The 144179-nt window shown below is 36.8% G+C and overlaps 2 protein-coding genes across 2 annotated transcripts; one reads left to right on the forward strand and one right to left on the reverse strand.

Moving 5' to 3' along the window:
- The first annotated feature begins 11784 nt into the window (after nucleotides 1–11784).
- Nucleotides 11785–75239, forward strand: Rasa1 (RAS p21 protein activator 1). The gene is made up of 25 exons (XM_052160045.1): nucleotides 11785–12870; nucleotides 33960–34112; nucleotides 35146–35281; nucleotides 36159–36229; nucleotides 39146–39263; nucleotides 41451–41482; nucleotides 45285–45337; nucleotides 47458–47608; nucleotides 51692–51770; nucleotides 55345–55465; nucleotides 56238–56394; nucleotides 60297–60384; nucleotides 61122–61199; nucleotides 62640–62797; nucleotides 63103–63179; nucleotides 64277–64449; nucleotides 64723–64882; nucleotides 65973–66115; nucleotides 67267–67382; nucleotides 68093–68179; nucleotides 70130–70197; nucleotides 71482–71570; nucleotides 72745–72822; nucleotides 74163–74297; nucleotides 75032–75239. The coding sequence occupies exons 1-25, from the start codon at nucleotides 12359–12361 to the stop codon at nucleotides 75113–75115; spliced, it is 3117 nt and encodes a 1038-aa protein (XP_052016005.1). The 5' UTR covers nucleotides 11785–12358; the 3' UTR covers nucleotides 75116–75239.
- Nucleotides 75240–78298: 3059 nt separating this feature from the next.
- Ccnh (cyclin H) lies at nucleotides 78299–98361 on the reverse strand. The gene is made up of 9 exons (XM_052160046.1): nucleotides 98116–98361; nucleotides 96864–96986; nucleotides 93981–94054; nucleotides 92674–92884; nucleotides 87749–87912; nucleotides 84277–84347; nucleotides 81651–81762; nucleotides 79267–79327; nucleotides 78299–78467 (listed from the first exon to the last, which is right to left on the reverse strand). Exons 1-9 carry the CDS (start codon nucleotides 98230–98232, stop codon nucleotides 78429–78431), a joined length of 972 nt encoding a protein of 323 aa, XP_052016006.1. The 5' UTR covers nucleotides 98233–98361; the 3' UTR covers nucleotides 78299–78428.
- Nucleotides 98362–144179: the final 45818 nt, after the last annotated feature.

The raw sequence follows: 144179 nt of genomic DNA on the forward strand, positions 1-144179 counted from the left end.
CCTACCTGAACCTACCTTCCAATTTTCGAACAGGTTCCTGAGGGGTGGAGTGAGGACCTAGGGGGCAAGAGGCGTGAGAAATTGAGACAAGACAGGATTCTAATCAAGTCTCTTTTAATACAGGTTCACATAGCCATTATATGGTAAAACATTTGGCAGTGAAAAATAATACAGGATGTGGTAAGCAACCAACAAAGATAAACAACCTGACCTTCACAGAGAATCTAAGCTAAAGTATACATCAGCACACTGTGTCTCATCTAGAGCTCAGGGTACAGTCAGCAGCAACAGTTACAGACTGACCAGACCACTTCCCATGACTAATGCCCCCACCTTGACCCAGTTCAGGCCTGAGAAAGATATGTCTGACTCCAGTGGTCTCCTATACATGCCTGGAACCCTCAGGACACAGGAACTGAGAAGCAGCTTGGAATAGGATCCTTCTGGTTTCCATCTGTGTCCTGGAGCTGATCCTATGCCACAGTGTTCTATACCCAAATTCCCCCTGGAGAGAACTGATCTCCCAGGAGTAGTGACACACAGGCTTGCAGGAGAGACAAGCCATAGTCAGAGACAGCAAGAACAGCTAACACCAAAGATAACCAGATGGCAAAAAACAAGGGCAAGAACATAAGCAACACAAACCAAAGCTACTTGGAATCATCAGAACCTAGTTCTCCCACCACAGTGAGCCCTGGAAACCACAACATACGAGAAAAGCAATACTCTGATTTAAATCAAATCTCCTGATGGTGATAGAGGACTTTTAAAAAGACACAAAGAAATTCCTTAAAGAAATACAAGAGAACAGAGGAAAAGAGCTAGAAGCCCCTAAAAAGGAAACACAAAAATCCCTTAAAGAATTATAAGAAAAGACAACTAAAGAGGTGAAAGAACTGAACAAAACCACCAGGATATAATATTGGAAATAGAAACAATAAAGAAATCAGAAAGGGAGACGACTTTGGAGATAGAAAACCTAGGAAAGAGATCAGGAGTCATCGATGCAAGCATCACCAACAGAACACAAGAGATAGGAGAGAGACTCTCAGGTGCAGAAGATACCATAGAAAACATTGACACAACAGTCAATGAAAATGCAAAATGCAAAAATCTCTTAACCCAAAACATTCAGGAAATTCAGGATACAATGGGAGAACCAAACGTAAGAATTATAGGTATAGAAGACAGTGAAGATTCCCAACTTAAAGGGCCAGTAAATATCTTCAACAAAACTAAAGAAGAAAACTTCCTTAACCTAAAAAGAGAGATGCCCATGAACATACAAGAGGTCTATAGAACTCAAGTAGATTGGACCAGAAAAGAAATTCCTTCAGTCACATAATGTCAAAGCACCAAATGCACAAAGCAAAGAAAGAACATTAAAAGCAGTAAGGGAAAAAGGTCAAATAACATATAAAGCCAGACCTATCAGAATTACACCAGACTTCTCACCAGAGACTATGAAAGCTAGAAGATCCTGGGCAGATGTTATACAGACCCTAAGAGAACACAAATGCCAGCCCAAGCTACTATGCCCAGCAAAACTATCAATTACCACAGATGGAGAAATCAATATATTGCATGAAAAAAAAAAACAAATTTACACAATGTCTTTCCACAAATCCAGCACTGCAAGGGATAATGGATCAGAAACACCAACACAAGGAGGGAAGTTGCACCTTAGAAAAAGCAAGAAAGTAATCTTATTTCAACAAACACAAAGGAAGATAGCCACACCAACATAAAAATAACATCCAAAATTACAGGAAGCAACAATCACTATTCCTTGATTTCTCTTGACATCATTGCATTCAATTCCCCAATAAAAAGACATAGACTAATAGAATGGATGCATAAACAGGACCCAGCATTTTGCTGCATACAGGAAATGCACCTCAATGTCAAAGATGGACCCTACCTCAGAATAAAGGGCTGGAAAACACTTTTCCATGCAAATGGACTCAAGAAACAAGCTGGAGTAGTCATCCTAATATCAAACAAAATCAACTTTCAACCAAAAGTTACCTAAAAGGGTAACAAAAGACACTTCATACTCTACTTAGGAAAAAATCCAAGATCTCTCAATTCTGAACATCTGTGTTCCAAATGCAAGGGCACCCCCATTCATAAAAGAAACTTTAGTAAAGTTCAAAGCACACATTACACCTCAGACAATAAAAGTGGGAGACTTCAATACAGCATCCTCACTAATGGACGGATCATGGAAACAGAAACTCAACAGAGACACATTGCAACTAACAGAATTTATGGACCACATGGATTTAACAGATATCTATAGAACATTTCATCCTAAAACAAAACAAATATATATATACCTTCTTCTAGCACCTCATGGTACCTTCTCCAAAACTGGCCATATAAATTGGTCACAAAACAGGCCTCAACAGATACAAGAAGATTGAGATAATCCCATGCATCCTATCAGATCACCAAGGACTAAGGCTGGTCTTCAATAACAAGAAAACAACAGAAAGCCCACAGACACATGGAAGCTGAACTTTGCTCTACTCAATGATAGTAACTGCCAGCAGTTACATCGAACGGGTTACCTGGAAGGGAAGCTGGGGATGTATGGGAAGGCGGCAAAAAGAGACTGGAGACCAACATAACACCTGCTAAGTTTAATGAATAACTCTCAATATATATAGTCAGGAGGAACAGTCTGGAAGCTTCTCAGCAGAATCAGTTCAGTTGCTTCACAGGTGGCTAGAGTTTTTCAGGAAAACTGCAGGTCCTTGAGGAATAGACTTCACCTTTGTTTGAGCACTCCACCCTAGGTGGAGGGGATTATGGCTGCCACAGGAGTTCCCACTCAAAGGCTGGGAGAGGAACTTCAAGGAACTATGGTCAATATCAAGTTCCTGCCAGGTGGCATGGCACCTCAAAAAGGCTCTCTACAAATGATAGCTTGGTCAAGGAAGAAATAAAGAAATTAAAGACTTTTTAGAATTTAATGAAAATGAAGGCACAACATACCCAAACTTATGGGACACAATGAAAGCAGTGCTACGAGGAAAATTCAGCTCTGAGTGCCTCCAAAAAGAAACTGGAGAGAGCATACACTAGCAGCTTAATGACACACCTGAAAGCTCTAAAGCAAAAAGAACCAAATATACCCAAGAAGAGTAGATGGCAGTAAATATTCAAACTCAGGGCTAAAATCATCCAAATAGAAACAAAAAGAACTATACAAAGAATCAACAAAACCAGGAGCTGGTTCTTTGAGAAAATCAACAAGATAAATGAACCCTCAGCCCAACTAACCAGAGGGCACAGAGACAGTATCCAAATTATCAAGATCAGAAATGAAAAGGGAGATATAACTACAGAACCCGAGGAAATTAAAAAAAAACCATCAGATCCTACTACAAAAGCTTATATTCAGCAAAACTGGAAAATCTGGATGAAATGGACTGTTTAAGACAGATAATACCCATGTTAAATCAGGATCAGATGGACCATCTAAAGAGTCCCATGGCCTCTAAAGAAATAGAAGCAGTTATTGGGAGTCTCCCAATGAAAAAATCCAAGGACCAAATGGTTTTGGTACAGAATTCTATCAGACCTTTAGAGAAGACCTAATGCCAATACTCTTCAAACTATTCCCCAAAAGAGGAACAGAAGGAATGCTGCTCAATTCATTCTATGAAGTCACAGTTACACTCTGTCTTTCCCTTGGAGATGAACTGGTTTCTCTCTAATCAGGAACTTGTCACAATTTCATAAGAGATTTTTTTCTACTTCTATCATATTTAATATTTAAAGTAGATTTTAAAAGCAGGCTGAGTGCATATTACTTTTACCTTCAGAAGCCATCATGTATATTTAAGAGGCATTTAACTATTATAAATTATTTTGATGACTTAAAAATGTTAATACTGAATTGTATATTTTAAAACAAATTTTATTAGTTTAATAAAAAAAGAAATTAAAAAGAAGGATCTGAACCCTTTTCCATCGTGGACATCCTGCCATTTCTCAGAGCCAGGGCAACTGTGGGGATGGGCAAGTGAGTTTTGGGGCAGAGTCTGCCCAAGCTCCAGGCTGCTGCATACCACCCTGTCAAGTGGTCTATTCAAGATGACAGTGCCCACAGGCACCCACAGGACAGCAGGGCAGCTCTGAGGAGACTGGGAGACCCACAGAGGCTCCAAAGTGAGATGCAGTGAGCAGAGAAAATATGTGCTTAGCTTGAAGTATCTCCAGAAAAAAACTAAAAAAATAACAATGATACCCATAATAAAAATAAAAAACGGGTCTCATGTGAGTATGCTTTTAAGAAGTGATCTCATGAAATTAGGGAAAAAAACTGGGTAGGGTTGTGCACATGCATGCACGCAGTAGTTAGTGAAACTAGAGACCCAGCAGAGAGGAGTATGGGAAAGGTATAGGAGCACTGAGACTGTCTGAGAGAGATAAAAGAGGCTTGGTGGAGACAGACCGAACTAAAGATGGTGGACTAGAGGACTAGACTGTGACAGATGTTGGAGTGTGACTGTGGTAGACAGAAACCTGTTGATAACTACTTTTAAGACGATAACTACTTTCAATACAAAGATATAATTTGAATGATGTGTGTATTAAATGGAAGAACACAATCTTTGCTGTATTTCATTATGCATGTTAGGGTTTGAGAATTTGGGAATAACCCATTACGAAAACCAAGTTCAAGCCAACAAAATTACCTTTATTCAAAAAGTTGATATATCAGAGAGACAGCTAGGTTTAGGATCCAAACCTTGTCAGCAGGCAGGCAGGACAGAACAAATGTTTAAGACAAACAAAACACCAAACAAAAACTAACGACACAAGCAAAACTCAGATTCAGAGGGGTAAGGGGAGTCCAATCAAGTTCGTGCATACATTGGGTACTTTCACACCTGGTATTTCATGTGGTTTTCTTTATAACAAGTATCCTAGTTGGTTTCCTTGAGGGTCCTGTTAGAAAGGCCCAGACTGGGAACTAACGGATGAAGCACGGGGCGGGAATGGCCTAGATTCATCTGGAACACGGGAGGCCAGAAGCCATTTCTAGGGATGCAACTGTTTCTTAGAATTCAACTATATACAAGATGGCTTCTCTGCAGCTAAGAAGGTCCCCAGCAATGCACATTAACTTCATATACTCTTTTTCACATTATTAATTTCTTTTTCTTTATTCTATGTAGAATAAAAAAGTACACACGGATGTGCTGCTTGCAGTTTTAAAATCAAGCTATAGCCCTAACCCTGAGCTGCCACTGGGCCGCCAGCCCTTCCCAGGTCTCTTTTGTTCCTCCTGGCTTGGCTCCACCAAGCTGTCCCGCACAGACCAGGCTTCCCTCTCTACCAGTCTTGCTCGGGGAGTCCACCAAATTCCCCAGCCCACTCCCAACCCTTGTCCAGGAGGGGTTGCGTTACCAGCTCCACCCGAGACCTTTGAATCTGCTGATAAAAACACACACAGTCAGCTTTATTATTTTAAAACTTGCCTGTTAGCACAATTGCTTGGCGAAAATATCTCTTGCCTGGAAATCTGTGCCCTTAACAATTTATTATCTCCATCTTGCCTTCAGCCCTAAGCCTAATGGCTTGTCCCAATTAGCCCCTGCCAGACATCTCTGGCAAACCACCCACAGTGGAGCTGCAGTCCCTGGCTGTAGGCCCTGGCTGCCCTGAGATTTTACATGATTGATGTGTGCTCCACATTCCAAAGCACACCAGAAAAGTCCCCCCACCCCAGTCCCATCCCTTCCACCCTGCATCCCTAATCCCCATATCTTTTTCCTCTTGGGACCCAGAAATCCCACCTATCCCTTCCAACCAACAATTGGCTCCTGGCCTTTTTTTACTAACAATTCAAGAACCAATTAGGAAACCAGACCATATAATCAGCACCTCCCCTTACAAGTATATACATGTTGAACAGACACAGACACAGACACAGACACAGACACAGACACACACACACACACACACACACACAGACACAGACACACACACACACAAACACACGTTTAGGGTCTTTATGATAACATGTGAATTGAGAATATTTACAGGAATGTTCTAAAGGGCTGTTGATTTCTTTGAAGGTTGCTTAATTACATCAAAGATCAAACTATTCTTTTAATTTTTCCATCACATGTATGTTTTATAAATTCTTTTTAGGCATTAAGTTATGTATTATCCCTGAATGGGAATGAGCCCCACTGGCTGATACATTTGAATACTTGATCCCTAGGTGGTGGTATTGTGGGGGAAGGATTAAGGGGTTTGGCCTTGCTAAAAGAGGTATGTCACTAAGGGAAAGCTTTGAGTTTCAAAGGACTGTCTTCCTTCCCAGTGTGTTGTCTCTCTGAATCCTACTTCAGCTGTTCTTGCTGCCATATCTTTGCTCAGACATCTCTAAGTCTTTAAACCTGTAAGTCCAATTAAATGCTTTCTTTTATAAGCTGTCTTGGTTGTGGAGTTTTATCACCATAACAGAAAAATAAATAAGACAAAAGTTAGTACCAGGAAGTGGGGCTATTGGTGTAACAGATCTGAACACGTGGGATGGTCCTTTGAAGAAAAGGTGGGAGAGTTTGGGACTTTGTAGGCGAAAAGTATTTGAACTCGTAAGTGAGGTTTAGTGGGACATCCTAGTCAGACCACGGGCGATAGTAGGGGCTGACAGCAATGTGGCGTCTGGAGGTCCAGCTCAGGTTGTGGAAGGGAACAGTATGGGGCAGGAGACTAGTGCTGTGGTAACCGGGCACAGAATGTGCTTTTGGCTCTCATCCTAAAAATTTGTTTGAGCGTGGATTGAAAGTAACACACTATTTTTGAGGGGTGAGGGAGCTAAAGGTATAGCAAGATCCATTGGTAGACAGTGAGGAACTGATGTTGAATTTGAGAGGTGATATTACTCAAGCGCCCTTTCCTGGGCCTCTCTGAATCAAGCTGGCTGGCTCAAGGTCCAAAGCAGGAACAGTGAAGTTGTTAATGGTAGGACAAGTAAGCGAGAAGACATAAAGTGCTCACGACTGTGTTGAAGAATTCCACAGTATGTCCATGTCCAGCACGTCCTCGGCTGTGCCAACTGGTTCCTATATTTATTTAATGTGAAAAGATTTCATTGGCTTAACTAGTTTGAAGAAGCCCTTACTTCTAACCCTAATATCCTCAGATGCATTTCTTGACCTCTAGTACTACTCAGAGCATGTTACCTAATCAGGAAGATGTTTGAAAAATAACGTTGTAGGGATGCAGGTAAACCATATAGAGTAATTCTCATCACGTTTGCCACATGTGTTCAGGGAGCAGGAAGTCCTGGTTCCTCATATTCTGTGTCATTGCATGTTGAAAGTATATACTTTGCTTTTTTTTGTTTGTTTACAGGAGGTTACAATGAAAAGATTTCCTTGTGTCTCAGACAAGACTTTGGAAAGTTTAAGCAGTGTTGAGACTGAAAGGCTATGGGGACTTTTACTATTAGAATAAAAGTATTTGCATTATGATATAGCTATAAGCCTACAGGAGCCAAGGAATGAAATATGGTGTTTGAACAAGAATAGGCTCAAATACTTGGATGCTTCTATTCCAGCTGGTGAGATTAATTGGGAAGGATTAAAGATATGGGCTCCCTTGAGGGGGGTGCCACTGTGGTATAAAGGTATGGCCTCCCTTGAGGGGGGTGCCACTGTGGTATAAAGGTATGGCCTCCCTTGAGGGGGGTGCCACTATGGTCAGGCTTGAGGTTTCACAAGACTCCTGGCATTCTTGGCAGTGTTCCCTCTCTCTGCCTTCTACTTGCAGTGTAAGATGTGGGTACTGAGCTATTTTTGCCACTATCCTGCACTCTAATTCTCCAAAACAAAGTTTTCTATTCTAGATTGCCTTGGTCACAGTGTTTTCTCCTAGCAATAGAAAAGTAACTAAGACTTTCCCACAACCTGTATCTCTACCACCTTTCAGATTAGGAAATGTGCTTTGAGTGACAGTGCTGGAGGTCAAGAAATGCAGCAAGGATATTAGGGTTAGAAGTAAGGGCTTCTTCTTCAAATTAGTTGAGCCAATGAAATCTTTATACATTAAAAAAGTACAGGAACCAGCTGGCGCAGCTGAGAATGTGCTGAGACACTGACATACTGTACAATTCTTCAACACAGTTGTGAGCACTTTATGGCTTCCTGACTAATTGTCCCACCATCAATTCTTCCTATATTTGCTTAAGAACATTCAGGTACTCTGCTATGTTCAATGACTTTTCATCAATTTGATAACAGAAGATGCAAAAATAGGTTGACAATGAAATGAGAATAAATAAATTTGAATTATTGCAAGCTTGCCTTATCTCCTTATGAATGAATACCTTTTCCTAGGTTTTTAGGATTTATCATTAAATATATTTACCAATACTAAAGGACCCAAGTTATTTTTGTAAAATCACAAATATAATGAATTATTTTACTGAATGTAAAAGCTATTCTGCTTTCCAGCACCTCTCTGCTTAATACTATCTGTGAATTTAATTAAGATTGTTTACTTCCCTTCGTTAACTGATGTTACATAAGATCATACTTAACAGCAGTTCCTGCAGAATCTCTGTCATTTCCCTCTCCAAACAAATAATTCCATTTCTTTTTTTCTTTCTTTCTTTCTTTCTTTTTTTTGTTTTTGTTTTTGTTTTTGTTTTGTTTTGTTTTTGAGACAGGGTTTCTCTGTGTAGCACTGGCTGTCCTGGAACTCACTCTGTAGACCAGGCTAGCCTTGAACTCAGAAATCTGCCTGCCTTTGCCTCCCAAGTGCTGGGATTAAAGGTATTCGCCACCACCGCCCGGCTCCATTTCTTAAATAAAAACTGTCCTTCAGCTTTTGACTCAGGAAGCTTCAAGAAGTATATTCGCATCAGGGAATTTAGGGGGTTATAAGAAGATGACACAGAAGAACAATATGAAATAGAAATCATCAGGGAAAAAAAAGAGAAGTAGAAAAAGAAAAGAGGCCAAGGAGAAAACTAGATGAAATAGGAACATTAGTTTTGGGCATAAAAGACAACAGAGGTCAAGAAAGTGTGGGGGCTAGAGAGATGGTTTTTCAGGTGAGGGCATTGGCTGCTCTTGTAGAGGACCTGGGTTCAATCCCCAGCATCCACATGACAGCTAACAACCATCTGCAAATCCAGTTTCTGAAGTCCTTTTCTGGCCTCCATGGAAAATGCACAATACATCCTTCTGGACTTAGCAGACAATGCACACACATGATACACAGACATACATGCGGGTAAAACACTCATGCAAATAAATTAGTTAAAAAGTGTGTAAGCAGTAATAAAAGAATAAAGGACAGACTTGCCTGTCACTTCAAATAGGAATATATATTATATCACACACACACACACACACACACCACACACACACACACACACACCATGTGCGTGTATGAGTATATGTGCATGCATGTACACATATATGTACACTTCCCAAATAGATTTACTAGTTCCTTCCTGCTGATAGAAAATTAATTTCCAACGATGTGCAGTGATGTAGCATAGTGTTTATGCTTTTAAAGAAAGGTGCTTTGTTAAAAGCAGCAAGAAGAGCTGATCTAGAAAAAAAGATAGACCATGGCTTATTTCTGCAGTGAAGTTTTCTAATTACACATACTTAAAAGTAACTGGGAAACAATATGTGTCTAAGAGGTATCAGGCTGAAATAAATATGGATATTTAAGTACTATTGAAGTTGGGAGAAGGAGAAGGCAAGTTTGTGATTGGAATAGGGAGCCTGACCTAAATATTCAGGAAGAGGGCATTGAATACACTGAGAAGATGGATACATAGAGGTGGTGATAGATAACCTAACAGTCTTTTCAAAGACCTGAAATCTCGCTCGGTGGTTGAGTTGAGGTTGGGATGCTGCACTTGTGGCTTACACAAGTAACAGCAATAGGCCCAGTTGGGACGTTACTGTACATTTAAAAGAAAATCTGCTCTAAAGAGCAGCATTTCATTCTTATTTTAGAGGTTATAGATCTGCTTGCTTTTGCTCTCCTCTGCAAACTGGTTTAGAAGAATCCAGACTTCAGCTAACCAATTCCCACATTTTACCCACCCGACGAATGAACGAATGACACCTATTCTTTTTACAGCTTTTTTTTTTTTTACTGTATATTGCCTCCCTAATTTATATATTATAATATAGCACAGTAGTTCTCAAATTTAAGTGTGTCAACAATCACTGAAAGGACTCATCTAAACACAAATGGTGCAGTTTCTGATTCAGAAATTCTTGGATAAAATTTCTTACAAGTTATGGGTCAGAGTTTTACTCTGAGTTCCAGCTCCCTTATACAATTTACTGTCACGTTGTCAGCTGGCACACTGCACAAGTGGCAAGCATTACTGATTGCTGTGACAGACAGGGTATATGGGAATATAGAAATGTCCTGTCTATAGTTTGTCATTTCCCTTAATGGTACCCGTGCCCTCCTTCCTTGGTATTCGACCTCAGCCTCTTGCTATTCTTAGCAAGTTGGCTTGGTCAAACTTAACAGAGAAAATATTATCAATAATCAGTGCCATTCAATGTGACACTCTGCAGGGAGAACAGAAAAGTCAGTACAGTACATGAATCCTAAAGGGCAAATTTCTCACACAGATAAATTTCGAAATCAGCATGATCTCTCTATATGAATGCCCGCTTTTATACTATCTGCTCTCATATCAACAAATTATATATTCATGAGTGGCACATACCTCATATAAAAATACCTGGAAAAAATTCCACCTGCGCAGACTTTTTGCCATTATTCTATAATAATGGCATAAATGACACTTAGGTTATATTAATAATTGTGGACTAGCTAGAGATGATTTACTGTGTAAATGGGAAAATGTGCACACATTATATAAGATAATAATTTTGGAACTCAACAGGGCCCTGGAGCCTCTCCCCAGGGAACACCAAAAGATAATTCTAACAGTTGAGTGTGTGCTTATGAATTTTTATATACACACATGTATGGTAAAGAAAACTTTTTCCTAGGGAACATTAAGGGTGACATGATATGAATTTGGTTATTTTGCAAAGTTCAGATATGCAGTGTGTCTTTGGTATGTGTTGCAGATTTTGCATACAAACTAGGACAAAAATTCCTAGGACAAAATTGATTTATGACTTCGGTGGCACTTTTCCTCTTAATAGTGCATTCCTTCTCTGACAGGAGAGACATTCGGTGAAGAGAACTTATGTATTTAATGGTAGAATTGACTTCTACCTTTTCACTTTCCTTGGGCTCCTTTCAACCGTTGTTTTCTTGCGTCAAAGGATCTAGACTTAATTTATTTTACCTAAGTTATACGGTGATTTATATCGTGCAACGGAAAGGAATACACTATTGAATACTGTTTTGACTTTTGTTGTCGACTGTACGGGCACCTAAGGACATTTTTTTTCTACAAGTTACAAAGTAGTGAATGCACTTCCTGGCATCATCCTTTCCTTCCCACCGCCTCCTCGTCCGTCCCTCCAGCCCCCCGGGCGTGGAGATGAGCTATCTTCCTTCTCTCCTTGTTAACAAAGCCGAGGGAGCGAGGCCTGCACCGAGCCCGGTGGCATGGAAGGATGGCGCACTACACGCCCCGCGTCCCTCGGTGGGAAAGGCTGCCACGCCTCCGCGCGCGCCCGCCGCTTCCTGCCCAGGCTGCTTTTCCTCCTCCTCCTCCGTCCGGACGCGCTCCCGGAAGGCGCCTGCGCAGAAGCCCCCGCCCCGCCCCTCCCTTCCTCCCGTCCCCGCCCTCCTTTCTCTCCCGGGTTTCGCTCCCGAGAGCCGCAGGTAGCCAGCAGTCGCGCCGGGCTCTGCGGACCCGCCCCCTTCCTCCGCCCCTCCCACCGCTCGGGTCTCCAGCTGGCGGAGATGAGGCTGCGGCGGCCACGGCTCCGGCGGCCCCAGCGGTGGCTGCGGTGGGGGCGGCCGGAACCCGAGCGTTGAGGCGCGGCGGCGGCGGCGGCCGAGACGGCGCTGCCTCAGCCGCTGCAGCGGGCTTCCCTTCCTCTTTAGCGTAGCCAGGAAGTTTGGCGCCCCGGTGCATGTGTGCGCGTGAGTGTGGGTGTGCGCCGTGAGGCTCGCCTGGCGTTTCTGCAGGCGCCGGGCTTTTTTGCCCGCGTCGCTTCCCGTAAGCCAGCCAGCAGCCGCGGAGCTTGGGCTGTGGCCCGGGGAGGGGGCGCGGCGGCGGGCGCTCTCCTTTTGTTGTTGTTTCCTCTGCCTGGAGAGCTGAAGGGGGACGCGCCTGGGTGGGGCGGCTCGCAGCCCGGGCCTGCTGGCCCCCGGGGCTCCCGGGCGGCGCGGTAGCTAGAGGAGAGCGGGCTTCAACATGATGGCGGCCGAGGCGGGCAGTGAGGAAGGCGGCCCGGCGACCGCGGGGGCCGGCGGCGGCGCGGCCACGGGCTCCAGCGCCTACCCGGCAGCGTGCCGGGTAAAGTTACCCGCGGCCCTGCCGGTGGCAGCCGCCCCGTGTCCCGGGTTGGCGGACGCGGACCTGGCTGCGGCCCTCGGTGGCGGAGCCGCGTCGGGGTCCGGGTTCCTGGGGACCGGGCCGGTGGCCGGTGTCTTGGGGGGCGCCGCGCTGACCGGCGGTGCTGCTGCTGGCGTGGCCGGTGCTGCCGCCGCCGGACCTGCGGGAGACGCCGCTTTCACCAAGGGGACTCTGTCTTTGCCTGCTGAGACGCTCGGGCCGGGCGGCGGATTCCCTCCTCTGCCGCCGCCTCCGCAGCTGCCCCCTTTGGGCTCCGGTCTGGGGACAGTGGATGAAGGTGACTCCCTGGATGGACCAGAATACGAGGAGGAAGAGGTGGCCATACCGCTGACCGCACCTCCGACTAACCAGTAAGTCAAACTGCTGTAGGGATAGTGGGAGCTGGCTCCATGGAAGACGTGGGGAAGAAGGGGCAACACATACCGTGCTCCTGCTGCTGTAATGTGTTTGACAAGTTTTGAAGTTTCGGGCTCCATATATAGGGATTTAATTTGATCAGACATTTTCCCCTACAGGCACTCTTCCTGGCGTCTTCGTATATTTATTGCTCTTCTGGGAAGACGTAAAAGTTTTTAAGATGGGAAGCATGGGAAACTGTATTCAGCGAGAACCGGATATGGTTCTGCCCCTTCCTAATTGAGATAGTGTCGGGGATTCAGCCGAACTTGGCACTATAAAGTCTGCCGCTGTCTATTGTAACTCCAGTGTTGCCTGCTGAAGCTTAGTGAGTGAGAGGCGTTGAGTACAGGTATTTAAATGAATGTATTAATGTAAGTTGCAAATTCATTAGTCAGAATGTTTTGGTTTTTACTGCAGTTGCAAACTCCTACCTGATGTCTGCTGGCAGCCTTGCGATTCATAAAACACTAGATCTCTTTAGAGAAGTGGAGAGAAAGGAAAGAAGTTCTGTGAATTACAGGTGTGATTAAGATCCTCCAGATTGAACACTAACTTGTTCCTTAGAAAGATTAGATTATTTACATATACATGTTATGTGAAATATGCAAATACATTTTATATATTTACAATATCCAAGACACTAAATACGTTAAACAATATTTTTCCTCTTAGCATTTTGGTAGTGGCTGATACCGTATTCAGTTTGGAAATTAATTTTGGGAGTTGATTGTGACATGATCAGGGCAAAAGGCTCTCCATCTATAAGTTAGAGATAAGCGAAATGGGTATTTATAATTATATGTTGATCTTGATGAAGGGAAAGTGTTGAGATGGGAAGTAATAATAATAGGCCAAAAATGTTTTATAGATCCTTCACATCAATCATAATTAATCCTTAGAATTTCAATAGCATTGGCAAATATTAGGGAAAAAAGATTTATTTCATATATTGACACTTTCTGAATGCTTTAGAAGTTTTCTTTGGGAGGGTCAACCTCTTTAACAAACTTAAGAAATGACTTTACAGTAATCAGGGAGGCATTTTGTCATACTAATCCACTTTTGATTAGTATGGGTATTGTATTATATATCACACTGTAATTTGAAAATGCATTGGTCACAAGGCTTTGTTTTTGCTGCATTTGCAAATTTCAACTTAGGTCTATTTTGATACTAGCCAGCTATGGTGAAAGGATGTTGTGTTTCTTTTAATGTTGTTTGATACAAAGAATAACTTTTCATTATAATTTTTCTCTAATTTGTGTGTGTGTACAGCAGTCAAAAACGTTCTGAACGGTTTAAAAATTTGCAGTATGCTCTATACTCTTTTGAAAAAAATCAATTATGTTTTTTTTTTTTTTTTTTTTTTTTTGGTTCTTTTGGGTTTTTTGAGACAGGTTTTCTCTGTGTAGCCCTGGCTGTCCTGGAACTCACTCTGTAGACCAGGCTGGCCTCGAACTCAGAAATCTGCCTGCCTCTGCCTCCCAAGTGCTGGGATTAAAGGCATGCGCCACCATTGCCTGGTGCAATGTTTTTATTAAATAATTATGTTTTTATTAACTAATTATGTTTTTATTATAATAAAATATAGTTTTTAATGCTGAAAGAATACAGTATTGTGACATTTTTGTAATTGAGTTAGGCATAGTTATAATCTTGTTTTTTAGAAAGCCATTTGAAGATTTGATAACTTTTATTTAATGTGTATGAGTGTTTGCCTGCATGTATGCATTTGTACTGTGCCAGTGTCTAGTGACAGGCCAGAAGAGGGCATCAGGCTCCCTAGAACTGGAGTTACTGGTGCTTGTGAGCGGTTCAGTTGGTGATGGGAACCAAACACTGCTTGTCTACAGAACAGCAACCACTCTTAACTGCACAGCCATCTTTCTAGTCTCAGGATATTGTTCTTAAATTATTTCTACTAAGAGTAATTTTTATTTTATTTTATTTTTTAAGACAGGCTGTCGTTCTAGCATAAGATGACCTAGAATTCTCTGTGTAGGCCAAGCTACCCGTGAATTTGTGGTGAACCTGCTCAGCATCTCAAGTACTGGGATATAATAGGCTTTAGTCATCAAATGCACCTTCTACCTTCTAATAGGCTTTTGAAGAGGAATTTAAAATTGACAGCAAATTGAATAAGATATAGATTATTTTTAGATTAAGTTTTTAAAAAAAACATTATTTGGGAAAAAATTGTGAGAAATTTGTATTTCCTTATTTTAAAATATATCTAGGAATAGATATAAAGTTTACTAAGTGTTCATGTTAAAAATGTCATATATATATATATATATATATATATATATATATATATATATATATATGTTGTTTTTGAGGTTACAATTTAATTACTTTCCTCTCTTCCTTTTCTCCTTCCAAACCCTATTACATATTCCTCTCTCCCCTCCTCAAATCCATGACTTCTTTTTAAAAATTGTTACTTAATGCTTTTTTTGTATTTGTTTATATATGCGTATATGTGTATATGTATGTGTATGTATATATAAATTCCTGAGTATAACCTGTTGGGTCATGTATACATAATTCTTATAGTGCTGTGATTCAAACCCAGGGCTTTGCACATAGTAGACAAAATATCTGCCACTGAGCTACCTAGGCAAATTTTCTAGTATGCTTTTAAAATGTACTACTAATTATACAAATCCACTTCTTTTTTCATTTTTAAAACAAGATTTATGCTTCATGTCACAGTCTTCATTGAGTTGCCAGGAAGTTTAGCTCCATGTGAATGTTCAGGAACCTTAGGTCCTCTAGTTAATGGTTCCATTATCATCTCTTTTGTGTGTGTGTGTTTGTGTGTGTGTGTGTGTGTGTGTGGTGGGTGCATGCTTGTGTAGTGTGTGTTCAAGTATGTATGGATGCTTATGCCTGTATGTGTGTGGCACATAAAACTGTCACGTGTTCTTCTCTGTCATTTTTCTCCTTATTTTTTTGAAGCCAGGTTTCTCTGGACAAACACTGAGCTCAAATTTATTTTGGCTAGGCTAGCAGCCAGCACATTTATTTACTATGTTCCAAGAAATAAATAGCTCTCCCCAAAATAAAAATATAATTTTTTTTCATAAAGCTGTCTAGTAATAGGGATACCCTTATTAGCTACTTATTTAATGATTATCTCTCTTTTTTTTTTTTTTTTTTTTGGAATCAAGATTGAAAGATGTTGCCAAGCTGAGCTTGAATTTCTGGGCTCCAGTGATCACCTGTTTGAGCATCCTGAGCAGCTGAGATTATAGGGATGGCCACCTCACTGGCTAAAATAACGGTTTTACTTACTTAATTTTTTTTTTTTTATGTACTTTTAGAGATAAGCTCTTAAATGTGGTGCTGACTGGTACAGGGTAAGAGATTCTCCTGTTTCCAGTACTTGAATTGTAGGTGTGTACCACATGCCATGCCCAAGTGCTGCTTTAGGACAGGGCTTCTGAAATATTTTCCATAAGTATACTAATCAAGCAATCATTGATAATGAGTCAAAGGGAAATGCAGTTTTTGGTGCAGTTCTTTGAATACAGTTCTTTGATGTATATATAATTTATTAAAAACAAGCAAATTGCAAATTAAGATAAACTTATTTATAATTATCAAATGAATTAAATCTTGGCTGAATATTTGATATTGTAGGATATAGAGTATCTTTGTGGCTGATCAGGATTTTGGTTTTATAGTTGTTAATACTGAGACTCTCATGGTAGATACAGGGTAGGAGAAAAAGCAAATACAAATTGTTCCTATAAGCATAACATGGTAACTTTCCTTTCAGCTATGTATTCATATATATATATATATTCACATATAATATACATATATAATAAATATATATACTTTGGCTTCTGCTATCTTAATAGTTTTTAAGAGCATACGATCTATCAGTGCAAATTATGGTGCGTTGTTTGAATGTATAGATATTGGTGTGATAGGTGTAGAACCTTGAAATTGCATGCAGTGTGTTATGTTTTGGTGTGAGTTAAAAAGTGAGTTAAAAAGTTATTATAACAACTTAATTATCACCTCTTTGTCTAAACACATTTCAATAGGATTTGAGGCATTTTGGTGATTGTATTTTTTAATGAGTTAAAAAATGAACATCACAGGGGGAAATAGTATAAATATAAAATGTAGTTGGAAGATGAAGGATTGTTCAGAGAAGTAAGATAAAAATTAGGAAAATAAATAAAAGAAGCATGTTGGAATTTCTTACCATAATTTCATTGATTTTTTTTTTTTTTTAGAAGGTTTGATGATTATCTTGAAGTAATGATAGTTGATACTATATTCAGGATACAAGAGGCATTTTAATGTCAGAGGGAACCCCATTTTCAGGCATAGAAATAGACTCTGAGTAGCTTACTTATATTCACATTACTAAGTAATGGTAGATTAGGGATGGGCTCTTGTTCTCTTAAATTTTTAGATATGTTTAGATCCAGAAAACATCAAACTGTTGGTTTTGTTTTGTTTTGAGGGGTAGCAAGGCAAAGGCTTAGTGCCCTATATTTACTAATCATTTGGTAGACACACACACACACACACACACACACACACACACACACACGTAGTCATTCATTCATTCATGCTGTCCTCCTTTCTTGCTATGTAGCTCAGCATCCCTGGCTTTGAATTCTTACTTTGCTTGCTTCATCTCCTGACTGCTAGGATATTACTGTGGATAGGTTATTACTACAGCAAATTTTCTGTATTATGTGTTTTAACATTTAGTAAATTTTTTATTACAGTATTTTTCACCTTCAAAAATTTCATTTATGTATACAGTGCATTTTGATGCCTTACATTCCTTCCCTTAACCACTTCTAGATCCACCTCCATTCTTTGTCAGTTTTATGCCACCTTTCAGCCTATTGATTTTTTTTTAATTTTTTTATTCGATATAATTTATTTACATTTCAAATGATTTCCCCTTTTCTAGCCCCCCACTCCCCGAAAGTCCCGTAAGCCCCCTTCTCTTCCCCTGTCCTCGCACCCACCCCTTCCCACTTCCCCGTTCTGGTTTTGCCGAATACTGCTTCACTGAGTCTTTTATTTGTGATGCCCATATATGCTTAGATGTTCAGGCCATCCACTAGAGCATGGCTGACCTACCAGGAACCATGTTCATAACCAGATCTGACCCTTTCTTCACTAGAAGGTATCAACTGTCAGTGGTTGCTAGAGGTGGATACCAGTCTAGCAGAATGTTTACTCTCCTGATCATGTGCAGGCAACCACAGCTGCTTTGAGTTTATGATTCAGTAGTCCTGCCATACCCAGAAGATAACAGTTTTGCCCCAGTCTTCCCCTGACCTCTGCCTCTTTCCGTCCTGTATTTTAAGATGTTCTCTGAGAGGTTTATGATATAGATGTCTGGTTTATGGCTGAGCACTTCACAGACACATATTCTCTATACTTGGACCAGTTGTGATTTTCTGCATTAACTGCTATTTATTGCACAAAGGAATTTTTTTTTGGATGCTGTTTGAGAGAGGGATTTAATCTGTGTGTGGGTATATGTATGTATGTGTTTGTGTGTGTATATATGTATATATATATATAATATGTATATATATATTTTATTTGATATATTCTTTATTTACATTTCAAGTGATTTTTCCCTTTCCTAGATTCCCCCTCCCTGGAAGTCCCATAAGCCCTCTTCCCTCCCCCTGTTCCCCAATCAACCCCTTCCCACTTCCCTGTCCTGGTATTCCTCTACACTGCTGCCCTGAGCCTTTCCAGGACCAGGGGCCACTCCTCCTTTCTTCTTGGGCATCATTTGATATGTAAATTGTGTCTTGGGTATTCCAAGCTTCTAGGCTATTTAATTAAATGTTTTCCTAATTTTTTGTATGGATGTTTGCATTTATGGGTATACACATACCATAGTAGAGTATGAAGATCAGAGGACAGCTTGTAGGAGCTGCTTCTTTCTTACTACCATGTGAGCCCTGGGGATTGAATTTAGGTTAGCAGGCTTAGCGGAGGGTGTCTTTACAGGCTGAGCCAATTTATCATCCTCAGTCTTACTTTAACACCTTCATTATCTAATTTATCTGCCCCATCCAAGGAAAAGAACTTTATAAATATATATTTTTACTTTTATAAATATATATCTGTACACATATGTATTTCTAAGTACATAAATGTGACCTGCTCAGTGTGTATAATCTTAGTTGTATATATGCTTGCAGGACTGATCATTTGGTATAGGATAAACAATTGGTATGCTCATCCCTTGAGGAAGGTTTGTTTTCTCCCTCTCAACATTCCTTAGTTGCCTTTATTCTTTGTGTAAGGTTGAGGCCTGCTGGACTTTGCCCCCATTGACATTAGCATGTCTGCTCTTGTTCTTTTTCAGTTCAGGTTTAGGCAGTTATGTTAGTGAGACCCTGGGTGTAGCTTCTAGCATTCCTAGAAGACAGTCTCACAGCAAACTCTTTGATTTTAGAGCTTTGCCCCCTCTTCAGCAATGTTCCGTGAGCTTTAGGTTCTGGAGCCTTTTAGCTGTTGTGCATCTAGGTACTAAGTGGTTCCTAGGCCTCAGAGGTCTGCTGGTTGCTTTTCACCTGTGGAAGCTGCATGGCGTCGTTTAGGTACTACCATGAAAACTAGTACTCAAGAAGTATTTCTAGTCAGTTCCAGATTAAGGTTTCTGTACACTTTATCTGACAGGCAGGGTGTCTTCAGCAGTAGAGAATTAACCTCCCATCTCTGAGGTCAAGCAAAAGCAATAGCAGCAGCTTGTAATGTTTTGGGAGTCTGGGACAAGTTTAACAACTCAAAGAGGGCTTCTCATCTCATGCCTACTGGTTTTGTTTGTTTGTTTGTTTGTTTGATGATCTTTAGCCCTTGGAGGGAATACTGCCACCTCAGATGAGACTATATATGAACATTATAGGAGCTTTCTGGTTTTAGGTAGATAGTAATATGATTTCTTGTAACTTTTCAGCATTCTTACTGTTATTTTGTACTTCTCTCTCCTCCTGTATTTATCTCCCTAACCCTCCCCCTAAATCAGAGGTGCTTCCTTTTTTCCTGTTCCTTAATCTAATCACTTGTACCCAGCGATTCCTCTCTATTGCTTCATCACCTCCCCACCTTGGCAATGGTCCATTTTACTTAATTGGCTTTTACAGTTACCTCCCCAGATATACATATTACACTCATATCTGAAAATTTTGCTCATAAGAGCCTCTTCTGAAAGAACAATATGACCTTTGCATTTCTGGATTTGGGTTACTCCACTCAATATAATTTTTCTAGTTCTATCCATTTACTTGCAAAGTTATAATTTCATTTTTTTATAGCTACATAGTAATATATAGTATATATACCATATTTTCATTATCCCTGTTGGTTGTAGGACTTTTAGGTTGATTAGATTTCCTAGCTATTGTGCAGTCAGCAGTAATTAACATGGATGAGCAAAGTTATCTTTGAGGTGTCATATTCTTTGTGTGTTCTTTGAGCAAAATCCAAGGAGTTAGCTGGGTCATAAGGCAGATGAATTTTTAGCTCTTTGAGAATTATTCGCAGGGACTTCCACTGTGGACAAGTTTGCAGACCCACCAGCTGTGAATGACAGTTCCTTTCCCCCACATCCCTCCAGCTTTTATTGTCACTTGTGTTTGCTGATCTTTGCCATTCTGATTGGGGTACATTGAATTTTCAAAGTTGCTTTGATTTGTGTTTCCCTAATTGCTACCGATAATGAAAATTTTTTTTTTATTCGATATATTTTTTTATTTACATTTCAAATGATTTCCCCGTTTCAGGCCCCCCCCCCCACTCCCCGAAAGTCCCATAAGCCCCCTTTGCTCCCCCTGTTCTCCCATCTACCCCTTCCCACCACTTCCCTGTTCTGGTTTTGGCCTATACTGCTACACTGAGTCTTTCCAGAACCAGGGGCCACTCCTCTATTCTTCTTGTACCTCATTTGATGTGTGGATTATGTTTTTGGTATTCCAGTTTTCTAGGTTAGTATTCACTTATTTGTAAGTGCATAGCATGATTCATCTTTTGAGACTGGGTTACCTCACTTAGTATGATGTTCTCCAGCTCCATCCATTTGCCTAAGAATTTCATGAATTCATTGTTTCTAATGGCTGAATAGTACTCCATTGTGTAGATATACCACATTTTTTGCATCCATTCTTCTGTTGAGGGATACCTGGGTTCTTTCCAGTTTCTGGCTATTATAAATAGGGCTACTATGAACATAGTGGAACATGTATCCTTATTACATGCTGGGGAATCCTCTGGGTATATGCCCAGGAGTGGTATAGCAGGATCCTCGGGAAGTGACCTGACCAGTTTTCTGAAGAACCCCCAGACTGATTTCCAGAGTGGTTGTACCACTTTGCAACCCCACCTGCAGTGGAGGAGTGTTCCTCTTTCTCCACATCCTCGCCAACACCTGAATGAGGAACATTTTAAAAGATATTTCCTAACTGTTTTTTTTTTTTTTTCTTCTGAAAATTCTCTCTTCATATGCTAGGCCCACTTCTGAATGGTCATTTGTTTTGACTTTTTTCTTTTTGTTTTTCAGTTCTTTATACATTTTGATGGAAGCCCACTATCAGATGAATAGTTGACAAAGATTTTCTCACATTCACTTCACCCAGTTGATTTTTTTTTTTTTTAAACTGTGTAGAAACATGGCTTATTTGTTAATCTGTGGCCTTAATCCTTGGGCAAATGGAACCCTATTCATTTCCTACACTTTTATGAAGGTACTGCTTATTTCTTTTAGCAGCTTCAGGGGCTCTGTAAATATCTTTTTGATATGATGGCCATTTTGACAATGTTAATTCTTCTAATCCACAAGCAGTTGTCTTTCATTTTCTAGTGTCTATCTCTAGCTTCTTCAGAGATTCCAAGTTTCATTGTAGAGGTCCTTCATTTCCTTGCTTAGGTTTGTTCCTAGATATTTTATTTTCTTTAAGGCTATTATGAATGGTAGTGTGTCCATGTGTCCATGGCCCCCTTCTGCATGGTTTTTTTTGTTGGTGTATAGAAAAACTGTTGCAAGTTGATTCTGTATCTTGCCACATTGCAAATTTATTTTTAATTTCTAGAAAGTTTCTGGTAGAATTTATATATAAATAGTACTTTGGCTTCTTTCCCTATTTGTATCCCTTTAATTTCTGTTTGTTGCTTTGTTGTGCCAGCTAATATTTCAAACACAATTTTGAAAAGTAGTGGAGATGGTGGACATCCTGTTTTATTCTCTTTTTTTAATTGGATATATTCTTTGTTTACATTTCAAATGTTATCCCTTTTCCCAGTCTGCCCCTCTCCTGGATAGCCCCTATCTAATCCTCCCTCCCCCTACTTCTATGAGGGTGTTCCTCCACCCAACCCACTCCCACCTCCCCACTCTCGATTCCCCTACATTGGGGCATCTGTTGAGCCTTCATAGTTCCAAGGACCTCTTCTCCAATTGATGCCTGACAAGGCCATCCTCTGCTGCATATGCAGCTAGAGCCATGTGTACCCCTTGGTTGATGGCTATCCTGTTTTATTCTTAATTTCAGTGGATTTTTTAAAAAGCTTTTCTCAATTTAGGGTTATATTGCCTGTAGGTTTCCAATGTATAGCTTTTTATTACATTGAGGTACGTTTTTCCAGTTCTACATTCTCTAGGACTTTTATCATGATGTGTTGGATTTTTCTTCAAAGGCCCTTTCTGAAGCTATTGATTTGATCATGTGATTTTTGTCTTTAAATCTATGTGCCTTAACGCATTTTTTGGTTTATGCATGTTGAACCATCTCTATACTAAGGGCTAGAAGCTAACTTGCTCATGATGTATAATCTGTATTGAATACTTTTGAGCCTATGTTCATACGGGATATTGTTGTGTCTTTACAAGGTATTAAAATGACACTGTATTCTGTTTGGTACTCTGTGTGCCTCGTGTATCAGTATGTGTATGTTTTCCCCTTAATTTGGGGTTGTTTCCTTTTAAGAACTTTTTGAAGTTATTATCTATGACACTAACTGGGGTTCTTTTCTTTCATCTATGCCTGTAGTTTGTAAACTTGGTCAAACTTTTCATGGTGGCTTATATTTCCTCTTTGTTTCATTCCTTTTTTTAAAATTTTTTAAATTTTTTTATGTATTTATGTTTTTTTTTTTTTAAATCTCCTATTTCTTGTATATTTGGTTTAGATCCTTTATCTTTCTGGCCTGATATTTTGTCTTCTGCCTGATCCATTCTATTTGTAGGTATTTCTTTTGAGTTTTATTTTTTCTAATGTTTTTCCAAAGTCACCTGAGAAGGGGGAGGTCCCACCTTTGGAATCAACACACCCTGCCACCTCAAGTCTCTGCAGGACTAGGCATATATCCTTTCCTACTGAGCCCAGACAAGACAGTACAGTTAAGGAAGCAGGACCCACAGGCAGGCAACCATGTCTGGGTAAGCCCTGCTCCAGTTGTTGGGAGAACCCGCAGGAAGACATCTGCTACATATGTGCAGTGGGGCTTAAGTCCAGCCCTTGCTCTTCGGTTGGTGGTTCAGTCCCTAGGAGGCCCTAGGGTCCAGGTTAGTTGACTATTCTTGGTTTACTTGTGGAGTTCCTATCTCTTTATGGTTCGTCCCCTATAAATTTTACATTAATAAAATTTAAAATTTGCTGAAAACTTTTTTTATATCATACTTGAATAATAACCTTGGCATTTTGCCCTGTTTAATTCTTTTACTTCTTATATGCATATATGTACTATCTCTGCCAAACTAATTGTAGAGATTATATCTTAAATTCTTAAGTCTTAAATTCTTAAGTATTTCATTATGCACTTTTGTAAAAATAAGAAAACCTTAGTAGTTAGACATAATCAGCTTAAAATTAATATATTCAGATATTTTTAATTGTTTTTAAAAGGTTATTAAAAATGTTCAATATCAGCAGGGTGGTATTGGTACTTGCCTTTAATCCCAGTATTCTGGAGGCAGATCTCTGAGCTTGAGGCCAGCCTGGTCAACAAATGGAGTCCCAGGACAGCCAAGGTTACACAGAGAAACTCTGAGTCAAAAATACAAAATAAATAAATAAATAAATAAATAAATAAATAAATAAATAAATAAGTCAGTCAGTCACATTTATCTCCTATATTTCTTTAGTTTGTGGTGGGTATCTTATTTTGTAGTTGAATTTAGGTTGTTGATTCCTGACAAATACTCCAAGGACAGGAGTTCTCAATGGGTCTCTTGCAGGACACCTGCTAACTGTTATGTTGATGGGTTACATAAATTCGAATTTCATTGCATTAGATATAGTACTCAATATTCTATGACTTCTGGTAGTCACTGATATTTGTATTGATTCCATAGTTTTGCTTTACCATAGTGTCATAATGATCTAATCATATATTCCATAGCTTTTTAGGATGACATTACTTCTCTTAATGTGAACTACGCAGTTATGAGGACATGGGAAAATATTATTTCTTCTTAACAGTGACTAGTTTTCACTATCTGGTTGTACCCTAGTTTAATTATTATTGAGCTACTGAAAGAAATCTTGGTTGCTTCCAAGTAACAGAATAAACCAGCTAGAGTCTTGTGTATTTTTTATTGTTGTATAGAGTCATTTTCATTTAATTAGGGAAAACAATATGCAATTCAGTTGCTACATTGTATAATATTTTAATTTGTTTTCTGTTGCTGTCACAAAGTATTTGGGGGATTGCTACTTTTTAAACAGAAGATAAATTTTAACTATATTTAGGTGGTGGTTTTAGAGAGTGAAAGTTCTGGATTGATTGGGCTGGCCTGATTTTGATACTTGTAAACTGACCTTGAGCTCAGAGATCTGCATGCCTCTACCTTCTTTGATCAAAGATGTGTACCACCATGCCTGGACCTAACATTTTCATGGTCACTGTTTCTCAAGATCTGGATTAAAAGCCTTTGTCTTCCAGTCTCAAGATCTGGCTCACAGATGTGCTTTTTATTTTTGGAATGTAGTTTCTTGTTCTATTGCAAAAGCAAACAATAAGTTTAGGATAATGGGATCTTGCCTTGAGGTTACCACTGCCTTAATCTCCACAGAGGATTCAGCTCCATTCTACTTCTTAGTGTTCCTTGATTGTTTGAGCCATACATTTTGTACTTTTCCTTTGGAAGCTTGCTAGGTTTGATCAAAATGCTCTTCATGAGACTAAACCAGAGAACAAATTCTCTGCTGGGTTTTTGAGACTTCCTTTTTCAGTAATACCTAGATATTTTGTTAGAAGAGAACAGTTTTGAATAAATACAGTGAATTGTATGTAGCAAGTCAGTATGCTATCTATTTTATGAGCATGCAGTAACATTTAAACACTGTTTACTGTGATATTTAGTGGAAGGAATTGTTAATGTTTGACCTTTTAGACAGATGCATAATTTAGGATCTTCTGCTTTTCTGGTATGTGGTATTGGCAATCCAGCATGGATATTAGTATAGTAATTCTCTTAGAGTGTTGAATTTACTGAAGTGCTTTTGTGCTTTTCCTAAATTTTCATGTTTAGTGATATATTTGCACAGTACAGATTCAGACCTATTAGAATAATACCCAGCTTCTCAACAGAAACTAAAAGCTTGAAGAGCCTGGACATATATTTTGCACCCTCTAAAAAACCTCAGATACGAATGAGGACAACCATACCCAGCAAAAACTCTGAATCACCATAGATGGAGGAAGCAAGATATTTCAAGACAAATCCAAACTGAAATAGTATCTATCCATAAATCCAGCCCTTACAGAAAACACTAGAAGGAAAACTCCAACCCAAGGAGAATAATTACATCCAAGAAAACATAGGAAAGAGGTAGTTCCATACCAGTAAACACACAACACACACACACACACACACATACACACACACATTACCACCACCACTACCACCACCACCAACATCAAAATAACAAATAATCCCTGGTCATTAATATCTCTCAACATCAATGGACTCAATTCTTTAATAAAAAGATACAGGCTAACAAAATGTATTAAAAAACAGGATTTATTAGTCTGTGCATACAAGAAACACAACTCAGCAATAAAGATAGATATGACCTCAGAGTAAAGGATTGGGAGAAAGTTTTCCAAGCAAATGTATATAAGAAGCAAGCTGAGGAAGCCATTCTAATAGCTAATGAGATTGACTTTGAACCAAAATTAAGCAAAAGAGATAGGGAAGGATGCTTCATACTCATCAAAGGAAACAAATCTACCAAGATGATAACGCAGTTCTGAACATCTATGACCAAATATAAGGGGACCCACATTTGTAAATGAAGCTAAAATCACATATTGAAGCCCACACATTAAGAGTGGCAACTTCAACATCCCACATTCACCAATTGGCAGGTCATCCAGACAAAAACTAAACAGAAAAGGAAACTAGCAGACATTATGAATCAAATGGACCTAACAGACTCTGTAGAATATTTCACCCAAACACAAAAGAATATTTCTTCTTCCTAGTACCTCATAGATCCTTTTCCAAAATTGACCATATAGTCAGAGCAAGCCTCAACTGATACAAGAAATTGAAATAACACCTTGTATCCTATCAGACCACCATGAATTAAAGCTTGATGTCAACAACAACAGAAAAACCAGAAAGCCTATACACTCAGTGAAAAGCATATAACTCTACGCAATGGTCAGGGAAGAAAAATACACACACACACATATACACACACACATAATTTGAACAAATATTTAACAAATATTTATTTAACAAATGAATTGAAAGAAAAAAATCCCCACATGATCATCTCATTAGATGCTGAAAAAAGCCTTTGACAAAATCCAACACCCCTTCATGTTAAAATTATTAAAGTGATCAGGGATACAAAATACACAGCAAGCCAATAGCCAATATCAAACTAAATGGAGAGACCTTAAAGCAATTTCACTAAAATCAGGGGCAAGACAGTGTTGCCCACTCTTTCCCTATCTATTCATTATCCATTCAATATAGTGTTGGAAGTTCTAGCCAGAGCAATAAGTCAGAAGGAGATCAGGGGATACAAATTAGAAAAGAAGTCAAAGTCTTGCTTTTTGCTATATGATATTATACATAAGCAACTTTAAAAATTCTATCAGAGAACTCCTACAACTGATTAACATCTTTAGCAAAGTGGCTGGATACAAAATTAACTCAAAGTAATCAGTAGCTCACCTCTTAAAAATGATAAACTGGCCAAGAAAGAAATTAGGGAAACAACACCCTTTTCAATAGCCACAAATAATACAAAATATCGTTGTGTAACCCTAACCGAACAAGTGAAAGATTTGTATGACAAGAACTTTATGTCCCTGAAGAAAGAAATTGAAGAAGATATCAGAAGATAGCAAGATTTTCTGTGTTCATAATAGGTAGGATTAACACAGTAAAATTGGCTATGTTAACAAAAGCAATCTGATTCAATGCAGTCCACCTCAAAATTCCAACAAAATTTTTTATTGACCTTGTAAGAGCAATTCTCAACTTCATATGGGAAAACAAAAACCCAGGATATTCAAAAAATCCTGAAGAAGGAAAGAACTTCCAAGAGGAATCACCATCCCTGAGATCAAGCTGTACTACAGAGCAAAAGTGATTAAATATTGCATGATAATTGTACAGAAATCATATATGTTGCTCAGTGGAATTGAAATCTCAGAACTAGACCCACACACCTATGGACACTTGAGTATTATTATTATTATTATTATTTAAAGAAGCCCAAACCATAGAATGGGAAAAAGAAAACATCTTCAACAAATGGTGTTGTTGGTCTAACCTGGATGTCTACATGTAGAAGAAAGCAGTTAGATCCATATTAATCACTCTATACAAAACTCATATCCAAAGGGATCAAGGACTGGATACACTAAATCTCATAGAAGAGAAACTGGGAAATATGCTTGAAGTCACTGGTACAGGAGACAATTCCCTGAACAGAATTATAATGGCTCAGGATCTAAGATCAACAATTGGTAAATGGGACCTCATGCAACTGCAAAACATCTGTTAATGTAAAGGACATTGTCAAAAGGACAAAACGGCAACCTACAGATTGGGGAAGGATCTTCACCAACCCTACATCTGACAAAATTTCTAAGGATATCAAGAAGTTAGATACCAACAACCCAAATAAACACACAGTGGGGTACAAAACTAAACAGATTTTTCAACAGGATTATTGAATGGCTGAGATGTATATAAAGAAATGATCAACATCCTTAGTCATCAGAGAATTGCAAATCAAAACAATGCTCAGATTCCATCTTATACTGGTCAGGATCACTAAAAAAAAAAAAAAAAAGTGTTAGCACATGGTGGCAAGGTTGTGGAGAAGGGGAACCTTCCTCCATTGCTGGCGGGAGTCCAAACTTCTACAACCACTGTGGAAATCAATTTGGTGGTTTCTCAGAGAACTGGGACTAATTCTACCTCAAGACCCAGCTATACCACCCTCCTAGGCATATACCCAAAAGATGTTCCACCATCCCACGAAGAAACTTGCTCAGCTATGTTTATAGCAGTTGTAATAGCCAGAGACTGGAAAAAACTTAGATAGATGTCCGTCAACTTAAGAATGGATAAAGAAAATATGGTACATCTACATGATGGAATACTGTTTAGCTGTAACAAAGATATCATAAGTTTTGCAGGCATATCGGTGGAACTTGAGAATATCATGCTAAACGAGATAACCCAGCTCCCAAAGAACTTGCATGGCATGCACTTACTTATAAGTAAGTAAGTATAAGTAGCTATAAAATACAGGATACCTATGCTACCTCTGCACACCTAAAGAAGCTTAACAAGAAGGAAGTTGCAAGGCAAGATGCTTGAATTTCACTTAGAAGGGGGAATAAAATAGACACAGGAGGCAGATAGAGGGAGGGAAATAGGTGGGAGAGGCAGTCTGGAGGGGAATTAAAGGGAGGTTATGGTCAGGTGTGGGAAGGGACAGGAGAGATGGCCAGATGGGTTAAAAATGAATGGAAATCTGCAACTGATGGGGGTGGGGGTGGGGGTCGGGGTCGTGGTGAGGTGGGAACATCTCTAGGATGTGTCAGACACCTGGGTAAGGAGTGAAACTAGTGATCAATGGGAGTGACCTTAGCTATGACTCACAGCATTGTGGATATAGAACCTGAAGAGGCCACCTTCCATAGCCAGGTAGGAACCCCAGTGGAGCGATAGGGAAACCAACCCACCCATAAAACTTTGAACTGAAAATTTATCCTGTTCACAAGAAATGCAGAGATAGTGGATGGAGCAGAGCTGAGGGAACTGGCCCAACTTGAAACTTGTCCAATGGGCAAGCACCAGTCCCTGACACTATTAATGATACTCTGTTAAGCCTGCAGACAGGAGTCTAGTTCTCTGAGAAGCTCTACCCAGCAGCTGACACCCAGAGCCAAAGGAGGGAGCTTGGGGACTTTTTATGAAGGAATAGAGGATTGAATTGCAGACCCTGAAAAGGGTAGGAACTCCACAGGAAGAACAACAGTCAACTAACCTAGGTCCTTGGGGCTCTCAGAGTTTGAACTATGAACCAAAGAGGATACTCAGGCAGGACCTAAACCTCCCTGTACTGGCTGGTTTTGTGTGTCAACTTGACACAGACTGGAGTTATCACAGAGAAAGGAGCTTCAGTTTGGGAAGTGCCTCCATGAGATCCAGCTATGGGACATTTTCTCAATTAGTGATCAGGTGGGGAGAGCCTCTTGTGGGTGGTACCACCTTTGGGCTGGTGCTCTTGGGTTCTATAAGAGAACAGGCTGAGCAAGCCAGGGGAAGCAAACCAGTAAGAAACATCCCTCCATGGCCTCTGCATCAGCTCCTGCTTCCTGACCTGCTTGAGATCCAGTCCTGACTTCCTTTAGTGATGAACTGCAACGTGGAAGTGTAAGCTCAATAAACCCTTTCCTCCCCGACTTGCTTCTTGGTCATGATGTTTGTGCAGGAATAGAAACTCTGACTAAGACACTCCCTGAACTTAAGTAGCAAATGTACAGCTTGGTCTTCATGTAGGTCCTAAACAAGTGGAGGAGGGGCTATCCCAAAAGCTGTCCTATTTATATATGATCTTCTAGCTAGACTGTTTTGCCTTTCCTCAGTGGGAAAGGATGTACCTATTCCTGCAGACTTAATGCTCCAGGCTTGGGGGATTCCAAAGGAGGTTCCCACTATCTCTGAGCAGGGGTGAATGAGGGAGGGGGAGGATTTTGCCAGGAGGAGGCAGGCAGTGAGTGGGATGTAAAGTGAATAACGAAATAATGAAATATTAGCAAAGATTTTTTTACCATTTCTTTAAAATAATGCCTTTCTACTCTGCTTTTATGATTTAATCTTATTTTTACCATCTTTGTTCTGATACGTCTTGAAACGGCAACTCTGCATTTGTATCTGCCCCTATCTCTTTTTCTTATTTTGCATTTATGGAATTTAATTTTTTGTTGTTACTTTCTTTCTTGGATTTGGGAATGTTTTTTGATTTTCTCCAGATTTTAATCTTCTTTCATTCTCTTTCCTGCTTTTTTTTTTTTTCCTGACTCCTCATGATTTAGTTTCATTTTTATTCTTGTGATAAACACCATGAGCAAGGCAATTTATTGAAGAGTTTATTTGGTCTTATGGTTGGAGAGGGTTAGAATCTAAGATAGTGGAACAAAGGCCTGATGACACAATCAGGAAACTGAGGTCTCACACACTGAACCATTAAGCTTCACCTAGTGAGAAGAAACTGGGTGTGGTTAGAGTTGTTAAATTCTCAAAACCAGTAACATACCTGGCCAAACAAGGCCCCACTTCTAAAGCTCCCCAGACAGTGCTACCAACCAGGAACCAAGTGTCTAAAAGCCCAAGACTTAGCATACCTATCAAACTATCCCATGTATGTAGATTATGTACCATCCATAATGTATGGTTTTTGTATTTTCTTGTTTGATTTTGTTCTTTATTAATTGTATTTTCAAGGTAATCTAGCCTTTAAAAAATGTGCCTAATTGGTGTAAGGTGAAATCTCAGGGTCGTCTTGATTTGCATTTCCCTAATGACTAGTGATGCTGAACATTTTTTAGGTGCCTCTCAGCCATTTGAAGTTCTTCAGGTGAAAATTCTTTGTTTAGCTCTGTACCCCATTTTTTAATAGGGTTATTTGGCTCTCTGGAGCCTAACTTCTTATGTTCTTTGTATATATTGGATATTAGCCCACTGTCGGATGTAGGGTTGGTGAAGATCTTTTCCCAATTTGTTGGTTGCCGTTTTGTCCGCTTGACAGTGTCCTTTGCCTTACAGAAATTTGTAATTTTATTAGGTCCCATTTGTCAGTTCTTGATCTTAGAGCAGAATGGCTAAGATTAAAAACTCAGGAGATAGCAGGTGTTGGCTAGGATGTGGAGAAAGAGGAACACTCCTCCACTGCTGGTGGGAATGCAAGTTGGTAAACCACCCTGTAAATCAGTCAGGTGGTTCCTCAGAAAACTGGGCATAACACTTCTGGAGGACCCTGCAATACCACTCCTGGGCATATACCTAGAGGATTACCCGGCATGCAATAAGGACACATGCTCCACTATGTTCATAGCAGCCTTATTTATAATAGCCAGAAGCTGGAAAGAACCTAGATGTCCCTCAATGGAGGAATGGATACAGAAAATGTGGTATATTTACACAATGGAATACTACTCAGCAATTAAAAACAATGAATTCATGAAATTCTTAGGCAAATGGTTGGATCTGGAAAATATCCAAAGTGAGGTAACCCCGTCACAAAAGAACACACATGGAATGCAGTCACTGATAAGTGGATATTAGCTCAGAAGTTCTGAATGCCCAAGACAGAATTCACATATCAAATGACTCCCAAGAAGAAGGAAGGAGAGGTCCTGGAAAGGCTTGATCCAGCATTGTAGGGGAGTTGAGAAGGACAGAGAAGTAGAAGGGGGGTTGATCGGAGAACGGGCGGAAGAGGGTTTATGAGACTTTTGGGGAGTGGGAACCGGGAAAGGGAAAATCATTTGGAATGTAAACAAAGAATATAGAAAATTAAAAATTAAAAAAAATGTGCCTAATTTCCTTTTTATCTCATTAGCTCTTAATTTTATGAATTTGATTACTCATTTTTAAATCTTTGGATTTTTGTATGCTCCCATTTCGTCTTTTATTTTTTATTTTCTGTTTTCTTGATTTATTTTTATATTTAATGATTTCATTTTCTGAATTTTCTTGTGATGTTGAGAGTTGATTCCATGGCCTTGGACATCTAGGTAATTGTTCTGTCACTGAGCTACATCCCCACTTTGAACAACTGTTATTAAAATATCTGTCTGTAGGGTACTAACTGGGAAGTGGTGGGGAGATGGGAATGGTGTGTGAATTGGTTTGGTGTTAATAACAACAAGTAATGATGAGGATGTAGCAGAGAGGAAAAAAAAGATCTAGAAAGGTTAAGCCATGCCTATAGATCCACTCTGGGGACCAAGTCTGGAGGATTGCAAGGTCATAGCCTACTTGGACTACAGTGAGTTCCAGACCAACCCAAACGATTTTGCCATATTCTTGAGAGGAACAAGGTGAGGCATGAGGCGATTTCCATTATTATTTTCAGTTTGCCTGGTTTGAATTCTTCAGATTGGAAGATCCAGTATCTGTTTTGTCTATAAAATTGATGGAGGAGTTAGGAATGATTTAACCTAAGTACTGTTTATCATAACAGTGGTCAAGTATGGCATTTACTTGGCCTAGGGCATATGAGTTCCACCTTTTCTTTTCATGTTTATTTTGGAAATCCCAAGCAAAACACTGTTCTTTTTAGTTTCCTTTTGTTGAGATGAAGGAATTTATATAGTCTGAGCTGACCTTGAACTTGGTCCTCCTGCCTCCACCTCCCAAATAAGGTTGCATGTATGAAACACCATGTCTGGTTTTAAAACTTTCTTTGTGAGATGAAGATTTTCCTTTTGAGATTTTTTTAATGAGATAAAGGTAGGGTAATGTCCATATGTAGTATAGTTTAAAAGAAGAATGTAATGTATCTAGTTGTAGATATTTAAATGACTTTATAGAAATATACTTTACAGGATCTCAAAGTAGGCTAGTGTTTTGATAAGCAGAAGCAGGATGATGCATTTTTATTGAATGTTTGTGTATTCAAGCAGTATTTGTGAGACTAACAAGCATTGTTTTGTCTAAGAGGAAGAATGGAATCCTTCACAGTGGCCTTTAAATTGTTTGTACTGTCTTTGTTTTATGGGATATATCATTTTCGCAAATTATGCAATTTTAGAAAAGACAGATGCATGTCAGATGATTTGAAAAGTATTTTAAAAGTTATAAAAATGTTTTGAAGTAATATGATCAATTACACAACCATGTAATTCAGGTAACAAGAGGTCCCCTGGCAGTTGAATTTCTACACACACACACAAAATCTGTGTTGTCTCTGTAAGAACAGTTGAGCTTAATTATATGGTCATAAAGTATGTTGTCATAAAACACCGGCAGTGCTGATCAGCTCTTTGTGGAAACAGGAAATTCGAATAGCAGTCTTTTAAATAGTTACTGTTTTCTTGTCAGGATAGTTAAGACTAAAATAAAATAAAATGTTACTTTTTTATAAGGTTCCAAGTACTTTGTTATATCAGGTGGATTTCAGCATATAGAGTTGTAAATTATTTTTAATTACTCATCTTGCTCTTATGTTCCAGGAAAGGATTTAATGTAAAAAACATTTCTGTTTTGAGCAAAATAAGTAGACCTGGAACAATATTCATTAATGAGATACAAAGTTTGCGTTTATACACCAAACTTAAATACTTAATGAATTATTGATTTTAGGGAATCTGAGAGGAAGTGAAAAATGGAGTTAAAGTTGAATTGTTCAGACTAAACATATGTTAAAATTGCATGTGGGTGTTTTTGGAGTGTTGTGTTCTCATAGACCTGAAGTCTGTAAGACTTGGAGTGTTCTGTTTGCACAAAAATTTTATGGTGGTATTTTAATTTTAATTATTTGTATTTTTTTCCTAGGTGGTATCATGGAAAACTTGATAGAACTATAGCAGAAGAACGCCTCAGGCAGGCAGGGAAATCTGGAAGCTACCTTATAAGAGAGAGTGATCGGAGGCCGGGGTCCTTTGTACTTTCATTTCTTAGCCAGACAAATGTTGTTAATCATTTTAGGTAAGTCTTCGTTTCTAGTGTAACGTATGTAATATGGCAGTTAGTATTTAATCTGATACATATTTATAAATACATTCACTTTTGCAAAAGTGAATGACTTTGGTATAATAAACTTGATTTCAGTTAAATTATTTAATCAATGATTTAGAGTATATACTCTTCAAATGTTTAAACTTTTTGTTTAAAGGTACTAATATTGGTTTTTACAATGGTAGTTTTAAAATATATGTATAGTTAAGGAATATATTACTACCGTTACATTTTGAAAAAGGTGAAAACTAAAATGAAAGATGTATAGATTGAGACTGTAGAGTAACACAAAATACTGTATGGAAGTTGAGGTTGTCCTAAGGTCCTTTTTTAGCTTCACTATTATGAAATTCTATACATGTTCACTTATGTGAGATAAACAGGTATGTACAATTTCAAGTAAGGTATCATCTCTCTATATATAGATTTACAGATATTATATTCTGCTTAATGTATAGATATATATTCTATTTCATTTTTATGGGAGAAAATAAAACATAAATCATCTATAGCCAATTTTAGCTGATCAAATGTTCTTGTGTCTTTAAACTTTAGAGTAAGTTTTAAGGGTACTGTCATTGTTGTGATAAATTCACATATTTCACATCAGTAATATTTGATCATAATTTTTATGTAACATTTTTATTACTGTTCATATAAATTTCAAGAGATTTGTAAGCTACTTATAGTCAAAGACGTCTTTATAAAATTGTTGTCATTAAAAATAGAAAGTGAAAAGAGATATCTGTGGGTAAATTTTCAAATATTTGGTTCAATTACATAATTGAAGCTTAAAATAAATCATATCAAATTCACAAATATTTGAAGATAATACTCAATTTTCAGTGTTGTAAGTATATTATTTTAAATATAGCAATGTATGTTAATGGAGAAGAGTAGGAAATTGATCATATTCAAAAAAAGAGAATACAAAAGACTGGCTTTTAAGATCCTTTCCAAACCGTGTCTTTTGTTTTTGTTTGTTTTGTTTCCTTTATTATAGGATTATTGCTATGTGTGGTGATTACTACATTGGAGGAAGGCGTTTTTCTTCACTCTCAGACCTAATAGGCTATTACAGTCATGTTTCTTGTTTACTTAAAGGAGAAAAATTACTCTATCCAGTTGCACCACCAGAAGTAAGTAAAACTTGAATGATATATCAGAGCTTTTATTTTACAAAATCAGGTGGATTTTAATCTTATCAAGTTTTTTACATCTATTATAATTTAATAAATATTTGTTTTAATTCTAGTTATAATACTAGAACAAAAAATGATAGTTTCCTTCAAAACTAATTTTTGTATTTAAGTAACTAGACTTTTTAAAGATAATTTTGGGTTTATAGCTTAATAATTGCTAGAGAAGTTAAAATATCTTATAGCATAAAAGGTAGATTAATTTCTGTGTTCTCTTTAGCTTATTTAAGGATTGTTTAGATTACCTGAAGAAAATGTGTTATACCTGTGCAGTAGTTTTTCTAAAAATATGGAAGAGCAGAAACATTTCTAGGTTCTATGTAGATGCTCAGTAAAGACTGCAGTGACTCTATGGAGATTGTAATATGCAGTTGTGTTGACTTTAAGCTTTATGTGAATTTATCTTTTTTGGATACAGAGACAATCTTTTGTGTGCATGGGTGTTTGTGTATGTGTGTGACTCTATGTAGGCTTGTATGTGTGTCAAGGAAGGAGTACATGTGTACACTTACTACTGGTGGCTAGAATTTGATAATAGATGTCACTTTTGATTGTTCTCTACTTGATTACTTGAAGCAAAGTCTCTGGATGAAACCAGAGCTTTTTAATTTGGTTAGTTTGGTTTGATAGTTTGCCTCTGGTATCCCCTGTTCCTTCCTAAATGCTGCATTACAGGCAGCTGCCATACCTTTCACAACTTTTATGTGGTTTTTGTGGATCCAGTTTGGGTTTTCAAGGTTGTGGGACTGGAGATTTAGCTATGGAAACATAAAGCCTCTACCCAGCTCCTAATTATTATTACTTTTAATGGTTTCAGCCAGTAGAAGATAGAAGGCGTGTCCGAGCCATTCTGCCCTACACAAAAGTACCAGACACTGATGAAATAAGGTATGTTATATTGTTTCTTAAGTACACGCATTTGAAAGAGCTAGACAATGAAGATTCATTGCTCTTAAACTAGGAAGAGGGAATATTATAGGTATATAAAGTTGCTTTTAATACTCCATCTGTTGTCTTCCCATGAGATGGCTTATCTATTCTCAAGTTGAATCAGTGTGGCCACAGTGAAAATTGTAAGAGAAAAAATAGATTTTTAAAAAAAAAAGACATTTCTGAGAAAGTAGAAATTTCTCCCATAATTCATGTTTTCATTATCTATACCTATCAATCATCCATCTATTCACCCATTTACCTACCTACCTACTTTACCTCTGTCTGTCTGTCTGTCTGTCTATTTATCTATCTTATGGTTTGTTTTTGTGCCCCATTACATTTATGCCTCAGCTATAAATCATGCTGAAACAATTGTCTTAATTTTATATAATGAGTGAATAATCTTACATTTCAAGAATATTGTATAACCATGGAACATTATAGTTTTTGTATGTTATTTGACTGTAAGTTATTAATAAAACTTGATAATCAAATTGTCTCTTTTTAAAAAGCTATTTAATGATTCACTAGAACCCTTGTTTCTTAACTATAAAATGTGTGGCTGCTTCTGATTATTTACTGATTATATAGTTTCTCTTTGAAATAATTGCAAATTATAATACAATTGCAAATTAAAATGCAAAATATTTTAGAAATTAGTATTAGAAAACAAAGACATAGTTTGAACCTCAAATAAGGGTTTCATTTTTATACAATTATTGTCAAGCTAATGCCTTCTCATTTAATTCTTTCTGCCACACTTTTATTTATAAACTAGCGTTGGAAAATGAATAAAATCATCAAAAAGGTATATAAAGTTGCTTTTGATACTCCATCTGTTGTCTTCCCATGGGATGGCTTATCTATTCTCAAGGTTTGAATCAATGTGGCCACAGTTAAAATTATAAGAGAAAAAATAGATTTTTTTAAAAAAAAAATTTCTGAAAAAGTAGAAATTTCTCTCATAATTCATGTGTTTTCATTTTCTATACCTATCAATCATGCATCTTTTCATCCATTTACCTACCTACCTACTTTAATAGAAGTTAGTGGTATTTAAGTGTGAGGTTTAGAAAATTTGTCAATTTCAAGTCTGATCATCCAAGGCAGCAGTCACAAAGTTCATTTCATCTAATTGCTGATTTGAGACTCATTTAGATAGTCCATATGCTATCTTGGTTTCTCCAGAGAAAGTTTAAGAATTGAAACAGATTCAGGAGACCCATTTCTGTAGTTAAGTACGGAAGCCTGAGGAGACCATAGAAGTCAGAGTGCATCCCAGTCTGAAAACAGAAGATAAGAATCAACTCCGAGGAAACAGTGGGGCCAAGGGGGATAAGGAGAGGAAACATTTGTCTTACTTTTTATTCTGTTCAGATAGTTAGTAGACTGGATGGTAGCTACTCTATGGAGGAAAACAAGCTATGCTAGCATACTGGATAAGTGCTGGCTCATGTAGACTAGCCCAAAAGTGATGCTTCTCATAGGTACCTTGACATCCCGTTAGCTTGACACATAAAGTTATCCACCAAGTCTATGAGACTGAAATTATTTTTCATTGTGACTTCACAACAATAGTGCTAAAGTCTTGGGTATTAAAAACTTCAGGTGCTTTAAAGTCCACAGCAACAACACTAAAGTGATCAGTATTCTGACTAGATAAAAATAGCTTCACTTGATGTCTGAATGAGCAAGAAAACACGTTGTATTCTGATCTTTGACTATGCATCTAGAACTTCTTGTAGTAAACAAGAAGATAAAATAATTCCATATAGGTATGTTATCCTAGTAGCTGGGAAAATGGTTCTAGAAAGATGTATTTGGTTAAATGATAAAATCTGCTGCCATTTTACCTAGGAAAATCTTGGGTATTATTAAGGAGGACTTTAGAATTGGGATGGCATCAATCTGTGGCTTTTTGAATACAGAGTGTTTTATAAAAGTTCTCCTTTGTATAAGCTTTGTTTTGTGAAATATGAGAAAAATAAAGGTAGAGTCATTTAGGCAAAAAACAAAGCATTTAAGTGTGTGAGAGAAGGATTTTTTAAATAGAACTAAGGTTTATAAGTGTTAAGACCATACTGGAAGAATATTGAAAGCTATATAAAAATACATATAGAGTTATGGTCAGTGGCAACATCCATCCAGAAGGATATTTAGAGTGGAAGGAAAACTGCAAGGAATTCTTAATGATTTTATATTGATAATACACACAACTGAAGCCCCTTGATGGTGTAGAGCTTGAAAACATCCAGGTAGTAAAGAGGAAACTAAGTTGTGTATATCCTTCTATTAACTCTACATAGCAAGAAAAAAAAGCATAGATGCCTTCTAACACATGTCTGAGTGCTAATTTTAGAAGAATGCTGTACTCATTAAACAACCGGCATTTGAATGAAATAAATAAGATGTGATTATAAATGCTAATTAATATTAATAGCTACTTTGTTTCCCCTTGTAACTGTATATTGCTTTTTATTACATCTGTCATACATATAATAAACAACATTGAAACTTGGAAACTTTAAAATTCAGTTTTCTTGGAATGACGTATAACACATATGTAATTGTTTACTATTTAAAGGAATTTTAATTTGAGTCTAATATAGGTAGGTAGTAGATAGAGGAATTCTAATTTGAATCTAATCCAGCAAAGTAGACTCCTTTATCAAACCTATAATTAAATTGTACATATGATGAAATTAGGATTCAGATTGTCCTTAGTTTCACAAAAAAAGATGTTAGAAATAGCACAGAACTTTGGTTTTTTTTTTTAAAGTGTTTTTGCATATTTTCAATATCATAATATCTAATGGTTTAGGACTACTTAAATGTCCATTTTTAAGATATTAATGGCATTTGCTATTTTAGTTTCTTAAAAGGAGATATGTTCATTGTTCACAATGAGTTAGAAGATGGATGGATGTGGGTTACAAATCTAAGAACAGATGAGCAAGGCCTTATTGTTGAAGACCTAGTGGAAGAGGTGGTAAGTTTCATTTGTTTTTCTAAATTTCAGATCCTAAGCTCTTTATAAAAGTTTAGAAGTTGTCGGTTTTCTGGGTCATTAGACAGAAACAATTTCATCTTGTGAAATGCTTAAATTCATAAATGCAAAGAAATTTTAAGATGGATTTGGTGTTTAAAATGATAATTTATAAAGAAATAAAAAGTATATTAGTATGTTATAATATATATACCTTTGCACAAAATACTTCTAGATTTCTGAAATTAACTATCACTTGTACTTATTTTGATTTCTTTTGTACTTCTTTTCTTCATTATGTATATCTGACTCAGAATTTTAAGTAATTGTATGTTTGGTATAATTTTCCAAGTATGTATGTAATTCTAATAATCTCAAAAAATTTTAATTATAATACTCATATATAACCCCAAAGTTCTACAATTTGAATATTCCCCTTGTTTTCTTTTCTATCATATTATACATTATTCTTTATCTTAGTACATGGTATGAATCACCAATGTATTTTTGGATGCAAATTAGCAAGTTAGTACAAATTAGCATGTTCATGCATTATAGACAATATTCAACACCACCAAAATCTATTAAACATAATTTTGGAGTTTACATTTTCCTCTTAGATTTGTATGGTAGGATAGAATGGTTTTCTGTGATCTTTTATGGAACCCCAGAACTATCTCCTGTGTGGAAGATTGTTTTGTCTGCTTATTCTGGCAGCTAAATCTTGATTCACATGCATAAAACATTCTGAGAGAAGTTGGAAGGAGTTATAGAAATTATATGTGATATACCCTGTATTCATAGTTACAAACATAGTGCAAGATCTAGGATTATAACGTCCAGTTCTTTAAATAGTATTCCAAATTCTACATTGGAAGAGGTATATAGACAGGAACAGTCGGACTCAAACATGCTATAAATGCTGGTTTTCCTATAAACTTTTAGATTTTGTTTATGTTAGATTTCCTTTTGCCTATTATACATTCATTTGAATTATACATTCATTGAATGTTTGATTTTAGTCTGACTAAATACTTAGTGAGGACTTTATTAAGAGAAGTCCTTGTATAGTTAATATATTTTTCTTTCATTATCTGTTCATTGAAAACTCAGTGTAAACTGTTAGGACAGATATTCAGTGAAAACTGAATGGATACTGTGGTGGTGATGTTAATAAAAATGGCTTAGACTTTTAACATTGTCATTATAGTAGAATGAGTAATATTAATGTTAGAATAGCTTTAAAACCTGGGGTACAGCTGGATCTGGTGGCATGCATCTTTCATCCCAACACTGGGAGGCAGAGGCGGGTGGATCTTGGTAAGTTGAACTCAGCCAGGTCTACAGAGTGAGTTCCAGAATAGATTGGATTATATGGAGAGACACAGTCTCAAAAATAAAACAAAACAAAAACAAACAAAACAACAAACCCTTGAGTCCATAATATAGTAAGGTTAAAATATGGTGAAAATGGATGCATGTTTTATTCCACAGAAAAGAAAGTGCTCACTTTTTAGGGTCAAAATTTTCATTGTGAGGAGGTAGCATTTGAGGTGGTTTATCTTTTTAAATAAAATATAAAATAGTTTGCTTTTTAAAAATAGGTAGGTAGCAGTGAGTTGAAAGGACATTTTGATAGCAACAATCACAACAGAAGGCAAACTAGAGTAGGAATATGAGGTGGATTAGCAAATGGATAGTTAGGTGTGACACCAGGAAAGTGAGTTGGGTGAGGTAGGAAATGCATGCTCAAGCATGTGAGGCCTACGGTTAAGGGCGTTGGTTGTAAAAAGAGAAATTTGTAGGCAAGAGAGAGCATAGTAGGGGTTTGGCTCCAAAATTTTTTGGCTCCAAAATTTTGTGTCCGTTTGATTGGTTTACTTAAGTGCGCATCTATAATGGAAGCTAATGAATTCAGAGAGGTTGGAGTAGGACACAGCAAGAATTATACTATAGTTGGGCTACTTTAATAGTTTATAAAAAGAGAAGAAAGTGATTTGAACTGTTGGCAACATGGCGAGGTAAGAAAAGAGAGAATTATAGAGTGCAATTCTTGAATAGAAACATTCTCATATACATGTAACTATGAAAGACATGGAGAAAGATTTGAAGATCTGATTCTTAGGTATCTTCATGAAATGATATTAGGATTTAATTTCATAAAATGCTGTCTTAATGTCTTTCCTTTAGGGCCGGGAAGAAGATCCACACGAAGGCAAAATGTAAGTTTTTATTAATTATAAAAAGAAAAAGTTAACATAAATTAGAAAATAGTCAACATACTTAATGACATTTTTTAAAAATTTGGTTCACATAACTGATATATAAATATTTCTTAAGAACTAGTACAAAAATTTTTTTAAGTAAGAATTATAAGCAAACATTGGCCTATACCTATATACACATCTCATATCACCAAACTAAAAGACTGTCTGGTAAATGTTGTTTTGAGTCATAATGAGCTCATATTTGTCTTCATTTTCTTACTGATTATAGTATTTTCTTTTGTGGCCACATCATTAATGAACTTTAAATTCAGTGTTTATTATTGTTATGTAAGATAACTCAAAATTTTAGTATAACTAAGCAATGTCCTTTGAAATAATCCTTTTATGTGTATGAGATTCCTTTTAAAATCTTAATCCTTTAATCCTGTTATGCTCATATTATTTCCATAGAATATTCACCTGTTATTTTTTCAGTGCATTTCCCCCCTAACCAAGCTATCAGTATTTATAGATGGAATTTAAAGCTTGCCTCCAGTGTTTTATTTTCTTGTTATCTAGCCATTAGAAAATACATTAATCTGAGTATTTTATCTGTAGTTCTCTTAGTTTCCTGTCTTAATAGAATATATGTTATGAGTATATTTTAATATTACTCCATACACATAAAAGTGACCCTGTTACTCAAACTGTACCTGGTTGGCTCTGCTTGAAGTCTGTCTCAGCAGTGTCAAATGCTAGGCAATGGTTGAAGAGCATCAGAGTCATAGCAAAGGCATATTGTATTATGTGTATATGTAAATATACATATTTTATATATTTTCCAATCACAATAATATTGTTCTGTATTATATAATCTTGACAGAGATCACAGTGCAAAGAATAATTTCTTTCCCTCTTGTCAGAAGACAGTAGCCTGAGTGGTAGCAAATGGTAATTGGCATTCATTGCTTAATAGTACAGATGTTGAGAAGTGGAAAACTCGAAAGTTTTTTTGTGTGTCTTAAGGTGACCACTCTGTCTAGTTAATGTGTGTTAGAATGGGAATTCATGGGGCAGGTGAGATGGCTCAGCAGGCAGAAGCATTTACTGTCAGATCTGATGACCTAAATTTAATCCGCAGGACCCAACAAATTATCCTCCAACTTCTAAGTGCATATCATGATGTCCACATACTTACACACATTCATATTCTCTCTCTCTCTCCCTCCCTCTCCCTCTCTCTCTCTCTCTCTCTCTCTCTCTCTCTCTCTCTCTCTCTCACACACACACACACACACATGCACACTAAATTAATCTGAATTCAGTATTATGAAATCCTTCAGATTTTCAAGAGAAAGTGTATATTCCCTTGTGTCTATTTTAATAGTACAGATTTAAGATGCAGTAAATATTTAAACTACATTTATTTTTCAATGTTACATATGAGATTTCACTGGGAAGTCATATTAATACATGTTAGTCTTTTTTCTCTGAACTCTATGTGGTATTTAGCATAAGTTAAATTTGTGTTGGTATATTTTATATACCTGCCTAGTCTCTTAAATATTTAAAAGTAGAGACTATGGCAGTGAAGTATCATAATTCTCTAAAGTATCCTTAGCCACAGTGAATCCCTTTGAGATTAATTAGCTGCTTTGACAGGTTTTTTTGTTTGTTTGTTTGTTTTTTTGAGCTCCATTTCTGTGTGGGCATAAAGTTCTAATAAATTTTTTCCTCTAAAATATTTATTGAATATGTCCCTTTTCAGTCTTTTTTTTTTAAATAAATTTATTACATTTTCAGATATCTTGCAATATATGAAATCTCACAGCATGGGTAGTTTATTTGGGTCTTTTTCTCCCTGTAAATGCTTATTGACACCATAATTTCAGGCAGATTTCATATCACTTTACCCAAATCATGGCTAAGGTGGACACAAATAATTACAGGAATTAGTGCTACAGGGTGTGAAATTGGTCTTGCAGAAGAAGTACATTCATTTTATTTTGGAATTCCCTGCTGAGAAATGATGTGTGCAGACTATCTAAGGACACTGTAATCCTCTGGTGCTTAAAAGAAATAAAGTTGCATTCAGTATTGACTAAGAAAAGGAAAATATCCGTGTTATTAATATCAAAGACAAATGCCAAATACAATCTGATGAATTGAAACAAAGCTCTTGTTCCACAGAGGAGAAAGAAAACAGCCTGAGATTTATGAAAATTCAAGGTTTTTGTTATTTAACCTCAACAGAAGTAAATGTAATATAGACTTAAGTTTCATCTTAAAAAATACAACTTGAGAAAGGTCTACAGAGGTTGCTATGATATGATTTTATTTAGATGTTTCTCTTTCCATTATTCTTTGCAACATTTTCATTGTCAGTGTTATAACTAAAGTGAATCATGCTTAATAAATCCAGGCACTGTGATCTGTAAAACATTGGAAACAAATTTGGTCATATGCTATAATGCCATTTCATTAACTGTGCAGAATGAAGTCACAGTAAGCTACTCTATTGAAGGTCACAGAAGGGATTTTGTTTTTTAACTTCTTATTCCACCACAGAACAGCATTAGCCAGGCAGCATTAGCCATGAGGTCTCCTTTCTCACCTTGCATGTCTTACAAACAGGAATCCTTAATCTTCTTTTTAATATTAAAGAGGTAAAACCCCTTTCACCTACTTTAAAATGTGTAGTAAGTGGTAATTTAACCTTTTCTTGAATGCAGTATGTAGCCCTATACATTTAAAGCATTCTGGACTGTATAGTTCATTTGTTCTTCATTGTTTACATCTATTCTGATTCTGAGAATATCAGGAAATCTGAATTAATGATTACTTTTTCATTTACTTGAAAATTAAGTTGTATTTTAACTTTCCCTATTAAGAGAATGGTTAATTTGAAGCAGAATGACCTCTAAGCCTGAAGCGTGGCATCTTAGAGCATGTAGGCTTTTAGTATTGAGGTATATGTACTTTACAGCTGGAAGTTAACTCATTACTACAGATCACTGTAGACCATAAGACATAGCACAGTGGTTGAGAAGTGTTCTGAGATTACTAGCAAGACAAAATGAGATTTAATGTAAATAAGAGGAAAACTGTTAGACCTTTGGCTTTTAAGCAGTTTTAGTTTTTGAGATGAGATCTCACTGTATGGTCCAGACTGCCCTGAATCTTACTATGCAAACCTCAGAGCACAGTGATCTGCCTGCCTCTGCCTCCTGGGATTAAATGCATATACCACCATTCCTGATCCTGATCCTTAAGTAATTTTTCAACATGTTATTTTATAAAAAAGGTAAATATTAGATACTTTCAAATTTCATTCTCCTATATTTTCTATTATTATAGTTTATAATAATTTCTAAATTCCAGAATACAGATTATGAAATATTTTACCAGTCCAATTTGATAGGCTGTTAGCTCAGAATTAAAAATAGTTCTTTCCATTGGTATGTACATGTTCTTATGTTTACATTTTAATTTTACTAGGCAAGTTATGCTAAAAGAAAATTATTTTTGAAGGAAACATGAGAAAATATTTGGAGGCCTTGTATAATTTTTGCCTTGTATAATTTTCTCTATCCCTTCCAATCCATTCAAAGAAAAATGGAGCTATGCTATAAGCATGTGACAGTTGCTCTTAAAATAGATAAAGTGTAGTAAGTTTGCAAAATACAATAGAAATGTAACAAATGAATATTTGTCCATTTCCATGACATTTGTTTCATCAGCTTGGTTACCTTTGAGTATATGAATGAAGCAGCATGTGGACTTTTGATTTAAATGTCTAATTTGTTCTCTTTTTAAGATGGTTCCATGGGAAGATTTCCAAACAAGAAGCTTATAACTTATTAATGACAGGTACCTTTCTATTCTTTAATATTTTTATAAAATATAAAATTGAAATAACCATTTCTAATGTACTATAGTTTTCTTTAGCATTTGATAATATATACATGTTATTTCTTTCCAGTGCTGGGCAATAGGAGTTGATATTTTCTGGTTTTGTTTTTAGTTGAAATGCAGTATAATCCCTTGTGGAGTATATTTTTCTCCTTTTCTATCTACTGTCCATGTTTCCTTTCCCATATTTTACACCTTATAATCTTGTGATAAACTTTTTTATGTGTATTAAGTCTGTCCTACACAAAACACACTTAGAACACATAACATACTCTTTAATATTTAGATAAGGTTTCTCTGTGTATGTACTGGAACTTGCTTTATAGACTAGGCTGGTCTTGAACTCACAGATATACATACTTGTTTCTGCTTCCAAGTGTTGGATTAAAGGCATGTGTCAATATACATTCTTGTAGGCATGGTGGAATTACATAATTGAACCTTATTTGAAATTTAATTTCTAATTACTATGATTGTTACAGGGAAATGTAAATGAAATTTCCTTATATTATGGGTTTATAATTTAAAGCAGGGGTTCTCAACCTGTGAGTTGTGACTCCTTTGGCAAACCTCTTTCTCCAAAAATATTTATATTAAAATTCACATCAATAGTGAAGTTATAGTTATGAAGTTGCAGCAAAAATAATTTTCTGTTTGTAGGTCACTACAACATGGGAAATATATTAAAGAGTTGCAGCATGATCCCAGCTGCATTACTTCAGTCTTTATTATTAACTGCCCTTCACTAGGTTATTCTACTAGTACACCATGTCTGACATAGATTTGGGACAAAAATCAATCGGTGTAGTTTAGATGTTGTAGTTCTTGAAAAATTGGTAGGATATCTATTTTCTAGGGTACTGGAAATACACAACTACAATAAATTAACTACTAGTTGTTAAATATGTAGTCTCAGTTGTTTAAAGATATAAGGCATTACATTTTAAATCATCGATATGCTCTCATAGGATTTGAGATAGTTTGTGAAGTGCTTAATGGATTTAATAACCAACATTTCAGGAGATCCAGAATATAATTTTAAACATGAAAATGCTATATTGTACAAATAGAAATTAAATTTGAACCAGAGTAGTATGCCATCAGCTTTCAAGTTGGAACCAGAAATATTTATCTTAGTCAATTGTTGGGGTAGGTTTATATTTAGATACCAAGTCACCAAGTATTTGAAGTACCCAGGATTGTTTTAGGTGTGTAAACATGAAAATAGCCTAAACATTTCTTCCATTACAGTCTATTTTTGTTTATACGGTATCAATATTATCACCAAGAGGGTTTTTTCCCTTTGAAATCCTATATTAAGTCACATAGTTTGCAGTTATTAATTTACTTATATATTAAGTTGAACCATGAAAACGCAATATAAGATTTATTTTTTACTTCTTTCTATTGAATACTGTTACTTGATAGCAGAAGTCTAATCTAGATGATTGAAACAGTTACTGATTTATAAAAGAATTACATGATAATTGTGTTGGTTATCCTTTCTTAAAAGAGTCAGTTCATGATGTTTCTGTTACCAGTACTTAATTACAAAGGAGAGATGATAGTTTTAGGAATCCTTGTCAATTGTAGATAGTCCTTTCTGTATGCCTTCTCAGAATCATACCTAGTAAGTAAAGTATCAGGTGTGTATATCGCCTTATGATAATATACTCATGATATTTAAGTGATTTGCCTTTGTAAATTCTTATATAAGTATATTAAATTATTAATTGGAAATCTGGAGAAATTAGGCAAATTAGTTTAACTTTTCAATCTTTTTAAGGAGATGAACAGATGATGCAACAGTTTTGGTTCCTGTTTCTGTCAGGAAAGTTCTTTCAGAAAGGGAGGGGTATAGATGTACTCCAGAGGTTATAGAATTTCTGTTCCATATGCTTATGAAATAAAACTAGTTAAGTTACACTGGGAACAACACATTTAGGTGGAAACATAAAATGAAAATAGTAAAGGTCTTATGATAAAATTTTACATGTGATTGTACTTCCTAATTACTTAGCAAACTTTCTCTTTGATTTGATAATTAGAGTATAAAACTAACAGCTTCATTTTTACAGTTGGACAAGTCTGCAGCTTTCTTGTGAGGCCTTCAGATAATACTCCTGGAGATTATTCCCTGTATTTTCGGACCAATGAAAATATTCAGCGATTTAAAATTTGTCCAACACCTAACAACCAGTTTATGATGGGAGGCCGCTATTATAACAGGTAAATCATAAGACAGCCTGTGGTGAAAATAGTTGAAATCAAAATATTCAGATTTCCTCAATTTCTGATATAATTACTATAGTCTTTTATGAGAATGCTTTAAACAGTGTCAAACATGATTGTTAATAACTTTTCAACTCCCAAATGTCTTTCTGTTTAATAAAATATTTATGTACAAGCTATTTGTATGTAATTCCCTAGGAGTCATCTTATTTTTTTACAGATGTCATTATGTTACTGGATTATTCTCTCAAGTTGATAACATTTTGTGTGTCTGATTTGTTTCTGCTTCTCAACTCCTAGAGAACTTTCCAAACTCACAGTGAGTTTCACTGCTTGCTTAGGAAAGTGATTATATTAATACTGTGACATGTAACATAGAGTGGCAGTGTTGTTCTGGAAAGAAGAAAGCCAGGTGAAAAATTTGTCCACCTTGATAGTGTAGTTGTTTCTTCTTTTGGAAGCTGTTATCTATTTTAAAAATATATTTACCTGCTTAACTTCTTAATACTGTCCTAATATTCCCCACCTTAATTAGAATTCCCTAAGTTCCAGTTTGAGTTTTAAATTCATAAAGCTTCAACAGCTGATTATCTGGAAAATAAAAATTCAGCGATAAGATCTTTTGCTCATCAGAAGTTCAGTGGACAGTTAAAAAAACATTAAATAGAAGGTTAAATTAGACATTTGCCTATTTAATATTAAGCTACTATAGTACCTTTAATGTTATAATATAGGCTTAAACATCTTCACCTAGAATCAAGCTTGCTAGGCATACTTTGAGTAATTTGTTTTCTCCTTAGATTTTTTGTTTTGTTTCATGAAGCAACTTGAGCTACCGCTTTGAAAGCTACTTGGGATTGAATTCAGCAGACATTTATTGACTGATTATTTAGTGAAATCTACTGTGCTATGTATACATTAAAGAAGAAAACATTTCTACATTATTAGCACTCCAAAATGTTAGAAAAGATGGTGTTCAAGTTGTGATGAATTGAAGGAAAATACAAATAGGCTTGGGAACCAACAAAAGAGTATAATGTAATAGTAAAAGGGAAGTAGTGAGGTTTTAGTAACACATGGAAGAGTAACATCTTTGAAGGGCTTAGGAAGAGATGTGCATAGTTTTATGTAATATGTACTAAGTTAAAGTATATGGCATGGTGGTTTTAGAAGTTTCTTGTTTTATAAATATGTACCCCACCCACCCACTGGCTACAGTAACTGAAGAAAATATCTTTCTTTTCTTCAGCAACTATTAATTGCCTATATATTCTCAGGGATAGCTCTCAGAAGCCCTTCGCTTTTCTTGGCAGGGTGTTTAGAGATTGAATCTTATACTGTGGTGTGCCGGTAATACTTAATGAGGGTTCATGAATACAAGGCCAGGCATGTCATAACTGAAAGACAGCCGCTCACAACACTGCATCCTTTCATTCAGCTCTTAAATTCATTCTGCCCCTTTCATAGTGTTTCCTGAATTTGGGGTGGGAGATAAGTGTCGTGGGAAATACTGAAAAGATCGACCTGCCAACTCCAGCAGTGCTTCCAGCCTGCCAACTCTCGAGCCCACACTGGGCTTCCCGAATACCTCTTGCTTCCATGCAATGACCCATATACCCTACGATCTGCCACCTTAACACCTAATAATCTGGTAGAATCAAGACTCTTAATGCTTATTTAACTAATCAGATTTATGTATCAATATCACAGTTTACAAGATACCAGTACAGTAATTTAACAGCCAGTTCATAATGATAAAAGCATTATCCCAACATTTCTAACCTTGTGAAAACATAGCTACTTGTGGTTGGTAAATGTTACAAGTCCTATGGCTTAATTCTCTTTCCCTCTCCTGAAACCTCTTCCTGTCTCCCCAGTCCTAGCTCCACCTCCCTTTTCCTGTCCAATCACAGGCCTCCCACTGCCCTAATGTGATTGGTCAGGGAAAATCCTGCAACATATAAGATATCAAGTTTTAACTGACAGACATTTGTGTTGTGAGTTTCAGCAGTAACTATGGTGCACTGTGAAAGAAGCTTCGTTGGCCAAAGCTGATATGATAGCAGTACTCATCTCTGGGAATGAATACATTATTTAGAAGCAAGTTTGTTTTGTTTCTAAGACAGGGAGGGTCTCATTATGTAGCCCAGACTGTCTTGGTAATGTATAGTCCTGGCTCACCTTGCTTGAACTCAGAATAATTCACCTGCCTCTATATGCCAAGTGCTGATTTAAAGGAGTGTGCTGCTATGCTTAGTGAGAAGGAAATCTGGATGTCCATCATGGGCAGTCCACAAAACAGGAGCTATAGCTTCTTCCTTGCTAGAGCTTTGACTGCCTCAGCCATGGACTTGGTCAGGTTTATAGTACACATGTGAAGTTTCCTCCTGTGAACCAAGCCTCAGGTCCCTTCCGAATAGTCATATGCCAGTGGACATATCTTGCCTAGTAGGTTGAATGTAACACAGTGGGTCCACAACTAAAACTTGGTGACAGTTCTCCCCAGCTACTTGCATAGCAATTTCTAGAACTGTGAGAGGTACACAGGAGAGAAAAAACTTATAACTTTGTTTCAACTTTACTTCTCAATGTTCCAGGTATGGTAGTTTCAGAATACCATGTATTTCTCATGATCAGTAAAAATAAATGTGATTGCTTATATTATTTTGGAGGCTTAAAAAAGTAGCCCACCTCTCGATAGTAGTTTTCTTCTAATAATATGTGGCTTTGGAGAACAGCTTTATCCACCCACACAGGGTACTTCCATTCAACCTTTTTAAATTTTAATTTTAAATTATCTTACCAAGGATCATTTATATATTTGACTAATTTATACAAATTATTGTGTTTCACTGTTAAATTTCCATGTCTGCATTTACCATAATTATGTCCACTTTCTCATGTATGCAAAAGGCTTTGGCCTTTATTAATTTTCATACATAAATGATACGTTTTACTTTAAAACACAGTCATCTTTGTGGTGGTATCTTGCTGCTTTCATTTTTTTTATCTGACTTTAATTTTTCTTTAAATAGTTTGAGATTTATCCTATATTGAAATTTTATTTCCCATTGTCTCTTAAAAAATTATCTTGTCTGTTTTTATTCTTCCTTCTTCCCATCTGTTAATATGTACATGTGTTTAATCATCTTTTACAATTTTTATATTTTACTTTTGACTATTTAAATTAATTTTTTAATATAGGAGAGATTCTTGGAACTGTAGACGTAAACAGTCATTATGTCACTGAAGAACTGTGGAAAGAATAAATCAAGGGGCATGTTAAAAAATCTTGTTGGAGATCTATTTTGAAAAGCTTAAAAATACTCATCCATTTAGTATATACAATAAAAGTTTCAAATTCCAGAAATTAAATATTAGAAATTAATGTGACCTATTAATTACAGAACACAATTTTATTTATTACAAAAATATTTGGTGGCATCCTAAACCTGTGTCATTTTACTTTTAGTTTCATCAGTAATATTTTCCGAATATATGGAGAAATCGATGGTACTTTTTAGTCAAAATCATCGAATCCTTCCAAGCCATCGAGACAGGGGGAATAAACTATTAGTTTTTCTTTTTATTCTTCAACTTCTATTTTCACTTAACTATTCATTTATTATTTTACAACAGTGAAATTTTATGCAAAATCAAATATATAAGTGATTTAATGTAAAAAAAAATTCTTAGTTTATCATTTGTTAAATAAACACCATTTCTGTCCTTCACTTTCATATCTGAAGGATTGGTTTTTTTAACCACTCCCCGCCCCCAAAAAATCAGATTGTACTCATTTTCTCACTAAATGTTACTTTCTGAGCATGGAGTTCCATTCATGGTTGCATGTTTGATATAATATATGTGAACCGGAATTTTTAACTTACATATTCCAACCTGTAAGCCTGTATTTGTAACATTCATGTTTTTCTATAATAATGTGACTATTTTGTTAATTTATTCTATGAATATATTCAGATTATTTGTATTCAAGAACTACTTATGAATAGATAATCCTTGGTTACAAAGCTTATGTGTATTCTAAGAGATTTACAGTTAATTATTTTATTTTAACAGTATCGGGGACATCATCGACCATTATCGGAAAGAACAGATTGTTGAAGGCTATTATCTTAAGGAACCTGTACCAATGCAGGTCAGCATTATTGTTATTATTTTGCTTGGAATAATTGGCATCTTGTTTTCAAAATAATCTTTGTGATGGTTATACAAGCAATCTTCTAAAACTAGAAAAATTTAAAACTACTGATTGCTTAGATTCCTTTAGAAAATGAATTGTAGGGGAATTTCTTAATTTTCAATTCTGTTACTTTAGATAATTAGTAGTCAGTAGATAATTAGTATGTCCTTGTAATAACCAAAGAAACTTTAAGTTGTTACTCTTTGAATGTTTCAAAAATGGTTATAAAACAAATTGTTTCTATACAAGCAGCTAAATGTTAGTGATAGTATACTGTGTTAGTCTTGAAATGAATGTAGGTTTCAGCAGAAGATTGAAGACTCAACATATAAACCTGTTTTTTAATTAACAGTCCATTAGAAAATACAAATATTCTTTTTCTAATGAACAACTTTGTCAGCTTGCACCATCAACTTAACTCTCCTCTCTATGTACCCTAAATAACAAGACATTAGCTAAAATAGAAACAAGCCAGTCCCAGAATTTGTACTTCATGGAAAATTCACAAATAGAAAAGCAACTGAGGAGGTGGCTCAGTGGGTAAGGTACTGTGTTTTGAGTCTGACTACCTGAGTTCAGCTCTAGGCACTCACTTAATGGAAGGAAAGAACTGATTCCAAGTTATCCTCTGACCTCCACATGTGCACTGTGTCATGTGAGTAGCTTCTTGCTCTTAGACAAAATAAATAAAAACCTTAAAAAATTCAAAATTATAAAAACATTTCATTTTAGGTATTTTTCTATGCATTATTATTAATTATTCCAACAATTTGGCCAAGTTGATGCTATACTCATGCCTATTTTACAAATAACAAAACTTATACTCGAAAGGCTAAGTATATTTCTCAAGTCACTGAGTCATCCTTGGTTCTTTTCCCCTTACTGTTTTGAGAACATCCTTCTTGCTCTGACTTCAAAATATGTTCTGAACACAAACAACACAAAAAAATGATTTCTTTGTGTGTACCTTTGTTCTTTATAGCATATAAGAGTTAGACATAAAATGGGAGTTGGATCCAAGATGTTTAATATTTCAGAATAAAAGATAAAATACCTTTGGTGGCAGACAGGAAACTATACTGGAATTTCAGTCTTACCCACATACCTGTTTTTACTGTCTTCATGTCATCTGTTACCTTAATTGATATTTTAGCTTTGTTTGGGATTTGTTTTCTTTGTTGAGACAAGGTTTCTCTGTGTATCCCTGGCTGTCCTGGAAACTTGCTCTGTAGAACAGACTGTCTTTCAGTTCACAGAGGTCCTCATGCTTCTGCATATGTCAACACAGCCTGGTTTTGTTGAAGATTTTTAAACATATTAGGTCCTTTGCCTTTTTGGATCTTTGAGCTAGCTTTTCCCTCAGACATCTACTTACCTTTCTTTAGTTATACAAAGGATTACTTAAAAAAATAGCTTCATATGAGACTTACTTAGAGACAGGTACTTCTTTGCAAAGCAGTCTACATCTTTTATTGTATAATTTACTTCATATAGTTTCTGACTTTCTCTAATTAGAACACAGTAATCTGTGATGAGTGTAGACTGTTGAATTTAAGTGTTAAATGGTGTTTTCCTAGTCATTGGTAATAGAATTGAAGTTTGACTTCTGTAGCCTTGTATTCTCAGTATATCTACTAGCTTCAAGAAAGACTGTAAGTTGAGATTTCCTTGTTCAGAACTATGTAGAAAGTGGGTCTCAGAGTGAGGAACACATGCCTTGCTATCATTTAGTGATTTATTACAACCTACAAGTGAAGCTGCATTCTTACTAGCATCCTTTATTAATTTGTAGTTACTATCGTAATTTAATATTTAATAAAGCTAGAGAAATGGTTTAGTTAGTAAAGTGATTATGATATAAACATAAGAACAATTTGATTTCCCAGAGTTCACTTTAAAAAAGCTGTTTGCAGTAGCGTACACTATAATCCCAGCACGAAGAAAAGGTAGAAAGAAAAGGATCTTCACAGGTCTCTGCTCTACCAGTCTTGCTGAGTTGGCAAGATCTCTGTTGGGGGAGCTACAGTGTCTCACAAAGTAAGGTGGAGTAATTGTCCTTAGGTCTCCACATCCAGATACACGTACATACATAGAAACACACAACACGTAGAGATTACCTTGAAGTCATGAATGTGATATGTCTTAAATGATAGGTGTGCCACATTCTACATCTAATACAAAGACTATCACCACTGAAATAAAAATGGATGAGAACAAGTTTGTAATAGACTAGGAAATTAGTCATTACTAATTATCGTCTGTGGTTCACTTAAACTTGTTGGATAAAAACAGAGGACTGGGTTTGGGGTCGGGACCTGATGATATAACTAAGTAGTACAGCATTTGCCTCATATGCCGAATACACCAGGTTCAAACCACAGTACTACGAATCAGCAACAAAGTAAAAGATAATGGGTTGAATTTAGCATGTAAGACAGTTTGCCACTTTCATTGGAGGAGGTATTAATGCTTCTGTTTCCTAACATTTTAGTGCCCGGGCATAATTTTTGAACAAGGAAATGAAATAGCAGAATGTATTAAAATAGAAAGGTGATCATGAAAATAGCTTAATGTTCTATACTTACAAGAAGTTGAATAGACATACAAGGCCTCCCCAAATCTAGATACTATAAAATGGTAATATTTCAAAAATAAATGAACTACTATACAGAAATGGGAATACCGAAAACTAGTTCTGCATACCTTAATACAATTGAAAATTAGTTTATTTGTGAAGATCATGATTTTTTAATATTCTTTGTGACAAGTATTCTTTAGGCAACTTAGCAATTAATGTCAAATGTCTTATGCATTTCTAAAACTTGTTAGTTTTAGTGAAGTCAAACAATAAAAAAGTCTAGGGCACATAGGAAAGTGGAGTTCAAAGTATAACATTTCATCATTGACACATAAATACAATATAGGAATTTTAAAAAATGTAGTGTTGCTTTACATATCCCTAAGGAAAAAGAAATCTGTAAGGGTTATAGAAAATAAGGTGCTTTAATGTGAAAAAGGATGGGAGGCTTTCTTGTTTTGGAAGTGGCCATCAAAGCTGTGAAAGAAAAGAAGGCTGTGGAGTAGAAAGAAAAGTATTTTAAATCCGACAGTTTATAAATACCAGGTGTGGATGTAAGGGTGTGCTATATCGCGTGTGTGGTGAACTGAGGGTTAAGATGGGGATGTGTCATGATTATACTGGTTAAGTGATGTAGTTGTGCATGGTGTTTCTCAGAGTTAAAGAACAGTCACAAACATGACTTTGCTGTAATTCACATTGCCTCCTGATTAGCAGTTAATTCTCGGGTAAGTAGATCAAACTATCATTTGCCATAAAATATAACAAACTGAATGAGGTTTGAAATAGCATTTGTCCATGAGATGCTGTTCTTAAGAAATGATAAACCTTTCTGAGAATTTCTTTGGAAGACTTATATTTTGATTTTAGTATTAGAAATATTTAAACCTTGTTTTTAATTAGTATTTTGATCTATTTTCATAAATAATTTTAATGGTTTTTACAATTCAGGATCAAAGACAAGTACTCAATGACACTGTGGATGGGAAGGAAATCTATAATACAATTCGACGTAAAACAAAGGATGCTTTTTATAAAAATATTGTTAAAAAAGGTTATCTTCTGAAGAAGGGTAAGCAAACTCTTAAGACTATGGATTTAATGTAGGAATTTAATAAATATTATATATAAAACTTACTGCAAGACGTCAGTTTTGTCATGTGTAATTAGTAACTAGTATTTGTTCAGAGCTTGTACATAGAATGTTTGAAAATTAGGTTTAGTTTATTAAATCCACGTATCTAACCAGGGTTTTAAAACAAACTTATATGTTTTGAAGTGTGCCATTAAATCTTGATTTAGTTTCAGGCTTTCTCCTATGGTTTCTTAGAGAAACTCCTTGTGGCACTTAGACTTCAAAATACTAAAAATTTTTTTGTTTGTTTGCTTTTTGAGACAGGGTTTCTCTGTGTAGCCCTGGCTGTCCTGGAATTCACTCTGTAGACCAGGCTGGCCTGGAACTCAGAAATTTACCTGCCTCTGCCTCCAAAGTGCTGGAATTAAAGGTGCGCCGCCACTGCCCAGCCTAAAGTTTTATTTTATAAATCTACCTCAGTTTTATATAAGTTATTGAAATCGATGTTGGGTGGTAAACCATGACTCTAAAACAATAATTTTAAACATTATTATAATGAAATTTCAGTAGAGAAAGTTAAAATATTCTAATGAACTCTCTCATTTATTAATTCATTAAGCAATAATTTTTTCCTACATGTTAGAGGCATTTTGTAATTATACATGGATTGCTGTATTCTTTAAACAGAATGAAAATTGAAATATATTTAATTTTGTATTCTGAAAATACGATTTCATAGTTCCTAAGGAAAGATACTATTTTTTAACAGGCAAAGGAAAACGTTGGAAAAATTTATATTTTATCTTAGAGGGCAGTGATGCCCAACTTATTTATTTTGAAAGTGAAAAACGAGCTACAAAACCAAAAGGGCTAATAGATCTCAGTGTATGTTCTGTCTACGTTGTCCACGACAGTCTCTTCGGCAGGTAAGACTGTTTTTCTTCATAACTGTTTTAATAATAAAAATAGTAGATGTTTTCAGACCATTTTCAAGAGTATATTTTAAGAGTATAAAATTACCTAAACTTATTTAAGAGTATTTTTTCTCAGCTCTTGACTAAGCTGTGTGTGCAATTTGACTCTTAGATAGATATTGATGGAATGGCTTCTCAGTAGTAGGATTACCTACTAAGCATTTCATAAATTCACTTGACTTTGCTATTCTTCTTTCTTGTTTTAAAACAAGACAGGAGGCTGATAAGGGTAAGAAATGCACCCCCCCAAACATTCACAATATGAAAGACTAGGTTGAAACAAGGTGGTGGAAAAAGCCCTTTCAAGTCATCCTCTCTCCATATTCATTCAATGAACTATTCATGTACAAAAGTGTCTTTTCTAGAGCTCAAGAAATAAGAGGACAAAATATTTGTTTTTTAGAAACACAAGAAAGATTCACTGAAGGAGACAGGATGGACATGATAAGTCACTTCTTTCCCAGTTATAAAGAGTACAGGGCAGGGAGCAGTGTCTCCTGTGTCAAGCAAGGATGGAGTGTATGCCTTTAGACCAGCTGAGGCTAAGTTAAACCAAACATTTCCTGAAAATAAGCAATATGGGGCTGGTTTTGTCTGTAGACCTGAATTCAGAATAAACATTTTATTTTAAAAAACAAAAAGAAACAAAAATGAAGGATATAAAAATATCCAAGGCACTTCAGTCTCATGTTTTTTTTGTTTTTGTATGAAGAAAAGGGATCAGACTGTGACTGTTTGATAGAAGAGTTGAAAAATATGTTTTGTAGGAAAAACCCTCTTTGTGGGAATAATAGTAAGTCACATGTTTATTGAATAAGGAAGGACTGAATTTCTAATTATAGAACAAAGACATGTTCTGACAGTTAGAAAGCAATAAATACACATTTAGCATCACCATATCATTTATTGCTTCTAGTGTACAGTTCCTTGTAGAAATTGTTTGTATGATACTTTAAATGTACCTAAGTTATGAATATTTAATGATACCAGGTCTGAAACTGGATGTGAAAAGTTATGCCAAATATGAAAAGTTAAACTCAAATCTTAATCTCTGTTCCTGAAATAGGCCAGTTTAGTATCTGCTTTTTATTGTTTTTATTATATTTATTGTTTTTGGAGAGTGACCAGGAAAACAGAACAGCAATTTTCTCTGTTCCCTATATTTTCTAGCTGTTTTTCTTGAAACTCATACAGATGCCCCATCTACAGCTGAACAAGTAGTCAGTTGCTCATTCCCAGCTTGAACAATAATGCATCTTCATTATGTATAACACACTGTATTATCTCTGAGGTCTTTAACCACATTGATTATAGCTTTACTGCCTTCCATCATTTTCACTGAGACACTTCAATTTCTTTCTCTTAGATATATTATTTATTTACCTATTTATGCTAATGACTCTTTCTGGATTTTTTTGAAGGTTTTTCATTTAACAAAACCAGAATATGCCTACAGCTATATATTTTTAAGTTCTAATGATCATAGTTGATTAAATGAAAGATCTGTTGTCTTTTCTCAGCTTTAGGAAAACCTTTTTTGGCATGGTTTTGCAGTGCTTCTGCAAAATTTCTTCTAAGATCTGCATTAAACGTGTTTCATGTCCCAATTAGCTAAATATATGTGTTTGTGTTTTACATCTACTCTTGAGACATCTTCAAGCTAGGTACTTTCTTTTGATGGCTTACTTCACTATTCTATCTTCAGTTAAGTTTTCTGAATTTTATTGATCACATTTTCAGTTGAGAAGTTATATTCTTTTATAAATCTAGTTCTTCATCTGTACTGCTGTTTTTTTTTGTTTTGTTTTAAAATTTAAGTTATACCTACTCATAAACTGTTTAGCTATCTGTCCTCTGCTGTCCTTTTCCTTTTCACTCTTCATTAATTTGTTTCTGGTTCTTAATATCTGCTTATATTTACATGACTGACAAACATCTTGTAAGGCTCTGGCAGGACCCCTCCAGAGACAACCATGGCCTGCTCCTTTTGATATACACTTCTTGTCATCCATAGTAGTGTCAGGGTTTGGTGACTGTTTATAGGATGAATCCCCAGGTAGGGCAGTCTCTGGGTGGCCTTTACTTCAGTCTCTGCCCCACACATTTTCTCCCTTTTTGCTCCTGTGAGTATTTTGTTCCCTTTCTCAGAGGAACCAAAGCACCCTCACTTAAGTCTTCCTTCTCGAGCTTCCTGTGCTGGGTACATTGTAACGTACTGTTGGACTGGGCATGGGGTCCCCAATGGAGGAGCTGGAGGGTGGTCCAGAGGAGCTGAAGGAGTTTACAGCCCCATAGGAAGAACAATGATTTCGGCCACCCAGACGCCCCAGGACTCCCAGGGACTAAACCTTCAACCAATGGGTACACATGGTTCCAGCCAAAAATGTGGCAGAGGAAGGCCTTTTTGGGCATCAGTGGGAGGAGTGGTCCTTGGTCAGGTAAAGATTCAATCAATAGAAGTCTCAACAAAGGGAAATCGAGGGGGGAGGTGGGTCGGCTGCATATACATGGAGGCAGGGGGTGGGAGGAAGAGTTGGGGGTCTTTGGGGAGGGGGGGAAATTAGGAAAGGTTTTAACCATTAGCAATGTAAATGAAGACAATATTCAATTAAAAAAAAAAAAAAAGAAAGAAAATGATGTTACTGCTTCCAGAAGGTATTGTTCTTATACCCTATGGTGATCAAGTGAGGACTGAGTTCTGAAGTTAGTACACTCAGCCTCCCTTTGGTTTGCCTTTCTGTGAAGATAGAGTCACTTTGAGGTGCCCAACACAAAAGTCTGTTCATTGAGGGGCCTCAGTTCCATTTTCCACCCCAGTGATGGTGGAACTTGGGGGGAGTTTGGATAGCCTTTTCCTTGCTGCTTTCTGCTTAGCACCCCAGCTTTTGGCCATTCCCACACATCTTATGGAAGGGTTGACACAACCAGTGAGGGGAATGTCAGTCTCCCCTCAGCCTGAGCTTATCCTTCCAGCTCCCCAGTGTGTGCTGTTCTTCATGTCTTCACGTGGTCTACTGTACATTTTTCCAGTCTTGATAGTTAGTTGCGATCACATCATATTTAAATTAGACTACATTATATTTAGATTAGAAATTCTCAGTTCAAAATTTTCCATTATTTTATGATCTTTTCAAAGCATGATAAAAATCTTTTGTCTACAGTAACACAGAAATATTTATTGAGTTCTGAACACTTCCTTGTTAAATATTTTATTAAGCATTTTCAAGTTTAACTGGAAAATCAGTACATTGCCAAACCAGATATCTGACAAATGATTTATTATAATTCATACTGGAGGAAGATAGGAACAAACATTGTAGGTCATTAAACTACAGAGAAAGTGGTATAGGAGAGATGGTGTTTTTAATAGGTGAAAAAATAGACTGTAAAATATTTGAAAATAGAAAATTATAATACAAGACATTCAAACTTAGAGATAAGCATTAACATTTTTCAAGGAAGAACATTCCTTTTTACTTTTTAGTGCATGCACACACTGTATGTTTATTAAGTTTGTGTAATTCTAGAAATTCTACTTAAATTTTTTTATCACTTTTCTCTTTGTAATAACAGTTTAATATTAATTTTGCTGTTTATTTTAAATATTGAATGACCAGTAAATTTCATTTTTATAAAATTTATGCATATTTTATATACATACTTCTCTAAATTAAAAATTGTAACAATCTTAAATTATATTTTGTGGCTTTTTAAAGTTGATGGAAATATTTTTTAAGTTTCTAAATAATTTTCTCTCCCTCTCTCTCTCTCTCTCTCTCTCTCTCTCTCTTTCTCTCTCTCTCTCTCTCTCTCTCTCTCTCTCTCTCTCTCTCTCTTTGTGTATGTGTTCCAAGGCCAAACTGTTTTCAGATAGTAGTTCAGCACTTTAGTGAAGAACATTACATCTTTTACTTTGCAGGAGAAACTCCAGAACAAGCAGAGGTAAGGTCACTTTTCCCTAAGCTATTGATATCTTTGTATTAGCCTAACTTTCCTTATTAACTAGCATACAAACTGCCATAGTACAGTTATGAAAGCATGTCTAAAGTCTTAGTATTGTTAAACAAATGAGAAATTCCTTGTCAACGTTTTTGTTAATAGTTTCTGGTATTTTTTTTTCTTTTTAATACACACACAGAGTGAAGTGTTATGAAGAATGAAAAGTGCCCTTTAAAATTGACCTTTAAATACTCTATGGATTCAGTTGAAACTAATCATTTTGTCATATTTCCATAAGTTAGGGCTGTTCTCTGTATAATCTAAAAGTAAGCCAGCTAGTTGTAATATTTCAGAGTGTTTAACTGTATTTTGTACAAATACGGCCGTTTTCTGAGGAAACTTTGAAAAATTAATTAGTTTAAAAAGTGAACATAAGTGTGGGGGAATAGAAACATCATCAGTCAGGCCTAGATATGAACCAGATGACTATAATACGTTGGATCCTAAGTAGGCCCTTTGACTTAGAGTAACTAATATTAGAGAGACAGAACTACTATTATGTTTTTTTTGTTTCACTTTGATAGGACAGCAAGAAATTATAGTCTAGTATATTTTGAATAGGAATTGTAGAGTGTGAATGGGAAATAATAAATATAAAAAAGATAAATTGATAAGTTGATAATTGCATAAACTCATTTCTATTTCTTTGTAATACTGTCTTGTGTTTTGTGTTTGTGTAGGATTGGATGAAAGGGCTGCAAGCATTTTGTAGTTTACGGAAAAGTAGCCCAGGAACATCTAATAAACGCCTTCGTCAGGTGAAACTTCATTTTGTCTGACTTGTAATAGTTAATTTTCTCTTCACTTTGCTCTATGTTTGCATGCATGCTATTTTGGCTAGCATTTCTTAAGAGTGGCAAGGTTAGTCTAGTCTTCCAGGCATTGTACAGCTTTGCCGTCACTTGCTCGGCTTGGTGGCAGATTCTTCTGTCAAAGAAATTTCTTTATATATGTACTCTTATTCCTAGTCACTGTTAACTTGTGCACATTCTTTCTTGCTTGAAAAATTATCTCAGTTAGGTAGAATGAAAGGTACTTTTGAAAGTACCTTTTGAGTTAATCATACTCAAGGTAGTATCCTTGAAAACTTCTGGGTTTTTTCTTTTCTTTTTTTTTTTTTTTTTTTTTGAGACTGATTACATGATTTTTAGGATCTTAATAAAACCTAAACTTTGTCTATACTTTTGTTTATTGGAAGTCCAGCTAAACTCATTTATTTGGGTATGTACTGCTACATACTTTTTATAAACATTTTTATTATTAGAGATGGGGTTTCTGTCTGTAGCCCAGCCTGGGTTCAACCTTACAGTTACCCACCGGCAGCAGTCTGAGTGCCAGCTAGCTTTACAAGTGTGTGCCAACATAACTGACTTAGTTTTTATTTCTTCACCTTCACTTGTTTTGTTGTTTCAAATCAGATTTTGATGTGTTTAAAACTTTGGAGAAAGTCAAGAATATGTGTTTATGGAGTAAAATGATCTCTGTTAATGGGTATTTCTAGTAAGCTTATTGAGTTTACCTTACTATTTTATTGGAAGTATATAAAGTAGTTGTTTCTTTAGGTAACTAAATACTCTTTGTAATATAAACCCTGGGTTTTATCCCCAGGACATTTAATTATATTTATGATTTAAATAATCAATAGATAGAAATTTATCATATATATTTTTCATGTAAAATCATAGCTAATATCTTGAATCCCTTTGATGAGTCAGTTAATCTACTGTCTGGCTATGGACTGTTTCCAATCATTAACATGGCGTGTAGTCTTCTACATGTACCGTATGAAAAAGGAGAGGCTCGGAGACTGACTTGTTAGAGGTGCCATAACTGATGTAGAGAAAGAACAATAGTCGACGGTAGATGGCCAGGTCTGTCACCCACACTGTGATAACTTAGGTTCTTGGAATTACTGTCTTTTCTGAAATGTCAGAAGATAAAATTGGTTTCTTAGAATACCTTGAGACTCTTATTAGAATAGTAAAAACTTAATGTAAGCATATGTTTGCTTATTCTATACATTACAAATCAGTATGCTTATACTATAATATTTGTAGTTTTGATTTGGATGGTGATAGTTGATTACTAAAGCTTATGTTTTTTTTTTAAATATTAAGGAAAAAGTCATTATTTTGGGGGGTTAGAAACCTCATATACAGGTCTTGAAATGTTGGATATAAATTTTGTGTTCTCTTTAGGTCAGCAGCCTTGTTTTACATATTGAAGAAGCCCATAAACTACCAGTAAAACATTTTACTAATCCATATTGTAACATCTACTTGAATAGCGTCCAAGTAGCAAAAACTCATGCAAGGGAGGGGCAAAATCCAGTATGGTCAGAGGAGTTTGTCTTTGAGTAAGTCATATTTTCTCATATCAATTTTTAAAATCATAATTATATTTTCTTCCTGCTGTTTATATACAACTTATCTCTTTAAGTTTCTATTATTTTCTAGGTGTTTTAATAGTATTTTCTGTTGGCCTTTTTCAAATTTGGATTACTCAAACAATGACAAAATGTTTTCCATATTTCCTAATTTTATTTTAATGGATTATTAATGGTTTAATCTTGTTTTAAATCTAACACACTGAATTCTTAAAACAGAAATAAGGTAATTTGATACTAAAACATTTTTCTAATTTTTCTCTTTGCTTCCTTAGTGATCTTCCTCCTGACATCAATAGATTTGAAATCACACTTAGTAATAAAACAAAGAAAAGCAAAGATCCAGATATCTGTAAGTTGATTATTAAGCTTTCTAAAGTAACAAAAGCATATTGCATATATTTTTAGAGTTTATAAGGTGTCAATATGGAAGTGAAACACATGCTATATAATAGTTTGCTTTTTAATATTTTGATTGTTCAGAGGAGATTTCATAAGAAGGAACAAAGTGGCTAAAGTGTATATACTGTGTAAGTCCTTACAACTTAAAATATACAAATACCCACTTTCCTATTCCCAAAACCAAGATGAGAAAATTGTAGTGATGGTTATTTTTTTATCCATACTTTTGTAGTGAACCCTAATTTCCTACACTTTACATATTAAAGGTACTGTTAAGACTAGAGTTATATATCTCAGTGGTAGAGTATTGTCCAGCCTGCAGAGGCCTGGGGATTAAAACCTAAACCTGCAAAGATAAAGAGGAAAAAAAAAACATACACAGAAAATTTAGGTGCTTAATAGCAGATGCTCCATTCCTATTCCAAGCAGTACATTTCTTCCCACATTATTGGTAGGACAGACGACAGTGTGATTTAATGAGTTACATCAGGGTGAATTATGTTTATGCCTCCTTACAACTCAGGGTTTCAGGGTAAAGAGTAATATGACATCAAAACCTGTAGGTCTCTGAATAGAATATTTAGTCTGTAATTGCTTACCTTTTTTTTTTTTAATGTGTTTCTCCATTACTTATATGATAACATCACAGCAATGACACAGAAAAATGCCATGCTTTCTATTTTTAGCTCAGTAGCTAACTCAATTTAAAGTTTACTGTTTGGAACAGAATTTTTAACTCCCCGAGGCCGATTTATGTAACCTTGAGTCCCAACATTATTTTTCACTGTTGTAGCACTTGAGTTGCATCCTCTTTGATCGCTTAAGACTTTTTGCATGCATGTCAGACATTAAATCTTCATCATTTCTCAATCCCATGTTCCCATACTGCCACATAGCAAGCCTTCAGTAAATAAAGAAAAAAAGGGTTGACTTTGTGGTAGTGTTGAAAACTTTCTTAAAGAATACCATTTAAAACTAGAGAAAAGGATTATCAAGAAAAGTTTATTATATGACTTTTTAATACAGTAATTTGTTTTTCCTTTGTAGTATTTATGCGTTGCCAGTTGAGCAGGTTACAGAAAGGACATGCAACAGATGAATGGTTTCTGCTAAGTTCCCATATACCACTAAAAGGTATTGAACCAGGATCTCTGCGTGTTCGAGCACGATACTCCATGGAAAAAATCATGCCAGAAGAAGAGTACAGTGAATTTAAAGAGGTATTTACTTACTAGTGTAATCATTTTTAATGATATTAAACAAATATTTACTGTTTAATAAAAATCCATTAAGTAGTAACGCCCTATATTAATGACAGACTAGTATCCAGATGTAAAAAACACACACTGTGATTTTGATGTTAATGAGACTAGAAATATATAGGCTAAAAAGTTAATTTTTAACAATAATATTCAGTAGATATGTTTTTTCAATTATATTTTCCATTGGTCTTGTTGTGTACTTTCAGCAGTCTTTATTTATGTCACTTTTAGCTTGTACTGCAAAAGGAACTTCACGTAGTTTATGCTCTATCACATGTATGTGGACAAGACCGAACACTACTGGCTAGCATTCTACTGAAGATATTTCTTCATGAAAAGCTCGAATCATTGTTGTTATGCACACTAAATGACAGAGAGATAAGTATGGAAGGTAATATATGGATGTATGATATTTTTAAAAACATATATATCAAACGTATACTCTATTTAAATGTATTAATACAACTATTAAATCATTTTAAAAGGATGTGAGATTCTTTAATATGGGAGTGGATTGTTATTTCTAATAGTCATGACAGACAAATATTAGAAGCTATACAAAAATGATTTCTTTGTACTGATCACTGACTTGGTATGTGATCAACGGTGGTGTAATATTTATTATATTATCTCAGTTTTTACTTAGTAACCGATGAGTAGAAGTCATAAAATACTAGTGTATTTGATTTCTAGATTCTCTATTAGTTCCAAGGCCATTGTAACATATTACTATGCTTTTCTCCTAATCTATTTTCTCCTAGCACTTTGATTTGGTGACAATCCTTGCCATCTTTAATCATACAAATTACATTTGTCAAAGAGTAGATGAAATGGTATATATTTTTTTATTTGGTGAAAAGACACGATTACGAAGGTCACACTTGTAAAAGAAAGCATTTATTTGGGGCTTTGCTTGTAGTTTCAGAGATTTAATCTATTACCATTATGACAGTATTAAGCATGGTAGCATGTAGGCAAACACTGTAGCAGTATACATCCGGATCTGTAGGCAGAGAAAGACTCCAGGCTTGGTATGGGCTTTTGAAAGCTCAAGCCCATCTCTAGTGACAACACTTCCTCCAACAAGGGCAAACTTCCTAATCCTTCTAATCTTTTCAAATAATATCACCCTGGTAAATAAGCATTCAAATATATGAGCCCATGGGGACCATTCTTACTCAAAAGACCATAGAGGTGAGGTCATTTGTTTTTGGTTAAGAAATCAGTAGAAAGCAAAGCAAGATATGGTTCCTGTGTTTATCACAAACTGGTGTTCCGCACAAGGCAGAACATGATGGTGTTCATTTCTTCTCATTTATGATAGTCATGATTTAATTTACTCTGAGGTCAGGTGAATTAATGCATGTTAACCTCAACATATGTATGTAAAAAGTACATTACTGAAGAAAAATAATTTAATTTCCAGCTTAGTTATATTAGTACAGTTCTGTAAATACAATGAAACATCCATTTTTGTATAGATGAAGCCACTACCCTCTTTCGAGCTACAACACTTGCAAGTACCTTGATGGAGCAGTATATGAAAGCCACTGCCACACAGTTTGTTCATCATGCTTTGAAAGACTCCATTTTAAAGATTATGGAAAGCAAGCAATCATGTGAGGTAAGAATTTATAGTTTAATGTTTGCAGCAAATAGCATATTTCAATGAGAACTTTTAAGAAGTGTCTTTAGGAAAGTATATCATTTCTGAAATTTATCAGTACAGTCATGCTCTCTAATATATTTATATTCCTCCTCTCCTTGAGCACATATAAAGCATTTCTCTTATTATATGACAATACTTGAAGAGAATGTATATAACATAAATTGAACACTTTTCTAGGGACTTTTGTTGTACATGTTGAGTATCTGTTATTGAAAAAAATATTTTAAAAAGTTTGGATGATTTCATATATACAATAAAGTATTCTGGGGATGGATAAGTCTTATGACTTAAGTTAATTTACATGAGTTCTTAGAGGCTTGTGTTGGGATTTGCCCATGTTGTGAAGTCAGATGTGGACTTTCCCATGTGGATAGCGCCATGTCAGCAGCCAAAGTCAAACTGCAGGCCTGCTTACCTTGAGTAATATGTTATATAACATCTTATGATTAGAGGGATTTCTGGGTTATTTTATGGAAGATGGGGATTAAAAGAAGTTAAAATGAAATAATCTTTTAAAGATGATTAAGGCTCCACTGTCAGTTTACAGGCAACCCATACCATTATGAGTAGAATCACTCTTACAGGACTATTCTACTTCATGAATGCTACAGAGCAATTTCGAAGAAAGATAGTATAAATTTTTAGGCTTGATATAGTGTCAGTAAAATAAGGAAATACTTTTTAACACTTGGAGATGTAAAATGTTAATTTTGCCACAACAAAACGAGTGATTTAAGTTGAGGGTAATCCCACAATCACCCTGACTATGACAGTTGTCATAGCCTTTCAGATTTGTAGATGAATTTAGACCAGAACAGTTGGATGGTGGGGAGGAGGGGTGTACTTAAAAAATTCTGCGAAGGGTCGTGATTCTACTTAATATATTTTGATTATTTTCCTTAGCCACTACGTTGAACCTCACTAAAAACAGCTTTTTTTCTCAGATAAATAGAACTGAGTAGTTTGAGAAACTGAGAATGAATTTTAGCAAACTTACTGCATTTGTATATGTGGAACAGGTAAAAAAAGCTTTGAAAACAACTGCTCATTTACCACAATTTATTCGAAATTCAGTCATCACAAATATAAATTTGTATTTCTCTTAGTTAAGTCCATCAAAGTTAGAAAAAAATGAAGATGTGAACACTAATTTAGCACACCTATTGAGCATACTTTCAGAGCTTGTGGAGAAAATATTCATGGCTTCAGAAATACTTCCACCGTAAGTTGTCAGATTTTCATTTTGTCTTTTAATGAATGATTTCTATTATCTTGGCATTATACTCAGACTTTCAGTCCTTAAAAGATGGGTTATGTTTAAGGAAAAGAAAGTAAAAGAATGAAATAACTGTTAAAAAAGCTAGACAAAACTACAAACGTTGTGGCACATGCTTGTAATCTCAGTATTGGAGAGGTTAAGGCAAGAAGAGCACGAATTTAGGCCAGCCTAAACACATGTATTTACAAAATACATGTTTTTGTGGACCAAGTAAGTCTGCTTATACGTTAGCTTAGGGAGTGATTGACATGCCTCAAATCTGAGGACGGTATCTGGAAATTTCTTGCGTAGCATTAGATTTCCAGTAAACAGAAAAGTTTAAAATGTACAGAAGATAACAGTATTAATGTCTGAATAAGTTAGTGTGAGAAAACTCGTTTAGATGGAAGAGTATATTCCCATTTCTAATAACTTACTTCATACTTTTCATTAACACAGAATTTACAATTCATTGAGCTAAGCATACTGGATATGTTTCTACATCCACTATTGAATGTGTTTTCTCATTACTTTTGACAAACCTTTTTTAGATGAGAAAGCCAAATACATTAAAATATGGTATACAGTTTGGGTAAATTAAAATTTTGGCTGCTACTAAGATTATCATTATGATGTTTACTTTCTGTATTGAGACATTTATGTTGTTTTGGCAGGACACTGAGATATATTTATGGGTGTTTACAGAAATCAGTTCAACATAAGTGGCCTACAAATAACACCATGAGAACAAGAGTTGTTAGGTAAGAGTCACTTCTTCATTTGTCATAGACATTGTATAGAACACACACTGATTTGTATTATGTAGGCAGAAATATAAAACTTGTTGCTTGGAGAAATACAGTAATTGAACCATCTGGATTTTAATTAGTTTGTAGCATCTAGGATTCCAGGCTAATCTCCAGCCATACCCTGTAATTCTGAAGCTTTGATTCAGTCTGGTCATAGTACATTAAGAACCCTAGCACTTGGGAGGCAGAGGCAGGCGGATTTCTGAGTTCGAGGCCAGCCTGGTCTCCGAAATGAGTTTCAGGACAGCCAGGACTACACAGAGAAACCCATTCTAGAGAAAAAACAGAAGGGGGGAAAAAAAAAAAAGAAAAAGAACTGCTTTCACAGCTAGCATTATCATTATGCAGTGAGGAAGCAAGCAGATTTAGAGAGGTTAATCTGTTTGCTTAAGTTATAAACTGTTAATTTCTAAAACCATCTAAAATCTTAATATTGTTCAGATATTTTGGGAAGCATATCTCAGCTAGTACACAGTGACTAAAAACTTAGTGGAAATACATCAAATACAGCAGTTTTCCAGTAATGGAAAATAGTACATGTAAAAATGTAAGCGTTTTAAAGATATGTTTCTAATGTAAATTTTGTAAAGAGAATTGTACTTTTCTCAGAGACAGAATTTCTAATAGTGGCCTAAGGGCATGGCTCACTGGTAGAGCACTAGCTTAACACTAAAGAGGTCCTGAATTTGATTCCTACCACTGAAAAAGACAGCTGAAAAACCTGTCAGTTAGCTGTGCCAAGACATACTAAAGGATTGTAGGAATGAAGAATGAAAAGCACACTCTTTCAGCAGCTGTGTGTGATATACAATAAACTGTTCTGCACATTACATGCTTTAAATATGTATAACTGTTAAATTAATACCACAGGGAGTCCTCAGGATGGATTAATAATGACAGTGTGCTTGTGCTGCCTAAGGTGATTTCTCTTCCTAATCATCTTTTAAATTGTGTAGTATCCATGTATTATTCAATTTAAAAATCACCTTAAAAATTTAAAAATATTTTTTCACTGAGATTCAGGTTTCTAGTTCCCAGACCCTACTTAAGTATCAAAATGTTTTCAGAAAACCTTATTCAGGAACCTTTATTAAGGGGGCGGGGTGGGGATCAAAATGTGAAGTTATTAATTGTTGTAAGTAGTCTGTAGAAGGAATTCAAAAACTATGGGGAATAATGCTTGCCAAGGTTAATTATTACCATGTATTCTTTAAGAAGTAAAAATTGATCTTATATGACAACATGTATTGCTGACTGAGGAAACAGTGAGGTATCTACAGAAGCTTACATTAACTGCAGTTCTCAAAGTAAAACTGATGTCAACTTAGCAGCTGTCATGTAAAGTTCATATGTCATGTTAAGTTCTGTTATTTTGAAATTGAACAACTTTTAAAGAAAACTTTAGAATTTGTATCATTGAAAAACTTTCAGTGTTTATTGAATAGATTTCATTTGTCCAGGTGTCACTTATAATGACAGTATATTCCAATGTTTATATAACTTGTCAGCAGTATTGATATAAGCAACTTAATTTACTCTCGTGGATTTTTTTATTTAAATAAACTTTAAAAGCAAGAGAGTAGATGATTTGGACCTTTACAGAACTATGTATCTATAAAAGATTTATTTGAATCTTCATAATCTTCCAGCAAATTTCAATGTTTTTAATGCACTGCTTCCTCTAGTAAAAAACAAATCTACTACAAAATTACTAATCTACTCTAAACAGGTAAGAGATTTAAGTGCAAATTTTTCAAAGACAGTCTGTAAGTTTGCTTTATATGTTTAATAACTTTATTTAGGCTTTCCTATGTTGAGAGAAAAAGCTATGGATCTAAGTTTAAGTTTTTTGTTTATAATTTAAACATAGTTTCCTAAAAAAAGTTTTTTCCTTCCAATTAGTGGTTTTGTTTTTCTTCGGCTTATCTGCCCTGCTATCCTGAATCCACGGATGTTTAATATCATCTCAGGTAATTACCTTTTAATATATTTTCAAATGAGAAAAAATCAGCATTTTCATAATATTTGGTAAAAAACTTGCCTTTTAAATCAAATTAAAAAAACTTTTACGATACAAATAAAACACTATTCCTTGCCTCATTTTTTAGTATCTGTTAGATTTTTCTGTTCCTGTGACTCACTTTTTTATTTTAAAAAGTCTACATTTTATTCACTTGAGCACATGTATGTGTGTGGACATGTGCTTGCTATGAAGCATGTGTAGGGGTCAGAGGTCAGCTGTGGGGATGATGGATTTTCGGGGAAGGGGAATCAGGAAAGGGGACATTTGAAATGTAAATAAAGAATATATCTGATAAAACAAAACAAAACAAAGCAATAATAAAAGCCTGGGGCTGGTACCAGGGATTAGAGTTTAAGAGCATATACTGCTCTTACAGAGGACCTGAATTTACTTCCAAACACCCATGTCAAATAGCTCACAACCACTTATGACTCCAGCTCCAAGGGACTCTGGTCTTGCTTCTGTGGGTAGCTGCACTCATTTGTACATATCCACACCAAAATACACACAACTTTTTAAAAATTAAAAGGTTTAGAAATTTTTGAGAGCTCTACCTAAACATTGGCTTTAAACTGCCACTTTAATCTTGAGTTACATCTTATAATATAATCCAAAACAGTAAGTCAAAATATAATAGCTGCTGGCTGTGAATGTAATTAAGTTGATGGAACACTAGCAACTAGCAGAGTATATATAAATCCCTGGGTTCAACCCTTTGTATCTGATAAAACTCAGGTAAGAAAATAGCCATGAGATTAGAAATTCAATGTTCTATAGAGACGTTTTTCGTGAACTCAAAAACTTTAAAGAGAACTAGTAGCTTGCAAACAATGTTGCGAACAGGGAATTGCTAAGATTGCAAAATGCTCACCTATATAGGTTGAAATTAGCTTCAGGCATTGTCTGAAAGGTTTGTAGAGTGACAATCTTCTGAGCAATAAAGCAACTTTTTGAAGTATTCTGAAATATCAGCCAGGGGGGGAATTACTCAAAGTTTGTAGTTTTCTTTTTACAAAACAAGAAGCACTGATAACTGTGTTCAATTTTACACTTTTAATTCAAGTTCTTTAGAATTAAGTCATACATTTTCAAGGATTATTCTGAATATATTCTGAATAAAGGATTGTTAGTATTAACACTACAGAAATATTAAAAGTGCTAAGTGGTTAACCATTTATCTAAAGGTAACCTCTGGAGTTGGCATCATTGGCTGTACCCAATTTTCTTCTAGATTCCCCATCTCCGATTGCTGCAAGAACACTGACATTAGTGGCTAAATCTGTGCAGAATTTAGCAAATCTTGTGGAATTTGGAGCTAAGGTAAAAATATGTTAATACTTAAATTGATTAATCACATTTAAATAGAAATTTAAATTTACAATGATTATACACCAGATCTTCAAAACATGATTGTAATGATACAGTTACATCATTATCATCAGATACTTTTGTGACTTAGTATAAGACAGATTTCTTCACAAATTCACAAGTATATGCATATCACTAGTCAGTATGCAGTCCTTTAACTGACTTTCAGATATGACAGGTATTCTTTATACTTCCTTTCAGACTTGTCCTAAACTTTGGGGTATGATTAATAATTAAATACACATTTCAGGCTTTTGTCAAATTTTACACTTTTGTGTATAGTGTAGTGATTGTGTAGTGATTCCAATAGTGGAATCACTATTGGCTATTATTTCTTGCCAGATTCATTTTTCTTTTTTTCCAAGATTTGTTTACTTCTATGTGTATGAGTATTTTGCCTGCATGCACGTTAAGTGCACTGGTATGTTCCTTGTGCCTACGTAGGCCAGAAGAGGACACCAGCTTCTCAGGAACATAACAGTTGTAAGTCATCCTGTGAGTGCTGGCAAGTAAACCCTGGTTCTCCTCTGCAAGTGCTCTTAATGCAGAGGCACCTCTGCAGTCCTCAGATCCTTACCTCTGTCCATCTGTTAGGGGTTTTACTTTGCTTCATTATTGTTCTTCCAGATTCCATGTCTAAATCTTTGGGATTTCCAATTGAAGGTTATCCCATTTGAAGCTTGTTGTTGATACTTTACTAACTAGAAATTATAAATTATAGTGGGTTAGGATTTTAGCTTAAGTAGTTTACATTTATGGGTTATTATTTGCGATTTCCTAAAACCCAAAGCATAATTTGCACTCATAGGGAGTTTTTGGTTTGACTGTATTTTAATTCCTATAATATGTTGGATTCGTCATTAATTTATCAGCTAATTATAGATCTACATATAAACAATTTGTGTCTGCCAAGCTTATATGTTTAATGATTTTTAATTTATAATTTAATTTTAAATCTTTTTATTAAATACCTCCACAAAACTTTATATTAGAAGGAAAATTTTGCATGAGTAAATACCAATTCTTGTAACATGTATAGTTTTTGTTGTAAAACAGTTGTTTTAAGGTATATGAGATTTAAGTTTTTACTTTTTTAGGAGCCTTATAGATGTTCTTAATTTTTTAGGAGCCTTATATGGAAGGTGTCAATCCATTCATAAAAAGTAATAAACATCGCATGATCATGTTTTTAGATGAACTTGGGGTATGTATATAATTTTCAATTTCTTTAGAATGAAGTTAGTCATACAAGTAATAACCTTTAGATTTCAAAATAAAATCTTTTCTCTCCAAAATGATTTTCACTTATTCTTGATTATGTCAAGCATACATAATTGTGGCTTTCAACCAATCATCTTCCAAACTGTCTTCATTCATACCTTTTAGCTATTGTTGGATTTAAGTTGTAGCTGAAATAAGATTTGAAGCCATATATATTGGTAATAAAGTTAGAACTAGATGAGATAGTATATTTTTTATGCCTCACTTGACCTTTTATGAATTAAACTGATATAAAATTGAAGAATATATTAATAATTTCTGAGACCCTAAATATTAAAGTTAAATTTTTTACCTCATATACATTTCTAACACTGAAGGGATTTTTAAGTAAATATATTCATAATGAGGTATGTGTACAATGATAAAAAGCTGAAGTTAGCATGCATGTGTGAGTTGAGCCAAGTTTGTCATCAAACATATAGGAGATTCACTTGTAGCAGTATATTCCAACTCAGTAATTCATTTTAAAACAAATGTCAAAAATCCACTTTGGCAAACAAATGGGGTTAGGAGGAAGCCCAACAGCATAAGCTCTATATTTAATAGAAACTTTTATGTGAGCATCTGCAAAGCTTCTATTAGGAGTATTTCTAATAAAAATTAAATAAAGTTGGTTAGTTTTCTCTGAGCTTTTTTCCCCCCCCCCTTTCTACTATACTAAGCTCTGTGAGGCAAGTGTTTATTCATTAAATCAACTTGGTAAAAATAAGTGATTTAATTAAAACAAATGTAAGTTATTTCTATAAAAAACTCAAATGTTGAATTTTTAGAAATGTGCAACAAGATTATCATTAAAAAGTGGAGCACATATAACTACAATTCTTAATTCTACCACATGTTAAATTTTACTCCAAGGCATTTAATGCAGTAATATAGTATTCGCGTTAATGTCTAATAATCCCATATTTTAGAAATTATCTTGAGCACAGGCTATAGAAATTGCAAACAAAGTAAATTTTTACTATATTTTCATATTTTAGTTCCTTTTTAGATGTTGGTTAATTTTGATAAGAGTATTTTGGTCTAGGTCGGTCTAGGAATTTTAATTTGTAATATTATTTTGCATATGCTCTCACATTGTCATTTCATGGAAGAATGTAGAACCTGGCATCTCTGTAAATAGAGGTTCTACAACCCATGTTTAGCAGAATTACTTGAATAAAAATTTTTGTACAAATTAATGTTTTATACCTAGTTAGTATAACTTTAGAAGAGATTACAAGGAATTTTATTTCTAAATGCAGTTTTATGATTCCCTTAAAGAATGTACCTGAACTTCCGGACACTACAGAGCATTCTAGAACTGACCTGTCTCGTGACTTAGCAGCATTGCATGAGATTTGTGTAGCTCATTCAGATGAACTGAGAACACTCAGTAATGAGCGTGGTGTACAGCAGGTAGGTTTTTATAAAATGGCAATGTTCATACTTTATAAATGGTACATGTAAAAATGGCAAGTGAGTTAGGAGTAAGGCATGTTACTCTTTCAGTTATTCTCATACTGAGTGTGTGAGAAAAATTACTTTTGAAACACAGAGCTATATGAGAAATGTGAAAAATGACTATAGATGATACTTTATTATAGTGATTCAAGTTGGTGTGGATCATAACTCACACCTTAAAAGACATTAGGTTTTTGCTATACAACAGAACTGTAAAGAGTTTTTAATTGACTTAGTGAAAAGTCATTGGAGATAGTCTTTCTTGAGCTAAGGGAGGTAAATGGGGAGAAAAGGGAATCACATAGGACAGTATAAGTCAACATACACACATCCTAAGTCTGATTAATTCCTCCCATGGTTTCAGAAGGCAGGAAATGCTATGACTGCACTGTGAGTCTGGACTCTAAGCAGCCCTAGCTAATTGGAGAACAACTGGAAAATGCCTCCATTGTTTAACTTGGTTTCCATGGCTTATAATGACAAAATGTAGTAAGATCTTTGGTTACAACTAAAAATATTCAGTTTAAGTAATCAAAACTCAGTTTTATGTCTTGAGTAGAATCCCAGTACCTTAAGAATTCAATTGCTTTGATGTAGCATTTACCAAAACTAATCAAATCCTTAAAATTAAAATTTTAGGCTCTTTATTGCTTAGTGATTTTCCCCCCCACTGTTTCTCCTGTGTCTAGCATGTACTGAAAAAGCTTCTGGCAATAACAGAACTGCTTCAACAAAAACAAAACCAGTATACAAAAACCAATGACGTCAGGTAGCAGCCTGGTGGTCTGCATGGATTCAGCATGCCCAACGTGGTAATTCACATCACCATGTCTCCTTTGCTCTTGCCAAAAAGGAAAAAAAAAAAGAAAAGAGGAAGAAAAAAATAGCACACCTTTTCCACATTCCAGTGATGTGTGAGCTATGCAAGCAAAAACCCAAGATTCTGCTGGATATAACTGCCAGTACCTTTGTAAGCTATCTGTGCAGAATATTGTGCACTTTTCCCACATGGAATCTCTACCAAACTCTGAGCCTTGGTGTACCCTTAACAACAAAAATGCTATGACTGTGTCTTGAACTATGAAAATATATTTTCAGTATATCCAATTGCCAAAGTTTTGCTGTCTCTTGGAAAAGGAACTATGAAATCAACTGACAAGGAAACGCATCCTATTGACAATAGAATTTAACTGGATTGCAGAGAGTTTTTACTGTAATTTCTTCCTTATGAACATGACCATTTGACTGTTCACTGAATTTATTTGTATTTACAGTTTCCAGAGTTCGACATTATAATAGGAACAATTTTGTTGTATACTTTTTAAAAATCCTGTGTTGTTCTTTCTGGAACTGTTGAAAGACAATATGTAAAACCGATGAATTTATTGCTCATCAGCATTATTTTTTAAACATGCCACTTATTTTATTGGAATTGTCAAAGACTGTATTTAGGTTTCATGCTTTTGTTAAAATGTTTACAACAGTAAATAGTTTAAAATTCAATAAATATTATTGGTCATTGTACCAATTATTGCATGTTACCTATTTGACCATTTTATAGGTTGCTGATGTCTTTTATGTTTAAATGAATGGCTAGAATACTTTTGTCAATTCTAAGATGGTTTTTGTTATCTCTTTGATTCTGCAGACAACCTCATCAGCCACTTAACAACTTATACATCTCTTAATTTGTACTTGTTTTTCCTGCTGGATATTTAGTTTGTATAGTTCATTTGCTCTTGTGTAAGTATTTTTGTGTGAAGTATTCACAAGGGTTAAGTTAAAATAAACTAAGGGATAGCTTGCATAACTGATTAGCTTACTATTTAACTTTATTATAATTTTCCTATCTTAGAGATATTTTAAGCTTTAATATCAGAGCAAAATCAAGGGGATTTTTATTGTTTCTTTAACAAAGGAGTCCATTTATTTACTCAATATACAACTTGTTAAGGAACATTTGTTCCCTCCTGTATTTTATTGAAGACTGGAGTTAGAAACAATATGTAGCCAAATATTCTTAGCAATCAAATAGTGGGTTTTTTTTAAGAACCACCAAGGGAAGTACTAAGGAAGGTATTAATAACATTTCCTCAATAAAAATGTTTTCCTGAAGGCCTAGATCCATAAAACATTTGATTGCATTTCTCAAGAGATTGTATGCAGGGAAAGATGTTAAGTAATCAAGGTCTATTTCCCTTTGCTGAGGCAAACTGAGAGGCCTGAATTGAGAGATTTCACTAGCTTACATAATATAGGGCTGAAGGCTACCATAAAGGTAAACTTACTGTCCTCACAGAGCTTCAATCAAGTTAGCTGTGGTAACAAAACCAAAAAACCTGTGCTTCTTGGCTTTGTTGTCAGTGTAGTTCCCATTATTAATGTTAGCTGTGCTAAGACAGAAACTCACTCATCTCTGTCCTTAGTTTATAGGATGGAAAGACTACAGACAAGTTAATGTAAATACAGACTTTGGAAAAGGAAAGATCTAGACTCTAGTGTAAGGATTTTCATTTGTCCTCACTGACTATGAGTGTCCAGCCATGACAGACTCCCTGCCATTTTTTCAGCCTGACATGTTTCTCCCTTTTCTACCATTTATTTAAAAGAAATCTGACTTATCCTCATTTTTGTACTTTAGTGACATGCTTAGTCTTTTACATTGGTGTAGGAAACTTGTTAGACCCTGAAGTAACTAGGTGGTCAGTGATGAAATAAAATCTTTCAAATTTACTATTAATGGGGCTGGGTAGGAAATTTTCAGAGAAACATGTGGCTCTTGCTCTGATGCCAAACTTTCTAGTTATCTGAAAAAAACCCAGAGACACAGTGCAAGCACTGGCAGTTCTGTCTATACTCTAGCATGTTGTTCAGCTTGAACTATATACTTGGGCCTAGAAGTGTTCATTTTTACTCTACTTTTATTAAGCCCTACTTTATAAATTTCATTCCAAAAGAAAACAAACTCAAGCCATAAAAATATTAGAGATGAACATCCATATAGAGTAAACATCACCATTTAAAAACATAACTAAAATGCTACCTACCCTCCTGGGAAGTGTATCATTGAATATGTAAGCTAGGTAGATTTAGATTCAAGGTAGATGAGTTTCTTAGAATTTCTTCAAGCCCATGTTCCAAAAAAATAATCAAAACAAAACACTGGTCTAAAATATGCATATCTATCTGCAATTTGGTCTTAACTGTAACACCTACTATTAATATACAGGAAATACATACTGGTATGTCAACCACTGCTGTAACTAATCCTATCAAGAGCAATTATTATCATTTTCCCCAATCTCTGTTTCGGAAAATAGCACATTGAGGTATATAATTAACTAAAGTCATAGAAAAATAGAGGCATATATTTTAGGTTTTTTATATTATTTCATTTAAAATTTTTGAATATAATTTATCTGCAGATTTCTAGTCACTATAATGCCAGTTTTATAAGGATTTACTGAGAGATGATCATTTAGTGATAAAATTGACTATATAATTTGTTATGACTTATCTGTAGGAATTTAATATTTTTTTATCTATACTCAAAAATTCTATTTTTATTTAAACTTAGATGTCAGTAACTGTGTGGAATAAAATTTAGCGCCTAAGTACTAAGTAAGTCCCAGTCCATTCTCCAGCTTAGTAGTGATTCATAAGTAGCTCATAAAGTATTTAAACAACTTCTAGAGGATAAAACCTGTTTCCTTAGCTCTTCAAATGTTTACCTATTGCTCGGCTTTTGGTTATTCTGGTGTATAGCTTCTAAATGGAAAGGTTTGTTTATCATAGTTTGTCTAAAACAATATAAGGAAGTGTATGACAGTTTGACTTTGGCCACCACAAGAGGACATGGTTTGCTACTAATCCTAGTGGATTATGAATATTCAAACTAGGTAGCATTCGGTCTCTTTTGAAGCTATAGTTTATATAAAATAATCACAAAGAAAATATATACAACAACTAGAAAAGTTTAATATATTTTGATGTTTTCACATTGTACAACTTTTTTTTTTTAAAAGTAAAATGTCAAACATTTAACTTCCGTCGGTTAATCAGTGTTGCTGCAGTCATTTATCATGGTTAGAGAGAATCAATCAGGTCATCATCAGTCCATTCCTCCTAAAGGAGAAAAAACGTGGTAAGGGTAAATGTGGCATTGAGCCATTTGTTGTCTACCTCCCTTTAAGAAAATGGGGCCTGACCAGTGTACTGTAGATGTGCTTGTTTTCTGAGCTGGTCTCCTACTGTGCCCACATCCAGCTGTGGGTCCTCCTGTATCTCAAGTGTTTGAACTACAGGTATGTGCTAAGTCCTGCATTCACTGTGACAATGACATGGCAGCTGTCCACTCTGTGAAGGAGTATATAAAAGCTATCTTTTTGCCTGTGCTTATTTATCTTTGACTTCTTAAGAGATAGTTTTTAAAACTGGGGTAAGGCAAGGGAAGAATCCTTAGAGAATAGATAAAATTTAGCACCACTGCCTTCTATCATAGGAAGTTACTTCAATCAAGTAGCTTACATTAGGGCTCACAAATCATGTAGAAATAGATCATGTATAGGTTTTCTGATGAGCACCATGTAACAACCTCAACATGATCCTGCCATGGATTCTCATCCCCTGAACTGTTACCCAAAATAAATCTTCCCCTTAACGATTTCTTTAAAATTCAGACTACATAAACAGGTGAGTAAAAACTTAATTTCAAACTTCAAAGGTACTTTTTAGTCCTAGTATTTGGAGGGCTCAGGTAAGACAATTGGGAGTTCAAGGCCAACTTGGGCTACAAAGCAAGACACTTTTCAACATTCTCAGCTGTCTGTAATGCTTATAATAGTTTGGAATAGTACATGTTCCTAACTCACATCATGCCAGAAAATGTAAGTGATAACAAGTTTAGCTTTAGGGGAAAACATACCTCTTCCTGTTTGGGTTTCTTTGATACATAGTCATCATCTTCATAGCCTTTCCTCTTCTTCCTATAATTAAGCAATTATCTATTAGCAAAACTGATAGTGGTAACAAAATCTATAAAATAGGCTAGCGAGGCTGTATGAATTATAACCCAATGTGGTAGCCTTCAGCCACAGTGACAGCACTCAGACTGAGGCAACAGTTCAGTTCAGACTAGCATGGGTTAACAAAAGTGAGACTCTTCAAAAACAAAATACATTTCTACTGAATAGAGACTAGACAACTGGAAAGGTATTATTATTTGTGGATACAAAGGCAATATTTAATATTTAATCCAGTATAGCAAGAACTTACAAAGATGAAAACAATAACAAAAAGGTTGAACATACCCATAAATCCCAGTTCTTGTGACTGTAACAGGATTTTTGAATAATCTTTGGTTACACAATGATACCTTGCCTCAAGTAAAAATAGCAAAGAGAATCTAGGGGAAGAAAATGTTGGAAGACCTTGTCTTGGTTATCATAAAAGCATACTAAAGTGGAGTGCAGTGGTGGCACACACCTGCAGTGCCAACACTCAGGTAGGGCAGGAAAATTGAGAATCTGAGGCTGAGGTCTCCTTAACCAGACCCTATTTAGGAACAAATAAAAGGACACACTATAAAATCTATGGATATTAAGAATATGGTGGTATTAATACATCAATGGTCAAAGCAAAATGACTCCAACAGTGGGGTTAGACACCAAGACGAACAACCTGGTTTGTACCCCATGGCCGTATGGAAAGACTTATGTTGTCCTCTGCCCTCCACAAAGGCAATTGCTTAAAAAGTACATACTGAAATACAAGAAATAAATGTGATTTAAAAACTGGCTATACCCTTTAATTTTATTTGTGATTAAAAATTGTCAACTAAGAAAACCATGAAATACTCAAAAAAAAAAACCTAGAAAAACTACTAATATTGATTAAAAAACAACCCCCCCAAAGCCCATATCCTTCTTAAGCATTTCTTTCTTTGTCAAAGTAACATAAGAAAAAAACATGAATAACGATCTTTTTTTTTGATGCTAATATATAATGTATTACAAGAATAAAATGCCAAAGCCAATGCAGAAAATCTACAAATGGCTATAAATCTGGAAACATCAATAGTTATAATAATCAGGGAAATGCAAATGGTCAAGATGACACTATTTTTTTCACCCAGACTAGGAAGAGTTAAAGATTGGCAATGTTAAATGCATGATGTGGAGACATTACCACAAACAAGTATTTCATGCATTTCAACACAGAAAACGTTGGCAGATGGTAGACCTATCTGGTAAGTTACTTGAGATCAAGATCTGCTGTTTGATTAAAGAAAACATTGGTGATTACTCAGTGAGTGACTTAGAAGAATACAGTAACTGTATAATGAAAAATAAAGGTAAAAATGTTAATAATCAGGGAAAATAAATACTTTTTGCTGAAGTACTACTTAGTGTTGTTCAAAAACTGTTTCCAGCTTGCAGTAAGAGGAGCAGAACGGACTTAGACACTATACAGCACATTGGCAGTACCTTTTGACTGGTGAATATAATAAAATTTGAACTTATATTTTTATGTCTATTTCATTTTCAAGAAGCTGATTTTATTATATAAAAGTATACATCTATAATAAATTTTTAAGTCCTTCCTATATAAAGAAATATTCAGACACTCAAAAGAATGTAGAATTATTTTGGCAGAGGGTAAAGCAAATGGCAACTTGGAATAAAATGTAAACTCTATCAATTAGAAATTTCTGGATTATAGTCTATTCCATTACTAGCTAGAACAGAATTAATAGTCAAACGATCCAACTAGGAAGAAAATTAGTAAATACTTCATATTTATAGGCTATGCAGTTTCTGCCATAACCACTTAACTTTTCTGCCACAGAAGGAGAACAGCTACAATAATTATGTAAACCAATAGTAGGTATTCTATGTTCTAATAACTTTACTTTTCAAAATCAATGTAAGAACACAGTCAAATGCCACAGCCCTTCTATTTACTAATATGTCAACTTTAATTCTCTCTATATAACCTGATATTTGCTGGTTATTACTGAAACCTACCAGTTCAAGATACATGAAGACATGTTTTGAAGCTGTATCTGTAAGACAACAGTCCTATCATTGCACTCTACAGCCCTTGAAGTCTTCTACTACAACTATAACTAAGGAATTAAGCCATGACTGTCTTATGCTGAAGGCTTTGGCATACTCCAGTATCAGTATACTCCCTTTTTAAAGTTTGATTTAGGTGCTAAGATTAACAAACTTGTACCAGTGAAATAACTTAAATAACAATTGAACTCAATGACTTTGTGAACATAACTTCTGTGTCGTGCCTACTTACGTAACCACATTAAGTGCAAGGTCAGAAGAATGACATCGCTCCAACTTCTGTTTCAGAACGGCAACTTCTTCAGACCTGGGTGGCTCATACTTTTTTACGAGGTTTCTCATGCCTACATGGGGAAACAAACTTTTAATAAAAACTCTTATTCAGCTAAATGTGGTGGCACATGCCTCCATCTCTACACTCAGAAGGCAGAGGCAGGTGGAAATGAGTTTGATGCCATCCTGGTCTAGCGTAAGTTCCAAGAAAGCCAGGCCTACACAAGCAAATCCTATTGTAGAAAACAAAACAAAAAAACCCTGCTTTTATATAAAGAAAGCATAATAATGCTTTGAGAACAGAAGGAATTGATGATGACATATATTCTTACCAGGATTTGTATTCTGTATTAAAACCAAGCAGCAGCAGTTTTTAAAGTTCAAATAATGAGTATCTGCTATATGTTCCACTATATATAGCATTAATATGAACATGCTGTATATAATACTGGTAGTAATAGTTTACAAGTACCTCTATGTTTACATTTTGCTCAATTTAAGGCTTTTGAAATAATCCCTATGTAATTTAGTAAATATTCTTTATTTTAAAATACATCCTCTTATTTACCAAGAATATAACATATAAAAAAACAAGGATGCTTCCTTAACAAAGCAAATGTCATAAACAAGCTATAGATCAGTAAAAATACAACTATATAAAGTACTTGTTATATTAATATAATAACCAAAAATCTCAAGATTAGGAACATGATGAATAGTCCAGGGACTTACTGTTTGGCCATGTGCTTTCAGAATGAATTTGATATTTGTGATTCAACATCTTTAGGTCAATATCTGTTTTGTTTGTTTGTTTTTTTTTTTCATATGAATACCTTCATATTATTAAAGCTGAGTATTTTCTGAAGCATTATCCTTGTTTCATATTTATTAAAATAAGTGGAACAAAATAAAGATAATATAAGAAATAAGTAATTAAACTGCATGCTTCAAATAAGCAGTGTGTTTTCTTTATGGTCCCTTCTACCAAATTGTTAGAAAGCACTATTACCAAATCACCATTAGCTTTGGAAATGAACCCTCTAGTGGTAAATATGAAGACATACAGTTTATAGGGAAAATAAAAGAAGTCTCCATTATGCTCAGAGGAGATCCAAAATTATTTTCAAGCAAAGAATTACTTCAGGGCATATAACTGCATGAGTTGAATCTCGGTTTTTAAAATAAACATTAAAATATATACACATTTACTATCATCTAAACAAAGGTCCGCAATCTTGTATTTTATTCGTTTGCTTTACCTCTGAAAGTATGTCTCCATATCTATGAACATAATTGCCAAGACAATGAAAAACAATGTGGTGGCATTGCCCCTACCTAACATTTTCACACTCATGAAATTAAGGCAAGAGTCTTCAAGTTTAAGTCTAGCCTGGACTACACTGCTAGACTCTGTCTCAAAAACACAAATTAGTTATATATATGCCATATATGTGTGTGTACTTATATATATATGTAGATAACTGTATGTATACATACATTGCACATACAATTAAGACATATATACATGTATTAATTAAGCAGAATTTCTAAAAAGGATTTCTGAACACCAGCTCCAAGGAGTTTTTGGTAAGCCTGTTATTAAAGTTTATATTCATTTTCCAAGGCTCCTACTAAGATTATTACTAAGTTGTTGTTTTAAAGCAACCAGTTTTACTCTCTTACAGTTCAGAGTCCAGAAATCTGAAATCTTGTTTCCCTGGGCCCAAATCAGATTTTGTCTGAAGGCTCTAATGTTTCTTTGATATGTCACTCCAACTTTAAAGATCTGCACATCTTTTGTTGTCTTAACACTGTTTTTCTCAAATGCGTCTCTACCTGTTGGTCATGAAGACCCTGTGACAACATGCACTTTTCACTTCAGTAACTCACATTACCATCGGCACCTTCTCACGAACTAACCTGCACAACCCCATCTTTTGCAGGCTTAGTTAACAGATATAGGTTCCACAGATAGAGCATGGACCTTTTTTAAGGGGGTATTTTTAAAGCAGCATTCTTCATGGTTTCTTGGTTTTGATGGTTTGGGGTTTTTTGGTGCTAGAGTTTGAACAAGAACTGGAATGAGCTAGACAAGGCTTACCTCCTAATTCTAAGCCACCCGGCTGGCAAGCTTCATTTTTATCCATCTCTAAGCTGTAGTAGTCAGCGTGTCTTCTGAAATTGACACCTCTCTGCCACCAACCCCCCCCCCCATATGAAAAACTACTGGCTTTGAATTGATAACAAAATGACCAGCACATGACAGATATTAACTAGTTAAAATTATTTACAAAACAAATGCTCCAAATACAATTGGAAATTTTTTCCCTGAAAATTAGTTCTCTTGATTCTAAATGTCTACCATTTATTTGTGCATACTTTTAAAAGAATCTATTCTGACTTTGCCCTTTCTAAATCCGATATCATACTTTTTACAAATAAAAGTATTTCCTTCCACATACCTTCTATTTATTCTCGCTAATGAATCTTAAATGCATTTTGACACAGTAACTCAGTAAAAATGAATTTAAATACCAGTCTACCACATCATTTATTCAGAAAGCAACTCTGTTTATAACACTTACTTTTCATTATATCCAGTAACTGTGACAGGCAAGTTCTGTTTTCTTTCAGCATTAGACTCTCTGATAAATAGCTGAAGTAAAAAACATTTTAATTAATTGAAAGCACACAATACACTGAAGGTAGGCATAAATCATTTACCTCTATGTTCATTCCTTCAAGGACAGTTTTTAAACTACTTATTTAAAACTATTACATACTATTTGAAACCTCTACAGTACTAAAACCTATTACAGTCTGAAAAACGTACTACCACTTCTGCCAGTTTAAGAGATGAATACTGTTAAAAGTTTAAATTTTATCATATATAGCTTTTCAGAGATAAAAGTACTAACAGCCAATATTTATCAGTTATATTAAATGTTTGCTATAGATATGTTCTAACTAAAAGCCTAACTTTCTATGATTTATGAAAAGTCTGTGCTAGAGATGGATTTAACTAAGCTCAAAGGTACAAGATAAGTACTAGGACACAAGTCAGCTTTCTCCCTTCAGTAACAATGTCATTGCACTAACATGGTATTACCCCATGCTTTATAAGTCTACCATGTCTTATTTTTATCAAGTCCAAAGCAATCTAGGTCTTCAAAATTAAATATATAAAGAAAACTTTCTTCCAGCTGAATTAGTTATACATTAGTTTACCACTAGAGGGTAAAGAGTTTTACAAAATGTTGTTGCCATATTTTAAACTACCTAGATTAAACTATATGACAACTTTGATAACTATGTTGCATATTAACTAGTTTCCTTATTCCCCTCTTGTTATGCATCTGCAACTCTCCTGAAGCTTCTTTTTCTTCTTCTTTTTTTTTTGGAAACAGTGTCTCATGTCGCCTATTTACAACTCAGCATAGCTCAGGACATGGCTGTTCCATCTCACATGGGCCCTTACAAAAACTTTACAGACAAGTCAGTTATTCACATGGTTGGGTTTTCTACTTAGCTCAGGGTTTCATTCTTGTATTCCTTAAGTGTAATATAATGGAAGCTCATTAAATGTTTGCTTAATAAATAAATGAGATATAAGTCACAATACAGTTAAACTGGGGCTAGAGAAATGTCTCAGTGATTAATGGCACATACTGTTCTTGCAGAACACCAAACTTTGGTTCTTAGCATTCATATCTGCAGCTCCTAACCACCTAACTGGCAGGAGCCATCTAAGAAAGTCTAAGGCTAGCAGGTGACTTTCCTGGAGGTGGTTCACCAATTTTGCATGGCTTATGATGGGTAAGCTCTGATAGGCAAGGAGCCGAGAGACATTCACCTCAGGATTGCTTCTTGCATTTCATATGCCTTTTCCTATTACATTCTAATGATCCCTGGGCATTAGCCTGCCCTATTGGACAGATTTCATGCAGATAAAACATAAAGATGAACTTTCATGAATTAATGTTATTTGGATAAATTAACGATTTTATAGAATTCCTGATTTGACTCAATTTTACAAAGAAAGTTTTAAGAGATGGTTTAGTTATTTTTCCAGAAAGAAATATAATAAAAGTTAAAATCAAGAATAGACTGTGTCCATTCCTCATTGGAAAGTAAAGGCTGTATATAATAGGATCTATAATGAGTTTTCACAATTATACTAAGAAGAGAAATAGGCTTGGGACAGATTTATGATCAAGGAAAAATAACTCATTCTAGGTCAGATCAAAAGATGAAGCCACAGGTGTGCACTATGATAAAACAAGGCCAGGTAAAACTGTGGCTTTGAACTTGTTTGAAACAATGCTTTGAACTTAGTATCAATGTCTTTCTGTAACTCCCCCTGTATAATATTTTATCTATGAGGTAATTTTCTCAATGACTTGTCTAAGAAGGTATAAAAAAGTCAGGGAAAAAGAATAAAGTGTGGCATCTGGGGATTCAGCCCCACCCACCAAATGTATATATGTATATGTCTGATTATCTGTATGACTATATGAACATATAGACATATGTAACATATATACATATATGTCTATATGTAGTTATATGTGTATGTATCTAAGTATGCATGAACTCTTGTAGAGCTGATAAGACAGGTGGCTGGGCCTGACTGTAGTGTGTGTTTATGAATGTTTACATGTCTGTACATACTGCCTGGTGAAAGATTTTAATTCTTGTCCTTTCCTTTGTCTCTGGTTTATGAAGAGTTAATGAATTCTAAGCCTCTCACCAGCAAGGGGTCCTTGAGCTAAAAGAGAAACCAATACTCATTAATACATAAATAGTAAGAGTGCTATAAAGTCAAAACCCAGCAGTTATCAGCATAGAACAGTAGGAAAGAATTAAGTTTCCAGAGGTGTGTGTGTGTGTGTGTGTGTGTGTGTGTGTGTGTGTGTGAGAGAGAGAGAGAGAGAGAGAGAGAGAGAGCCAAGATCATAGGTTATCATCAGTCTCTGGCCTTCATCCAACTCTGTATCTTTGGCCCATTTCCCAGCTGGAGCAGGACCCTGCTCTGGGGAAATAATACCTTTTTGCTGGTCTCCATATATATGGTACCTATACACATGGCATACATTTACAAATACATATAGATTAAGTATTAAAAGAGAGAAATACATACCATAAATTTCAAAGGCTAATAAGATCATAGTCCTTTATCCTAGATGCAAATATGTTTCAAAATTTGCAACTTCATACTGTATAAAGCTTACCTTGCTATATATATTACATTATGTGAAATATGGTATTTGAGGGTCTACCAATATTGGTACTTCTGTAGTAATAATAAATATTCCTAATGAAGGACAAAAGCTAAATCACATCTGTTAGTGTTTCATGTTCTTACTGTATTTTGAAATTTTTAAGTATATAAAATAGTTTTAAGTTTAGAAACATAAGAATTTCAAACATAAGAATCTCATAAGAGAAATTAAATATGAACAATAAAAATTAGTCTAAATTGGAAAACTGGAGAATAACAATTATTTCTAATTGATCATTCTTCCAGTTCTGTAATAATATACCTATAGTACTGTTACAAGTTTAAGAATTAGTATGTATATAACATTAAAAATCAAGTGGAATTAATTCATATTAAGTACTCATTGTAATATCTGTGTCTATCTATATGTCTTTATATACTGGCTATTATTATTTATGGCTCAACTACAATTTTCATATGGATATACTCTAAAGTATTACTTCTATAAATCCTTACTCAAAGTGTTACACATGCTTTATAACATATGATACAATAAATCAGATCTGCTGCATTAACACTGCCTTGTAAATCTGTCATATACTGGTAGCTATAGTTGTCTTCCAGAAGTAACTGTCACAATTCCACTTTTGTCAGAAATGTATTCTCTTAGCTCCACAATACTCGATTAAATGCTTTCTTTAAAGATGATCTCCTTCTTCAATCATAAAACTTATGAGATATAAGGCATTATATATACAGAAATATTGTCTAATGAAGCTATTTAAAAACTTGTACTAAGAAGTAAAACTTGAATTTGAACTAAAACAAATTAATACCTTTCCATAGTAATTCCAGCCCTAGAGGCACTTGATAAAATGGCAGTCAGGGCAATTTGTGAAGGTGTGTATAAAAGATAAGCATCTGTCAATGCAATTCTACTAAGAAAATCATCAGCTGTTTTCCTCAAAATCTCCGGATTCTCCAACATGGGGTATCGAGTCTAGAAAAAAAGTTTACAGATGTTACCATTTCTGAGAGATTTTTGGATAGCCATACCATTAAAAACTACAGCAACTTTTAGGTACTTATTAAAGAATAATTTTTAAAAAGTAATCCCTCTGTTGCAAAAATGAGTCTTTCAATGTTAGTGTTTGGTATATACTAAGAGATCATAGCTAAATTATAGTCATCAAATTCTGAGTGTTTTCACTGATATGACTTTCAAACTTTATTGGAATACACCCATGATTAGAAATATATGCTTATAAAAAAAGAAGCATATGTTTTAGCACATTAATACTTAACATTATTCTCAATTTAGTACTTTTCTACATTAGAAAGGGAAACACGTCGAGATTCTACTAGATTCAAGGCAAAGCCAGGATGTATAAAATATAGACTCTCAGGTAAAGACTGGAAGGCCACATTAGGGATTGTAGCAAATCACTGTCAAAGTGAAGTTTTTCTATGTATATTGTGTGTGGGGGGTGGGGAGTAAGTGGAAATGAATGTTGAACCAATTAGCCTTTACAAATATCTACAAAAATACTTTTAGACTGTGCCAAAGAATTATGGAAAACTTTACACTGTCAATTCCTTTAAGTTTTAATCCCTCTGACTGACTTTAGATACTTATTGTCAAATCCTAGAAATAAGACAATCTATAAATATTCTGAATATTTCAGGTTCCACTGTAGAGTTCCACAAGGCCTAGTCATTGTCTCCAAAAATCTAACCTCTGAAATGATGAAATGAAACTCCTCCTTTCTTAGGATTTTGCTTAATTTTTTTCATGATGTTTTTGTAAATCTTGAACCATTTGGTTTTGAACTCTTCTACACAATCTGACTTACTACAGTCTTCAATATTTCTTTGCTGCAGCTGCTGTGTGTGTGTGTGTGGTGGTGTGTGTAGAGACAGAAAGGGTGTCAGTTCTTCTGAAGCTGGAGTTATAGGCAGTTTTGAATCACCAGATGTTGGTGACCTTTGGTCCTCTGGAAGAAAGGAAGCATTCTTTAACTGATGAGCAATCTCTTCAGCCTCAATTTTAACAGTATCTGAATCTAATTTCTATACTTTTGATTTTTGGGCACTGACAGAAAAATATCTACAAAAGAGGTCTTGGGATACTAATATAAATTCAAATTTACTGACCTTGGTATGTCTCTTAGCCTAACAATGATGTTTTTCTAGAAAACTTGTTCTTCATTTGAGTAACCTTCAAAAAAACATCATTCTATGGAAAATTATCTCTGCACTTAATAAGGATAAGACTATTTCCATTAAATCCCCAGATACAATATTATTTTCACCCAAACTCACTCTCTCTTGTGCCAACACAAGAGCTGTACCTTCTCTAAGGCCAGTTGTACACTGTTTCAAAACCCATGCTAACTTTCTTTATATTGTTCACAGAGAATCTACAGCTCTGCTATACAGTCTCTACTTTCCTTTAATTTTTTTCTTATTACTAGCTCACTGGATCAGTACTTAAGGGTGTCAATCTTGTCTAGAAAACTAAACATGTCTACATCCAGCATTTCCTTCATTTTACCTCTTTCCAATACAAAGAAAAAACTATTTAATCCAAGTTATGTATACAAGTTCTGTCCTACAAAACAATTTTTCATGAGTAATGAATATGAGGCATGAGTTCCACAAACTTGTAAAGCAGCTGAACATTTCCTGTGACGCAAACATCACAAGGGCCATGTTTGCAGTGATCCTTGTGTAAACAAGTCTATGTTCAGTATAACACAGTTACATATATTACAGAATTTTGAAAAAATGATCAACAGCTATGGTACTGCTTTATGTTCTTGCTGCACCATATACTTTTAATTTATTTTAGAATGTTTTATACTAGCAAAACGTAAACTTTAATGTTACAGTATGCTCCTTCTACATAGTAACAAAATTCTAATTATAAAAGACCTCAGGCACATAAGAGTTAACAGAAGCAAGCCATTGTTATGGGAGTATATGACAGTAGCACCTAGCTAAGGGCAATATACAAAGGGGGGAGATCATGATAGTGACATTGATCACCCAATTACAAATTCATCTAGTATCTCAGAATATATCCAGTAATTAAGGAACATTAATAAGAAACACTCGTTTCTTTCCCTCTTCCCCTTTACCTGGACAGGATGTAACTATGTAACCAAGCTGACATGACACAATTCTAAGTTGTAGTGCTCTCCTTCATTTATGGTTTTAAAATTTTTATTTTCTTTGCTTTTATGCCTATTGATATGTATCTGTGTTTTGCCTGCACATATGTCTATGTACTACATGTGTGTCTTGTGGTCAAGAGGGGTACAAGAGGACATTGGATTCCTTGGAACTGGAGTTACAGGCAATAATGAGCTACAATGCAGGTGCTGGGAAGTGAACCCTGTACATCTAGAAGAGTAGCTAGCACTCTAACCTGGCGTACCACTCTCTGCAGCTTGTTGTCTTGTACTTTATTCCCCTAAATCCACCATTCTCCTTTTTTTTTTTCCTTCTACAGTTCAAAGACAAATGTCAACAAACTCATGAGTGACCTTTATGGCACCAAATTCAGCAAACATTATTAGCCTACATTTTCTTTGCCTAATCTAAGCAAAATTGGAAATATATTCTGTTTACTTACAAGAGTACTCTACTTCCCTTTATTTTCCAACAATCCTACAATTCTGGATAAACTTTAATCCCATTATAAGCTGCTTCAATTTTCAACTACCCTTTAAACATTTCTTATGGCCAGTCCCTACTGTTATTCCTTTGCCCACTGTGATCCACTCTCTTCATAATGCAGGATACATACAGATGTCTAATCTCATCTGATGGTATAATGCCTATTTTGGCTCTTAACTTGACAACATCTGGAATTATCTAGAACCTCAAATGGCTGGATGAACCTGAAGATTTTTGCTTAAGTCATTCATTTGAAGTGGGAAGATTCATTCCTAATCTGGATTTCTGAGGTAGGAAGACACACCTTTAATCCAGATCTTTTGAGATGTTAAGACTCACCTCTAATTTGGCTCACACCTTCTGCTAGAATCCTATATAAAACACATGGTAAAAGGTAGCCTCTCTTTTTGCCTGCTTGCCCTTGCCTTGCTAGCAAGTCCATTCTTAACCGGCATTAGCACTTCTTTGTAGTTCAGTGTATACTGAACATCAGCTGAGATGTCCAGCCTCTTAGACTTAACAACTACTGGATGAGTTCTGGGATCTTCTGTTCATAGGCAGTCATTTAATTAACTTGACCACATCCTAATAAATCTCTTTTATCTATATATAGAGACTCTGTTACTCTAAAGAAATCCGACGAGTGCAGACACAAGCTAACCTGTGAGGAGGCCATTTTTTCACATTGCAAACTCCATCGTACCAGTTCTCTAGACAACTTCTCACTCTCTTCTTTTTCCTTTGTTCAACATCTTCAACACAACTTACACAGTCTGGATTTCTGCCTTTAATTCAAGCCAAAATACTCTTTCCCCTTCCTTACCAGGCTCTTCATTTCTTAAGTGAGCTGTGAATCTGAGCTCCTGACTACGAAGGTCTTTGGGTGGGATGTTCTTTCCTCACCTAAATGCTACTCTTGGTTTGAATTTCACTTCAGTGATGCTTTCTCAACAGTATTGTCCTTGCTTTTCAATCTGCTATCTTCTAATAGAATATTTTGATTTCCCTATATAAAATTTACCACAATAATAGTTATCTAAAGTTCATTAAAGTTGTCATGTTCCCGTCTTGTTTCTAGGTTGCACCCCAAACTATGTTTAGCACAAAGGGAAGAATATCTGTAGCTGTTTACCCGAGAATAATCAGTGTTTTCTCTCTCTCTCTCTCTCTCTCTCTCTCTCTCTCTCTCTCTCTCTCTCTCTCTCTCTCTCTTTTGTGAGACATCAATAAAGGAGAGGCCCTTTGTCCTGTGCCCCAGTGTAGGGGAATGCCAGGACAGGGAAGTGGGAGTGGGTGGGTTACTGAACAGGAGGAGGGGGAATCGGATAGGGGGTTTTTGGAGAGGAAATGAGGAAAGGGGATGACATTTGATATGTAAATAAAGAAAATATCTAATAAAAAATAAATTAAAAAACAGTTCTTGACTTTGCTTTGACTTTAGACTATTCTATTCAACAACTTAAATTGTCTACGTCAATATTAACATATGTATTACTATGTGGCACATGTAAATACATAAATATAAATTCTATACATAAAGTATACACATGCACATATTTGTGCTACAAGTTTTGTGATGTACTCACACTATATTGGCAGGCTAGTCTCAAACTCCTGGATTCAAAGTGATCCAGGGCCCTGAAAATTTTGGTGCTTATATTGGTGAACTGAGGTGAACTGGGTAAATAAAACATTCACAATATGATCAGTTTATCTTTTAGTTTAATATTAAGAGATTTTTGAGGTTCTATAAGTCATTAGGACTAGATCTATAAGAATATCGGTTTCTAAAGTTATCATTATTTTTTATCATTACTCTAATCTCATAATCTACTATAGAAGGTTACTAAACCAAAAACCTGGGAACTCTTACCCAATAATCTTAAGAACCAAACTCTCCAGGTAGACTCTAATGTACATTGAAGTTTGAAAACTATTACCCTAGAAAAGCCAGCAAACTCTCAGGTTGCACCTGTGTTGTACCAGTTAGTATATTACTGGTTATAAGGTTGTCAATTCGTTTTAGCAAATAATAACAAAGGGTTACCTCTGTTAGCTAATTTCATATCAGTAGGTTTACCTTTATATCAATGAGGAAGCCTTCAAATGGTCTATATGGATTGTGGACAATAAGGTGAAAATTAAGTTGTTGTATAAGTAGTAGCTCATATTCCAAAATCTGTTCCAGTGCCTTTTCCTGTCCAAGAGGACTCTCTCGGAGATTTCCAACAAACTGAGGACTAGACACATTGAATTCATCCACTTTGCAGGCCAAAAATGCACAAGTAAGCCTACATAAAAAAATAAAGGATGGCAGAATATTCCTTAAAATACTTTGTACAACATACACTTCTGTTTAGCCAAAATGAATATGAAGTTACAAGATCCATAAACGAATGGAAATGGAGAGAAAGCAATTACCTCAAATGACTCTTAGCCTGCATAATATATGTGGCAATGCTAGACACTGCAGGAAATTTTTAAAAAATGAAATAAAGTGTTCCTCTTTAAACTTTGTTAGACTTAGGAGAAACTATAAAGTTAGATCGGGTCATCATCTACTACTGCCACAGCATTCAACCATCATTAACTATTAGCTTCATACAGTTCAACCAGGAACTTGAAAAAATAACTAAGTAGTGTGCATCAAGAACTATAAATGAAGATTTAACTTAAGAGAATTGAACACATATATACCTTATGACCATAGAAGACAGGTAATGTTAATTAATATTGCAGATGGTCATCAGCAGAAGCCTCAAGTCATTTGAATATGTGATTACCAGTTTACAGGCAAACGAAATTTATCGAAGTACTAAATTAAGTTCAGAGAGAACTAGTGTAAGAAAAGCTGCTGCTGACAGCCTTTAGAATTGGAAGTCACAAGAAGGCTAGAGCTTGACTGGTGAGCATGAACCAACCAAACAGAACCAGGAATGACAGCAAACGCTAAGTCCTACATTAATTGTTTTCTCATATATAATGATAAGCATGCTTAGCAAAGAGAAGAAACAACACTTCTGTTTAGCCAAAATGAATATGAAGTTACAAGATCCATAAATGAATGGAAATGGAGAGAAAGCAATTACCTCAAATGATTCTTAGCCTGAGCAATTGGGAGAATCAAGGTGGCACTGATAGTGGTATTAATAGAATAATTAGATGAAGGAAAACTATGTGAGTGGTAGACAAGTAGCAGTTCAGATGTCATTAGCTATATAGAACATAAAAGCAAGTAAGAAGACCTTATATTCAAATGGAAAAAAAAATCAAGTCTAAATTATTCCTAATTAAAATTGTCAATTGTCTCTCATATACATCCCACAGATAAAGGTAGACACATTATAAACATCTTTAACCAAAACAAAACCAAATTTATATACTCACATTATTATCCGAGGGTGATATTCCATTACTGAGTTATTAAGATAAAAACGCTTGAAATACATACAAGCTGTACCCTAAGATTAAAAATAAAAATATAAACATTTATAAAAGCAGAGTCTACTTCCATGTAACATGTTAAATTTTGATAAAAAAAAAACTTTTTCATGCACAAATTCCTTAAAAACATTTTCCTCATCATTATGTTTGAATTTTCCCTTAATCAAAATAAATTATGATAAAGTACAACAAAAACTGTTGAGTGAAGTTTTAAAACTTCTACCGCCTTGGCGAAGAGCGGCAGCACTCTGGCCCCTCCTCACTTCATTTCTACCTGCCTAGGCTATGAAGTAGACTTTTCCACCAGCCTACTCCCAAGACACTTATTTCAGGAGGGGTGGAGTTACCAGCCCCACCAGAGACCCTTAAATCCTTGGATAAAAGACAGACAACTTTGTTACCTTAACTTGCCTTTAAGCACAATTGCTGGGGGCAAATACCTCCGGCCTGGAAAGGCACATCCTTACCAATTTATTATCTCTGTCTTTCCTTCCACCCTAAACATAGAGATTTGTTCCAATTAGCATATGCAAAACATCTTCGGCCACTGGCCTCCAGCTGATGCTGCAGCCCCTAGCTACCTGGAGTTCCTACATGGTTGCTGCTTCCATTTTCCTCCAAAACATGGCAGAAATGCCCCTTCTCTCCTTCCCAGCATCTTCCTTCCTCTAGGGACATGAAACCCACCCGTATTTCCACACAGCAGTCGGCTCCTGGCCTTCTTTATTGACAAATCAAGAAGCAATTAGGGAATAAGACTTTAGTATCAGAACCTCCCCTTACAAAAAACACCACAATCAAAGAGACTGTATTATTTATTTTAGTTATCTGTCCCCAGCCTATGTAGAGTAATCCTTTCTGTAGTTAACTAAACTTAAAAATATATGTATGTGTGTATTAATTTTAGAACTCAGAGCAAAATGAGCACTTGTCTCAGAGAATTTTAAGAACTAAAATACCAATGATCACAGGTTAGCCAATTTTGGAAAAATGATGATGGATAACATGATTAGAGCAAAAAGCTTTTTCTCTATCAACTGCAAATCTGTGATGAGCCATGATAACTACTGTGCAACTGCGGCACCTCACATCTGCCTGAAAACTTCCCATTCGATAAGTCCCACTGTGCAAAGCGGCGCAGTTCATCGATTCCAATCCTTATAACTCAGTAGTAAAATTGCTATCTTCACAGAAAATGAAACAGCATGAGTCATACTATTTATTCAGACATTTATCAAGGGTCAGAGGCTATATTCAACTAAGAACTCTCTATCTTTACCTATTGAGTCACTTAACAGTAAAATAACCACTTATTTATTTGATAACAGGAAAAAAACCTTCATTTAAATGCTTCAAGGGTTGCTGTCAATTTATATTAAACAATAACAAAAAAATTTACTGTATCCATTGTATAGATGAATTTCATAAGGTTCATTAAAAGACTGCTTGACCCAAAGAAATAATTTAATCCTAATAGCTCATTCTACAGTGTCTGTAATGAAAAACAAAATCAAACTCAATTTCATCATAGAAACTAATCAACTGTATCTGCTACTGTTTATAACTGTTTCCTCTCTCAGGTATGTCTACAACTTTAAAATGACATAAATACTAACAAATTTAATATTTTCAGTGTTTTTCCTTGTTTTGGTACTATAAAAATAGAGGAGCCTAGATAGTTCTCTATTAGGCAACTTAAAAAAACAGCTGTCTTAGTCAGGGTTTCTATTCCTGCAAACATCATGACCAAGCTGGGGAAGAATGGGTTTTATTCAGCTTAAAATTCCACATTGCTGCTCATCTCCAAAGGAGGTCAGGACTGGAATTCAAGCAGGTCGATGCAGAGGCCATGGAGGGATGCTGCTTACTGGCTTGCTTCCCCTGGCTTGCTCAGCCTGCTCTCTTATAGAACCCAAGAACACCAGCCTAGGGATGGCACCACCCACAAGGGGCCCTCCCCACTTGATCACTAATTAAGAATGCCTTACAGCTAGATCTCTTGGAAACATTTCCTCGAGGCTCCTTTCTCTGTGATAACACAAGATCAGCCAGTACAACAACAGCCTTTTATACTTAACCTTTACAACCAACAAGCCTTGAGAGTAATAAGCAAGGTAAAAGTATTTTGGACACCCTAAACACCATCTTTTTTGTTGTTTAGCTTGTACCACAGGTTACCCATTTGCACCCCAGTAGAAAATACAACACTAAGAACCACAAACGAATCCTGCAACATTTAAGCCTGGATATACTCAGTAGGTAGTGTGCCTGCCAGGCATGGATGCAACTCTGCATTTGATCCTGGGTACTAGGTAAAACCAGAGGTGTACTGCCTACAATCCCAGTGACATTTAAGCACTAGGACCAGAAGTTGAAGTTCATCCTCTGGAATATGATAAACTCATGGCCAACATGACTCATAGAGGACAATCTCATGACAACAAAATAAACAAAGACACCCTCCCCCCCCCCAAAAAAAACCCAATAACAATGTCAGCTCTAATATCCTCTAATCAAAGATCTTAGGGCAAGAGGAGCAGCTGGAACAGGAATCAATGAGCATTTCAAACAGGAACTGAGTTTAGCAGAGTTGAAAAAACACTAGTTTATATTCTAATCCCCTGGGAAAGGGGAGGCCAGGGAAGTCTATGGGGGGTGATTCTAGCTGAGAATTCTACCAGCAGGAGATATAGCAACAGAAATATCCACCCCCTGTAGCCACCTAGGACTTCCAGTGAATATGGGGGGGGGGGGTGAGGAAAAGAATAAAAGAGTTCACTTCTCTCAAGGCAGCTAAAAAGCATATTCTTCTCTACTATTACTTACCACAACAGACCGTGGCATAGCTGGTTTAAACACTGAACAGAAGTCCAATAATCTTTTTTCATAGTATTTGCAAAGTGTCATTTCTTCATGAGGCTCAAGAAACACTGGATCATTTGGAAGAACCTTTAAACAGCAAACATTTCAATGTAAGTTCAGTGAATTAATTGTAAAACTGTCTTCTCTGTCCTGCTTAAATTTGACTTATGCCATCAACAAATAATTGACCTTACATTTTTTCTCTTTTTTAAGTTTACTATGCATTAATCAAAATATCTAGGAAAATAATAAGCAAAATCAATAAACTGAATCTAGGCCTTCCTTTCACAAGTTCTCAAACTGTCAGTTGGGCATTTTAAAACAATCATTACAGAGTATGTACAAATCCATTCCCAGATTTGATACCATTATTTGTGAATTAAGAAGAAGATACATATTTTCAAGGGTTGGAAATCTCTCAAAGTAAGTTTCTAAATAAATCCCTATGTCACCCAAGTTAAACAGCACCCAGATTAAAATAACTCAGTTCATTGGCTACGTCATTGTTTTGGAAGTACAAATCTTATTTGCATGAAATCTGTAGGAGCTACTATAAAGTTACCCCAGGGCAGTACACAGAAATGAGTTGAGAGTTGTAGGAAGACCTGCACAGAGGGCCATAGCACAAGCCATACTCAAATTGCTTGTGTCAACTAGTTTCTTTCCTTGTGCAACCTTCTGCGTGAAGGTTGTTTCTGGAAACCAGATCCAACAAGCCGTCATTTCTCCATCTGAAGTCTTTGAAAAGTTCCCTTCAGTTTGGGCATATATTTCAACCTCCTTACACTTCCGCTTACAAGTCGCTTGCGCACATTCTTCAACCACTGCAGCTGAGGTACAGCTTCACCCACGAATGACCACCAGCACTCCGCGCACTTGCCTGCCAGTCTGACTTTCCACTAGACACCAGCGGGTGTGTCTGCCAACACCGCCCTCCTGCCAACTACAGAGAATGGTTCCTCCTGACATCCTGAAGGGCAGGTGACCGGTTCGAGTCCCGCACCAACTCCGCACTCTTCCAAGGCTCTTGCCATTCCCCGGGATGTTACTTATACCTCTGCCCCGGCCAGTCCCGGCCTGGGCTGTCGCATCAGTCCCTGTCTGCACTGCCCAGCCCGGTGAGCCCTCTACAGGCTCCCAGCCTGCAGGCAAAGCGGGACTTCAGGAGGGTCCCCATGTTTAGGCTGGGCACGGGCTGGGCTCGCGGGGACCTCACCTTCCCGTTAGCCACAGCTTTGCACTTGAATTTGCGGTTGGCGTCCGCCCGCAGGCGCGCCAGCTGCTCCTCGCTAGCGAAGGTCCAGTGCCGCTTCTGGCTGCTGCTGTGGTACATGCTGTAACCCTCACCGGCCGCAGGGCCGCGACAGAAACAGCGACACTCCGGGAGACAGCAACCACGAGCGACGGCCAACGCGCGAACCCCGGGCCCAGACGCCAGACGCGCGCGTGACGTCACTCTCACGCACCAGCGTCTGCCGAGGCGTTTCCGGAGCCCGTGGGAGGTGTTCCGCGACGCGGGAGGGCGGAGCCTCGGGGCTCCCAGGCTTCGGGGCGGAGTCTGAAGGGCGTGACCCAGGAGGGCGTGGCCGCAGGGATCCAGGTTCTTCACATCTAGAGCTTCAGGCCTAAGGGGCACACAGGAACAGGGACTTGGTAAGAAAATGGAAGTGGTGGATGTGAATTCGAACTACAGCCAATGCGACCTTTCGCAAGAGGTTTTTATTTCCTCCTAGTACTCCCATCTCTGAAGCCAAAGTGAATGCTAGTTTTACAGTTCTTGGTATTTCCATCAACATTACCATAAGCAAATATTACAATAATCAGTAACAATCCTTATGTTTCTTTTTTATTGGGACTTTGAACATTGCTATTGTGACACCACATTTACAGTGGTTCCAAAAGCCTTCATTTTTTTTTTTATTTTGTGTTTTTATTTTATGCGCATTGGTGTTTTGCCTGCATGTTTATCTGTGTGACGGCTTCAGATCCCTTGGAATGGGAGTTTCAGACAGTTGTGAGCTGCCCTGTGGGTACTGGGAATTGAGCCCAGTTCATTCGGATGACACAATCAGTGCTCTTAACTACTGAGCCATCTCTCCAGTCCTCCGTTTGTTTTTTTAAGAGGGAGAGCACAAATCACTCTCCCACTGCCATAATTTGTGCAGTACTCCCACTCTTCCTGCCTTTCTCGGTCCCTTCTTGTCTCATTATATACTAGAAATTCCTATTTAGTTCATGGTGGTTTCAAATTTATGATTCTCCTGCCTAAGCCTCTCAAATTCTGGAAACACAGGCATACATCAACACCCACTTTAAATAATCTTTAGGTCACATTTCACTGCATCCAACTGGAGATGATTTAAAAAACAAAACAAAAACAAAACACATTCTACTCTTCCAAGAAAAGGAACAAGTAAATTCACAGCTCAATGCTGAAGATATGACTGTTTTATTGGACACTATCAAGACGTAAATTATTAACTGGAAAAATTTCAGTGTTTTTTTTTTAAAATAAACACAAATGTCTTTGGGCAGCAGTTCTTAAATTGTGCTATGTATTATTTGTAGATGTAACTTGTGATCCAAGACTGGTAAATGAAGATCTGGCTTTACAGAGCATTTATTGTCTCTTAGTCTCCAAGGAAAGGTTTTACATAACTCACTAAAGTTACCTGCAAGACCATATGTGGCCAGCACCATGGGTCCCTCCATGTGTATTCTTTGGTTGATGGTTCATTCCCCAGGAGCTGGGGGTAGGGTGTGTGTCTGGCCTGTTGACATTGTTGCTCCTTCCATGGGGCTGCAAACCCCTTCAGATCCTTTAGTCCCTTCACCAACTCCTCCATCAGGGATGCCTGTGCTCAGTCCAATGGTTGGCTGCAAACATCCACTTCTGTATTTGTCAGGCTCTGGCAGAGCCTCTCAGGAGACAGCCATATCAGGCTTCCATCAGCAAGCACTTCCCAGCATCCACAATAGCATCTGGGTTTGGTGGCTGCATGTGGGATGGATCCCCAGGTGGGGCAGTCTCTGGATGGCCTTTCCTTCAGTCTCTGCTCCACACTTTGTCTCCATATTTCCTCCTGTGGGTATTTTGTTCACCCATCTAAGAAGCACTGAAGCATCCACACTTTGGTCTTCCTTCTTCTTAGGCTTCATATGATCTGTGAATTGTATCTTGGGTATTCTGAACTTTTGGGCTAATCAGTGAGTGCATACCATGTGTGTTCTTTTGGAACTGAGTTACCTCACTCAGGATGATATTTTCAAGTTCCATCTATTTGCCTAAGAATTTCATGAAGTGGTTGTTTTTAGTAGCTGAGTAGTACTCCATTGTGTAAATGGACCTCATTTCTGTATCCATTCCTCTGTTGAGGGACGTCTGGGTTATCCCAGTGTAGGGGAATGCCAGGGCAAGAAGATGAGAGTGGGGGGGGAGCACACTCATAGAGGCAGGGGGAGGGAAATAGGATAGGGGGTTCCCGAAGGGGAGACCTAGAAAGGGGAAAATTTTTAAATGTAAATAAAGGGAAAAAGTTACCTGCAAGAGCACACAGTTCTGGGAGTTTCTTTCTTGCTTTGGGGAAATTTTCTCATTTCTTAAAGTCTTATCCTAGAAACCCTAGGATCAGAAGAAAATTAAAAGAATTCAACTGTGTGTTTTTAACAGGAAAGGAAGAAAAGGGAACCAGAAGAAAAAGGGATCCATTTTACTTATATAAACTTGGAGTAATTTTGCATGTCTTTGTGTGTATGTTATATGGGTACATACATGTATACATGTATATTACGCATGTAAAAGCCCAAAGTTGATATTAGGTGTCTTCTTCAATCTCTCTCCATTGTATTGATTGAAGCATAACCTTTCAATGAAAACAGAGCTCCACATTTCCTGTTATGCTAGCTACATATTCCCCATCTCTGCTACACACGAGCTATAAAAGCCTGTGCTCAGAGACCAGTGCTGACTTCTCAAACCCACTTTAGGGGGAGGCATACTGTATATACAAATAAAAATGTTTGCTTTCCCAGGTGGGGCAGTCTCTGGATGGCCTTTCCTTCAGTCTCTCCTCCACACTTTGTATCTCCTCCCATGAATAGTTTGTTCCCCCTTCTAAGAAGTACTTAAGCATCCACACTTTGGTCTTCCTTCTCTTGAGCTTCATATGGTCTGTGAATTGTATCTTGGGTATTCTGAACTTTTGGGCCAATATCCACTCATCAGTGAGTGCATACCTTGTTCTTTGGTGACTGGGTTGCATCATTCAGGATGATATTTTCTAGTTCAATCAATTTGCCTAAGAATATTATGAAGTTATTGTTTTTTAATAGATTGGTAGTACTCCATTGGGTAAATGTACCACATTTTCTGTATCCATTCCTCTGTTGAAAGATATCTGGTTCTTTCTGGCTTCTGGCTGTTATAAATAAGGCTTCTGTGAACATAGTGGAGCATATGTCCTTGTTACATGGTGGAGCATCGTTTGAATATATGTCCAGGAGTAGTATAGCTGGGTCCTCAGATAATACCATGTCCAATTTTCTGAGGAACCGCCAGACTGATTTCCAGAATGGTTGTACCAGCTTGCAATCCCACTAAGATCTGGGCATTCATCCCGTATACAGTCACCAAACCCAGACACTATTGCAGATGCCAAGAAGTGCTTGCTGACAGGAGCCTGATATAGCTGTCTCCTGGGAGGCTCTTCTAGAGCCTCACAAATACAGAGGCAGATGCATGCAGCCAACCATTGCACTGAGCACAGATTCCTCAGTGGAGAAGTTAGAGAAAGGAATGAAGGAGCTGAAGAGGTTTGCAACCCCGTAGGAAGAACAACAATATCAACCAGCTAGACCCTCCAGAGCTCTCAGGGACTAAAACACTAACCAAAGTATATACATGTAGAGACCCATGGCTCTAGCCTCTTGTGTAGCAGAAGAAGGCCTTATATACATCAATGGAAAAAGAGGCCCTTGGTCTTCTGAAGGCTCGATGCCCCCGTGTAGGGGAAGGCCAGCGTGAGGAGGTGGGAGTAGGAGGGTTAGAAGCAGGGGGGAGGGGAGGGATATGGGATTTGGGGGGGACTGGGAAAGGGGATAATATTTGAAATGTAAATAAAGAAAATATCCAATAAAAATGGGAAGAAAGGAGAAAGATTATGTGGAACAAAAACCATAAAAAACTTGATCTAATTTAAAAAACAAAACAAAAACAAAACTCCAAAATATGTAGATGTAAAGAATGCTTTACAATATTTTATATAGTAAACTGTACAAAACCACATTTAACTCATTTTATATATATATACTGAGTCTCCACTAAAAGCCTGATAGGAACACAGATATGATATTTTTTTCAATTCCTGCTTCAAAGTCCTTAGAATGTGGCAGCATAGTCATGACATGTACTAATATAGGCTCTTTCCAGCGGGTGACTTCAGGCTTTGAGCTACCAAACTTTAATCAGTCTATTGTTTTTTAATTTTTGAGGTTTGAATATCATTGTAACCTTTCTCCCTTCCATTTCCAAACCCTCTCATATTCCACTCCCTGCTCTAATTAGAATTCATGGCCTGGCCACGTTTTTTTTTACTGTTATTGTATATATATATTTTATATGGCTAGGCACATATATTTCTAAATATAACCTGTTCAGTCCATATAATGTTACTTGAACATTTTCAGGGGTGGGTGATCATTTGGCACTGAACAATGCTGTGCTTTCCCCTGGGGAGGACATCTGTCTTGCTCCTAGCCTTACTCAGTTTTCTATGGAACTTTCTGTATGGTGAAGATCTCACAGGCTTTTCCCTGTCTAGTTTTGGCTGTCCTTTGGTACCATCCTTGTTAACTCACTTCTGTATGGTTATGTTGATGAGGCCTTGCGGTTGTAGCTTCTGATGTTACTACAGATGTTTATAATCTGATGTTTATAATCAACCCACTTTTCTTCAATGTTCCATGAGCCTTATATATTGATAATTCTGCAGGTATATTCATTGGTACTGGGCTCTACAATTCAGCAGTTTGATTGGCTGTTTCTGTAGTGTTTCCATGGAAACATTGTTTCCATCTGTTGCAAAAAGAAGGTCCCTTGATTGGGGTGAAAACTGTACTTATCTGGGGGTAAAAAGCTAAATATTTATAGATTTTTTAAAGTATTATTCTGGTATAATAAATTAGTCTTTTTAGGTTCTCCTCTGATGACCATGATTTCACTAGCATTGATTAGTTAGCGAGGTTTCTAGTACCACACAAGTTCCTTCTTGTTGGATGGGTTTTGTGTCCTTTTGATGAGGGCTCCTGATTCTCACTAGAGAATCTTGAGTGAGTTTGTATTACTATAGAATCCAGCGTGAACAAGAATTCTAGTAATTCAATGTATTGACAATTTTATGCCCTTTATGAGTTGCCATTCTTTTTTATTTAAGATTTATTTATTTTATGTGTATGAGGACACTGTAGCTGTACAGGTGGTTGTGAGCCATCATGTGGATGCTGGGAATTGAATTCAGGACCTCTGCTCACTCTGGCCCTGCTCACTGTGGCCCAAAGATTTAGTTATTACTATATGTAAGTACACTGTAGTTATCTTTAGACACACCAATAGAGGGTGTCAGATCTCATTTCAGATGGTTGTGAGCCACCATGTGGTTGCTGGGATTTGAAGTCAGGACCTTTGGAAGAGCAGTCAGTGCTCTTACCCTCTGAGCCATCTTACCAGCCCATGAGTTGCCATTCTTAATATCTAAAAAGACACAAAGTACAAGATGTATCTGATGATTAGTTTAGAAATAAGGTGAATTACCTGAAATAGGATATATTAAAATAAGTAGGTTACCAAAGGGCTATGAGGAATTTGTTCATACGAATCCCATTTTCTTTTTGAGACAGGAATGTACACAACTTAGGCCCACCTCAAAGTCACTGTGGACTTGAGAATGGGATCCTAGTGCAAGGCCTGAGCCACAGGGCTCAGTTTAGGCTTCTTCTGCCTATCTGAGCTATTGTTAAGGTACCATAGAGTTGCTGGATTTCAATTTAGCTAAGGACCTCCAAGAAACATTGTAGAAATTATTTAAAATCCCAGCCTGGGGTTTCTATCCTGCTTTGGCTATTGAATTCCTGGATGAAAGACACACAGCCTTTATATTTACAATAAGCCCTACACAGTACAAGAGCAATGCCTTGTTCTTGCTGTAGAATCTACTTTCCTATAGATAAGTGAAAGTACTTACTACTGACTATGTTCCCTCTGGACTGCTCTTAGCCCCAGCTGGGCAGCCCTCAGCGCCACACTCTCTTGACCCTTAACCCATATTGGCTCCTCCTTCCCCATCTCCTGCACCTTCCTCTTCTTCTTCCTCTTCCTCTACCCCAAGCCCAAGAAACATAAACCCACCTATGTCTTTTCTGCCCAACTATTGGTTGTTGGCATCTTTATTTATCAATCACAATTAACTGGGGATGGGGGTCATTTAGTTAGCATTTATGTGGGGACTCTCTAGAGCAACCAATTTTGGGGGTCCCAAACTAGCATTAGAATACAAACAGCATCAGGCTGACCCACTACAAAACATTGCATGAGCCAACTGAAGCCTTGAGTTACTTTGACTCACTATTTTAATATGGCATAGAGAAAGTTTGCTTAATGGAATAGCAGAGCGTCTATCCAAGGCACTTCAGATGCTCTTTTGTTTTGAGCATGCATGCATATGGTAAGGAGTTGTGCATAATCAGAACTATGCTTACCTATCCATCTATGAATGATAGATATGATTTTAATATGATTGTATATAAATTTTTCTAAGGCATGATTTTTAATTTATTTAAAGAAGGTTGGTTCTGTTTTGAGAATTATCTACAGTGTACTGTTTTGCTTTTATGAGAGGAAGACTCTCTCTCTCTCTCTCTCTCTCTCTCTCTGTGTGTGTGTGTGTGTGTGTGTCTGTCTGTCTGTCTGTCTGTCTGTCTGTCTGTCTCTTTTTCTTGGTTTTTTTTTTTTTGAGACAAACTTTTTGTATCTATCCTTGGCTATCCTGGAACGTTCTCTGTAAACCAGACTGTCTTTGAACTCAGAGATTTGTCTTCCTCTTTCTCATCAGTGTTGTTACTAAACACTGGCCATACCACACCTGGCTATCTCTGTCTTTTTTGAGACAGGATCACATTCTATAGCTCAGACTGGCCCAGGACTAAGACTGACCTTCATTCTCCTGCCTCAGTCTGCAAATGTCAAGATTATAGACATAAGCTACCATATACATCTTAAAATTAACTTCCCTGGTTTTTATTCTCCTTCAAAACAAAGCATTTAGTAGTCTAGGTTTGGCAATGATTACCATAAATTTCTGAACTTTCTTTCACCACTTCCCTGAGTGTTGGAATTACAGTGTGTGTCTCTTCCCCTAGATAGCACCAAGGATTAAGTACACTGCTTTATGCATGTCCAACAAATACTCTGACAACTGAATTCTATCTACAACTCTGTATAGTATGTTCCTTCCTTACTTAAAATAATAAACCTGTCTTTAAAAAAAATCAATTTTGTTTTATGTATGAGTATTTAACCTTGGATGTATGTAAGTTCACTTCATACATATCTGGTGTGGAAGAGGCTATAATAGGGCACCAGATCCTTCTGGAACTAGAGTTACAGAGTTATAAGTTCCCATATGAGTCCTAGGAATCAAACAGAGGTCCGCTACACAGCAAAAATTCCTCCTAACTGCTGAGCTATCTGTTCAGACAAAAAAACCTGGCTTACTTTAAGCCCATTCCTACTTGACTTTGCACTTCCTACCTGTAAATTCATCATTTTTGGTTACAAAATTCAGGACTTTAACAGATCTGAAGAGCTTGGGCTTATGAATTCTTAGTAAAAATTCTCTCAAGTTACAGACTTTTAAAAATTCATTTGTGTGTGTATATGTGTGTGTGCATATACTTCTGAACTTTTACTCATTTGTAAATGAACTTTGTCTCATTTACTTATGAGACCAGAAGTTGAGCTATCCAGCTTGCTCTAAAGATCCTACCCCACTTCCGGAGCACTGAGATTGCAGGCAGATCTCTGTACCTGCCCAGCATTTATGTGAGCTCCAAGGATTCAACCCCTGATCTTCATGTTCCAGTGAGTACTTTATCCGCTCATCCATCTTCCCAATCACTATACAGTACTTGGGCCACATAAAACTAATTATTACAAATCCCATTTTATAAAGTTGGATATGCATTTTAATATTTTAATAAACAATACTACATTTCAAGTAACATAATGGGATATTGCAGTTCCACATAATATAATATAACTAAACCACATCTGAGTAAACATGCACTGTTTTCTTCCCTAGAAAAAGACGCAGTCCTTAATGACGTAGGCTTTTCTTGTTTCTAGAACTGAAGCACTATCATGTATAATTAAGAAGTCAAATTTTACTTTAATATTAGTGTAAATAAATTTATTTTGAGTTATATAATAATGGAACCAATTAAGGAAAAAAAACAGAAACATATATGCATATGCATATGAAGTGTATATTTGTGTGCACATACTGGCACAGACGTGCATACCAAAAACAAATATCTATAACAGAATAAAAGGAACACTAATATCAATTACAGCGTTCATTACTGAAATTGGTTACATAATTATAACTGATATTTTTGGCTACATACTTCTGTGATCCTTTCTGTGTTCCCTTTTATGTAAGAAACACTTTAGCTCATTACTCGCCCAATGGAATGAGCCAAACATTTATCTCAGGAAGGGCTAGAGCATTAGTAGTTCTGGCTGGATTGAGTTATTGTCATGTTTCCATCAGTTTTTGTTACTGATCTTGTAATAATTATAATTAAATTATAACAGTGCTTGTAATAGAGATTCCAAGAATCTGCTGTGTACCAGACTCATCCCTCTTTTAAAACACTTGATGGAATACTATTTCCCACAGATAGTTGTGATCAGTCATCTCAGCAATTACCCTTTCCCTGTTCATGGAGAGACTGGAGAATTACAAACTAAATAGAGTAGGAGTCTTAACTTCCAGATCAGTGGACTCACTATTATGTCTCTTCAAGGTAGCATTCCTGTCTTTGGAATCAAGGAGAGTTTAAGGCTCTAGGAACAGAAAGCACAAATTTTGAAAGGTGGTCATTACAAACAGGCTGAGAAAGAAATTAGGGAAATGACACCCTTCCCAATAGTCACAAATAATACAAAATACCTTGGCGTGACTCTAACCAAGCAAATGAAAGATCTGTATGACAAGAACTTCAAATCTACAAAGAAAGAAATCAAAGAAGATCTCAGAAGATGGAACTATCTCCCATGCTCATGGATTAGCAAGATTAATATAGTAAAAATGGCCCTCTTGCTGTAAGCGATCTGAAGATTCGATGCAATCCCCACCAAAATTGCAACTCAGTTCTTCATAGAGTTAGAAAGAGCAATTTGTAAATTCATTTGGAATATCAAAAAACCCAGGATAGGGAAAACTATTTTCAACAATCAAAAAACTGGGGGAATCACCATCCCTGATCTCAAGCTGTATTATAGAGCAATAGTGATAAAAACTGCATGGTATTAGTACAGAGACAGGCAGGTAGATGAATGGAATAAAATTAAAGACCCAGAAATGAACCCACATACATATGGTCACTTGATCTTCAACAAAGGAGCTAAAACCAGCCATTGGAAAAAAAGACAGCATTTTCAACAAATGGTGCTGGTTCAACTGGTAGTCAGCTTATAGAAGATTGCAAATCAGTCCATTCTTATCTCCTTGCACAAAGCTCAAGTCCAAGTGGATCAAGGACCTCCACCTGGTATATAAAACCAGATACACTGAAACTAATAGAAAAGAAACTGGGGAAGAGCCTCAAATACATGGGCACAGCAGAAAATTTCCTGAACAGAACACCATTAGCTTATGTGCTAAGAACAAGAATCGACAATTGGGACCTCATGAAATTGCAAACCTTCTCTATGGCAAAGGACACTGTCAATAGGTCAGCAACCAACAGATTGGGAAATGATTTTTACCAATCCTACATCCAATAGAGGGCTAATATCCAATATATACAAAAAAGTTAAGATTCCAGAGAACCAAATAACTCTACTAAAATACGGTGTACAGAGCTGGACAAAGAATTCTCAACAGCCGAGAAGCACCTAAAGAAATGTTTAACATCCTTAGTCATCAGGGAAATGCAAATCAAAAATCCCTTGAGATTCTACTTCAAAACAGTTAGAATGGCTAAGATAAAAAACTCAGGTGACAACAGATGCTAGTGAGGATGTGGAGAGAGAGGAACACTCCTCCATTGCTGGTGGGATTGCAAGCTGGTACAACCACCGTGGAAGTCAGTCTGGCTGTTCCTCAGAAAATTGGACATAGTGTTACCTGAGGACCCAGCTATACCACTCCTGCGCATATATTCAAAAGATGCTCCAACATATAACAAAGATACATGCTCCACTATGTTCATAGCAGCCTTATTTATAATAGCTAGAAGCTGCAAAGAACCCAGATGTCCTTCAACGGAGAAATGGATACAGAAAATATGGTACATCTACAAAATGGAGTACTGCTCAGCTATTAAAAATAAAATTCCTAGGCAAATGGATGGAACTAGAAATATCATCCTGAATGATGTAATCCAGACACAAAAGAATATACATTGTCTGCATTCATTGATAATTAGATATTAGCTCAAAAGCTCACAATACCCAAGATACAATTCACAGGCCACATGAAGCTCAAGAAGAAGGAAGACCAAAGTGTGGACGCTTCAGTCCTTCTTAGAAGGGAGAACAAAAATACTCATGGGAGGAGATACAGAGACAGAGTGTGGAGCAGAGACTGAAGGACAGGACATCAAGAGATTGCCCCTCCTGGGAATCCATCCTATATATAGACATCAAACCCAGACACTACTGTAGTTGCTAAGAAGTAGAAGTGCTTTCTGACAGGAGCCTGATATATCTGTCTCCTGAGAGGCTCTGCCAGGGCCTGACAAATACAGAGGCGGATGCTTGCAACCAACCATTTGACTGAGCAATGGGTCCCCAATGGAGGAGTTAGAGAAAGAATGGAAGGAGCTGAATGGGTTTACAACCCCATAGGAAAAACAACAACATCAACCAAACAGACTCCCCCCAGAGCTCCTAGGAACTAAACCACCAACAAAAGAGTACACACAGCTCCAGCCTCATATGCAGCAGAGTGTAGCTTTGTTGCACATCAGTGGGAGGGGGGGTCCTTGGTCCTGTGAAGGCTCAGTGCCCTGGTGTAGGGGAATTCCAGTGTGGGGAGGCAGGAGTAGGTGGGTGGGTGGGTAAGCACCCCACAGAAGCAGGGGGATGGGGCTGGATAGGAGACTTCTAGAGGTGAAACCAGGAAAGGGGATAACATTTGAAATGTAAATAAATAAAATATCCAAGAAAAAAAAAAGAGTAATTGTGGTTGACGGAGTTCACATTTATACTCATACTCATTGAGCCATGGAGCATTGCTGAGGAAGCCCAGAGTATGTAACACCTTTTGGATCCTGAGGTCCAGTCCTGCAAAGTATGCTATAAAGTTGATGTTATAAAAAAATGAATGAATCTTCAAAATGTTACTCTAAGCTTTTTATCAAACCTACTGCTCTGGGATGATGAAAAACATGGCAAGTTCTACCTTATACATCACATGAGTATGAAGCCCATCACCATAATTATTGCACAGGGAAGTGGGTTTCAATAAAGTTGTAAAAATGGATAAAGTATTGTGTAGATGCATTGACTGTAGCCCCCACTGCAAAGTCTATCCAGGACTATCCAATTTTTTGCTCATTCTGCTATTGTCTCATACTCTTCCATCCATTTCCATCCATAATTTCTGTATGTATATCTGTATGCAGTAGAAAAGATAGGAAATTTTTCTCTACTGTAGCTCTTTTTTTTGGGTAGGTCACACTTTGTACTTCATTTAGGGCGTCTAGGACTCGAGTCTAATTACAAGTCTAAAATCAAAGAAAAGAAGTGAAATGAGGTGGGTCTTAAAAGGAATCCACAGGGGCAGCCATTACAGCCGCTCAGATAGTGCAGACCCAGTAGTCTTACACTATAACACTGAGGTTGATACTGTAGGTGAAGGAGGTGGCTCTTCCATTAAGAAAAACTGAACTGTAGGGGCTCAGCCTCACCAGTTTCTTCCTCATCTTTTCACACCTCCCCATCCTATATCATAGGATCTCATTACTTCCTAACAGGTGCCTCAATTTGACATAAGTGCCCCATGAGGCAGGAAGTTGAGCTTCTGTTATAATTTGGTCAGACACAAAATGAAATTCAGCATCTTATGTTCAATGATCTCAGACTACAGGTCTTCATCAAGACACATGCGGTACCAGAGTTAAGAGGAATCGGAGGACACCATGAGAACGTGACCCAACAAAATCAACTGACTGGGACTCATAGGAGCTCACAGAGATCAGGGACCCTGTAGGGTTCTGATCCAGGTCCTTTGCATTTGTCTTGTGGCTGAGTAGCTTGGTTTTGTTGGGATCCTAGCAGTAGGGGTGGGTGCTGTCTCTGACTCTTTTGCCTACTTGTAGAAGTAGAGGAGGGAGGGAAATGCATTAGGGATGTAATATGTGAGAGATGAATGAGGCACACACACACACACACACACACACACACACAGAGAGAGAGAGAGAGAGAGAGAGAGAGAGAGAGAGAGAGAGAGAGAGAGAGAGAGAGAGAGGTACTCAGTGAAGTCATCCTTTTCTGTTGATGGCTTTTTTTCAGTGGCCATGGAACAAACAAAACTTTCTTTTGTTTTTTTATTATTATATATTTTTATTTTCTATATTCTTTGTTTACATTCCAAATGATTGCCCCTTTCCCAGTTCCCCCTCCCTATATGTCCCATAAACCTTCTTCTCTCCACCCATTTTCCAATCACCTCCCTCCTTTTTCTCTGTCCTGATACTCTCCTCCAATGCTAGATCAAGCCTTTCCAGGATCAGAACCCTCTCCTTACTTCTTCATGGGAGTCAAACTTTCAATATTTTGTTTCTGTTTGTCCTCATTTGCTTTCCATTGCTGTGATAAATACCATGACTAAAATCAACATAGGGAGTAAAGGGTTTATTTCATCTTACAATGTATACCCATCATGAAGAAAAGTCAGGACAGGAACTCAAAGCAGGTATCTGGAGAAAGGGACAGAAACAGAGATTGTGGAGGAGTGATGCTTCCTGCTGGCTTGCTTCTTCCATGACTTGCTCAGCTTTCTTTCATATACCATCTAGGCCCAACTCTCTAGGAGCTGAGGCAGCCATTAGAAGTTCCAACAGTAGACTAGGTCCTCCAAAATCCAGAGGACCCTTACATATGCCCCTTAAACTTGCCTACAGGCCAATGTGATTGAGACATTTTCTTAGTTGATGTTCCCTCTTCTTAGGAGACCCTAGTTTGTATCAAGTTGACAAAAAACAACCAGCACAGTTTCCAAGAGATATTCTAGATTGTGTTCAGAGTGACCCAGCTCCCAGCTTCTTGTAATTGGCTGGCTCGCAGTATCCAACACAGATATTTTATTTGTCTCTATTACTTCACACGGTGGGCCATTGTGATTTTGCATGTGTTTATATCAAAAATTGAGGAATATTATGGAGGCTGAGAAATCCTATAACCCAATCTCCTTTCTGTAAGCTCAAACCCAGGAGACAGTTCCACTGAGCACTTGAAGGGCCAGGAATCATGAGAAGCAGTCGTGTAATTAAAGATTTTGAACATGAAAGCATTAGTCGGAAGGGGAGAAGCATTGCCAGTCACATGCGCCTCTGCCCATTCCCACAGTCATTTGCTTGCTGTCATCCAGCGCTGCTTCCAGGCTACAGCTGTGGATACAGAGCCCTTGACCTGCAAGGCCTAAGATATTTACTCTCTGACCTATTATAGAGTACAGTTTATTCAACGCTGTCCTGGGAGACTAGTTTTGAGTTTAATATGCACACAAGTCACCTGTGGGATCTTGTTAAAATGCTGACTTTGATCTAGAAGGTCAGGCCCCAGATTCATTCCCATCTTGCTCCCCAGGGAAGCCGTGCTACTAGATTTTAGACCGCATTCTGTTTCTAGATTTTTCACTCTTGTCACGGCTCCTGACCACACCGTTTTTCAAACCTATGCCTATTTGAGTTTCTTTAGGTCTATTTAACTTAAATCCCAATTACTTCTATGTATTCTCTAAATTGTCCTAGTGATGATTAAGGGACATACATTTTCCAGCACAAAACTAGTGCTAAATAAAATAAAAATCTTTGCATTCATATATTAAGTCAGACTGTAGGGTTGAAGTTTAAACTTGCTGCAAGCCTTTAGATAGTAAAAACTATACTTCAATTATGAATTGAGAAGCTGCTTACTGTGCAAATTGCTGGGTGACCAAAGAATTAAGAATATGATGCTAATTTCTCATCTTGTTAATCTCATTTTCAGAATTTGCTTGAGGAGATATTGATAAATTGTAATAGGCAATCATGTACAAAAGTTTACAGACTGTGAAAATGGTTTATTTTTTTCCATTAAGAATCACACACTCCAGCCTTTTAAAATAATATTTTAAGTAGCTAAGTAAGATGAAGAAGAATTTATGCAGTAAAAAATTAGCCAGTTTATTTTGCTTTTCTTCTAATCAACAGAAATTTCTACCTGAACTATTTCAGTATATCTTGAGAATAAATGTAGTATGATTATGGGATACTTGAAATGTGTCCTTGAGACATAAAAAGCGATTTTAAATGTTTGACATTACAAAAATCCTCATAACAGCTCTGTATCTCTACCTAAAATTATGTGTAGCCTCACTTCATTATCTAATGTGTTTAGATTTAATAAATGCAAATAAATACTCTTTTTATAAATGTGCTCAAGGAAATATCATAAAGAAATTATATATATATATATATATATATGTACACACACATGCATACACACACATTATTTCAGGTCTTTCAGTACTTGAGCTCTAAATATTTCAGCACATTTTTCCTTTAATCAACATATCATTTTAGGCTTTTTAATTTGTTTCTATTAGCATTCAACTATTAAAAAAAGAAGGATCCAAAAGAAAAAAAGCAAGCAACCACCTTGGTACATCACAGTTCATCCACATGGTGGAGCCATGTGGCTAGATCCTGGAGATTCCAGATTTATTATTCTCATCATTGTGAAACAACTAACGTAAACCCAGTCAATCAAAAGTCCTACCTGCAGTTTTCTCTGGACTGCGTGTTCTGCACCCCCTTCCCCCCCAACCAATCTCTCACCCTAGCACACTGAAATGCTGTTCTGACCCATCTGCTTTATAGAGCAGTGGTTCTCTGTCCTTGGACCTTGGTTTTGCACTAAAGCCAAGTGCTTACCTGGATAGCTTTTAAACTCTCTATACTCTTTAGCCTAAGTGAACAGGATCTTTACATGGTAATACATGGACAGTGATGGATTATAAGGCTCCACAGGTAGTTCTATAATGAAATAGCTGTTACAAACTTTGCTATTGTAAATGCTCAAAAATAAATCTAGTTGCATCATATTTTTGGTAAAACCATTTATTGGCTCCATCATTTACTCTAAGATCAAATCAACCTCTTTCCCATGATGTACAGACCTTCTATAACATCTGACCATTTCCATTCTACTGCCATTACCACTATCACCTATTTCACTCTGTGCAAACTCAGTCTATAGAACTGCTTCCAGATTTCTAAACTTTAGGCTTGTCTATACTTCTAAGCTTGTGCTTATATGCCCGACAATGAATATAGTAGATAATAATATTTATTGAGTGGCAAAATTAATAATATAAATTAGGTCTCTCATATTTAAGGCAGGAATATCTATTTATGTCAAGCACATCTAAAGTGTTTGCTTACCTTTCCATGGAGTAGAGTACAGATGTGGCATCTCATCAGTCAGGAAATCTTGCATATATTTTAGAGATCTGTGTTATGCCAACTGACTCAATTCAGAGGTAACATTTGGAACTTCTTCAGGAACAGCTACTCTTCCTTCATCTCTTTTCTCACTCTAAAGTTAAACTCTAGCACCAATGTTTAAAGTAACAGAAGAGTTGCTTGCATGTGAATTATGCTCCAGGTATCCTTTCTGAATTTGTGAGGCCTTGGACAGCCATTCAGAATGTTTGCTCTGATAATAGTTCTTCTTCTAGAAATGCTGCCATGTTATTGACCTTTATCATTAAGGATGATTTCCCCTCCCCACCAATACACGCATACTGGGGGCTGTGCTCTATCACTGAGCTTCAAACTCTACCCTGTAAACACATTTAAATGTCCTGTAAAATCAGAGACATAAACCAGTAGATTGAAGAAAAAAACTGATGTAAAACACTAATATATCTTCCTGCAATGCAGTGATTAAAACATAGTAATTATTTTTTTCTTGAATAATCACATCATGTAGGTAAAATTGTTAAGTTCCAGAATAATGATGAGGTCCAGAAAAGTCATCTTATTTCAGGGAAACAAGATACATTACTCAGGGCTCTCTAAAGAAACATAACTATAACCCATAACTTATGGAATTATATATATCATAGGCTGTAGTCCAGGTAGCCCAACAATGGCTGTCTCCTGATTGACAGATCACAGATCCAGTAGTTGTTCAGTCCACAATGTCTCAGCTGCCCCAATCTGATGCTGGAGTCCCAGGGAGGTCCTAGATTGCAGCCACTTTTCAGTCAACTTTGGAATTTCAAAGAAGTAGGTTCTAACATCAGTGAAAGAATGATGTGGGAGCAGAATAGATGAACTTGCCAGTGAGATTGAGGGTAATCAGTCAAGAAGCAAAAAGCCTCCTTTTCCCATGTCCTTTCATGTGAACTGCTACCAGAAGGTGTGGCCCAGGGGCTTCTGACCTCAAAGAATACAAACAGGAAAACTCCCCAATAGGAATGTCCAGATGCTTGGGTTTTGGCTAATTCTAGATGTGTCAAGTTGACCACAATGGCTATTACATAAGGGACAAGCCTTCCAGCCTTGTGATGGTTTGAGTGAGAAAAGCCCCTAGAGGCTCACACACATGAATGCTTGGTTCCACGTGAGTGGAACTCTGAGAAGGATTAGAACATGTGCCTTTCTTGGAGAAAGTATGTCACTTGGGACTGGGACTTTGAGGTTTCAGAAGCCCATGCCAGGCCCAGTCTTTGGCTCTCTGTCTATAAATTACAGATGAAATGTAACCTCTCAGTTATTGCTCCAAAACCATGCCATCCTGCTACCATGCTCCTATCCCATGATAGTCATGGACTCACATTCTGAAGCTAGAAGTAAGTACTCAATTAAATGCTTTCTTCTTTAAGTTGCCTTGATCATTGTATCTCTTTACAGCAATAGAAGAGTGACTAAGACAAGCTGAAATCCGTGTTTGGAATATGGATGGTATTTATACACAATAATAATCAAGAGGTTTTGCTTTTTTAATGTAAATTCAAACATGCTGCTCAAACAATTAACTTGTGTTTTTATGATATTGAGTAGTCTTAACATGATTCTTTGTTAAAGACAATAAATACTAGTAAATTTTATGTACTTATCATTTTATTTTTTATTGGGATAGGTTCTCATGAAGCTTGAGCTGATTTTAAACTGTATAACTGACAAAGACCTTGAACTTCTGATACTCCTGCCTACAACTCCTAGGCACTGGGAATTTATTGCTTTTAATGACTATATTAGGAAATTCATACTTGGTGATAAGAATATTTTATGGTTGAAGGTCCTTGGATATTGGGATGCATACAGAATATATTTTGTTTATCTAGAGCAAGTATATATATGTATTGAAGCTTCAGAGTCATGCTCATAAAAAGTGGGAGCTTTTAGATATATGGGTTCTGGTTTCCTATGTGGCATTCAAGTTGTATACCTGAACAACAATTTACCTTCTTTCTTTATAAAATATAAACTAAAGATGCTAATACAATTAATTCACAACTTTAAATAAAAAGGACTTACAGTTGTTTCATATATTGCTGTTGAAAGTCTCTTCTTTTCTTCTCTATCCTCCTCCTCCTCCTCCTCCTCCTCCTCCTCCTCCTCCTCCTCCTCCTCCTCCTCCCTCTCCTCCTCCTCCCTCCTATCCTCCTCATCCATTTCTGGGGCCTTTTGTTTCTTCTGGGATTACATTATGCTGCTAGTAATGGTTGCTGATCATAGCATACTGTGATGTGCTATGTGTAATACAGGTTCAGGATGTCAACTCTACTTATAATTTGCCAAGGTTGTTATTACTTCCAGAATATTAGAGGATAATGGGAAATTCCTAGGTCAGAGACAAAGGACTTACTTTCTCACAGCAGAGCAGAGCAGAGAACAGTAAGCCCCAGCATACTTACATGATTCTCTGTGTCAAGTCTCTGAGACAGGCCAAACAGATACCTATACATGCAGTGGGATGCATCATTTCTTATGATTTTCTCATCTGCCATTGAAATAAGAAGGTATTTGCCAACACTATGACTTATAATATATGGCTTACTAGAATCTGCAATAGTGAAGATATGACTCTGATCTCTGCTTGCTTAATTCTAGTTTATACCTCCTTATGACTGTGCATTGTCCATACTGCCTCCACAATTCCTGATGTCCAAAGACTCCCCTAGTGTTGCAGCAGTTCCTTCCTGTTAAAATTCTAAGATTTACCTAGATAGAACAGCAAATAAATAGCTAATTTTCTACTCTACTTAAATCTACCAATTGGAAATTTACTGCATAAATGTAGGACTACATCCCTTCCAATCCTATTTTTCCTTTTTTTTTTTATTAAATCTAAGTGTTTTTGCGAATTTCATACATGACTATTGCCTTTACATCTTATTCTCCCCACTACAACTCCTAGCCTATTTCTTACATTTCACAAATTCATGACCTCTACTTCTTCTTAATTACTTATTAATTATATATATAAAATTGTATACACACATCTATGCATATACAAATATAAACATGTGTATATGTGTCAACTTACCAAGTCCATTTGGTGTTGTTTATATGGTCTAGAGATGAGACCTTGTGAGAGGTTTCCCCATCTGTGTTGGCGTATCAATTGATATTGCCATTATACAGGTCTTATTTGGGCAAACATACTGCTGAGATTTCATAAGTGCTGTTTCCTGTGTTGACTAGAAGATATTATCTGACAGCAGGCATCCTGATCCTCTGATTCTCACAAACTTTCTGACCCCTCTTCTGTGATGCTTACTGAGGCTTAGAGGTAGGGTTAAGCTATAGTTGTACCCGTTGAGGTAGGACATCTCATGATAATGTATCCTCTGTATTTTGAGCCACAAAGTCTTACCTCCAGGTGAAGTGCTATAGGAAATAATGGTGCTGAGAATCTGTTTTCTCCAGGGCTGAGCCCCCTGATTGGTTTTCCAATCCCAAGTAGTCATCCTTAAACACACATACATATGAAATACAAATGGACTTGGTAAGTTGACACATATGCACATATAATTTACATATATATATTAATTATATATAATTAATAATTAAGAAGAGGTGATGAATTTGACAAGCGGTGGGGTTCTGTAATAGTCTCTATTTCCTGCAAAAGACACTTCTTTAATGAACAATGGCAGCTGCACTTTATCTGTAAGCACAAGGATATTGTAAATAAAGTTAGAAGTGAGATTGGTTTGGAAAAAGACAGCAGTAGGTTCTTCACTAGGGCTTATGGCCTCTCTACATTCTTTGTTATTTGGCTAGGCTTATAGTCTGAGGCAAGAATTTATTTTATGCTTAAAAATAAGAATTTAAAAAAGAATTTATTTTATTAGGTGTGGTTTAAGTCCAATCAGATAACTGTGAGTTGTCCTTAAGTTAAAAGTGCCACTATTGTATTAATGAGGATGTCTTGCCAAGCCAGCCATGGTTGTGGTTTAAATGCTATTCAAATGAGTAGGACCATCTGTCACTTTTCTCCCTTGGCAATTTGTATTACCACCCTCAGATATTGTAACAACTAGTTTTCAAGAAGAAGGCTTGATTCTTCTCCAGCTGAGCTTGATTCCTCCAAATCCTGGGTCTAAAGTGTGTGCTATTTTCAGCAATAGGGCCTTTCCTCTGGGAGGCAACCAAAAATCTATGACAGGTTTTGTTGTTGTTATTGTTGTTTTTGGGTTTTGTTTTGTTAACTTGGCTACAGCTGGAGTTAACTAAAACCCTAAAATAGAGTGCCCAACGTGTGAGGGATTTTTGCTTGCTTTGGAGTAGGAAGATTCACTCCTACTATGGATCTCTGAGGTAGGAAGGCACATCTTTAATCCAGATCCTTGAATTGACAAATGACACATGATTTAACTCAATAAACAGTGTTATACTTTCACTCCTGTTTAAAAGGATGCAATACTTGTATTTTCTAGTTTTGACTGCATGATACAGGTAATCTTTAGTTGCTAGTTAAAATAGTGTTTGAAGTTTATAAGAAAAAGTTTCCTATAATTTTTATTCTGTTAAAATATTAGACCAATGTGTGCTTTTATATACTGAGCTGTGATATTGTTTTATAAGCTTAGGGAAATTAAATATAGAGCACACAAAGAGCTGCCACAGAAGTTGAAGAAACTACGGTAAATGACTGAAGGTTGTCTTGGGTTATGTGCTTGGTGTCAAAGCCATGAACAGAACCAGGCTCAATGGATTCCTCATCTGATGCTTTTATGCTTTTGGTAACTACCCTTTGCTTTCCCCAAGCACACCTGTCATGTTATAAAGACAGTATTTATTCTGAGTCTCTTCCCATATTCACATGTCAGAAAAGATAACATGCCCATTTTTCTTTCTTTCTTTCTTGATGCCTCTACTGCTTCAAGAGAATATAACTTTAGTATTCAATTGTGAATATTAAATACATCTATTAAACATGATATATGACAAAAAATCTATATCCTACATTCAAATTTATACTGTTATTCAACATTCTGGTGTGTATGTCAGTGCAGAGAACACGATGGATTACCTTTTAACTACCTAAGTCTCACAATGCTTAGGGCTGCAGGCAGGAAGCTCCTGCACCATGTCAAACTTGACGCCCCCATGCCTCTTTCTTAATCTTGAACAAAGAACAAAAGGACTACTGCCCTTATATGGTAACTGATAAGCAGAAGTCAGTTCCAGTTTCAAAAGAACTGATGCTGTCACAATCTGCCCCCAGGGTTCCAGCAGGCATGCCTGACATTCTGCACGAGATTCCCATAAAGCGATAGGTTCATTATGATCTTTCAGGTGTGCAGGCGGACTTTATAAAGCTAGAGGAACAGCACAGAACAGTGAATTCTGGAATTTGATAAGATTAAGCAGATCCTTCCTTTGCTAGTCACTAAGGGCACTATGTCTACAAACCTCTTGCTTATGTCCGTTTGTACTCACACTGTCGGTTTTTGTTCTTCAGAAAAAACTGCAAAGGAAAACTTGTTCATGTGTTTTTGAAATGCCCAAGGCTCTAACAAAAATGTTATGATTATTTCTATTAATCTAAAGAGGACTGATGGAGACTCTACTTGCTAATTCTCCTTTTCTTTCCCTATCTGATTATAAAAGACCAAATTAAAAAGTGTTTTACGTTGTATAATGTGAAAGAAGGATGAAGATAAAAGGAAGACAGCATACATTAGAAAAAGTAAGACTTTGAATTTATGAGGTGAGTCAGTGTGTAAGTGTGCTGGCCAATGTGAAGGCAACGATCTGAGTTCAAATCCTGGAACCCTCATAATTGTGGAAGGGGAAAACTGACATCACAGAGTTGTCCTGTAACTGTCACATGCATGCTGCGGTGAACTCCCATATGTGCACACTCATCACATACACTGAAACAAAGAAACGCAAATAGAAAGCAAAACCCAAACCCACAAACTAAAGGCAAGGCATTGTGTGTGTGTTTAAATTGTTATTTGTGCATTTTAGACTCATTCAAGGGAAAAGGTGATACCTATAAAATTCCTCTGCATATGGTGTGTTTGATAGTGTTGTAGGCCCAATATGACCCTAGTCCTTATTTATTGAAGCATCAAAACCACTAAAAACAATTAAAAATTGGCATTAAATAAGTTAATAAAATTGAAAGAAATGTAGAGTGACTTTCCAATGTATCTATTACAAATTCTGCAGTGTTAAGGGAAAGCAACCAAGAGTTTCTACAGACCCTAAAAGACCTCCTGGGAAATAGGTTATTTCTCTATTTTGCCTTTTTGTTTTGTTTTGTTTTGTTTTTGAAACTATAATATATAAGCAAAAGATATGTTCTTTTTATTAAAAAGCCCAGACAAAGCATTATGAAATAAAAATATCACCCAAAATCCCATTTAGTTTACTTTCTGTTGACCATCTACTACTGGACCTGCGGTTTATATACCCAGTGAGACTCTATTGGAGAAAACTAACTTTTATTTTACAAGCAGTTGCCGATTGGAGATAGTTTCTGGGTTGGAGGTAAGGGCTTTTGCTTACATCTACTTTGTTCAGGGACCAAATCTAGCTTATAACTGTGTGGGCCTCTTCTACAAAGTTCCCTGAGGTCTGAGGGGAGGGGTCTGATGGAGACATGCCATTTAAGACTGAGTGTCAATGTGTCTCACTCTCTTCACATTGCCCAGCCATGGGTCTCTTTATATTTGCTCCCATCTAATGTAGGAGGAAGATTCTGTAATGAAGAATGAGCAAGATACTAATTTATGAATATAACAGAATGTTGTAAGATAGGTTATCTTATTTGTACCTTCATTTAGTAGAACCGTAGTATTTGGTTTTCTGCTAACACTATGGCCTATCTAGTCTAGGGTTCTTGATTACCTAGGCAGTGTCAGGCATTGGTTCTATCTCATGAGGTCCTTTAATCCAATCAAATCATGATGGGATATTCCCACAATTATTACACTATAGCACCAGCATATTTTTAAGGCAGGTCACTATTGTAGAGTCAAAGGTTTGTATAAAGTTTGATTTTTATCTTTCATCTTTAATAGTGCACACAATACTTTTCTGTACATGAATAGTAGTCAGTAGGGATAAACGCTATAGGTAGGCACCAGCTCAACTTCTCCATATTCAGAGACTTAAGCAGGTGTTATCTTCAGCAATAAGGCCTTACCATCAATTTTTGGGATTCAACAAACAGTCTTGGCAATAGCTTGTGTTGTTTGGGGCTTATTTCCCTCCTTTCATTAAAAAATGTTTTTCTTCTTATACAATATATATTGATTCCAGTTTCCCTTCACTCTACTCCTCCAAGTTCCTTCCCATATCCCTTTTTACTCAAATCTGTGGCTGCTTATATTATGTTAATTTTGGTCCCTACATTTTTTTGCATGAGAATCCACATGTACACATCTGCACGTAAGACACTGAAGGACCCTGCCCCCAGTCGATTCTGATTGGTAAATAAAACTGCCAGCAGCCAATGCTGGAGCTTTTAGGATTCCTGGTCAAGGGACTGAGAGAAGAAGAGAGAGATCTGCCATGCCAAGGGAAGGAGAGGAGACACCACACCTGAGAAGGTGCAGGACAGGAAGCATAGCTGCCACGGAAGAGCCAGGGGGAGAGCAGACAGAAGAGGGCTGCCTGGCTGGTTCCAGGGCAGCAAAGATGGAATAGAGATGTTAGTGAATGATAACTCAGGAATATTGGAGGGAGCTGGGTTAGCCACATTGAGGTTAGGAAATGGCCCAACCATTAAGCTGTTTTAAGCATATCAAACTATAAAGGCTGTGTGTGTGTGTGTGTGTGTGTGTTGTGTGTGTGTGTGTGTGTGTGTGTGAGTGTTTGTGTGTCTGGGAGTTCAGAACATTGGGACAGGTCATGAGGAACTCACAGTGCATCCAGGATCAATTTGAATATATAATTGGGTATTTACTACTACACAAATATACTCTCTTTCTGTCTCCATTTGGAAAAGAGCAGGCTATTAAGAGGTAAAAACAAAATATGACAAAATAAAATATAGTAAGATAAAGAGAAAACATCATATCAAAGTTGGACAAGGCAAACAACAAAAGGAAAGAGCCCTAGGATCAGGCAAAAGAGTCAGAGACCCTTTCATTCACACACTCAAGAGGCCCATAAAAATACTAAATTAAGAACTATGATATATATGTGGAGGACCTAGTGCAGACTTGTGTCAGCCTTGTGCTTGATGCTTCAGTCTCTGTGAGCTCATATGAGATTTGCTAGGCTGATTTAGGGGGGGGGGGGGATTGTTCTCCTGTCCTCTATTCCCTGTGGCTCTTATACTCTTTCTGCCTCCTCTTCTATGGGGCTCCTTGAGCGCTGAAGGGTAGGATTTGATGGAGACATCACACTAATAGATATGTGTTCCAAAGTCTCTCTCTCTCTCTCTCTCTCTCTCTCTCTGTGTGTGTGTGTGTGTGTGTGTTTGTGTGTGTGTGTTTTGTGTATGTGTATGTTTGTGAGGTCTGATTTTATAAGGTCTCTATATTTGTTTCCATCTGATGCAGAAGGAATGTTCTCTATATTTGTTCCCATCTGCTGTATGTGAAAGGAATTTTGGTAATGACTGAATATGGCACTGATCTATGAGTATAGCAGAATATCATTAAGAGTCGTTTTATTGATTTTTTTCTTACTTTGTTTTTTTTTTTAGATCAATAGTATGTGGCTTTACCATAACTCTTCTGGATGTCTACTCTATACTACACTTGGTCATAGTGTAGATATGAGTTCCATCTTATGGGATGGGCCTTAAGTCAGATTGAACATTCATTAGTACTCCCACAAGCTTTGTGCTACCATTGCCGTAACATATTTTTTAGGCATGACAGATTGTACATTAACAGTTTTGTGGCTGAGTTGGTGTTCATGCTTTTTTTTTTTCCAGTAGTTTGCAGAGTATCTTTCATTATCAATGGAACTAGAACAAAGGGGTGAAAGTTCTATGTAGGCACTAGTTTGATTTCTCCGTGTTCAGTGAGTTATGTCTGTGCTGTCTTCAGCAATGGCTGTCTTTACAACTTGCTGCCAATTTTATGGAGACCAATATATTCTTTTGGGGGTAGCTTAGATTTTTTTGGGAATTTCCATGGGATGCTATTGGACAAAAACTTAATTGGATGTTACCTAGTCTCAGCTTGGATTTCTTTCATATATGTATATATTTTAAGAAGCATCTGTTGTATTAGATTTCCAAACAATCCTTCAACTGGCATTCATTATATCTGTCCTTACCCATATTCCTTCCATTGTTCTCCCTCTTTCTCTCCATTTCCATTTGATCCTTCCATTTTCACCCCTCACAGGCCATGTGGGGCAAGTGAACCTTTCGACCAGACAAAAGAACTGGTAAGGTTGAATGGGCCCACACTCAGTAAATCTCAGAATTGATAACTGTAGGAGTGGGGCCACTCCTTGCCTAACTCTACCTGTTCTGGAACATGAACTACAACACCCCCACTGAAAGAACCATGACAATCAGTCATAAAGCATAAAAAATGATGAGCTTCCCTTCCCTTCCCTTCCCTTCCCTTCCCTTCCCTTCCCTTCCCTTCCCTTCCACTCATTCCCACAAAAGGTATCTTTGGTTCACCCTAGGTAAAATGTATGCTTTCTTATCCGCCATCAAATAAAGCAGTTTGGACAAGCACACACAGGGACTGTCTCATTATCAAGGATGTGGGGGTGGGGGAGGTCTTCAGAGTAAAGAGTTTCCCTTAACTCTCCCAGAGGAGAAGGCCTTCTTTCTTCCAGTCTCTCTATACTCTTGACCCTCACTCAGAACCAAACTGGGCTCTCCTCCCTCCCTGGCTCTGCCTTTACCTTCCTGCCTGGTACACGGGCTGCCTAAGGGGAAGCATGGACAGGGGGCCCTGTTCTCAATTCCTAGCAGTATGCCAGCAGTGCCTGGGTACACAGGAAACTGGGATCTACAGAAATCATCCCAGATCCTGCTGTATCCTACCCAGGAAAACACTGACTGAAGAAGACCATTAAGGACTGCATTTTTGCCTCCCGTGAGCAACGTTCAGGAGGGACTTCCCTCCTCCCTGGTCCATTAGTCCATATCTAACCTCTGTGCTTATATGGATGGTAGCTGGCTTATCATTGACTTCATAGTTAACAACCACTTATAAGCAAATGAATACCATATTTGCCTTTTGGGATCACTTACCTCACTCCGTATACTTTCTTTCTAGTTCCATTCATTGACTTTCACATTTTATAATTTTGATCCTTTAACAACTGAGTAAAAATCCTTTGTGTAAATGTACCAGATTTCTTCAGCCATTTATCCACTGGTGGAAATCTAGGTTGTTTCCAATTTCTGATTATTATACATAGATTAGCAATGAGCATGGTTGTGTGCCTATCTCTGTAGTAGTACATGGAATTGAGGGGGGGTATGCCTAAGAGTAGTATAGATTTATTTCTAGTTTCCTAAGGAACAGTTCCAGTTCCTAACCATGATCAATCTACATACTGCAAACATTATCAATAACCATATTCTATGTGAAAATAGCTCTTTCTTATCCATAAATGTTACTTTTATTTTAGGATCTAGTTTCCTCCCTCACAGGAAATATATTCTGTCAGGAGTAATTAGAAGAATTCTGTAGATATTCTAAAAGAACATGTCCACCTTAATTTTAAGAAGTGCAACATTCACATACAACATTGACATGTACATATTATATAAAATCTAGAATAAATGTGGCCTTGGTAATCCTGGTTTCTAAAAGTGTCCCCAGTGATTTGTATTTGTTGAAAGTGTGTATTGATTAAAGTAGCTCCCTCTACAATATCCCACCCTGGGCAAATAATGTTCAAAATTAGAAAAGAATAAATTGATAAGAAGAGAATTCTTTTCCAAAAATTTCTAAAGCAGTCATTTTCCAAAACTTAGGCTAGGTGTTAGTTCTGTTCATTTACATTCTCTCTTTTATTCTTAATTCCCCAAACTAATGGATATTGTTCTAGTTTACTTTTGCTTACTGTGATAAACACCATGATTTCTTTATTGTTTCTATTTCCATTTTTAGATCCCCGAATGATTTTGTTCAATTCCTTCACCTGTTTGGTTCAAAAGCAACTTGCCTATACTCCCAGATCACAGTCTATCATTGAGGGAACTCAAGGCGGGAGCTCAACAAGGTAGGAATCTGCATAAGAAAAGAATTTAAATCACAGAGGAGTGCAATTTACTGGATTGTGCTTCAGGTTCGCCTTCAGCACCTTTACTATACCTCAGTGCACTATCTGTCCAGGGCTGGTACCTCCCATAGTGGGTTGGGCTCTCCCACATCAATCATCACTCAAGAAAATTTCCCACATTATCACACATGCCAATCTGATGGAGGTATTACTTCAACTAAAGATCCCTCCTCCTATTCCAAGATGACCCTAGCTGACAAAATTTTAAACTATATATATAAAAACAAGACAAAATAAAACAAAAGAACATAAAACAAAACCCTCATATATTTCTTTAGCTGGAGACAATCAAGCCAAGGGGTGGAGTGTATCACTATTCAATAATATCACTGTTTTCTGGTCATTCACAAGGAGTGAGAAAAAGCTTTAATTCTTCTAGCTAATAACTCTAAGAATGATCTTTTTAAAATCTCATGTATATAAGGAGACAATAATGGAAGTAATTGCAAAATAAAATGTAAGAATATTAACAAATAAAGCCTACCTGTGTGCTTAATAGCATAAAATATACATTAAGATATGAAACAAGCTCTCTCTAAACATGACTGTAGCAAAGGGTAGAGCAATTATATCCATTTATTAAACTTCTGTTTAATAAATTCTGAACTTCTGTTTAATCATTGAAATAATAAGAATAAAGAGTTGGCAATACATTGCTTGAGACTTAAAAAGCACAAGTTTTCTGAAAATTTCTGAAGTTGAAAAGTACCTATTTTTCTATTCTTCCTGTACCCTTACTTTTTATAGAAATATTAGCCTTTAATTTATTTAATTTTTGACATGCAAAACATGGAAAGAGCAAGAACATTGACTAGCTGACAAATGTCAGGGCAAAAATAAGATGTAATTATAGCTTCAGATGATGTCTAAATTTCCCATAGTAAGTAACATAAGTCTCTGAAATCAGGGCCAAATAAAATCTAAATTTTATACTCAGGCAAAAAGATGAAAAATAATTATGATATTATAACACCCATTATATTTTTTAGAATTTAAGAAGAAAAAGCTGCTGAAAGAGTCAGATGCAGATATTTGGACCCAACCAATGGACAGAAGTGACTGACCCCTGTGGTTGAATTAGGGAAGACTGAAAGAAGCTGAGGAGAAGGGCGACCCTGTAGGGGGGACCAGCAGTCTCAATTAGTCTGGACCCCCAAGATCTTCTCAAACACTTGGTCACCAACCAGGCAGCATGCACCAGCTGATATGAGGCCCCTAACACACATACAGTAGAGGATTGCAGGGTCTGTGTTCATTAAGAAATGATGCACCTAACCCTCAAGAGACTGGAGTCCCCAGAGAGTTTAGAGGTAAGGTGGGATGAGGGAGTGGCGACATCCATGTGGATACAGTATGGTGGGGAGGAGGTATGAGATGTGGAACAGTCAGAGGGTGGGCGGCGGTGGGGGGAGATAAAATATGGAGTATAAATAAATAGATTAATTAATTATAAAACAAAAACAGAAAATAACAACTAAATTTGAGATTTTCATTATTTTAAAGTAATAGATGTAGATCAGGTATGAAGTATAAACATTTCACTAAGCTATTAACTTTAGAAATATATATTTCAGTCTATCTCTTAGTGCTTATACAAACTGTACATATTTTATCATTTATTTCTTGCAATAATATGCTATTTGTGTGAAAAAATCTTGCCCTTTCAGAAATAAATATTATGACTACATTTATTTCTGAGTATTTTTCACACAAGTTTCTTAAAAACAATTAACTTTCTGAACTAGGGTTTTTCACATCTACAGAGTTGCTCTTTTACATTGCCTGGGTTTATTTATTAGTTGGAATGTTTGAGATTTCTGGTACAAAGCAAATCACAAATAAAATAATTCCAAAATAATTCAAAGACTAAAGTCAAGAATCCATTTAAACTTAGAAGTTGCTAATTGATGTGGACAAATAGTATGTGTTCAGTGCCTAGAAAAATATTGTCATGTAGTTATAATTTCAAGACATGTGACTTCTGCCTCAAACATACATGTGGAATAATAGTTTTCAACCCAAGCATTCTCTAGGCAAAGGACCTATGGTTAAATTAGACCTCCAGCAAATCAGGAAAATTAAGAGTGAGACTCAAGCATTATTTTTCCCCTTAATGTTTTATATAGGAGAAAAATCAACACAATGTACTGTTCCTAGAATAGTAAACAAAGGCTGGTGTCCTTTGTAATATTTGCATCAGCTGTTTGCATCAATATTATTGTTTCATTATTCTGAAGTATTTGCAAAAACTTGTTTTCAAATCAAACTGTGGAAATTGATCCATGGATAGTTTTGAATGTATCTACCAATAACAAAGAGATCCTTCTGCAATTGAAAAAAAATGATAATCTCAAGAAATTTAACAATTATAACACATTATTACCATGTGTACAGTCTTTATTCAAGATCCCCCCACTTACCCTCCTTATATACTTCATATATGTGTGTTTAAGAATCAGGATTCAGGAGCTGCAGCAGCAGCAGCAACAGCAGGAGCGGCTGGTCCAGAGGAAGGGCCATCAACAGTAGAACCAAGCTGACAGGGTCCAGGCAGACCCTGCGCCCATGACCATTGGCCATCGCTGGCCAGCCGGGCTGCAAGCAGCAGAGGATTTACGGCGCCTTTCACCACACAGAAGCCACATCAGAATTCTGCCCCCCGCCAGTCAGTTACAAGGCCTCCATATTGGTTCTCTGACGCCAGAGAAATCAGACAGACTGAGGTACGCAAATACAACCCAAGACCAACATCGAGGGGGTCTAAGCCCGACGGGCATTGGCCTGCACCCAGGCACTGAGCTGGTGTGTGTGTGTGTGGGGGGGGGGGCACCGGGGTGCAAACCCACCCAGGAGGTTGTTTGCCCGGGCCTGCGAGTGTGCCACCGCCATTTTGCCTATGGGAAGCCAGAGAGTCCTAGCAGGCAAAACCAAACCCGCTAACAGGCATAGCCCGAGGAGGACATAGCAGGGGTCTCAGACAGACAAGCCCTGGACTGCCCCCAGGCCCTGGGCTGCTAGGTGGGCCATCTGTGTGCCGACTCGGCCAGGAGGTTGTTAGCCCAGGCCGGCATGCTCTCCTGTGAGCACTGCCGCCATTTTGCCTACGGGAAGCCAGAGAGTCCTAGCTGGCAAAACCAGCTAACAGGCTAGCCCGAGGCTGACATAGCTGGGGTCTAAGACGGTCAGGCCCTGGACTAACCTCAGGCCCTGGGCTGCTCCGTGGGCCATCTGTGTGCCGACCCGGCCAGGAGGTTGTTAGCCCAGCAGACTCTCCCAGCACTCTCAGGGAGCGCGCACACGCCACTATTCTGGCCACCTGACAGACCAAATTAACACTCACAGCTGAGGGGAACTTTGCTCAGACATTGGCCTCCCAGGCTTTTGCCTAGACTCAGGGCCTGAGCAGCAAGGCTAGCCTTGTGTGCGCCAACCCGGTTGGGAGTTCTGCTGACCAGCAGAGTGGTCAGCACTCAGAAAAGGTCCCCGCAGCATACACCCCTCAGCACTCCCTGAAGGAGCAAACGGGCACCATCTGGTTCACAGTCACAATCTGGGGCAAAACACACTAGGGCTGCAAAAGCACCCAAGAGGAGGACAGCACCTCAGCAATCTGCAACAGGGGAAACCCTGCCATCCAGTGTTGCAGAAATAGCCCTAGAGCCTCTCAGGAGGCTGAAACACCAGCCAGAGACAAGACCAACTAGCTCCAGAGAACAAGATGGCAAAGGTCAAACGCAGGAATGCTACTAACAGAAATCTAGGCAATATGGCAGCATCTGAACCAAACTCTCCAACATCAGCAAGTCCTGGTTATGCTAACATGCCAGAGAAACAAGATTTGGATTTAAAATCACTGTTCATGATGCTGCTAGAAGAACACAAAAAGGACACGAATGAATCTCTTAAAGAAATACAGGGGAACATGAATAAGCTAGAAACCCGTATAATGGAAACACAAAAATCTCTTAAAGAAATGCAGGAGAATAAGGCCCAAGAGATAGAAGCCAATAAAGAAGAAAGGAAAAAAAAAACTTAAAGAAATGCAGGAGAACTTGAGTCAACAGGCAGAAGTCATGAAAGAGGAAACACAAAAATCTCTTAAAGAATTACAGGAAAACACAAACAAACAAATGATGGAACTGAGCAAAACCATCCTGGATCTAAAAACAGAAGTAGAAACAACTAAGAAATCACAAAGGGAGACAACTTTGGAGATAGAAAACCTTGAGAAGAAATCAGGGGCCATAGATGCAAATATAAACAACAGAATACAAGAGATGGAAGAAAGAATCTCAGATGCCGAAGATACCATAGAAACCATTAACTCAACTGTCAAAGAAAATGCAAAATGCAAAAAGCTTGTATCCCAGAACATCCAGGAAATCCAGGATACAATGAGAAGACCAAACCTAAGGATTATAGGTATAGATGAGAGTGAATATTTACAACTTAAAGGGCCAGCAAATATCTTCAACAAAATTATGGAAGAAAACTTTCCTAACTTAAAGAGAGAGATGCCTATGAATATACAAGAAGCCTACAGAACTCCAAACAGACTGGACCTGAGCAGAAATACCTCCTGTCACATAATAATCAAAACCCCAAATGCACTAAACAAAGAAAGAATATTAAAGGCAGTAAGAGAAAAAGGCCAAGTAACATATAAAGGAAGACCTATCAGAATCACACCAGACTTCTCACCAGAGACCATGAAAGCTAGAAGATCCTGGGCAGATCTCATGCAGACTCTAAGAGAACACAAATGTCAACCAAGACTACTATACCCAGCAAAACTCTCATTTACCATAGATGGAGAAACCAAGATATTCCATGACAAAACCAAATTTACACACTATCTTTCCACAAACCCAGCTCTGCAAAGAATAATAGGAGGAAAACTCCAATACAAGGAGGGAAACTACACCCTGGAAAAAGCAAGATAGTTACCTTCCTTCATCAAACCCAAAAGAAGATAACCACTCAAATATAAAAAGAACATCAAAAATGACAGGAAGTAATAATCACTATTCCTTAATATCTCTTAACATCAATGGCCTCAATTCCCCAATAAAAAGACATAGACTAATAGACTGGATAAGGAAACAGGACCCTACAATTTGCTGCATACAGGAGACACACCTCAGTGTCAAAGATAAAAAATACCTTAGAATAAAAGGCTGGAAGACAATCTTACAAGCCAATGGTCACAGGAAACGAGCAGGAGTAGCCATTCTAATATCAGATAAAATTGACTTTCAACCTAAAGTCATCAAAAGAGACACAGAAGGACACTTCTTGCTGGTCAAAGGAAAAATCCACCAAGAAGAACTTTCAATTCTGAACATCTATGCTCCAAATGCAAGGGCACCCTCATTTGTAAAAGAAACTTTACTAAAGCTCAAAGCACAATAATTGTGGGGGACTCAACACTCCACTCTCCTCAATGGACCGATCGGGAAAACAGAAACTAAACAGGGACAGAGTAAAACTAATTGAAGCTTTGGACCAATTGGATTTGACTGATATTTATAGAACATTTTACCCTAAAGCAAAAGAATATACCTTTTTCTCAGCACCTCATGGTTCCTTCTCCAAAATCGACCATATAATTGGTCACAAGACAGACCTCAACAAATATAAGAAGATCGAACTAATCCTATGCCTCTTATCAGATCACTATGGAGTAAGAGTGGTTTTCAATTGTCGGGAGCCGCCCGAACGCTCCTATGACCTCCATTACAAGATGGCGCCTACATCCTGTTCTTGCTGAGCCATAAACAGGCTGAGTGCGCATGCCCGAGCGGAATTTCCTGCCACTGAGTCTCTGCCTACCGCATCATATGGGGTGATGAGCCGCAGCCAACCAGGGTACGCCACGTCCAAGGCGAGAGGACCTGCCTATATAAGACTTGGGTTCGTGCTCCCTCGGGGTCTCTGCCATGTAAGCTTATGCTCTCCCTCTCAAGATGCATTAAAGCTTTCTGCAGAAGGATCCTGAGTGTGCCGCGTTGTTCTTGCTGGCGAGACGGAAGCGCGGGACATTCAATAGCAACAAAAACAACAGAAAGCCCACATACACATGGAGGCTGAACAATACTCTACTCAATGACACCTTGGCCAAAGAAGAAATAAGGAAAGAAATCAGAGACTTTTAAGAATTTAATGAAAATGAAGGCACAACATACCCAGATCTTTGGGACACAATGAAAGCAGTGCTAAGAGGAAAACTCATAGCCCTGAGTGCCTCCAAAAAGAAAATGGAGAGAGCATACACTAGCAGCTTAATGACACACCTGAAAGTCCTGGAACAAAAAGAAGCCAATTCACCCAGGAGGAGTAGAAGGCAGGAAATCATCAAACTCAGGGCTGAAATCAATCAATTGGAAACAAAGAGAACCGTACAAAGAATTAACAAATCCAGGAGCTGGTTCTTTGAGAAAATCAACAAGATAGATAAACTCTAAGCCAGACTGACCAAAGGGCACAGAGAAAGTATCCAAATTAACAAACTTAGAAATGAAAAGGGGGATATAACAACAGAAACTGAGGAAATTCAAAAAATCATCAGATGCTACTACAAAAGCCTATACTCAACACAACTGGAGAATCTGGAGGAAATGGACCATTTCCTTGACAGATACCAAATAACAAAATTAAATCAGGACCAAATAGATCATCTAAACAGTACCATAACGCCTAATGAAATAGAAGGAGTCATAGAAAGCCTTCCAACCAAAAAAAGCACAGGACCAGATGGTTTCAGTGCAGAATTCTATCAGACCTTCAAAGAAGAGTTAACACCAATACTCTTCAAACTATTCCACAAAGTAGAAACAGAAGGAACACTAACCAATTCCTTCTATGAAGCCACAATTACGCTGATACCAAAACCACACAAAGATCCAACAAAGAAAGAGAACTCCAGACCAATTTCCCTTATGAACATCGATGCAAAAATACTCAATAAAATTCTTGCCAACCAAATCCAAGAACACATTAAAACAATCATCCCCCATGATCAAGTAGGCTTTATCCCAGGAATGCAGGGTTGGTTCAATATATGGAAATCCATCAATGCAATCCACTACATAAACAAAATCAAAGAAAAAAACCACATGGTCATTTCATTGGATGCTGAAAAAGTATTTGACAAAATTCAGCATCCTTTCATGCTTAAAGTCTTGGAGAGAACAGGAATTCAAGGCCCATACCTAAACATAGTAAACGCAATATACAGCAAACCAGTAGCCAGCATCAAACTAAATGGAGAGAAACTTGAAGCAATCCCACTAAAATCAGGGACTAGACAGGGCTGCCCCCTTTCTCCTTATCTTTTTAATATTGTACTTGAGGTACTATCTCGAGCAATTAGACAACATAAGGAGGTCAAAGGGATACAAATTGGAAAGGAAGAAGTCAAACTATCATTATTTGCAGATGACATGATAGTCTAGCTAAGTGACCCAAAAAACTCCACTAGAGAACTCCTACAGCTGATAAACAACTTCATCAAAGTGGCAGGTTACAAAATCAACTCAAGCAAATCAGTGGCTTTCCTATACTCAAAGGATAAGCAGGCTGAGAAAGAAATTAAGGAAATGACCCCCTTCACAATAACCACAAACAGTATAAAGTATCTTGGGGTAACTCTTACCAAACATGTGAAAGATCTGTATGACAAGAACTTCAAGACTATGAAGAAGGAAATGGAAGAAGACCTCAAAAAATGGGAAAACCTCCCATGCTCATGGATCGGTAGAATCAATATAGTTAAAATGGCCATTTTGCCAAAAGCAATATACAGATTCAATGCAATACCCATCAAAATCCCAACTCAATTCTTCACAGAGTTAGAAAGAGCAATTATCAAATTCATCTGGAATAACAGAAACCCAGGATAGCTAAAACTATTCTCAACAACAAATGAAATTCTGGGGGAATCAGTATCCCTGACCTCAAGCAATACTACAGAGCAATAGTGTTAAAAACTGCAAGGTATTGGTACAGTGACAGGCAGGCAGGTCAATGGAACAGGATTGAAGATCCAGAAACGAACCCACACACCTATGGCCACTTGATCCTCGACAAAGGGGCTGAAAACATCCAATGGAAAAAAGATAGCCTTTTCAACAAATGGTGCTGGTTCAACTGGAGGTCAGCATGCAGAAGAATGCGAATTGATCCATCCTTGTCTCCTTGTACTAAGCTCAACTCCAAATGGATCAAGGACCTCCACATAAAGCCATACACTCTGAAGCTAATAAAAAAGAAACTGGGGAAGACACTTGAGGACATCAGTAGAGGGAGAAAGTTTCTGAACAGACCACCAATAGCTTATGCTCTAAGATCAAAAATTGACAAATGGGACCTCATAAAATTACAAAATTTCTGTAAGGCAAAGGACACCATCAAAAGGACAAATCGGCAACCAACAAATTGGGAAAAGATCTTCACCAATCCTACACCAGTAGAGGGCTAATATCCAATATATATATAATGAACTCAAGAAGTTAGACACCAGAAAACCAAACAACCCTATTAAAAATGGGGTACAGAATTAAACAAAGAATTCTCACCTGAAGAACTTTGGATGGCGGAGAAGCATCTTAAAAAATGCTCAACTTCATTAGTTATTAGGGAAATGCAAATCAAAACAACCCTGAGATTTCACCTTACACCAGTCAGAATGGCTAAGATTAAAAATTTAGGAGACAGCAGGTGTTGGCGAGGATGTGGAGGAAGAGGAACATTCCTCCACTGCTGGTGGGGTTGCAAATTGGTACAACCACTCTGGAAATCAGTCTGGCGGTTCCTCCGAAAACTGGGCCCCTCACTTCCAGAAGATCCTGCTATACCACTCCTGGGCATATACCCAGAGGATTCCCCACCATGTAATAAGGATACATGCTCTACTATGTTCATAGCAGCCCTATTTATAATTGCCAGATGCTGGAAAGAACCCAGGTATCCCTCAACAGAAGAGTGGATACAAAAAATGTGGTATATCTACACAATGGAGTACTATTCAGCCATTAGAAACAATGAATGCATGAAATTCTTAGGCAAAAAATGGAGCTAGTGAACATCATACTAAGTGAGGTAACCCAGACTCAAAAGGTGAATCATGGTATGCACTCACTAATAAGTGGATATTAACCTAGAAAATTGGAATACCCAAAACATAATCCACACATCAAATGAGGTACAAGAAGAAAGGAGGAGTGGCCCCTTGTTCTGGAAAGACTCAGTGAAGCAGTATTTGGCAAAACCAGAACGGGGAAGTGGGAAGGGGTGGGTGGAAGGACAGGGGGAGAGAAGGGGGCTTATGGGACTTTCGGGGAGTGGGGGGCTAGAAAAGGGGAAATCATTTGAAATGTAAATAAAAAATATATCAAATAAAAAAAGTGGAAAAAAAGAATCAGGATTCAGTTATGGATCCTGAATTATGTAAATTTGCCTTGTTTTTTATTGAAAAAGAAAGTAAAATATTTTATGATAAATTGAACATGTACATGAAAAATATTTTAATTTATTGTCTATATTCTTTGTTTACATTCTAAAAGCTTTCCCCTTTCCCAGTCCCTGCCCCCCAATATGCCCCATAAGTCCTCTTCTCTCCATCCATTCTCCTATCTCTCTCCCTCCCTTTTCTCTGTCCTGGTACTCCCCTACAATGTTGGATCAAGCCTTTCCAGGATTAGGGTCCTCTTCTTCCTTCTTCATGGGAATCATTTGATATGCTAATTGTATCTTCAGTATTCAGACCTTCAGGGCTAATTAATATCCACTTATCAATGATTGCATTCCAAGTATATTTTTTTGTGATTGCCTTTACCTTGCTTAGGATGATATTTTCCAGTTCATTTCATGAATTCATTGTTTTTAATTGCTGACTAGTACTCCATTGTGTATATATACCACACTTTCTGTATCTATTCCTCCATTGAGGGATATCTGGGTTCTTTCCAGCTTCTGGCTATTATAAATAAGGCTGCTATGACCATAGTAGAGCATGTGTCCTTATTGCATGCTGGAGAATCCTCTGGGTATATGCCCAGGAGAGGTATAGCAGGGTCCTCCGGAAGTGTCATGCCCAGTTTTCTTAGGAACCGCCAGACTGATTTCCATAGTGGTTGTACCATCCTACAATCCCACCAGCAGTGAAGGAGTGTTCCTCTTTCTCCACATCCTCACCAACACCTGCTGTCCCCTGAGTTTTTAACCTTAGCCATTCTGACTGGTGTGAGGTGAAATCTCAGGGTTGTTTTGATTTGCATTTCCCTAATGGCTAATGACATTGAGCATTTCTTAAGGTGCTTATCAGCCATCTGAATTTCTTCAGGTGAAAATTCTTTGTTTAGGTCTGTACCCCTTTTTTAATAGGGTTATTTGGTTCCCTGGGGTCTAACTTCTTGAGTTCTTTGTATATATTGGATATTAGCCCTCTATTGGATGTAGGATTGGTGAAGATCTTTTCTCAATTTGTTGGTTGCCGATTTGCCTTTTTGAAGGTGTCCTTTGCCTTACAGAAACTTTGTAATTTTATGAGATCCCATTTGTCAATTCTTGATCTTAGAGCATAAGCTATTGGTGTTCTGTTCAGGAACTTTCCCCCTGTGCCTTTGTCCTCAAGGGTTTTCCCCAGTTTCTTTTCTATTAGTTTCACTGTGTTTGGTTTTATGTGGAGGTCCTTGATCCACTTGGAGTTGAGCTTAGTACAAGGAGATAAGAATGGATCAATTCACATTCTCCTGCATGCTGACCTCCAATTGAACCAGCACCATTTGTTGAAAAGGCTATCTTTTTTCCTCTGGATGTTTTCTGCTCCTTTGTTGAAGATCAATTGACCATAGGTGTGTGGATTAATTTCTGGGTCTTCAATTCTAATCCATTGGTCCACTTGCCTGTCCCTGTGCAAATACCATGCAGTTTTTAACACTATTGCTCTGAAGTATTGCTTGAGGTCTGGTGTACTAATTCTCCCAGAAATTCTTTTACTGTTGAGAATAGTTTTAGCTATCCTGGGTTTTTTGTTATTCTAGATAAATTTGAGAATTGCTTTTTCTATCTCTGTGAAGAACTGAGTTGGGATTTTGATGGGGATTGCATTGAATCTGCATATTGCTTTTGGCAAAATGGCCATTTTAACTATATTAATCCTGCCAATCCACGAACATGGCAGATTTTTCCATTTTCTGTGGTCTTCTTCGATTTCCTTCTTCAGAGACCTGAAGTTCTTGTCATATAGATCTTTCACTTGTTTGTTTAGAGTCACACCAAGATACTTTTATATTGTTTGTGGCTATTGTGAAGGGTGTCATTTCCCTAACTTCTTTCTCAGCCTGCTTATCCTTTGAGTCCAGGAAGGCAACTGATTTGCTTGAGTTGATTTTATAACCTGCCACTTTGCTGAAGTTGTTTATCAGTTGTAGGAATGATAAAATTGAAGATGTGCATGAAAAATATTTTTTGACAAAATTGAAGAAATATATAGAAAAACACGTTAAAATTGACAATTTTCATGGAAAATTAAAGAGTAAAATGGTAGACATAATAAACATTTCTAAATTAATTGAAAAAGGAAATATAAACATTTTATGATATAATTGAAGGTTTATGTGGAAAATATTTCTGATAAAATTGTAGAAAAATATAGAATAACACGTTAAAATTGAAGAATTTAGTGGAAAATTACAGATAAAATGGTAGCCATTAAAATATTTCTAAATTGATTGAAAATGGAATTATAAGAATTTTCTGATAAAATTGAAGATCTACATTCCCAAATCAATTCTTCATAGATATAGAAAGAACAATTCTCAAATTCATCTGGAATAACAAAAATCCCAGGATAGCAAAAACTATTTTCCACAACAAAAGATCTTCTGGGGAATCTCCATCTCTGACCTCAAGCTCTACTACAGAGCAGTAGTGATAAAAACTGTTGGGTATTGGTATGCAGACAGGCAGGAGATCAATGGAATAGAATTGAAGACCCAGAAATAAACCCACACATGTATGGTCACTTGATATTTGCAAAGGAGCTAAAAACATCCAGTGAAAAAGACAGCATTTTTAACAAATGGTGCTGGATCAACTGGAGATCTGCATGCAGAAAAATGCAAATCAATGCATTCTTATCTCTTTGTACAAAGCTCAAGTCCAGGTGGATCACGGATCTACACATAAGACCATACACACACTGAAACTTATAGAGGAGAAAGTGGGGATGAATCTTGAACACATGGGCACAGGAGAAAAGTTCTTGGACAGAACACCAATGGCTTATGCTCTAAGAACAAGAATCAACAAATGGGACCTCAAAAAACTGCAAAGCTTCTGTAAGGCTAAGGACACAGTCAATAGGACAAAATGGCAACCAACAAATTGGGGAAAGATCTTTACCAACCTTATATCTGACAGAGGGCTAATATACAATGTGTATACAAAGAACTCAAGAAGTTAGTCTCCAGAGAGTCAAATAACCCTATTAAAAATGGGGTACAGAGCTAAACAAGGAATTCTCAACTGAGGAAACTATATGACTATAAAGCACCTAAAGAAATGTTCAGCATCCTTAGTTATCAGGGAAATGCAAATCAAAATAACACTGCGATTCCACCTTACACCAGTCAGAATGGCTAAGATGAAAAACTCAGGGGACCGTAGATGCTGGAGAGGATGTGGGAAAAAAGGAACACTTCTCCATTTTTGGTGGGATTGCAAGCTGGTAAAACTACTCTGAAAATCAGTTTGATGATTCCTCTTAAAATTAGACATAGTAATACCAGGGGAACGCAGCTATACCACTTCTGGGCATATGCTCCTAAATGCAATAAGGACACATGCTCAACTATGATCATAGCTGCCTTATTTATAATAGCCAGAAGCTGGAAAGAACCCAGATGTCCCTCAACAGAGGAATGGATACAGAAACTACATTGTGTATATATACACAATGGAGCTATTTAGCTATTAGGAACAATGAATTCATGAAATTCTTAGGCTGTCAGTTTTTGAAGCACAGCTTACAGCCTCGGCAACCTGGGTTGGTTGATAGATTCAAGGAGACCCCTTTGGCCAATTAATCAATTAGATGTAACCCATTTCTTATTCTGGAAGCTTCATTTGGTGACAAGAGATGGTAAGTTAGGACTCTATCTCCCCCATTATGTGGTCATTTTCTATTACCTTCATTTATGTGTATGTTTTGGGAAGCATCTACGGTATAGTTTTCCACGCTAGCTTTATAGCTGTCATTTCCCACATCCCATCCCCAATCCCTTGCTTCCCTCTGTATCCATTCATCTATAACTATTTATTCTATTTCCCTTTCCTAGTCAGATCTATTCCTCTCTCCTAGTCCTTTATATTATATGTAATTTCTGTGGTTTTATGGATTGCAGTTTATCATTGACAGCTAGTATCAACATATTAGTGATGACATACTAGGTCTGGGCTACCTCATTCAGAATGAATGATAATTCTTCTAGTTCCACCCATCCATCAACCTGAGATTTTCACGATTTCCTTTTTTGACAGCTTAGTGATATTTCATTGTGTAAATGTACCACATTTTCCTTACATATGTATCTATTTATGAACATAAATATTGTTTCCAATTTCTGGCTGTTATGACAACAGCAGAGCAGCAGGGAACATGTTTGAGCAAGTGTTTATGCGATAGGACAAATCAGAGTATCTTGAGGTAAGCTTTATTACTAGCTTCCTGAGGAATTGGAATGCTGATTTCCACAATGGCTACATCAGCTTCCACTTTTTCCAGCAATGGACGAGTGTTCCCCTTACTCTATATCCTTGCTACATGAGCTATCATTTGTTTTATTAATCTGGGCATTCTGACTAATATAATGAAATTTCCCAGTAGTTTTGATTTGCATTTTCCTGTTGACTAAGAATGTTGAACATTTCTTTCAATTATTCTCAGTCATTTGACTTTACTTTTTTTGTTTTCTTGAAATGCAGTTATTTTGGGTTTCTTTTTTTAGTTCTTTATATATTTTGGATTTCAGTCCTTGATCAGATCCTGTAAAAATAATTTTCAGTTCTGTAGGTTCCTACTTTGTCTGAATGATGGTGTCCTATGTCATGCAGGAGCTTTTCAGTTTCAATGAAGACCCATTTATTAATTGTTGATCTTAGTGCCTGTGCTAATGATATTCTGTTCAGTCTTTTTATGAACCAAGAAGTACAAGGTTATTCCCCACTTTCTCTTCTATCTGGCTTAGTGTTTTATGGCTTTAGGTTTTACGTTGAAGTCTTTGATTAATCTAGAATTAGATTTTACTCATGGGGATACATATAGATATTCTGGGATTCTTTTACATGTAACCATCAGAGTGTTCATGTACTGATACAAGCAGATGCAGAGTGCCACAGCCAAACCTTATGTAGAGCTCAAGGAATCATAGAGGAGTAAGGGAAGGACAGGAGAAACCAGAGGGGACAGGGACATGACAAGAACATCACCCACAGAATCAATTGACCAGGATTCATGGGAGCTTGAAGAGATCAATCAGATAACCCCCTAATCTGACCTAGGTCCTCTGCATATATGTTATGGCAGAGTAGTTTGGTGTTCTTGTGGAATCTTAACGGTGTGAGTGGAGGCTATCTATGATTTGTTTGCCTACATATGGAATCCTTCTCTCAGTGAGTTGCCATGTTCAATCTTGATGTAGCAGTATTTGCCTGGTTTATTTTAGCTTGTTATGATGTGTTTGATTGATATCCCTAGGAGGCCTGCTCTTTCTTGAGAGGATGTGGATGAGGGAGTAGATCTGGGAGAAAGAGTGGGCAGGGGACTGTAGTTGGGATGTAATATAAGAGAGAATGCATTTTTTTTTAAAGAGTGGACTTAAGAATAGCCTGTAGTGATAAAGGAAATCCCAGTCCATTGAGAGTAGTGCCATCACTGGGGCTGGCGAGTTTGGGTTTTATCAGAAAACTGAGTAATTCTTGAGGAGCAGGCCAATAAGCAGCACCCTCCATGACATTAGCTCCTGCCTCCACAATCCTGCCTAGTTTGAGTTTCCATCCCTTCTTCTTTGGATGATAAATATAGAGTTGTAAGATAAATAAACCCTTACCTTTACACATTGCTTAGGGCATGTTTTTTCATCAGCAAACCCTAATTAACACTGAATTTGCCTATGAGTTTAAAAGTTCTCTGTAATATTTGTTTTTTTTTAATGGGTAGTATGTTATTTACAAATACCATTTCACTTTATCATAGTTTTGATGACTTTTTGTTTCTTGTCATGCTTCATTTCCCTGGCTAGAATAGAACTTTCAAATTGCATTTTAGTGTGTGTGTGTGTGTGTGTGTGTGTGTGTGTGTGAGGCTGCATGTATGAAAGTCAGAGGACAACTGTCAGGACTCAGTTCTCTCCTTCTACTGTGTGGGTCCTTGGGAGTGAACTCATGTCTTCATGTGTGGGGTCAAGCACCTTTAGTTATCTCATCAGCTCTAGTACTTTGATTAAAAGAAGCGATAATAGCACATAATTATGAATCAACTTTTCGTCTTTAAGAGTCATCTTTTCCACTGGGCACATTATATATGGCCTTTATTTTGTGAAGGTATATTTCTACTATGTTGTTTTTTTTCTTTTCTTTTCTTTTTCTTTTCTTTTTACTTCTGATTTTATTATTGATTTCTTTTCTTTTTCTGTTTAAAGTAGTCTTCCATGGCTGGGAAGCCTGGACTCTCAAGACCAGAATCAGTTACAACTGGTTTTTGTTTGAAGGGAATGGATATAGGAACTGGAATTAGGACAGAAAGACCCTGTTCTTCTGTGGTCTTGGGAGTAGAGGTCAAACTGAACCTGGGGAATTGTGGGAAGGGATGATACAGGAACAAAAAGCTGGGGCTATGGGAGCCACCTCATTCCAGCCCATTTCTTTTCTAAGGTGACATTCTCTGCAGTTCTAGAGCCTTCCATATCTTCTCTTCTCTTCTCTTCTCTTCTCTTCTCTTCTCTTCTCTTCTCTTCTCTTCTCTTCTCTTCTCTTCTCTTCTCTTCTCTTTTCTTCTCTTCTTCTCGCCTCTCCTCGCCTCGCCTCGCCTCGCCTCTCCTCTCCTCTCCTCTCCTCTTTCCTTCCTTCCTTTCTTTTTTGTTCTTTTTTTTATTTGATATATTTTTATTTACATTTCAAATGATTTCCCCTTTTCTAGCCCCTCACTCCCCGAAAGTCCCATAAGTCCCCTTCTCTCCCCCTTTCCTCCCACCCACCCCTTCCCACTTCCCCGTTCTGGTTTTGCCAAATACTGCTTCACTGAGTCTTTCCAGAACAAGGGGCCACTCCTCCTTTCTTCTTGTACCTCATTTGATGTGTGGATTATGCTTTGGGTATTCCAGTTTTCTAGGTTAATATCCACTTATTAGTGAGTGCATAGCATGATTCATCTTTTGAGACTGGGTTACCTCACTTAGTATGATGTTCTCTAGCTCCATCCATTTGCCTAAGAATTTCATGAATTCATTGTTTCTAATGGCTGAATAATACTCCATTGTGTAGATATACTACATTTTTTGCATCCACTCTTCTGTTGAGGGATACCTGGGTTCTTTCCAGCTTCTGACAATTATAAATAGGGCTGCTATGAACATAGTAGAGCATGTATCCTTATTACATGGTGGGGAATCATCTGGGTATATGCCCAGGAGTGGTATAGCAAGATCTTCTGGAAGTGAGGTGCCCAGTTTTCGGAGGAACCGCCAGACTGATTTCCAGAGTGGTTGTACCAATTTGCAACCCCACCAGCAGTGGAGGAGTGTTCCTCTTTCTCCACATCCTCACCAACACCTGCTGTCTCCTGAATTTTTAATCTTAGTCATTCTGACTGGTGTAAGGTGAAATCTCAGGGTTGTTTTGATTTGCATTTCCCTAATGACTAATGAAGTTGAGCATTTTTTAAGATGCTTCTCCGCCATCCGAAGTTCTTCAGGTGAGAATTCTTTGTTTAACTCTGTACCCCATTTTTAATAGGGTTGTTTGGTTTTCTGGAGTCTAACTTCTTGAGTTCTTTATATATATTGGATATTAGCCCTCTATCTGATGTAGGGCTGGTGAAGATCTTTTCCCAATTTGTTGGTTGCCGATTTGCCCTTTTGATGGTGTCCTTTGCCTTACAGAAACTTTGTAATTTTATGAGGTCCCATTTGTCAATTCTTGATCTTAGAGCATACGCTATTGGTGTTCTGTTCAGAAACTTTCTCCCTGTACCGATGTTCTCAAGGGTCTTCCCCAGTTTCTTTTCGATTAGCTTCAGAGTGTCTGGCTCTATGTGGAGGTCCTTGATCCATTTGGATTTGAGCTTAGTACAAGGAGACAAGGATGGATCAATTCCCATTCTTCTGCATGCTGACCTCCAGTTGAACCAGCACCATTTGTTGAAAAGGGTATCTTTTTTCCATTGGATGTTTTCAGCCTCTTTGTTGAGGATCAAGTGGCCATAGGTGTGTGGGTTCATTTCTGGATCTTCAATCCTGTTGCATTGATCTGCCTGCCTGTCATTGTACCAATACCATGCAGTTTTTAAAACTATTGTTCTGTAGTACAGGTGCTGATAGAACCTCTCAGGGAACAGCCATACCATGCTCCTGTGAGCAAGCACTTCTTGGCATCAGCAATAGTATCAAGGATTGGTTCTGCACCTGAGCCTTCTAATCGTCAAATGCTCCTAAAGTAAATGGTAAAGCATCAAAATGCCTTTCCATCACACTGAAAAGGGTGTGTTAAGTTTCTTCTTAAAAGGCCATTCCTTTTGAGAGGGGTCTCTCTGTCCTGTGTAACTAATCTTTTCCCTCCATCAATGACAAGTTGCTTCATTTTGTGTGACACCTTATTTCTGTTAGTCTGCATATAAATGAGTGGGCAACTTTGCTCCAGGCGTCTATCACTTTAGGTTCTGGATTTCAACAGATTTCAGGCAGCTTCAGCACAAAGCTGAACAACTAACTGCCTTACTGAAACCTGCTTCCCTGCCCTGTAACTTGTGTTCCTGAGCTTCAGTGAGCCAAAGTGTGAGACAAGGGGGCAATGATGCCACTACACACAGGTCACACAGGTCAGATCATGACTCAATGGGATTGCTGTATCAAAGGATTCTAATTAGCTTCCCTAAGTAGTCTTAGTGTTTTCCTTAGACATTAAGCTAGTTGTTATTCCACCAGGAGTTTATGAAAGCATTTATTCTTCCCTTTGGGTCTCCCAAAGAATCATGGTGTTGGGGAAATAAATGCTTTCATTTATAGTTTGGCCAAGGTTTTGCCTATCTTGTTGATTTTCTCAAAAAATCAGTTCTTGCTTTCCTTGATTCTTTCTATTGTTCTCTTTGTTTATAAATGATTGATTTCCTCTCTGAGTTTGATTATTTCCAGCCATCACTTCCTCCAGGGTGTGTTTGCTTCTTTTTTTCTAGAGCCTTTAGACGTACATTTAATTTGTTAGTATGAAGACTCTCCAGTGTCTTTATGAGGGCACTTAATGCTATGAACTTTCCTTAGTACTGCTCTCACAGTGTCCCATAAGTCTGGATATGTTGTGCCCTCATTTTCACTAAATTTTAGAATGCCCTCAATTTTTTCTTTATTTTTTCTCCTGATTCGGTGGTCAGTGAATAAAGAGTTGTTCAGTTTCTATGAATATGTAGGCTTTCTGCTGTTTCTGTTGTTGTTGAAGTCCAGCTTTAAGCCATTGTAATCTGATGAAATCCATGGAATTATTTCAATCTTCATTTATCTGTTGAGGCTTGTGTTGTGACTGATTATATGGCCAGATTTGGTGAAGGGCCCATGTACTCAGAAGAAGATATATTCTTTTGTGTTTGGATGAAATCTATTTGAATCATAACCTTGATCAGTTTCTGTCTCAATAACCTGTCCTTTGGGGAGAGTCAGATGTTGAGGTCTCCCACTGTTTTTTTTTTTAAATTCACTATATTAGTTTTATTTCTAAAAATATGTTACAAATGCAGAAAATAAACTTGAGTACACTTTTTCACAAGTATTAAAGAGGCAT

This window comes from Apodemus sylvaticus, chromosome 16 (genome assembly GCF_947179515.1).
Source record: "Apodemus sylvaticus chromosome 16, mApoSyl1.1, whole genome shotgun sequence".
In the NCBI taxonomy this organism is placed as follows: Eukaryota; Metazoa; Chordata; class Mammalia; order Rodentia; family Muridae; genus Apodemus; species Apodemus sylvaticus.

What these genes read in the sequence shown, in the direction of transcription:
- Rasa1 (XM_052160045.1), top strand. Translation starts at nt 12,359, where the DNA reads ATGATGGCGGCCGAGGCGGGCAGTGAGGAAGGCGGCCCGGCGACCGCG. An exon ending in AAGACCTAGTGGAAGAGGTG is followed by an intron (nt 39,264 to 41,450) that starts GTAAGTTTCATT and finishes TCTTTCCTTTAG; the next exon opens with GGCCGGGAAGAAGATCCACA. An exon ending in AGTACAGTGAATTTAAAGAG is followed by an intron (nt 64,450 to 64,722) that starts GTATTTACTTAC and finishes TGTCACTTTTAG; the next exon opens with CTTGTACTGCAAAAGGAACT.
- Ccnh (XM_052160046.1), bottom strand. Translation starts at nt 98,232, where the DNA reads ATGTACCACAGCAGCAGCCAGAAGCGGCACTGGACCTTCGCTAGCGAG. An exon ending in CTATGCCACGGTCTGTTGTG is followed by an intron (nt 94,055 to 96,863) that starts GTAAGTAATAGT and finishes TTTTAATCTTAG; the next exon opens with GGTACAGCTTGTATGTATTT. An exon ending in GCTTCCTCATTGATATAAAG is followed by an intron (nt 87,913 to 92,673) that starts GTAAACCTACTG and finishes CTTTTTTTCTAG; the next exon opens with ACTCGATACCCCATGTTGGA.